The sequence below is a fragment of the Cupressus sempervirens genome, chromosome 6, assembly GCF_028749045.1.
Source record: "Cupressus sempervirens isolate cs-2001-9-10 chromosome 6, ASM2874904v1, whole genome shotgun sequence".
Lineage (NCBI taxonomy): Eukaryota > Viridiplantae > Streptophyta > Pinopsida > Cupressales > Cupressaceae > Cupressus > Cupressus sempervirens.
Window position 1 is genome coordinate 246,549,328 of NC_143123.1, and position 144,179 is coordinate 246,693,506.

Sequence of the window (144,179 nt, forward strand, 5' to 3'; positions counted from 1 at the left end):
TAAGGACATCACTAATAAAGTGTAATAACATCATAAGAACAAGAAATCTAACATGCTAAACCAAAAGTAATAGATACTCCAGCTAAGCAAATCAAATCATCAATCATATGCTAAATATCATAATAAGGAAATGTGTCAATATTAACATCATCTAAACATGATATACAATCATTCCAATGAAAGCACAAATCACAAGAAAGCATACTCTAGAACTTGAAGTACCAAGTGAAAACATCCAACAATAGTCATACTGGGATAATAGATCATCTCTATTTGTTGATCACCAATAGTGGTATAGGTAGCTATGCCTCTCAACCACATGAAACCCATAGGTTCACTCCTGTTGTGTTGATGATGATAATGATACAACCATAAACACACATAAAGCAAATGTCCATGGCTAACACTCACGCCAAATAGTGATGTTGACTGAAACCAAGAGCATGAGACAATGCAAGTACTATAGGTCTTGGTTAGACACTGTATGGGTAACTATGTAGGGGCTATAATGGAGAGTAATACACTTGGCACTCCCAAGCTAAGTAAAATGTAGAAACACTCTTAGGGGACTCCCTTAGAGGCCATCAGACTAATGCAAACACTCACTCAAGTGACTCCCTTGAAGGCCAACACACAGTATCATCAGAGTTAAACCATAGGACAATTTTTATTATTATCTTAGTTTTATTACCTAGTAATTTAATTAGTTATCACATGTTTACAAACTCCTTCATGCCAACCCTCTAGAAAATGGTCACCAAGGCTACGAGAAAAGCCCCTCTACTGCCTACCCTACATACCTAAGCTCATCATGCAATGAGTGCCCGTAGGCATGCATATTCCCAACCCAACCCAAATGAACATAACTCCAACAAAATACAACCAAGAGATCGAGCCTCGCAAGTCACTTGACAAATGCATGCATGCTCATGCTCATGTGTGGCACATCACCATCACAAAGATCATAAAACAAGTGTTGGATGAGAACACAAGCAAAATATCACTCAATTGAAAACAAGCTTGGGAGGATGGATGTGGCATGCATCCCAATGCCATAGCAAAAGTGAAGCCATGGTATGAATGACATCCAAATGAATGATACAGGTTCACAACCAACATTATACCAAGGAAACCCAAGAAAATAGGGTGACACACAAAATAAGGTAAAAACCCCAAACCTAAAAAGCTTTGAAATTAAAACCCATTTAGTCTTTGTAACCAAAGCCTCAAAAATCCAATAAAATTTGAGTTTAGATACCATATGCGAAAACAACCAACATAACAGTGTGAAACCCCCAAATCCTCATCCCAAAAATCGAGAAAATGTTCATACTCGACCAACCAAGAAGAACCAACAAACAGGAACGAAAGGGAACACTAGTTCTCAAGCTCCAAACAAACAACCACCAGAAATAGATATAGAAACTAAGCTAAAACAAGAAAACAAGAAAGCCCTACCTGACAGTTAAAAGGGCTAAAATGGAAAACAATCAGGTAAAATAAATAACCTGCAAATATAGCCAAAAATGAAGGCAAAGAAAGGTCTCCCTGAGCTGGATCCAACGAGTCCATCCTTGTGAAGATCACACACTCGTAGTTCCCACAAAAAATAGAAAACTAATCCTTTAGAAAAGGATTTTAGAAAAAGCTCTCAATTTTCCAAATTACAAAAGTGAGAAGTGAGGAATTAAATTCCTCTTTCAATACTTATTCACTTTTTGAGTGAATAATCAATTAGGGCAAATAGTAAGTTAGACTAGCTAGACTCTGAATCGACCCAAATGAAAATAGGCTATTCCTAGAAATAGGAATTCATCTATGGAAAAGTTGCCATAAATTAAATTCAATAAAATTTAAATCTCAAAAACCCAAAATCACAAAAATTTCCTTAACAACTTTGGCAACAATGAGAACCTCTAAATGCACAGACATGCTCATAGGTTTAATCACATAATGCAAAAGAGTTTCAGATTTAATAATCACTAAAAGGTTTAATTTAAACAATTAATTAAGGATACATCAACCATATAGGGATGAATTTGGCAATTATGAACAGTTGAATCACTAACTCCATGTGCCGCTGCTAGGGATGTAAATCATTCACACTAAAACACATGATCAAGTTCAATTGCATTTAATATCATAGCCAAAGAAATAAGTGTATTAAATAACTAATTTAATAATTTATTCAATTATACTAATATAATCCATTTACATCACTCACATTTGCATAAAGCATAATGAACCAAGAATGAAGTAAATATCCATAGCATAAAATCCATCACATAATAGAATTAGAGATATTTCCAAAATACAAAAAAACTAGATATCATCATAGACCTATTGTCATCTCAAAATAGTATGAACATGTAAATATGATAAACTAGACAACATAGTAGTGAAACATCTATGATACTAAAATTAAGGTATAACATTTGACACTCGGGTCATCTCAAAAGTAACATAACATGAGTATCAAGTATCTTACAAATCAAAATATAACAAGGTTTAGACTAAAAACACAAGAGGCACTACATCCTCCCCCACTAGCATAGGCTTACTCATGTAAGCTGGTAAAAAGATAGGAGTACAATCTTCTCACCCATGTAGCATCTTCCCGAGTAGCAAAGGTCTCATTGCTTGGGTCCCACTAGACCCATACCTACTCGATGTCCCTACCTCTCAAAGTCAACCTCCGATGTTGAGGATACAAATGGGCTCCAAAATAAGTTGCTCATCCTCCAATTGCAAAGAATCTAAGAACATAGGTCACATTGGGAATATATCATCTCAAAACAAAAAAATGAAAAACATCATGGATGTGCTATAGGCTAGGTGGCAATGCTAGTTGATAAACAACAGGACCAATCCTCTCAAGGATCTGAAATGGTCTGACAAAATGTGGTGCTAACTTAGAGCCTTTTCCATAATGGATTGGGCTTTTCCTTAGCCGCACTCTCAAAAATATTATGTCACCAACATAAAAGTGACGATCCAACCTATGCACATTTGTATACTTCTTCTGCTTGTCCTAAGTAGTAACCAAATGCTCTCTAATATGAATAACCTGCTACTCCATATCTTGAAGCATCTCTGGACCCAAAAGAAATCGGTCCTCTAAACAATCCCAACTCAAAAGGGTATGACACAATCTACTATACAAGGCCTAAAAAGGTGACGTGCCGAGAGAGCTATGATACCTATTGTTATATGCAAACTCAACAAGGTATAAATAGTCCTCTCACTTCACCTACCTATCCATCACATACATGCATAGCATATCTTCTAGAACTTGGTTCACTCTTTAAGTTTGACCAACAGTCTCTGTGTGATGAGTCAAATTGAAATTGAGTTGCATGCCCAAAGCATGCTAGAGAGACATCCACAGTGTAGAAGTGAACACTAGACCTCTATCCAAAATAATTCAACGAGGGATCCCATGCAAAAAAAAAATCCTCCAAGAAAACATGTGCTATAGAAGAAGTTGTGTAGGATGTTGTGATGGGTGAAAAATGTGCTACCTTAGACAACTTGTCCACTGTCACCATGATACAATTATTTCATCATGATGACATAATAACACCTATGATAAAATCAATAGATATCATATCCCACTTCCACTTTGGAATGGTATACAGCTACAAAAGATCTACTAGATGTTGATGCTCTAACTTCACTCTTTGGCACTCAAGACGTCAATAATAAAATCAGCAACAATGTGCCTCATCCTTGCCCAAAAGTAAAACTATTTAAGATTAGCATGTATCTTCTTGATGCTAGGATACATGAGATACAGTGCATGATGTGCTTTTGCTAAAACTAAGGTACAAAGATCACTAGACATGGGTACCTAGATATGCCCCAAGTGTCATAGTAGTCCATTAGACTCAAGAAAATAACTTGAAAATCTCCCCTCAAGGGTAAGTCTAGAATCGATCTTCGCCCTCAACTCTTGATACCAAGAGTCACTAGGTAAGGCCTCCAAGATACAACCTAGCAAATCCACTCCTAGTAACAATACTAATATCTCATGTCGCCTCCTACTCAAGGCATCCACAATGACATTCTCCATCCCTTTAATGTAGTGAACATCAAAGTCATATTCACACAAGAATTCCCCCTAGTCACTAGGTAACGCCTCCATTAGACTCAAGAAAATAACTTGAAAATCTCCCCTCAAGGGTAAGTCTAGAATCGATCTTCGCCCTCAACTCTTGATACCAAGAGTCACTAGGTAAGGCCTCCAAGATACAACCTAGCAAATCCACTCCTAGTAACAATACTAATATCTCATGTCGCCTCCTACTCAAGGCATCCACAATGACATTCTCCATCCATTTAATGTAGTGAACATCAAAGTCATATTCACACAAGAATTCCCCCTAGTGATGTTGTCATGCATTTATGTTTGGTTGAGTAAAGATATACTGCAAGCTCTTATGATCACTATGAAACTCAAACCTTTGTCCCAAAAGGAAATGCCTCCAATGAACAAGAGCATGCATTATGATCACAAGTTCCAAATCATGAGTGGGGTAGTTAAGCTCATGGTCCTTGAGTTTTCTAGACTCATAAGCAATCACACGACCATCCTGCATCAACATCACACCTATGCCTTCCAATGAAGCATTTGTGTAAACCATGAAATCACCTATAGGATTAGGCACTGCAAGGACTAGTGCATTGGTCAAACAATCCTAAAGAGCATTGAATGCTACCTCGCATTGGTCTGACCAAACATACTTCTTCCCTTTTCACTAAAGAGAAGTAATGGGATGAGATACTCATGAGAAATCCTTCACGAAGTGACAATAATAACCCGTCAATCCCATGAAACTAAAAATTTATGAGACATTAGTGGGTATCAACTAATCTATGATAGCTCATATTTTCTCTGGATCCACTACAATTCCATCATCCGTGATGATATGCCCCAAATAATTTACCTTTGACGAGAATAATTCACATTTACTCAAGTTTCCATACAACTAATGGTCTCTCAAGCACTACAACACCTAGCATAAATGAACTTCATGCTCATCAATAGTCTTTTAATAGATCAATATGTCATCCAAGAATATGATGAGACATTGATCAAGGTACATGCAAAATTCTCCATTCATCAAACTCATAAACACTGATGGCGCATTGGTTAACCCAAAGGGTACACCCATGAACTCATAATGCCCATATTGTGTATGAACAGTTGTTCACTGAATGTCAACCTCTTGGATACGAAGCTGAGGATATCCTAACTTAAGATTAATCTTTAAGAACACTCATGCTTCTTTCATAAGATTAAACAAGTCATCTATCCTCAATAAAGGATATTTATTATTCACTGTCACCTTATTCAACTTTCAATAGTCAATGCACAACTACAAAGATCCATCCTTCTTCACAAAGATGACTAGTGCACCCCACAGGGATACATTGGGATGAATATGGTCCATGGCCAACAATTCCTCCAACTACAATTTGAGCTCACTCAACTCCTAATTAGTCATGGGATAGGGAGGTCATGAAAGTGACTCTTCTCCTAGTATGAGATCAATCTAAAAATCAATCTCACACTATAGTGACATACTTGGTATCTCATTAGTAAACACATTTGCATACTCATGAAGGAGTGGGTGATCATCAAGTGCCATTGTATGGCTCTCAGCTTCCTCAAGATCACTAACAGAAACAAAAAAAATCTGACAACCTTTCTGCAAACTTCACTTCAATTGGTTAGCTGAGATAATTTTAAGTGACACTGGTCTCTAAATTCCCAAAAGTTTCACCTGCTCACCTATGTCATCAACAGATTGTACTGACTTATGATAGAATTCTATATTCACCTAATGGGTGGCTAACCAATCCATGCCCAACACAATAATGTATGATTCTAGAGGTAGGATACAAAGATCTAATTTGGTTGTGAAGGTTCCCAAATCCAAACTACAACCTCTAACCAAGGAGTTTGAAGTCACCTTGGAACTCATGGCTAACTCAACTTGCCACCTATTGACCTGATCTACTACCACTAGCCCACATCTATGAACAAGAGATGATGAAATAAAAAAATTTGAAGCACCAGACTCAAACAAAACTAAAGCTGAAATATCATGCAATGTACCTGTAGCCTCAATTGTCATACCTTGATTCTCAGCTTGACAATTATCAACTACTAAAAAGACTCAATGATTCCTTCCAGCATCTCCCACTGTAGGCTCGGATCTAGCTACACCCTTACTAGGTCCTATGGATGGTTTTTTTGGACATCCCGAGGGTCTATGGTCAGGCTAGCCACAAGAATAATAGTTTCTCACAAAGTTGGAACTTGTTCCATGACCACCCTGAGTAGCTCTAGGATAAGGTGCACTACCCCTGCTAGAGTTTTGCTAACCACTCTAAGGAGGGCAATCCTACTAAGATTTCTACCCATGACTCCGTTCATCTCCTTTCTTCCCTAAGATACCTGAAGGATGTCCACCCTTGGGGAAAAATCTATTATGAAACTTATGATGAGATCCACCTTGAGAGGGTGTTGACTAGGCTTGGCCCTTCCCTAAGGACTAAGTAAATTGTGCATCTTGCCCTAAGTTTCATGCACCTTGGTCCTAAGAACCTAATTTACTACTGAACCCCCTAGTCACATTACTCTAAAGAATCCTTACCTTCTCCATGACATGTGCAAGTGTCCTCAACTAGTGAACATGAATATAACCAATGATAGAGTTCTGAAGGCCCCTAACAAAATGTTGTGTGGGGAGTGCCTCATCATGCCGATAACTTGAGTACTATCTTGAACCCAGAAAATGTTTCTCATACTGATCTACTATCATGTTCCCCTACTTGAGTTCATGAAACTCATTAGTACGAGCCTCGTGGTACTGTGGAGAAAGGAATTTCTCCTTGAATCTCTCCTTGAAGATCTTCCAAGTAAGATCTACAACATAAATATGAACCTTCTCTCACTCCATATCCCACTAGATGGAACCATGCTCCCTCAACTATGTGATGGCACAATGGGCCTTCACATTGCTCCCATAAGGTAGTAGGGAGAATCAATGCCCCATATCCAATAACCAAGTCTTAGCCTTGAGTCCTATCCCCTAGCCATCAAACAATGGTAGTTTGGATCTCTAAAGTTCCCACATCATTTCAACCTGAGTGAAATCATCATCATCTTGACCATGACCCCTTCATTAGTGTCTTCTTCTGTTGGGTGGTGTATGAGAATGTTCACACTCATGGTCACTTTCCTCTTTCCTATGCTCAAACCTATGAGAATCTCCATGATGAGATTCTTCTTCCCAACCATCGTCATGTTGGTTTCCCTTAGCATGAGGTCCCAACTGAGTTAGCATCTCTTGTAGCATTGGTATCAATGCCCCAATGCCACCCTATTCATTATTACCTTGTTCTCCCTGTCCACCTTGGTGTTCCTCTTCCTGGTGTTCTTCTTCATAGCTATTCCTTTGGTTACCACCTCAACCACCAACTCTACATGTATAAGGCATCAATATGGAGTCACAAGGTAAGGGTTAGAACAAACATCACAAGCGTAGAGTCATAAGCATAAACCACAAGGAGATATAAAGATAAGAAAACATAAGATAGCAATAAATACATAGAAAACACAATCATAATGGAAGCATAACACAAAGATCCCAATGTTACAATATGAGCTATGATACCAAATGTAATGCCCTACCCGAAAAAGAAGATAATTTTTTTAAAACAAGTATGGAGGCACATAACACTCAACATATGAGGATCACAAAGATTGCAACAAAAGACTTAACCACAATCCTAAAAACCAACGAATTTCCAAATGCCACTACTAAGCTAACACACACACACACACACAAAGAAACAAAGACCAAGGATGACAACAAAGAAAAGAATTTCAGATCTGTCAAAGCATGGAAAATTAAGCAAACCCAAAGTGTACTCAAAACACCAAATTGCGTTCCCTAAAAACTAGTGGAGATGCCCCTTATTTTTCACTCGAGGATAACAACAGACATAATTCTTGTACGTGAAAGTACACCATGCCACACAAGGAAATGCACTAAATGGTACAAGGAAGTACTTGGCCCAACAACCAAAACACCCATAACTGCTCTGGGGTTTCGCATGAGCAAACTTAGCACACCACGCGAACTTTTGTACTTTCATGTGAGGATCCAAAATAGCAAGCCAAAAAATATAAGGTTAAAAAGCTAAGAAATTAATTTCCTCCAAACTAGGGAGTACTGGATCCACAAATCAAGGCATTGACACTCGAACACTAAACTAAAAGACGAAACTACAACAATCATTTGAAACAAAGCAATAAAAGAACATAATGAAAGTAACATCGCAATATACAAAAACAAAATCATAATGAACTCAAATAACCAAACTAAGTGCACGGTTCCTCCCAACCATAATAACATCATGAGACCTCGAAGGCCCTAGTCATCCCCCCCATGTAATATCCCAAACTGCGAACTAGATAATCATAGTTGTCTTATAAGGATGTCACTACTAAAGTGTAATACCATCATAAGAAAAGGAAATCTAACATGCTAAACCAAAAGCAATAGATACTCCAACTAAGTAGATAACATCATCAATCATATGCTAAACATCATAATAAGGAAATGTGTCAAGATTAACATCATCTAAACATGATATACAAGCATTCTAATGAAAGCACAAATCATAAGAAAATATACTCCAAAACCTAAAGTACCAAGTGAAAACATCTAACAATGGTCTCACTAGGATAATAGATAGTCTTTGTACATCGGTCCCCAGTAGTGGTATAGGTAGCTATGCCTCCCAACCACATGAAACTCGTAGGTCCACTCCCACCATGCTAATGGAGATAAGAATCCAACCACAAATACACATAAAGAAAACATCCATGGCTAACACTCATGCCAGACAGTAATGATGACTGAAACCAAGAGCATGAGACAATGCAAGTACTGCAAGTCCTGGTTAGATGCATTATGGGTAACTATGTAGGGGCTATAGTGGAGAGTAATGCACTTGGTACTCCCAAGCTAAATCAAATATGGAAACACTCTCAAGGGACTCCCTTGGAGGCCATCATACTAATGTGGACACTCACTCAAGAGACTCCCTTGAAGGCCAATGCACAATATCCTTGGAGTTAAATCGCAGGACAATACTTTTTTATTATCTTAGTTTTATTACCCAGTAATTTAATTAATTATCACTTGTTTAGAAACTCCTTCATGCCAACCCTCTATGAAATGGTCACCAAGGCTATGAGAGAAGCCCCTCCATTGCCTAACCTATATACCCATGCTCATCACACAATGAGTTCCTATAGGCATGCAAATTCCCAACCCAAAACATAACTCCAATGAGAATCACGAGGAGATCAAGCCTCGCAAGTCACCCTACAAATGCATGTGTGTGTGCTCATCCATGGTGCACCACCATTATGAAGATCATAAAACAAGGGTTGGATGAGAACATAAGCAAAATATCACTCAATTAAAAACAAGCTCGGGAGGATGAATGCGACACACATCCCAATGCAACAACAAAAGTGCAACCATGGTCTAACTGACATCCAAATGGATGATCTAGGTTCATGACCAACATCATGCCAAGAAAACTTGAGAAAATAAGATGGTACACAAAACGAGGTAAAAACCCCAAAACTTGAAAACTTCAAAGTAAAAACCGATTTAGTCTTTGGGAATAAAAGCCTCGAAAATCTAATAAAATTTGGGTTTAGACACCGTATGCAAAAATGACCAGCATAACGGTGTGAAACCCCAAATCCTCATCCCAAAAAAAGGGAAAACGTTCATACCTGACCAACAAGGTAGAACCAACAAACATAAATGGAGGGGTACACTAGTTCTCAGTTTCCAAACAACAAGTACTTGATATAGAAATTAAATTGAAATAAGAAAATAGAAGAGTCCTACCTAACAGCCAAAAGGGCTAAAATGGAAAACAACCAGGTAAAATTAAAAACTTGCAAATACAATTGAAAATGATGGAAAAGTAAGGTCTCCCCGAGATGGATCCAATGAGTTTGTTCTCGTGAAGATCCCACTCCCATAGCTCCCATAATGAATAGAAAACCAATTTTGTAGAAAAGGATTTTAGAAAAAGCTCTCAATTTTCCAAATTACAAAAGTGAGAAGTGAGCAATTAAATTTCTCTTTCAATACTTATTCACTTTTCAAAAGAATAATTGGTTAGAGAAAATAGCCATTTAGACTAGCTAGACCTTGAATAAACCCAACTAGAAATAGGCTATTCCTAGCAATAGGAATTCATCTATGGAAAAGCTGCCATAAATTAAATTCAATATAATTTAAAGCCTAAAAACCCAAAATAACAAAAATTTCCTTAACAACTTTCGCAACGATGCGAACCTCTAAATGCATAGACATGCTCACAAGTCTAGTCACATAATGTAAATAAGTTTGGATTTAATAATCACCAAAAGGTTTAATTTAAACAATTAATTAAGGATACATTGACCATGCAATGGTGACATTGGCAACTATGAATAGTTGAATCACTAACTCCATGTGCCACTGCCAAGGATATAAATCCTACACACTAAAACACATGATCAAGTGCAATTGCATATCATGTCATAGCCGAAGCAATAAATGCATTAAATAAATAATTTAACCATTTATTCAATTATACTGATATAATCCATTTACATCACTCACGTTTGCATAAAGTGCAATGAAACAAGAATGAAGTAAATATCCATAGGATAAAATCTATCGCATAATAGAATCAGAGATATGTCCAAAATATCAAATAAGTAGATATCATCATAGACCTACTGTCATCTCAAAATGGCATCAGCATGCAAATATGATAAACTGAACAACATAGTAGTGAAACATTTATAATATTGAAATCAAGGTATGACATCCAACCCTTGGGTCATCTCAAAAGTAACATAACATGAGTATCAAGTATCTCACATATCAAAATATAACAAAGTTTAGACTGCAAACATGAGAGGCACTACATACATACACAATAACACCATATATGTTAACTAGGGAAACCCTTGATCATAGGGAAAACCCTGGTGGGGATGCTACCCACAAAATGATGTACTAATATAAAACTTCCTTGTAAAGGATGGACTCTGTTAGGAGCCAATGAAATATATTTAATACATATTAGTCCTTGGTAGGAGACTTTGAATCCCTATTAGGAGTTGTGCAAATACCAAAAGGTTTAATTTAATAATCACTGAAAGGTTTAATTTAAATAATTAATTAAGGATACATTGACCATACATGGATGACATTGGCAATTATGAATAGTTGAATCATTAACTCCATGTGCCATTGCTAGGGATATAAAACCTACACACTAAAAACATGACCAAGTGCAATGGCATATTATATCATAGCCAAAGAAATAAATGCATTAAATAAATAATTTAACCATTTATTCAATTATACTGATATAATCCATTTACATCACTTACATTCACATAAAGCATAATGAAACAAGAATGAAGTTAATATCCATAGCATAAAATCCATCACATAACAGAACCAGAGATATGCCCAAAATATCAACATACAAATATGATAAACTGAATAACATAGTAGTGAAACATTTATGATATTGAAATCAATGTATGACATCTGACCCTCGTCATCTCATAAGTAACATAGCATGAGTATCAAGTATCTCACAGATCAAAATATAACAAGGTTCAGATTGCAAACACGAGAGGCACTACATACATACATAATAACACTAGATATGTTAACTAGGGAAACCCTTGATCATAGGTAAAACCCCGGTGGGGATGATACCCACAAAATGATGTACTAATATAAACTTCCTTGTAAGAGGATAGACTCTGTTAGGAGCCAATGAAATATATTTAGTACATATTAGTCCTTGTTAGGAGACTTTGAATCCCTGTTAGGAGATTCCGACCTTGTTAGGAGTTGTGCCAACACCAAAAGGTTTAATTTAATAATCACCGAAAGGTTTAATTTAAACAATTAATTAAGGATACATCGACCATACATGGATGGCATTGGCAATTATGAATAGTTGAATCACTAACTCCATGTGCCACTGCCAGGGATATAAATCCTGCACATTAAAACACATGATCAAGTGCAATTGCATATCATATCATAGTCGAAGAAATAAATGCATTACATGAATAATTTAACCATTTATTCAATTACACTGATATAATCCATTTACATCACTCACATTCACATAAAGCATGATGAAATGAGAATGAAGTAAATATCCATAGCATAAAATCCATCATATAATAGAATCAGAGATATGTCCAAAATACCAGATAACTAGATATCGTCATAGACCTATTGTCATCTCAAAATGGCATCAACATGTAAATATGATAAACTACACATCATAGTAGTGAAACATTTATGATACTGAAATCAAGGTATAACATCTAACCCTTGGGTCATCTCAAAAGTAACATAACATGAGTATAAAGTATCTCATAGATCAAAATATAACAAGGTTTAGACTGCAAACATGAGAGGCACTACAAACATACACAATAACACTAGATATGTTAACTAGGGAAACCCTTGATCATAGTGAAAATCCCATTGGGGATGATACCCACAAAATGATGTACTAATATAAAAATTCCTTATAAGAGGATGGACTTTGTTAGGAGCCAATGAAATATATTTAGTATATATTAGTCCTTGTTAGGAGACTTTGAATCCCTGTTAGGTGATTCTAATTATTGTTAGAAGTTGTGCCAACCTTGCTAGAAGTTGTAGAAGGTAGATGGACCCACTGTCCAAAGAGCTTTAGGGGCAAGACCACAAAAATTACTATCCAACCTAGCCTTTATAATATTCCTTTCAGAATATTAAAAATGGAATAACTTCAACTCCTTTGTCCTCTTAACCAAACTTATCCTCTTCTAATCTCAATACCAAATCACCAATCTTGCATCTAACTAATCCCTTTGATCGCTTACACACATTTGCCAACTTTGCATATTACTTGCATAATTCACACTTCATACATCAATTAGACATTTCTTCACAAGGAGAATAGCCTTCCTTTATATCATATCTTCAAAATAATTCCTTGAGTCAAGCTTGAGGATTTCCCAATTAATTATAATAGGACATGTTATTAAAATATTACAAAACTTTCCATCTTTTCATAATTACAAATTATTGTCAACTCATAATCTTTATAACTTTCCACATGTGTGACCTCAAACCTTACACACTCACTGACATCATCATCAATTTGTCTACTATCACCATCTAACTATGTTCATCATGATTCTATCTTAGTTAAGAGATACAAATCAATTACAAGAAATCACTTATCAGGTACTCTGTCTTCTTACTGTCTTCTATAAATCTTGAATAACTTTTGCATGTCTTCGACTCTTTGTAAGCACACTTATCCACTTCATCAAGATACAATGCAGAACATGTCCTTAACTACACTTGACCTCATCATCAATACACAATCCATACGACCTCATTCTTTATTTTCTACTTTGCCACTCTTCACAGAAATAATACTATATTGACATCAATGACAAACACAATCATGAATACAACATATCAATCATAAATAGTATCTCAAATGCTTAGGATACTCCCCCAAAGGAATATGATCAACAACTATGCTAACAATATCCGTGTCTATTTTGTGTAGGTGTGATATTGTATTTAAGTTTTCATTTTTTGTAATTAATTTATACTTGTGATAAGGGTTTAAAGGTGAAAATTTTGTTTAATCAGTTTATTATTGATTCACTGACACCCCTCTCCCTTGAATAACTGGGTCTCTTTAGAATAATAGATATGTTGACATCAATAAAAAAAATTAATAAGAATATTAACAACTCAATAAATGGTTTCAACAACAATAACAAAATTGCCAACATGCTCATCACCCTTCTACCCATGTTCCATAGAAGCATTAGTTGTGGAACACATGCTTAGGAATTATATCAAACTTCATGAAAATTCATTGTTTGGTATAGTTTCTATAGCAACATCAAATAACCAATCCACTCAATATGCTAACCACCCTATCATCCCTACTTTATCTTCCTAAATTAGAAATGGAATTAGTAGTACATGAAGAATCATGCTATACTTATAGAGCTACACATATGAATCGACATGAAACATGAACAAGAGGAAACTAACAAACGTATATTCATGAGCAACAAATATATGTCTAACAAGGGAATTACGAAGAGGAATATACTTGATGAGCTTAACCTTGTCTGAATGAGCTATAATATAGGTCTATCTTTCACTATCTTTCTCAAACCCAAGCATCTAAACCATAAGATACTCCTAGGTATAAGTTTTCTACCTTAGATAGAGAAAGTACCCAATAATATGAGAATATACACATGATCCATAGTTCCAGTCACATACCACATTCTTAAATACACCATCTAAAGAATAGGCACCCAAATGCAAGTTGTCTAGCTTTTTAAGGAGTAGATATTCCATGGTTGTCATCCCAAGCTCCATGGTTGTTATCCCAAGCTTCAAGACCCTTCAACCCCTTGTTGCAAAACTTTCACAAAAGGGGATAAATCCAAGGCTTCTTCCATCTCCTATGTTTAAAAATCATGATTTATAGAAACATATTATTATGGTAAAATGAAAGAGGACTCGGTCCTCTCATTTTGAGTATCATCCCTTCTTGATGGATTTTGATATGGTCGTTGTATTTATACTCACATCACATACAATTTTGGAGTAGCTAAAAAAGGATAAATTAGTTCTATGATAGAAGGATGAGATGGAAAAGGGGAAAGAAAATAAAGAGTTTCATATCCTTGAGGAACAAACTATGAGAAATAAGCTATCAACACAAGAAGGAATAGATTAGATTTTTTGCAAGTAAAAGAAGAGAAAAGTTGTCCACTACAACAAGAAGACACACATGAACAAAAGGAAGTATGAATTGGAAGATGATTCTACTAGCATGATTATGGATTTATACTCAAGGTTTTATACATTACAATTGTTTCCCAAGGAAGTGGCTCATAAGAAGCATGAAGAAAAGGTGAAGGCCATGTTTTTATGAAAAGGAAGAGGAACCACTTTTAAGATAGAAAGATACCAAAGTTGTAAATCATAATAGTGAGGTCAAGAAAAATCTCTTAAATCTAATACTAATAAAAAAACCATAAGGAATGTAGCTTTGTAACAAATATGCAAGTTTTTCATGATCATGTTTGTTTGAAAGAATGAGGATGTCTGATACAAGGAAGAAAAAGAAATTATTGTTCAAACTAAAAATTTTCTAATGTTGGAGAGATTATTTATCATCAATATTAGGAGGGTAGTCCAACAACATACAGAATGTCTATCATTCTTGTTGCCTTAGCTGGTTGCCCATGTGCATGAAAGGAAACAAAAATTGATTATAAAGAGAAACAACTTCAACACAATAGTTAATGTATTCGTTTGATATTTTCTCATTGTAATTCCTTGTATGTAGTAAAATAGGTGCTTTTTCATTTTCCAATAAGTGCACCATCAGATGATAATTTTCTCTTCAACTAAGATATTTTTGATTTTATCCCCAAGTTGTAGAGTTGCAAATCATGTTGTTATATGATTATAAAATTTGATGTATTTCTATGGTTTTGAAAATGTGTCATGTTTTTAACATTGGTGACTCCATGCCCAATTGATTATTTAACATGACTAATCACATACTTAGTAGACAAGCATCCCCTCTCAATTGTCGTACATGTTGGCTATTTTTCCACCATTAGCCCATTATAGATAATTGATCTAAGACACTTTAAATGGGAATAATGTTGTATATTTTCATCATAGGCTTAGAAAATCCAATGTTTTTTTGGAATTCTATTAATAATAGTATATGTTTTCTATAATAATTTACATGTAATACAACCCCAATGTTTTCATCAGTGAGATAATCCTTGGTTGGGAAGAGTTTTTTCTATGCCTCTTTGAGAAGATTAGAGGTAGTCACTAGGGAGAGATCCTCTAAATCTCATTGATGAACATATAAGCTCAACAAGACAAGATACCATCGGGTGGAATCCTTCTTGGGTCTCTCCAATGAAATTATGTACATTAAGGTTACTCATTGGTACCTCTTTTATGGAGGAGGTTGACAAAAAGAACATTATTTTTTTCCACATTAGTGCATCAAGATGACATATAATAGTTAGTGAGAGGTCTATGTGGGTCTCTATATTATTCTTACAAGAGAGACAAGTTCCTATCGATAAGACATGTGCCAAGATCCCTCTTTTATTCCTAGTTTATTGAAATGGCATTTTAACTTTAGGGAGAATCATTTTTTGTCTCTCTAATATATTTTAGACCAACATACACGTATTAGGATGTTATGTTTTTTGTTTCTCCAAAATGTGTTGACGAATGATAACTTAGTGTATTTTCCATATTATTGAAAATTTTTGCTAGTAAGATATTTAACTAGTGACAACCATGACATGGTCATAAGGGATACATTCATTACTAAATAACTTCACCACCCCTATAAATGTCAGCTAACAATTATCTCATTCTTTTTAATGATCTACAAGTGTCATCCTTTCTAGTGGAGACATAAAGTCACACCAACTTCTTATAGAGTTGCACTCTTTTGACCTCTTTTAATCACTTCATGATCAATATGTACATACAAAGATCAAATTTTATTGTGATTTATTCTACTTATCATCCTACAATATAACTCTAGTTAGCCTAGTTAGAACTTGATTATGTATCTAAGTAATACCAGATCTCTTTAAAAGACAACCTCACATCTATTTTCTAGGTGGTTCTCTTACAGTTCTCTTATAGTAGCATATTCTTTACAACTATAATTATATTTTTCTTGATATCATTGAAAATATATTTTTATTTTACCTTTTCTTACTATTAGATGTTTTGTGTGTCTTACTTCACCTTTGTATTTGAATGCCGCTTTATGTTCTAGGACTTGTATTGTGTTAAGTCTTCTTGTAGTTGTATTGTAAAAAACATCTCTCCTTGTGACATATGATAAGTTGTAGCCTCCATGTGAATTCTTCAAATATATTGAGATTATGAATTGTGTATGTTTTATGGGTTTTTTAAAAATATTTGTGCATCATTCTAGAGCGATGCATATTTCAATCTGGTGCATCACCCCATTTCACTTTTTTGTCTTAAAGTTATTAGTTTAGCTAGCATATGTACATCCTAATTAGAAGGAAGTCAACCTTCTCCAGAGATTCAACCTTACATACACAAGATTCCATTCTTGGAGGTCAATTTAATGTTTCACAAGTTTTGTTAAGGGTCATACCCCAAGCATGGGTGTAAAATTTTGTGATAGCAATAACTAATTCATATATTGGGCCAAATAAGAGGCATGCTAGTTTGAATCATTAAACTCCCACCACCCATTACAAACTACTTGCTACTATGTCGTGCATACTACCCCAAAATGGAATCATAATAAACTTATTTTTTTGTTTTATTAACAATGAATTTGAGAGAGAAGGGCTTGGATTATGAACCTATGGACTTTAAAAAAAAGAAAAAAAAGAATCCTATGATTGGTAATTTAATGGTATGTTAGTGTAGTACACAATTTACATATGAAGTTATATTATTTTTGTGTAATTGAGGGATTAAAGGTTTTTGAAACTAGATCCTTCTAAATGTAGAAACTAGGACTTCATTTACTATTAAAGATAACTAGAGAGATACTATTATATCTAAGTTATAGAACCATTTTGATGTACTTGAGCATGTAAACATTCTAAAGGATTTTAAAAACTCATTGGAGTGGCTCCAAATATGTAGCCTGATTTAGGTGAATGTTATAAACTCACAATATCTTCTCTTCTTTTCTTTCAATATTCTTATTCTTATTTCGAGGTTATTAAAGGTCTTTTAAAAGGATTGTATTTAAGCTTAAGTTTATTTTCATTTACCTTATTTAACATTCACTCAAGCAACTATTTTATAAATCTTTATGAATCAAAACAACAAGAGTCCTTCTAGAATGAAAAGGAAGATCACCAATCTCAACTATATAAGTTAGTCAATTCATGACATCATTAGTATAATATTTTTGGATATACTTAATGTCAGGATTTGGTGCAAGTTGAGCGAGAAACTATATGGCTCATTAGCACATAGCAAAATGTGAGATTGGATTGTGCATGCAATATCGTATTGTTGTAAGATTATATTAGGCATTAAAATAGATTACAATCTAGGTTATGAGGCAATTACATGCATGGAAGGTTATCATGTGGCCATTATTGATTTCCCATCCATGGTTGAGACCATGGGTTTTGAACACTTTATCATTGATAATAATTAGGTATTTGATAAGGTGATGATTGAGGCCACCCCCTTGCCAAGGTACTAAAGTAGAACATGTATTTCTTTTGTATAGTTGATTAACAAGTCCTCATGGCTAGGCATTCCATCTTATGACATTTTGAATTAAATCTAGATGATGCATTACCATAGGACAATGAGTTAGGGTCATTTTTTCCATGATTTTCTTTGAGAAATGTTAGCACTTTTTCTTCATTATCTTCCACCATGTAAAACTTTGGTCATGAGGAGTATTCAGATATAACAACCACCTTATTGCAATTGTAGGCTGATTTATTTTGCCAATAATGTAGTCAATACTTAGTGAGAACACCATCAACATCCTCTTTCTTCTCTTTGATATGCAGAGTATTTGGTTGTGTGTGCATGTGGTTTATTATAATGACCTTAATATTTGTGAGTAGTTACTATATTCCACACATTTGAAGATTTGAAAGTAGGCATTAATCATTTGCTTCTATTTTTCTTTAGCATCAATCTTAGATAATTCCTATCTATTTACAAATATCTTTAAATGTTTACCAGGTAATGTCTCCACCATCAGATTTAATGCATCAATACATTCACCAACAACTCCCCTTAAGACAATAATCTTTAAAGATTTAGGAGAAAGTCATTTTGTTATTTATAGATAACTAGAATAATTCTGTATAAGCCTCTAGGGATTCTTTTTACTTCTAAGTCATTCTAAAGATGTTGTCTTTCTTAGGGTCCCTACCTTTATAGTACTCATATAAAATTAAAATTAATTACCACATCACATGAATTACATATATAATATATACTATTATATTATGTACACCAAACTTTATCATTCTAGGCCCATCACAACATGTTTAAATACAAAAGCGTCTTAATAAAGTTTGATTAAATAACATAAAATTGACCCAAGGGACTTAAAAAAAGCCAAAAACTTGGGTTCATGACATTGATCCTTTAACTATAGGCACAATTCCACCATAATTGGGAAATCTAAGGATAAATATAATGAACAAAATCAAGATGGTAATCATAGTGAGAAGATAAACAAGGTCATTATTGATTTTTCATCAATAAAGAATAATGACTAAAGGAATTTTGTCAATAGAATGAATTTCATTTGTGAGGACAAATATAAAGAATATTATGAATAAAATATCACACAAGTTGGAAACTTTCTAAAGGGATAAAGTGTTGGGGAGAATATTCACCTAATAAGATGAAAGACAATTATTGGACACGAATTTGAAAATGTTTTAGATTTCAAGAATGACTAAGTCCTTCAATATTATATGCCTAAGAAATTCATTTTAGTAGTGAAATTGGTAGGTGAAAGATATCTAAGGAACAAAGTTTACATATTCTGTGATAAGGGGCAATGGAAATACAATGACACTTCATCTTCAAATGCACAACTTACGAGGATATCCATGTTCAATACAAAAACAACTTGAAGATTGACAAAATCCATTAGTATACAAGGAGGACAAGATCAACCATCATATCGACTTCCTAGTCAAAATTATTAGTAAATGATTTGACATTGAAAATAGTCTCATGATAAAATTAAGGATGTTTTCTTTGTCCAATAGATTGTTTAGTCTTGTGAATGTCGCTAAAATTACCAATTCATTCTTAAACCTTAGACTTTTGTACAAATTTAGAGCTTTTTTAGATTAACGAGATCAATTTAACACTACCTGATATTTTCTTGTTTATTTTACCATTCTAATATCTCTTATTCCACAATTATTCTCGCATTGTAGGGATAAATGAATAAAGAGAAATAAAAATTGTTATATCGAAGAGTTTAATCTTACCTATAATCATCATAAAGTGTACATTGTGGCCAATGTATTTTGGAGAGGCAAAATTCACATTGCTTAGTTAAGAACTCACTCTTGTCATCTTTGGTGTAAAACTAGACATTGGAAAAGACCAAAAGTAATGTGAGAATAAGAATATAATTTTGTATTTCTTAAACAAGTGAAAGCTAAAAATACTTCAATTTAGAATACAATGTCATTAATGATAGCAAGAAGAATTTTACAAATACCTTGAAAACTAATTCTAAAATTGATTTGTTTCAATAAAAACATTATTAAAAAGTTAAAATATAAAAATTCAATCATGTAAACTATCTTTAGCCTCCTCCATGATACTATGTTTTGCTTCATCCTTCCTTGCTAATTGTAAAGGCATTAGACCTTGAGAAGATCATGCATATGAACATTCCCTCGTTTTTAAAGTGCTGCCCCAAAAATGTTTATAGTCATACCATTGAAGTCCCCCATTATTGAAACTTTCCCCAGGGCAGTAAAAACAGAATGTCTTTTTTAAGCGATGCATAATGATCTCGACGATTGGAGCCTGAAACGCTTCGTCACCATGGCGCGAAGTGTTTTTTTTCGCTTACGGGTATATTTATCCACAGGACATAATGAATCGAATGAGAGAATTGGGAGGCAATAGCTCCGGTGAAGAAAGAGAGGATGGCGTGTATCAGTGTTGCTCCCATCAATCGCATCTACACTTTGCACACTTCAGTCGCTTCTCATCCACATATTTTCACTGCAATTCGTCGGAATCGAAAGTGGAGATGCCAAGTCACAAATGATGAGACAAAGCAAGATGTTAAAATTGAAGATAAAAGCAGTAAAGTAGTGGATACGGTTGTTCCAGATAAACGAATCAACCGGCGAATTGGATTGGCTTCCATTTCTGCAGCTGTAGGCCTGTTCGTGTCAACTAGGGGCTGGTTTGGAGGCGCTGTTTCGCTCAGTGATCTTGCTGTATCTGCTGTTCCATATGATGAGGTATACCCATCTTCTATGCCAGTTTATTACAGCGTGAAAATGGCTTTTGGAGTTGCATTCACACTTCGAGTTCTGGTAGAAATTAGCGAAATCATACGGAAAACGCTGTTTACAGGTACCTCAAATTTTATTTTGGATACCCTGATCAAGATATATCTATCTATCCAAGACCCTGTATAGAATACCGAAACATTGGAACTGGTTCGAACAATGATTTTAGCACGACAGTACTTGCCCAAATAATTTCTTGATAAATTTAGTAGACTTTTATTCCGTATTTCTAGTAATCTACTTCACTCGGAAGCATTCTTGGAACTGTTTTGTGTTAATGGCACACTCGCTACCATTATCCGTATGAAACACTAGCTATTATTATAACTTTACACTTGGCTTTATACCTTTTAATTTCTGGTTAAGTTTCCGAAATCTGTTTCATGTTTCTCTTTTATTTTTGGGTTCACAGCCGAGTCATATGCCAATTTGTTGTTTGGGTCTCAACTAATACAAGGCCAGAATGGGAGTTAATTTAATTTTAATAGTTATTGCTGAGTTGTCAAATCAGAACTGGATATGGGTACAGTTATATGGGAATATGATAAAACATGCTAAGATCTTAAATACGTACATATTCGCAGCTTAAAGCAGGAACTGATTTAAGAATACCACATACCATGCGTTTGCCAAATAAAACTATAAGCATTAAAATTTGTAATATAATATATCATTTTGATATCAATTTCTTATTCTCGAAGGTCACTATAAATATTCAAATTTAATATGACCAACAACATTATCATCATTACCATTAGATGTTGTGATTAGAAGAACAATGAGTAGTCTCGCTACCACTCACAGTATATCTAGCATCTAAACCCTCAGAAAGGTGAAACTGACTGCAGAATCAGAAGAAAATTGAGAGTGCTGCGTTCTGCTGTCAGAGTTTTTAGTTTGTCCTTTTCAGGATAACTTAAATTGTAACATTGTGTGTTGTAAAACTGTTTTGTCAAATTATAAGGGGAGGCTATTAACATAGTATACAAGTATTCTTATTGTAAAGATTTAAAAGGTTTTTTTTAACATACATATAAATATCAAATTGACTATTTTTGTCTTAGATGCAAGTACTAGATTGACAACATTCAAGTTTTGAATTGAAGGTAAATAAACCAATTCAAAGCTTAAATAAAGACTACTAATTATTTCATTGTAGACAAATATTTGAAAAAAAAAACATAGACGGACTAAACATCAACGATAAATAATCAGAGGAGTGAACACCGCATGATTCCATGAAGAGAAAAGCATTCAAAGCTACAATTTAAGTTTATAAGTTTTGCCAATACAGAGTTTGCCTCAAAAAATCTATTTTCTACTTGCATGAAGAAATTAGTGTTATGCAACCACAGTTGTACAATTACTTAGGTTGAAAAGTGATTCTGTGGCATAGGTGTGATTCTCACCAATATCCATTCATTTTGATGAAAAGATAATAACTTGATTGACAAGTTTTGCAGCATGAATCTGACATTATCATTACTGTTTATGTGCTCAAGGCACTTATTTCTAATCCATTATGAGGTAGATTTGTAATAGTAAATGAATGAATTTACGATGACCATTAAATATAAGAATATAACTCAAACAGATTTTAGGGATCAAAGACTAATAAAAAATCTTTTAAGTGATTCCTTTTCAACAATCTAGTTCTATGAATTGCAAAGGAGAATCCAATCATTAGATAACTTCAAACAGGTTCGCCTTTGCTTTAAATTTGCTATTTTTTTTACACGTGATGATGAATGGCTATTTTTTTGATTTTTGCTCTAAAATTCTTTACTTGAGCAGCATATTTTAGGTTGTTGATTTGGGCAATAAAATAATGACTTGGGCATTTTGTGATTGCTGGAACTATAATATGGCAACACCTTAAAAATTGTCAAATTCCTTAATTTTTGTTAAGTATGCTTTTAGCATTGCTCTGCCACTCAATATTTTTCTGTTCAGTTGGCATTGCAAGGCAAAAAACACAACTACTTCTCTTTGTTTTTAAAACTCTTCATGCTGGTTGTGATTTTAATCAACACTTACCTCTATGAATCACCATTCTCTAATTGCACAACCTTTGAAAGTTGCAAATTACTTATTTCCTTTCCCTTATATGACTGGTTGCATTTTTATTCTGGCTTCACCACCTTAATTGAAGTTTTAGATTTGGCATTGCCACCAAGTAAGTGCACCATTTACACTTTGTTGAATGTGTTTCATCCTTATTGCACTTTTGCAACATCTTTGCCATTCAACTGTTGCACTTTTGATGGATTAAGCCACTGTTAAAGTGCAATTTGTATGTCTTTTATCCACTTACATTTGTGCACAGATTTTTTTTCATTTGCAATAATTTGGTGGGGATTTCAAATGGCTCAACTACAAACTGCACTACTTAAGTGGCGATGGACTTAAAGTGTTTGGCACACTTTCACTTTTGGAGTGGATTTGTTATGGCTTAGCAAACTTAGATGTGTCCTCACAGACTTAGATTGCGTAACCAAATTATTTTGATTTTACTTGCCATCTCACACTCACTTAAATGTGTTTTCCCAATGGCTTGACCATGCTGAAAGTGCACTTGAACCTGAAAACATACAATATTCTTTCACTATTTATTTATTGACATTCCCCTCCAAATGATGAGCTGAAAGTTCTTCTTTCCTTATGCTAATCCAAAGTTTCCATTCTACATGTTCATACTTTTGAACTTTGTTCATTTCACTTAGTCGCGGTTTCTCAATGGCTTGAGCATGCTGAAAATGCACTTGAATTTGACAGTTTTTATTATATTTCTTTCACTCTTCATTTGTTGACATTCCAATCCAAGTGTTCTCATGTCTCCTCTTAGTCAAGTGGGACCAATTTATAATTTTCCCTTGAAGCTCATATGGCCCCTGTGAGTTTTTAAGAGTTGTAAGGGGCTCATTTTGGGTAGGGCACTTGCGGCGTTGCCTCCCCCTGGCACAGACCTATCTCAAATCCATATCGTGGTGCCATAATATCACTAGCCAACTTGCTTGCTTTGCAGTCTGCAATGAAATATCATATTTATATCGGCACAGTGAGAGCATCATAATCAGTGATTGACTTTGTATTCATTTGTCTTTGTAATTCCTCATCAGAATTCATTGGGAGATTGTAATTTCCGAGGTGAGATTATTAGTATTATAAGGTCCAAGATTATTGAGAGGGGGGGAGGGGAGTCAATAAGTAACTTACCAAATCCAAACTTTTAATCAACCAATCATCAACATTCATCAGCATAAACAATGAAACCATCCTGAAATGCACACGAGAGCAGCAATATTTTTTTATTGTGGAAACCCTTTGTTAGAGGTGTAAACCAAAGTGAGAATTAGTACTCACAATTATTTGTACACTTTTGAAGTATGTCCGGTTAAAGGCTTAGCCCTGTTAGGAGCTTTACAAATGTCTTTTTAGGAGAAAGACCCTGTTAGGAGTCACTCGGTAAAGGGATTTACCTCTAGCCTTGTAGGAGCTTTTTCCCTGTTAGGAGTTACCTGTTTAAGGGATTTAGAACCCTACTAAAAAGCCACCTGGTTAGAGGATTTCAACTTAAGACCTGTTAGGATCTACCATGTACAGTGATCTGAGAGTAGCACTACTCCTTTGCCAGCAGAGATTCGATTAAGCACAATATTCTGTTTCTTTTGCAGGCTATGCACTCCCTTCTTTCGATTGCACCCAAACATTCACGATCTATATAAGGACATTTCATCTCCTCTATTTAATACAACATCAATTTACCATAACACATATTTCTTATTAGATTATCATTGCACGTTGAAATTCAAAAAAAATTGAGAGTTTGATTTTGATGTGTAGAAAAAAAAATTAGGAATGTGTTGTCTACTCTTCAATTTTTTGATCATCCATATCAAGCTTCTCAACTATGGTGCTCTCCACGTAATCATCACTCTCAATCTCATGTACACCAAGTTCTTTGCTTTCTTTGACCCTAATTGGTTCCTCTTTAGTGAATGAATAAAACCATCAGTTCTCCAATTTATCTCATGAGATGAAGAGCTAGCTAGTTGTGAGAGCGATTTAATTGCAAATGATTGCAATTCAGAAGTATCACCTTCATGGTTCAGTACTAAATTATATAAAGTTTCCACTAAAGAAAAATTACCATGTCCACGTGAATACTTGTTCAATTGACTCCTCATACTTGAAACATCTTCATTTCAACCTAAATATTTTTTTTATCGCAGTCTAAAATCTCTTCGTTACCTCTCTATACTCACATGGAGCCCTCTTATTGGTCTCTTGTGTATTATGCCATTTAGGACTTAAGGTATAGATAACACAATGAAGGGTTGTATTAAGTTTGTTATATCTTCCAAGTAATACTTCTTCTATCAAAGGATGTAAAGAAAGATCTTTTGTATTTGTTATTTTCTTGACTTTTTCACACAAGATCTATTTCTTTATAAACTTAAACATATTTTGTCCAAGTTTGCAAACATAATCATCTCATGTATGGGCCTAATAAAGTCCACAACGAATCTAATATTTGCTTGACAACAGTCATCAAGGACCAAACCTCTCACTTCAACTATAGTATTGATTTAGATTGTCTTCAGTCTGCCCATGTATCATGAACTAATGTGGAAGACAAAGCTCCTTTGACTTCACAAAGGCGGTCAAGAAGAATGAAATAAGATGCGAACGGTGTATCAGTAGGTTTCAGAATTTGCACCTTAGCACTTTTTTGATAAATGGTTTGTGTGTGCTGATGATTACAATTGAACATTTGTATTTTTCTGCCCTTTTCTATGGGATCCAAAATCCATGGAAAGTTGCGACTATTGTTTAGTGCATCATTCAATTAATACACACATGGTGTCCACAATTCTGTAATTTTTTGGCACTGTCATAATGGGTTCTTTACAAACCGGGGCAACTCAATACTACATCAGTCTGTAGCCTTCCTTATTTTCATTGGCATAAATTGCTGAATTTTCTCTCTATTAATTATAGTAGTGTGAAGATTTTCAAACCTGCTTGGCTTATATCCAGCTGGTCCATTATTGTTAGCTTGGACAATCTCTCAAAAGAAAGGTGAGTGAGCGACATTAAACAGTATTCCGTTAAACATAAATTGCCTCTTGACCTTGCACATCAAAGATTCTTTCAGTGGGGTTTGAGCTGCCAATGTGCCTTCTCTTGTGAGAATGTTGTGCTGCTACATCTCTAGTAGACACAGCAGCCTCTGTTTCTGCAGTTACCTCTGTGTCTCTAGTAGACACAGAGCTCATAATTTAAATTCTCATCTGCTCTTTCTTGATCCCTCACAACATGAAGACATTCTACCTCATTTGGATAACGATCAACACCTTTTCCAGGTTGGTGAAGGAAATAAGTCCTCACCCCCATGTAAGTACCTTGGCATGCCATTTGCAAAGCTTACATTTGATCATGGCTGTTCCACCTGTACCTTTTTGCACTGGAACACGATCACAATAATACCACAAGGGGTATAGAATGCTTGTTTCCCCCACTTGACATTCTGTACAAAACAAATATCACAAGGGGTACAATGCCTGTTTTAGTTTGCAGAAAATAGATTTATTGAAGGAATCTGCAATCATGGCATTCGATAAGACAACATATAGTTCGCATGCGTTGTAAATTCTTCAACATTTTGCATACATGTCTGCCAATTGCATTCACAAGTAATGTGACCAATTTATAGTTAAGTGGTTAACCTGGAACCAGATGCCTGAAAAAGATGTGGTCTCATTGAATGGAATGATTGCAGGGTTTAAGATTTTGAAAAAAAATGTAAACCAAAGATTGCCACAATTTGCAAACCTATTTTCAGTCTTGTGGGTTCATTTAAATCTTATAGGGCACTTTCTCCGAAGTATTGAAACTTCCAATGGCAAATGAAATATGCAAAAAAACTGTTTTTTTTTTAGCCTTTTTACTTGCATTTGGTTGGAGAAGATACTTGGGTGATGACCAGAAACCTGGCCGGAGAAGCCAAAATCAGGTGTCCTATCCAAAACAAGGTCTTTGGGTGCGTGAAAATAATTGGAGATGCATCTCCCAGTTTCCTTGCCTCACACTCTTGCTAGTATTTGTGAATTATATAGCAACTTGCATTTTTCCTCTTCATTTATGTGCAACAACCACAGTTTAGCAGATTGCAAATTGGATTCTGAACTTAGCTAAGATCAAGGCAATAGTTCTATGTTCTGGCAGCTTTCATACATTTCAATTTTTAATATGAAAAACATGTTGAATTCTCAATCAACTAGAAGTCAAACTGTCTTAATTTCTAAGTTTCATTCAATTCACTTTTGTCTCAACTGGATGCCAGTGAACTTGGTAATATCTTTACGACAGCTTAATTTGAAGGTAGATCAAAGGGTGCTGTGACAAATTTAGCTATAATTTCCTGCCTATTTTGCATGCTAACCTCAGCAAAACCGGTTATTGGATGATGCAACTTTCAATGCTATGCCAGCAGGATGTGAACTCCGGGTACCATAACTGCAAGCCTATATTTGCCAATTATTGCCTAACATAAGAATTTCAATGCATAATTAATTTGACAGGCAATGATTGCTTGAATATTTCTATAACTTCAGTTTCAGCTACTTCAGCTACACGTCATTGTCCAGATGCACATAGTGATTAACTTTTACAGTACTTTCAGCAGGGGTAATCTGATGTATAGCAAAGCTTCAAAATAGGAAAAATGTTAGCATCAGCAGGCTTAGTCTCCCAGTAAGAACATTGTACAAGCTGTAATGTCTGGTGTTCTTTTTTCAGGCTCTCATGAATGGCATGCCTACAATGGTGGAGTTCTATGCAGATTGGTGTGAAGTTTGTCGCGGACTTGCTCCCGATGTGTACAAGGTGGAGCAAGAGTTTAAGTAAGTCACAGATTTATGTTTCTTATTTCAAGTTCTTATTTTTGTTAATGTATGGTGGCTTCAGTCGAATAAACCTTGAGACAATACTGTTCTAGATATATACATAAATCAAAGTAACGTGAATCGGAATCGTATCGGAATCGGCAGGGCCGAATCGAATCGTGAATCGGGGGTGAATCGGCGATGAATCGGCAAATTTGAAAAAACCTTTTAAATGTAAAGATTTTAACAATTTAAGACTTATTTCATGCACCCTTTATTGAATATAACTTAAAAACACTATAACATCATCAAATAGAATCTAACATACATAAACATGAAACATAAAATCCATCACATACGTAACTATGTTATCATTATGTACTAAAATGTAAATTGTATGCTAGCTGAAGTAAATAAAAATCAAATGATCATAATGATTCAAATCATAGAATTAGTAAGATGAAATCATGAAGATCTATAAGACATCAAATCATAAATGTATGTACTATGTATAAATCTAAGATGAAGATCCATGAAAATTTGAAACATATGTCTATCAGTGATTCAGTATCACTATCAATATCTATACAGTGTAAACAAAATATAAAAACAAGGCTCCAGCTCAAGCCTCATCATCCTCATCATCATCCTCATCATCACCCTCTAGTTCTGCTGCAGCCTCAACCTCAGCCTCTGAGTATCCAATTTGCCTATGAGAAAGGCGTGTAAGGTAGGTTCTAGAGGACCGCCGAGCCATGTCCCCTGCATGGGCAATGGGCTCACAAATAACATTGCTAGGGCTTGCGTCTGTGCATGCGCGTGTGCGTCTACCAATGCCTGAACGTGCTCTAGCTGCCTCCTCTTCCCTGGCCACAACCTCAGCCTCTACATCCACCTAGTCAACCCACGCGCGGTCTTCCTCAGTGAAGACTGGGTCCATGGTCTCTGTGATCCACTCTGATTCTAGATCAATCTCCTCCAGAATGATCGGAGAGGAGTCAGCGCCCAAAATCTGTCTGATCCTAAGACGAAGGTTGTAATGAACAAAGACAAGATCATTCAACCTTTGCATTGTCAACCTGTTTCTTCTCTTCGAGTGGATGTGCTTGAACATGGACTAACTGTGCTTACATCCAGAAGCGCTGCTCAGCTAACTCAGAATGCGGATGGCAATTTTTTGAAGGTTTGGGGTTGTGGCCCCAAACATTTGCCACCATCTATCTGAAATAAGGAAAAAACAAAAACAATTAGTCTCATTTACAAATTCCAACTCTAAAATTAATGCTTTATATAATCAAATTTAAGTTTAGAATCTAGATTCATGAACATTGAATATATTATTTAATTTTTACCTGGCTGTAGTGTTGTCTGAGCATTTATGGCCATCCTGACAGAGAAAAGTGGCCCCTCCTTATTGTTGAACTGGTCTAGCTCAACAATCGCAGCAACGCTATTTTCATCGCTACTCAATCTCTGAATCACTGTGTATAAGCCAGTGAGAACCTCCGCATCTGCCTTGAACTCAGGATGGAAACGAAATGCCGGATTCAGATAGTAAGCTGCTGCATGGATGGGTCGATGGAGCTGATTCTGCCATCTCCTATCGATGATGTCCCAAATAGGGCCATACCTCTCCTGCACTCCTGCATATTGGGCTTTGATGGCCTCCTTGGCCCTATCCATGCCCTCATAAATGTAGCCCATAGAGGGCTTCTCCCCATCAGCAGTTCGTAGCAAAGCTACAAGGGGCTCAGTGACCTACATATAAAGTAAAACAAAAAATTTGAGTCAAAACTTAAATATAAAATAATATAACTTAAAGTAAAAGCAAAATACTAAATGTTAAATTGCAATAAATTTACCTTAAGGATTTCTCTAGCGGGTTTCCAAAAACCATCCTCATCAAATATGCAATCTGCCACATCTAACCCTACAGAGGTCGTAGCATAGGAAGAGCAAATCCACTCCTACCCAACAAACATGCTCCTCAATCCATCCCTTGATGTCAACAAGGACTGCAAGGTGATGAAATTCGAGGCAAACCTCGTGATACCTGGGCGAGCTAACTCCTTGCCTTTTGTGTACTTCCTCATTGTGCTAAGGACAAATGCATTATTATAAATGAATTTGCATATGTTTTTTGCCCTTTCCACACATGACTTGACAAACTCAAGTTTGCCAATTTCCTCCAACATGAGGTCAATGCAGTGTGCCGGACAAGGGGACCAAAATATGGTGGGGTGCCTCTCCATCAAATGTTTACCTACATCAATTTTAAGTCAATTAGAAACTCAAATTTCAAAATTCAAATAAATTTATTTTCAAAACTTGAAAAGTTAAAAGTTTATCTGCTGCAACATAACTTGCTGCATTATCCGTCACCACCTGGATCACATTTTGTTCCCCCACCTCTGCTATAACTTCCTCAATAGCCTCACATAAATATGTGGCATTTTTCACATGTGCGGAAGCATCAATGGATTTTATGAACATGGTATATCCTACAAGTAACAAAATAATGAATTATAATATTAAATGGATCATTAATGAATTAGCATTCAACAAATCAAAATTTACAATTATGTATGTAGGAAAGTAGAATGATCAATCACCTCCATAGGATACAAGAAAATTGAGGAGTGTTCTATTCCTCCTATCAGTCCAACCATCAGTCATGATGGTGCAACCCTTTGCAATCCATTCCTTTCGGTTCTCCTCGAGGTCAACCCTCATGTCCTCTACCATCTCATCCAGGAGGTATCCGCTCAACTCAGCCTCAGTTGGGGCTTTAAACCCCGGACCACAAATAGCAACTACATCTATCATATTCTGCCAATAAGGAGCCCTGTCACAAATAAAAGTTTATATGTCAAAGACTCAAATTATAAAACAAGTAGATATAATTAAAGTTTTACTTTTACTTTTAATTTTAACTTTAAAGAAAACAAAGAAAAAAGAATCAATTACCTGGCTGTAATAAATGAAATGTTGCAAAATTACCAAAATTTGCATATCTCTTTTTTGGCAACATCGTGAATCTCCTTGTTCAAACCCATGCCCTCAAGCGTGGGTTGGGAACCAGGAGTAGTGCGGGGCACAAAGTAACTATCCATTCTGTTTTTCCGCACTCTAGGCTGCAATAGATTGGTGTGGGACTCTGTCTCAGTATGTGACCGACTAGCACTAGCACTAGCACTAGCACGAGCAGAAGAACTACGATAAAAAGGAGGCCTAGAAGAACCCTCTCCAACACAACCTACGGATGTAGAAGCTGATGCAGATGTGGATGCGGCTGCGGATGCGGGAACATGGGAGCCAATACCCCTTAACCCTTCAACTTGCATTTTCCTATTTGCTTTGTCTTTTTCAATTTTTTCTAATGCCATTAAGCAAGTGCGTTTTGCCTCAAGAGTTTGGTGAGTGCAAACTGTAACATCGTGTCCAGGTATAGCAGCAATGTGGAATTTCAATCTATAAATACCTCCGAAAGTTATTTTTTCTTTACAAAACATGCATTTTGTTTGATATTTGGTTCTTCCAGGAAACTCTTCATTATATTTCCAACATTCATCTTTTTTACCCATTGGAATTTGCGAAAAATGAGAGCAAAGGTTGCTGCAATGAATTTTTTAATGTAAAATATCAAAGTTTGAAGCTAATAAAAATTAGAAAACAAAAAACCCTAGCTTGCAACTTAGTAAAAATAAAGAACATTCAAGATTTACACTAAAATTCTTGAAAACTATAGAAATTTAACAAAAAACGCATAATACACTAAAAATTTAACAAAAAATGCATAATACACTAACATGCAAGAAAAAAAAAGCACTTACCTCTTGCAAATGAGTTGAAGAGTGTTGATATTGGCTCCTTAATGCTCCCAAAGCAATTGATGGGCTCCCCAAATGGCCTGCTGATCTCTTTGGTGCTCTTCCTTCTTGCCGGTTGAACACCTATGGCTTTTCTTTTCTCTTCTTCTCTCTCACTTTTCCTCTCTTCTACTCATGCTTAACAAATAGAAGGCCCTTTAGGGTTATAACAAAGAGAATAGGTCAAAAACAAAGTGAAAAAAAAAGTGATTTTTAAAAAAAATTCAACTTCCCTTTTTACATGCCGCGGGCGATTCATACCCGATTTTTAAAGGCGATTTTGGCGATTTTTACATGAATCGCTTGAATCGGCAATTCATGGCCCAGAAATCGGCGATATCGATACACAATACAAAAAAAATCGCATAGCATGAATCTGGTCGCGGAATCGCCGATTCAGGCGATTCTCATTACTATGACATAAATACATATATATAGTTATTATATGTGAGATATAATTTATTATATATTTATATTTATATGAGATATAAATTTATATATATCTAAGTATTGCTATGTGAGAGAATTTAATATAATAATAATTCATGGAAATTATATATGTATATATCATAGTAACGAGAATCATGGTGATTCATGCTATTCATGCAATTTGGTGATTTGATTCAAGCCAAACAATTTTTTGTGAATTGGTGAGTCAAATACGTGATAAAGGGTTTATGAAATAAGTTACTCACTAAATTTCAAGGGTTTTTTAAATTTTCCAATTCGTGGCCGATTCAATTCTTATTCATGGCCGATTTGTGATTTGATTCGGCCTTGCCGATTCCGATCCAATTCTGATTCTCGTTACTTATATACACACAAAACTATAATTAAAACTTATTATGATATATTTAACGAATAGACATGTCTCAGGAAGAGACATGTCTTTTCTTTGATTATTCTCAATATATAAATATGTGGAGTTGCTGCCATTGGAAAACACAGACCTCACAGGCAGTGCCAATACATTGCAGTGATCCTGTTTACAAAAATGCAGCAATATGGTTTACACAGAATTAATATGTTAAGAGAATCATACATATTGATAACAAATGCAGTTCTTGAGAGAAAGTTAAACTTTATGTACTTGTGCACAATCTATGGATTTTTTCATGTGTGCGCTCTCCTAGATTCTTACATGTCGACACTATGATTTATTGGGGTCCTCTTCATATTACAATGCTCATAGTTTAATAGAAGCAACAAGTTAAGCAAGGTGCTCTTCCTCTATCGTGGTGTAAGACGCGTTGACTTCAATTGGGCAAGTAGACAAATTTCGCCATCCAGTTGTAGCATCATTTGGGGTTGCGACAAAGATTGTGAGCGTTAGGCACATATATCAGAGCTTGTGGGCAAATATCATGTACATTCATCAGAGGTCGTGGCATATATTGTGCTCATTCATTGCGGCATGTATCATGCTCATTCATTAGATATAGTGGCTTATTCTTTGGCTATACGTATTATAAAGGAGGTGTCCAAGTCGGGCAACCGAAACTTGTAATGACAATTGATTGGTTGACCATGTGATGACAACTTATATAAATGATTATTGCAAGTGGCCATGGAAGGTGGCAAATAAAGTTTATTAACTAATAAAAGATAACCATTCAAAATTGAGGTGGGTGGTTGTATAAGAGTGACACTATATATTGGAAGGTGGCATTATATATATATATATATATATATATATATATATATATACACGATACCGGACATGTGGATTGGAATGTATCCAAATCCTTCTGATCACCGCCATCTCACGTGGATTTGAAAACATCACGGGGAAGAAATATGAGTTAGAAATAAAGGAAGATTGCGAACGGGTACAACAAAGGTAAAGTGGACCCGACTTGCAGGTATGATATATTTTATGTTTTATTTAAATATTATAAATTTAACTATTTCATACTATATATATGTGATGTCTTATATTATTTCAATGTCATGAATCAATTATTTTTCATACTATATATATGGTATGAAAAGTGTACATAGAAAGTTACAAGTGGATAATATGTAATTTTATATTAAGCCAATAAGAATGACATTATGTTCTTTAGACATATAGAGTTATAGTAAATAACTATAATTTTCTTTTAACAAAATAATGAATGTAATAAACAATTGTTTTTGATTACAATATTAAGTCTAATGGAATGAAAGATGAAATAAAAGGATATTGATGTGCAGATAAGTATTCATTATCTTTGAGTATATTATTTATCTAATCATTGTAGTCTCTTGCTTATTCATATTTCTATAACATATTATAAGAGCTATTTACCTTGATCTTTCCTTTCTCTCTGCGTATGTTCTTGCAAAAAAAGGGAGATTGATATCAGATTCAGAGGGAGCTTGACACTTATTCAGAGACAACCTTGGACAAAGAGAGGAAGCAAATAGAGGATATGTTTTAGTTAACTTGAGGGAGTTTGATATTTGACACTTCATCAGAGGTAACCTTGAACGAGGATAACAAAACTTAATATCACATTGAGAGGGAGTTTTGACACTTTATTAGAAGTAACCTTGACAAGGAGTTTCTTCGTGTGAAAGTTCCAAGTGCAATCCCTCGTAATACATTTTTCTCTATGAGAGCTAAGTTTGAGGTGAAAACCTTATTCTCTAATCTGGTTCAGGGTGGATGTCATGACAATATCTGTGGTGACTTCATATAAACTTTTTATTTCATATTCTTTGATATGGTTCATGGTGGATTGCATAACAACACCGCATGACATTATTCGTGATGACTTCATGTAAACTTTTAATTTCATGTGTGTATGGGCCTGCCCCCTGTGTATATCATGAGGAAATGATGACTTCCAAATGATTATCACTTGTATTTGCAGAAGTTATCGGAAGGTGATGATTTTACAATAACTTAAATCATGATATACATTTTATGTAAATGTTGAAACAAATCATGATGAATAATATCTTGTAAATCAACAACTAAGTTTTAGATGCCATTAACTTGACAGTCTATGAGTTGCTTGTATATATATTTTGAGTACTTGTTGAATATCATATGTTGATATTTTGAAAGGCCATTACTCAGAGTATTTGGTGAATATCATGTGTTGATATTTTGAAAGGCCAATACTCATGACATCAAATGTGATATCAAAACGGTGGACATCCTCTGATCAAAGATATCCTTAAAATTTGTCATTCCTAATATTTACCAATGGTGTAATATCTATCTTGTGTTTATCCTCCCTAGCTAAGAGGGAGTGTTAATGGTTGGTAGCTTCAGTCGAATAAACCTTGAGAGAGTATTGTTGTATATATATATATATATATATATATATATATATATATATATATATATATATATATATGTTGGTGTAAATAAGTATTTACTTATTACACTTAAGTTTACTTAGGTTAATGCATTATTTTATTATTATTTTAGGTGAGACACTTAGGAGTTTGTGAACTCTCATTGAGTTACACAACTCTAATTATGCACATGGTGTCTACAACACAGGAGTATGCATCATTCACTGAGTTGTCATGTTGACAACACAGTCATCCGCACTCCTCATTTAGCACATGTTGTCTACACCATTGATTTGCGTGCTACACCATTGTAGGCTTATCCTCACATCATTGCACTTAATCCCGTGCTTAATGGAGGATAACCCATATTTGGTGGACATGTGCCTGGTTGTATGACATATCATGATGTTGACTTCTATGCATTCTAGAAGCTCTCCTGAGGCCTTTATATTCAGGCACTCTTAGTGTACTCTCATCCAGTTACTGAATGAATATCATTATTCTGATCATACTCTGTCTATTTTGGTCTACTGTGTGCTTGTGTTGAGTTCTTTAGTTCTTGGGTGAATTCTGGCCTAAGCCAAATTCTTACAATATATATATATATATAAACTTACATACGTCTAAGTATTATTATGTGAGAGAATTTAATATAATAATAATTCATTGAAATTATGTACACACACACACACACACACACAAACATAGACACAAAACTATAATTAAAACTTAGTATTACATATTTAACAAATAGACATGTTTCATAAAGGGACATGTCTCTCACGAACGTGTCTCTTCTTGGATTATTCTCAATATTTAAATATATGGGGTTGCTGCCATTGGAAAACACATACCTTACAGGCAGTGCCAATACATTTGCAGTGATCTTGTCAACATTAACAATTTTTAAATATGTAGCTATATCAATTTTATTTTTAGCAGAATGTGAACGGAGACTATGACATCAAGAACAAGAACATGTTATATCCACTGATATAGAACTCAACTTGGGTATATTTCTATTCATTGTAACCAGAGAACATAACCTTTTAGGAAAAGTTAGGCATCTTTAACTTGCTACCAACAATATAATCTCCATTTGTTGAGAAGTTTGTATAATTGGAATTAAATGTGATATGGTTATTAGCCATTAAATTTGATTCTTATTCAGTGTGAATTTCACTTGTCTCAAAATACCCATGACACCTAAAATTCTCGGTAGTATGTCCATTAAGGATTGCCTTGAATGTGAAACTGTTTTTTGACCAACAATGTAGGTATAGCACCATCCAACTTGCATTATTTTAGCCCATTATTGCTTTTCCTTATTTACGAGCAAGCAATATTTTGGTATGTGTACTTTTATTGAATTGTTCTGCTCATTTTTCCCAAAGTATGATATATATACATTTTTATAGACTTAATTTGAAGCTAATATGTGCACTACACAACATAATTAGGCTGCCAATGTGAAATTGATAAATTACCTATATTTGGAAGAGTTTAATCTTCTTTTTCTTATTCTCAAGGAAGATTTGCAAGGTTGTAATTTTAAGTAATCCAATACTTCACATAAAAGCATTGGCCTAGGTGGTATTTTTATGCTGTTGAGCTTTTTCTCGTTGCATGTTCAATGTCCAATATTAAGTTAAAGTGAGGCTATCCTTCCAAACAAAGAAAAGGAAAAAAAATGAGTGTAAAGATAAACTTTCATGTTGTTCCCATGGCCAACTGCATTATGCAACACAATGTTTTGGTTATATCTTAAAACAATGTGTTGTGTAAATTGCACAATATTGACTCACAAAAACTTACAATATGCATGCCATAGTTGGAAAACTCTCACTCATCAACAACTTGCCAAGCCCCTAAAAGTATAATCGGGAAAAAATTGACCATTTTTTATAAAAAACTCAGTAAAACTCGGTAAATTAAAAAAATTGCGAAATTTAACTAAAAATACATTTTTTTGAAATTTCAATGAGAAGATACATTTAATGAGTTAATTAAAGAGAATACAAAAGAAACAAGCAGAGTTTAGATATACATAAATGCCTCCCAATGCAGAGAATTAACTAGCAAACAAAACAATATTGTTATTTCCCTTTATCCTGTTGTCTTCTAACGCGGCTGAGTTGTTTTCAAAAGCTCAGCGATTAAACGACGATTAAATGTAAAAAAATGGTGAGTTTTTACTCCGCGATTAAATTTGCCAAAAACTCGCCTGGGTAAAAAACTCTACAATTAGTGACAAATCACCAATTTTTCAGCAATTATACCAGCTATGATGCATGTATTGATTTTAAATATGATCAAGCATTGCATTATAGAATTTTGTATTGAATTCTTTGAAAGTGTAATATTAGTCCTTAGATGGCATTCTTCTAGAGTGTTAATTTCAGTATAATGGGATTTTAAATATGACCAAGCATTGCATTATAGAATTTTGCATTGGATTCTTTGATAGTGTAATATGGTTAAAATGACTAGTATTGAAGAACTATAATAGTTTTCCTTTAGGGTGGAAGAAAAGTTGAATAAAAAGTTTAAAAGCAAGCAATGCGGAAGAAGGTGTGGTGGACAATCTAGTGGATGATCTTATGGAGGCCGGAATAAAGATTAGAAAAAAAATGATGAGGCAAGTAGAAGTCAAAATTATAGGGGAAATAATTTTAATCCTGTGATAAGAATAACAAGGATTAGAGAGGAAGAGGAAGAGGGCAAGGACTAGGAAGAGGAGGTTTTCTAGGGGATATGTTTCCATCGCAAAGAAGCTTATAGAGCTTATGAGTGACCTCAACATCAAGCGAGAACCAACAAAAGACCAAAAGAAAATGCATGAGTTGCGCATGTAGATGAAGATGCCAAGTCATCACATTCAAAAGATGTTGAAAGAAGAGAAGTCCTAGTTACCAAAAGAGCCTTGTTAAGTGATGAGAATGAACTTGAGAAAAGGAAGAATTTGTTCCACACAGGGTGTAAGTGCAATGGTAAAGTATGAAATGTCATTATTGATAGTGTAGCACAAACAATTTTGTTTTTGAGGAAATGGTTAATGACTTGGAGTTAGAGAGAGAGAAGCATGCGAATTCATACTAGATTGCTTGGTTGTAAAAGGATCATAAGGCCTTAGTTAATGAGTAATGTTTGGTAAAGTTCAAGATTGGGAACTATCATGATGAGGTACAGTGTGATTTATGCCTACAAATGTTTGTCATTTGTTGTTAGGGAGGCCCTGACTGTTTGATCATCATGCAATACATGATGTGTAAGCGAATACTTGATCTTTGACAAAGGATGGAGTGCAACATAAGATGAAGCCATTGAAGGAAACAAAAGAAAAAGTATGTAGTAATGCCAAAATATGCTTAGTTGATGTAAAGAAGTTTCTAGAAAGAATGAGGCATGAGCATATTTTTCTTCAATTCCAAAAGCTGGTAAAAGGGAAGTAGAAGATGTACTTGCAAAAGTTGCAAATTTGTTGGATGAGTTTCAAGATATTATATCTAATAATGTGTTTGATGGATTGCCACCTGTGAGAAAGATTAATCATCAGATGGACTTGACTGTAGGAGTCATCTTTCCAAATAAGACAACATATAGAATGACATCAACTGAAAATGAAGAGATGAATAGACAAGTGTAGGAGCTATTGTAGAAGGGGTTGATTCAAGAGAATTTGAGTCCATATGCTGTACTAACAATATTAGCACCAAAGAAAAATGGGGAATGGAGGACCTGTACAGTTCTCGAGCCATCAACAAGATCACTATCAAGTACCAATTTCCCTTGCCAAGGATGGATGATATTATGGACTCTTTGAGTGGATTTGTGTATCTCACAAAGATGGATTTGAAGAGTGGATATCACGAAATTCGGATCCGAGAATGAGATGAATGGAAGACCACCTTCAAGACAAAGGAGGGCATGTATGAGTGGTTAGTCATGCCTTTTGGACTAACCAATTGACCAAGCACATTCATGCATCTTATGAACAAGGTATTGAATTAGTTTTTGGGTAAGTTTGTCATTGTTTATTTTGATGACATTTTTGATCTTTATTAAGTCTTTCGAAGAGCACATAATGCATATTCATAGGGTGTTTAAGAGGTGAAGGGAAGAGAAATTGTTGATTAAATTTGAAGAAGTATAGTTTTGTGAAGAATGAGTTAGTATATCTGTGATTTTATAGTTTCAACAAAAGGTTTGAAATGGACCCAAAGAAAGTGAAGGCTATCCTCAAATGGTCCACCCCAGAGAGTACTACATAGGTTTGCCTAATTTTTATAGAAAGTTTATTAGAAATTTCAGTAGTTTCTGTGGACCCTTACAATGAGGGGATAGGAGAGGGTTTAAGTGGGCTACATGGGCAGACATAAGTTCTGAATTGTTGAAATAGAAAGTTATAGAACAACCTGTTTTAACACTTAAATTTTTTAATAAAATGTTGAAAGTAGATTGTGGTGCTAGTGACAATGCTATTGGAGTTGTTTTGAGCCAAGAAGGTAGACTCGTTGCTTATTTCATGAGAAGTTAAATGATGCCAAAAGAAAATATTCTATTTATCATTAAGAGTTTTATGCTATAGTTCAAGCATTGAAGAAGTGGAGACATTATCTTTTTCCTAAGGAGTTTGTTTGATTTACTGATCATCAAGCTTTGTAATAGTTGAATAGTTAAAGAAAGTTAAATAAGAGGTATTTGAAATGGGTTGAGATTTTGCAAAGTTATACATTTTGAAAGACAAGAGTAAGAAGTCAAACATGGTTGTAGATGTTTAGTAGGAGATAGATTTTGCTGATTGAGGTTGTTGAGTTCAAGGAACTCAAGAGTTTGTATCTAAAGGACCCTGACTTTAGCAAAACTTGGAAGACTTGTACAAAACCTATTACTCTAGACAAAAATAGGTGGTTGGACTTCATAATGTTGGATGGTATGTTATTTAGGGGTAGTCAATTGTGCATTCCAAGGAGCTCTTTGAGGGACAACCTCATCAAAGAGAACAATAGTGGAGGACTAGCTGGACATTTTAGTTGTGATAAAAACATTGCTTTGCTTAGTGAGAATTATTTTTGGCCACAACTGCAACTAGAGGTTAAGAAATTTGGACAAAGTTGCAAAATATGTCAGATGGCAAAAGGATCCAAGTAGAATACAGGGCTATATTGGCCACTACTTGTACCAAAGAAACCATGGGAGGATATCAGTATACACTTTGTTCTTGGTTTCCCAAGGACTCATAGAGGGTATGATTTGATTTTTGTGGTGGTTGACAGGTTTTCAAATATGATGCATTTCATCCCTTGCAAGAGGACTAATGATGCTATTCATGTGGCAAAATTGTTTTTCAGAGAAGTGGTGAGACTACATGGTTTATTGAAGAGCATAGTTTTAGATCAAGACACCAAGTTTGTTGGGTACTTTTGAAGAATAGTGTGGAAAAAGTTAAAGACATAATTGAAATTCAGCTCAACACATCATCCACAAATTGATGGATAGACAAAAGTGGTGAATAGGAGTTTGGGGAACCTGTTGAGATGGTTGGTTAGAGATAAGCGAAAGGGATGGGATCTGATTTTACCATAGGCGGAATTCACATACAATAATTCTGTCAATAGGACCAATGGTAAATCACCATTCCACATATGGTAGTAGTCCCATAAATGCTTTTGAATCAAGAAAGTTGGGCAAAGGGGAGACAAGTAGTGTTGAAGCTGAAAACTTCGCAAAATACTTGAAGAATTTGCATAAGGAAGTGAGGAAACACTTTACTAAACTGAATACAAATCACAAAGCTAAGGTAGATGAGAAAATGTGGCATAAGAAATTTTATATTCAAGATGAAGTCATGGTTCATTTGAGAGAGTATAGATTTCTAGTGGGAACATATTATGAATTCAAGATGAAGTTTGGACCATGCAAGATATCGAAGAAGCATGATTTAGGAAATGCCTATGAAGTAAAATTGTCCAGTGAACTAAATATTTCACCAATGTTTAACATTTTAGAATCTGACAGAGTATCATGAAGGAGGTGTTAAAGATGTGGTCATAGAAGCACAATGGTGTATTCCAACAACTATTTCAACTATAGAGGAGATTAAAGACATTTTAGATAGTCGTGTTGGTAAAAGCACAAGAAACATGACATATGAAAAATATTTGGTCAAATGGAAAGGACGATTTGTTGAAGATTCATCATGGTTGACAAGGGAGGAGGTTAACTATCTTGACTTTCTCATATACGGTGGGTGTCTGGTGCAAAAGCATCTTAGGTGTAAGGGCAATCTTGCATCACCCAAAAATATTTCTAGTTAGTCTTTTCAATAGCAACTATCTCGTTGCAAAGTTTCTGTTTTACGAAGCTTACTATTATTAGTATGTTGGTTGTTTGAGCTTAGAATGTTTTGATTTCTTCCTTGGAGGTCTTTTAGGATATATCAGCCTGCTAGTAAAGTTTCATTGCAAGATCAACTCTATTTTTGTAAATATTGAAGATTTTATGTATTGTTGGCGAAGTTTTAAAACTTTGAACTTTGTTTTGAAGGCTTTAGAGGTTCCGAAAAGGGATCAAACTTTGTTTGGCTAGAGCTTGTATGAGTCAAGCGCTATAGAGCAATTAGTGACATTTTTGAAATGGGGTCATAATAACCAATTAGAGCAATTGGCGATGTGTTAGGGTCTCCAAAAGTTGCCATTACAAGATAAGATTGTTGCACCAAAAGATCGACTTGTTAATGCCCGATACAACCACTAGATTTATAGAAGACACAAGAGGCTGTTAAACCATGTTACGAATCTCAAAGGGGAATGTTTGCGATGAGTCCAACAATCCCCTTTAGCGTTATCCGAGGAGATTTGAACTATAGACCAAACTTGGATACCAATTATTACAAGCTAGGCTTGTTGTTTGTAGTAATCCCTATCTAGTTATAGCTTAGATAAACACTAATTTCCTTTACCAATAAGAGATTTGTCATATAATCAAACACTTGGCAAGCACTCAAATAATTAAAGTCTGACAATTTTCTAAATAGTCTTAATGATTGAATTGCAAACTATCCTTCATGCCACATAATAATGAAATACTGAACTTCTTATCGCACTTTAAATGTATCTTGCAAACATATAGGACAGATCTTTGGCTGAGATGGAATGGTAAATGAAAATTAAGCCACCAATGCCAATTTAGCAAATCAAATGGACTGACAAGATAATCTTCAGCTGTTTATTATTTTACCAAACAAACTCTAGGGAAGATACAATTCACAGAAAATTGGCCCTATTCAGATAATAAAGAACTCCTAGAAATTTCCAGAATTTTACTTGCCAAAACTGAATTAACAATGTTTGCAAAATTTAAATCCAGTTGAACCTGAATGTAATTTGGATGTCTTTGACATAGCTAATATGGAAACGCAGAACTCCAAATTGGAAAGTTGTAGGGCTAGGCCAATTCACAACCTCCTCCAATGCAAAAACAATGCCCAACCAACATGAATTTACCACCAGTCCTCAATATGTTTGCCAAACAATAATGTGGCACAACATGGAATGTGTATTGCAGACCTGGAGATCAAATCGTGAGCCTTAAATGAAATAGAAGAGCAAAGATGACTTGACGGTAGGCTCCCAGTCCAAATCGCAGCTTTGGTAATGATTTGTAGGGGCTTCTAATGTAGACACCAGATCTGGAAATTACCCATGCATATTTCTCTGGAAATGTATAACAGGCCTGCCCAAGATAAAATGCAGCTCTCCGATGAACAACCGCTGCCTAAGTAGAAGCGCCAGACTTTGGCAAACCAAATTATGACTCCCAATTTGAATCACAGCTCTCAGAAATTCACCACTTCCTTCAATAAATCTCAGGAATAATCCTCTCCTTAGACACAATATGAACAGTAGGAGGAAAATAGACATATTTTTTACCTCAGCACAATTTTCAATAGAAATTATCAGAATAACCCTTATACTTCAGCACGGGCACCCAATTCAGAAAACTCAGAAAAAAACCACAAGGCATCAAAAGCAAATAAAATATCCAAGCATGCTTTTCTCAACAAATGGGTTTGTATTTATAACCTCCATATTCCCTTTTGTTGCCAAAATGTAACTTCACTCAAGAAGCTTCATCACACAACATTAATTAGAAGCTTCCATTAGATTCTCTCATTTGACTTGGCTTAACTAATTAATAAATGACACTTTTCATTGATAACTCAACCTTCAACTTAAGTGAAATTATAACTTTACAATAAGCCATTTAATTATTTAATAATAATTTGGCCACTAAAAATATACGAACTCCCAAAATACTCATCATTTAAATATGCCGTCTGAAATAGGAGTCATACCTATTATTTCTCCATGTGACCAAATGCACTTTCCAAAAATAGAAAGGGTCCATCTTGATCAACACCAACTTACCATAAATAGTAAGTACACAAAATTGAGCCCAAATGAAGTCCAATCTGAGTTGAACAAAGACTAACTTGTGGCTTACTAAATTGTGGAGAAGATTTGACCCTCCCAAGTCAAGCCACTATCTCAGAAGACCCTCTATCCAGAATAATTAGCCTACAAGGATCACATTAATAGGCCAATCCATGAAACTTTGATACTGACAAAAATGGGGACATTATATCGTTGCACCAAAAGATTGACCTGTTAATGCCCAATACAATTGTTAGAAAGTAAAGTCCATCAAGATAATTGAGAGAGTGGGGTGAATCAGTTATGTAATGAAAACAACTTTTGATATCCTTATTAATTCGAAACATGTAATCGACAAGTGCAATACCCACAAGAAGATAACCATACACAATAACTCCAGATTTTTTAACTAGGGAAACTCTTGATCAGAGGGAAAACCTCGGTGGGGATGGTACCCACAAAATGATACTAATATATAAATTCCTTGTAAGAGGATGGACTTTGTTAGGAGCCAATGAAATACGTTAAGCACATAGAGACCTTGAATCCCTGTGAGGGGACTCCAACCTTGTTAGGAGTTGTAGAAGGAAAAAGGACCCACCGTCCAAACAGCTTCAGGGGCAAGACCCCCAAACTCACTAGCCTTTGTATTATTCCTTTTAGAACAATAGCTAATGATCAACTATCAACTAGCACTTTCTGCCAAATATAATCACTGTGCTCATTCAATGTGCCTCTGCTACACCAAATACTTTTCTGTCCAGATTTGCAAACTCATCACATTAATCCCTTAGATCGCTTACTTGCATATGACTCACACTTACAATTCACTTTCTTATTTCAAAAGCATCACATACATACATCATAATCACAAGGAAAATAACTCTTTTATACGAAGTCCTCAAATTAATTCATTGAGTCGACTTTGAGGCTTTCTCAAATTACAATTAAATATAGGACCTCATTAAGATGAAACAATGTACGTTAGCGTACATCTTTCATAATTACATAACACTGTCGGCTAAAAGTCTTCACAAATCTTCCACACGTGCAACCTCGGGCTTCGTGTGCTTACTGACGCCATTATCATGATGTCTTCTATCTTCATACAACTATGCACAACCAGATTTTATCCCTATTAGGAGATATAACCCAACTACTAGAGACCACTTCTCAGGAACTGTGTCTGTATACTGTCTTTTGTAAATCTCGAATAACTGTTACTAGTCTTCGACTTTCTGCATGCACTTTTGACCATAGCATCAGGATACTGTGTAGAACATGTCCTCAATTGCGCTTGACCTCATTTTCAATGCTTGAATCGTATAGTTACAATCTCTTTCTGCTACTTTGTCAGTCTTCAGTATGTTGACATCAATGACAAACACTGCCATGAATGCAACATATGAACATACAAACAATCTCCCAAATGCTTTCAACAATCCTAGGATACTCCCTGTAGGAATGTCATTAGGATTCATGCTAACAATCTCCCCCTTTGGCATTGATGACAACATAGATGAAAAACATCAAGTTCCAAGAATACCAAAGATATCACTCTGCTGCAATTGCTCCATTACTGTAGTTATCTTATTTTTAAATCCTATTCATCAATCAAATCTTAATCTGTCAGGAACAACTCTTCATCAATGCTGCTGCTCCCCCATTGATATACTTCCCTATCAATATTTTCTTCATTTCATGGACAACTCTCGCCATATCCAGAAGATGTTTCTCATGCACTCTCTACTCCATTCTCAGTAGATGTTTTTCATGCATTTTCTCCCCCATTGACATCAATGAAAAAGGTATCATTATGTCACTCTACTACTCAATATCTTTAATCAGCTCATGTGTCCAAAGACACTATTGAAATACCAACTACCAAGAGTCCTTCATGACTCAACTCAAACACAGATACTCCCCCATAGGGGAAGCATCAACATTTAGTCCAAATCTTGAATAACTGTTACTAGTCTTCTACTTTTTGCATGCACTCTTGACCATAGCATTAGGTTACTATGTAGAACATGTCCTCAACTGCACTTTACCTCATCTTCAATACTTGAATCGTATAGTCACAATCTCTATTTGTTACTCTGTCAGTCTTCAATATGTTGACATCAATGAAAAACACTACCATGAATGCGACATATGAACACACAAACAATCTCCCAAATGCTTTCAACAGTCCTAGGATACTCCCCATAGGAATATCATCAGCATTTATGCTAACAATCTCCCCCTTTGGCATTGATGACAACATAGATGAAAAACATCAAGTTCCAAGAATACCAAACATATCACTCTGCTGCAACTGCTCCATTGCTGTAGCTATCTTATTTTTAAATCCTCTTTATCAATCAAATCTAAATCTGTCAGGAACAACTCTTCATCAATGCTACTGCTCCCCCATTGATATACTTCCCTATCAATATTTTCTTCATTTCATGTACAACTCTCGCCATATCCAGAAGATGTTTCTCATGCACTCTCTACCCCATTCTCAGGAGATGTTTTTCATGCATTCTCTCCCCCATTGACATCAATGATAAAGGCATCACTATGTCACTGTGCTACCCAATATCTTTAATTAGCTCAAGTGTCCAAAGACACTATTGAAATGCCAACTACCAAGAGTCCTTCACGACTTAGCTCAAACACAGATACTCCCCCATAGAGGAAGCATTAACATTTAGTCCAAATAAACAATAGTGCTTTGTACCACTAGACTGATGCAATTTTTGCATCAGTTACTCTAAAGTAGGCAAGGGTATAACCCCAAGCAAACCTTTCAAATACCCAAATGTATCCTTCAGTAAAGGCTTTGTAAATATATTTGCTATTTGCTCCTTTGTATTGACATACTCTAGTCTGATCTCTTTCTCTACAACCTTCTCTCTCAAAACATGATACTGATAGATATGGTGCTTTGTCTTTGAATTTTACGTAGGATTTTTAGACATACATACTGTACTTGTGTTATTACAATGTAAGACAACATGCTTTGTAAACTCAACTCCAATATCCTTCAACATTTGCTTCATTCACATAATATGATTACAATTATTTGCTGCTGCTACATACTCTGCTTCTGTTGTACTCTGAGAAATGCAATCTTGTTTCTTGCGTAGTGAAGAAACCAGTCTTCCTCCTAAGAAGAATGCTCCATCACTTGTACTGTTTCTATTATCCATGCTGCCTGCCCAATCCGCATCAGTATATGCACATAGAGTAGAGTCATTTGATTTGTCATACCACAACCCAAAATCAGGTGTACTCTTCAAATATTTGAAAATTCTCTTTATTGCTGCATAATGTGCTTCTTTAGGATTAGCTTGAAATCTCGCAACAATGCCTACTGCATTAGCTATGTCTGGTCTTGTACGTGTTAGATATTGCAATCCTCCAATCATGAATCTGTACTTCTTCTGCTCAACAGTAGTTGTCTCATCTTTACTAGATAGCGTATGACCAATTACCACATGTCTCATCTTTGCTAAATAACTTATGACCAATTACCATAGGTGTGCCAACAGGTTTACAACTTTCCAAATCAAATATTTTCAACAAATCTTTTAAGTACTTAGTCTGTGATAAGAAAATACCTTCACTGTTTTGTACAATCTGCAAACCCAAGAAATAGTTCATCTCACCAATCATGCTCATTTCAAACATCTTCAGTTCATTAACAAATGCTTCACTTGTTTCATCATCTCCTCCAAAGATTATATCATCCACAAATACTTCAATAATCAACAAACCATTCTCAATTTCTTTCAAATACATGTTACTATCTATAGTACCTTTAGCAAATCTCAATCTTGCCAAATATTTATCCAACCTTGCATACCAAGCTCTAGGTGCTTGTTTCAAACTATATAATGCTTTCTTTAACTTGCTGGCCATATCTCCTTTTGTCAAAAGAAAACCTTTAGGCTGCTCAATGTAAACTTCTTCAAGTTCTCCATTCAGAAATGCTGACTTCACATCCTTTTGATACACTTTGAATTTCTTGTTAGCCGCATAAGCCAAAAACATTCTAATTGCTTCTATTTTGGCAACAGGTGCAAATGTTTTCTCATAATCCAGACCTTTTTGCTGTGAATGTCCTTTACATATCAGTCTTGCTTTATTTCTCACAAGCTCACCTTGTTCATTCATCTTATTTCTAAAAACCCATTTAGTTCCTATAATGTTCTTGTCTTTAGGTTTAGGGACCAATTCCCATGTATCATTCTTCTCAATCTGATCTTACTCCTCTCTCATAGCTTGAATCCAAAAGTCATCTTAATAGACAGGACAATTAGTGATTGCCATGAATTCCAATTGGAGCAAATCCTTGAGCTTGAGTTGTGGTGAGGGATGGTGGTGTGAACTTGAAGTTAGTTGGTTAAGCAATCTGCATCTTGATTCTTTTCCCCATAGAAAACAACAGATAGCAGGATAGGAGGGGGATGAGATGTTTTGTAATCATCAAAATAGAGTTTTAGCAACTAATTACAGCAGGAACATTTAATCATAGCCACTATAAACACTTGGAGTCACCATCCATCTTCTGGTTGCAAAGGCTTAGCAATCATTATTTAAATTCCATGACTCCCAACAAAATGAAAGCTTCTGCTCGATAGTCGCTTTCAGTTTTCAAGCTGACTGGAATGGCAAGGATGAAGGTTCCAACAAAATATTGAATGTCATTGTTGAGTCAAATATCCTTGACAAAGGTTCTATTAGATAGACCTGAAGATATGAAAAGTATTAAAAACAGTTGTATCCTAACACATAATTTGAAAAGGACAGTGTTACTTGTTTCTGGCCTGTCAAAGTTGATATTTTGAAAATTAATATCAGGTGCACTCGATAGATATTCAAGAAGTAGCTTTACCACTTGCTTCTTTGTTAGGAAGTAACTCAATTAGGCTCCAAGTACTTGATTAAATCACAACTTTCTTTGAGAGACGGGCCATGCTTTGATTTTTTTCTCAATCATCACTACCTCTGACAGAGCTCCCTCAGTAACAAACAAAACAAAAGGCCTTTGCAGAGGTTTTTTTTGACTCTTAGAAAATCCTGGCATTAATTTCTTTCCAGATATGCTAAATGATGAAGGCTGGGAAGGTCACTGCAAGATTTTGAGGTTAGAGGAACCTTGATGTCATGAAGAAAAGAGAGAAACTTGAAAGGTAAGGTGAGCTCAGACAAAACTCAACTGGGACAGAAAGAAGTCCCAAATGAGTGGAGAATAATTGCAATGTTTGAAGAAGATATTGAGCAGTCTACACCTCTCATTTACAAAGAACGCAAGAGGTTTACCAGTCCCGTGGGTTGTAGTTTGTCATGGTGAAAATACAGATAATATAAGAAAGCACACAAGCATTGGATTTGGGGATATAATGGCCAAACGAGAACCATGTAGGACTTTTATCAATCTGAATTGAACACAAAGTTATTGATAACAGAAATTAACTTTCAGCTTTCTGTATGATCAGTGGTGTATCTTAATTGATCCTTTTCTTTGTAACGAAGAGAGATGCATTTAGATCACATAGATTAGCAAAAAGCTTCTTGATCGCCATAGAAAAACTTAGGCTTTCTCACATGTCAATCCAATTTCAATCTCCTGATCATATCTAATTCAGAAATCTGCCTGTTAGCCCCACAGTGTGATTCCTATCTCACTGGCTTTTAGAAGCTAAGGCCAACTGAAAATCTAATTACTTCTATTGCATGATTCAAACCAAAAGTTTGATGCTATCTCCCAGCTATGTCTATTGAGTTTTAATGGCATTTCGGAGTTAAGGAAGTTTCACACCTGTGAACTCCAGTGGAGAGAATTTGCAGAGAAGATCCAGTTCCGATTGAGGTTCCACATAAATCATCAAACAGCCTTGGCACTCAGACTCTGATTCAAGAATTTTATATACTAGAGGATTGAACTTCTTGTCCATTTTGATCTATACACTGTTTGCCATTGCAATTGGATATATCTTGTCCTCACCCGTTCCTTGCCAAAGAGAATGCTATTCAGATAACTATTTTGAAAATGAGGCGTCTAAGGACGAAAAATAAATTGATATGAGGAGCTAAAAAATAGATTTCACAGCTGGATATGATCTACCAAATAAGAAATTTAATTACAGGTTTCAAGGTAAGTGTACCATGAACGTGGCGTAGGAGCTGTTACCAAATCAACTTGCTGCACCTACTGGAGAAAAGAAAAATGTGACTCTGGAGGCAGTTAATCCATTTTTTATTTCCAAAAGACCCGCTAGCCTGCATTTCTCTCGTTAACACACAAAATGGATGAATGATTTGCTTGTATTAATGATCTGCCTTCAGACAAGAATATAACATAACTTTACGCTAAGTTACCACTTAGGGTGTGGATGTGAGAAGCGGGTGCACGATTTTTTTTGGAAGATGCTGATGTGTTTATACATATTTTATGTAGATGCAAGTAAATGAAAGAAATACACAAAATTAAAACATTTGATAGTATGGTACTTGTAACTTCACCAATATATATTCAAATTGAAATTCAAATATTCAATAAGATTATAAACTATATCATATACGTCTATGTTCATAATCCCAATGCAAATCAGAAAATCACCACAATTACAAAATCAAAATGTAGTTCATGATTCAATGTTCATCAATCTGAATCCAAATCATATGAATTCGCAAAAAAATCCTTATCATCTCCAACTCCTCCAATTGCTGCAAGTTCAAGATCATTTGAACCAAAACTGGTTCCACTTGTGCTAGATGCTCCATGTGTCATGATGCTATCAGCATTATCATCCGTGATTGTGTCTTGAATCATTGCATCCAAGTTTGCACACTTGAGTTCTACATCTCAAAGCTTGGCTGCCCCTTCTTTGTAGTGATTCTCCTTACGTGAGAAAAGATGCAAGTTGGTATGAATGTAAATCAAGTCTTTAGCTTTTTTAAAACTCAACTAGTTATGCTTCACTGAGTGGATAATGGAGTATGTACTCCAATTCTGTTCAGCAAAAGATTTTGCAACCTGGACAATGTTGACAATTACAAATTTAATTATTAAAGTAGAACATAAAAATGAAAAGCAATCTAAAGAATTGTAGAATACAAGCGGTAAACAAAAAACAAATAAAACTTACTTGCGAGAGGATTTTGATTGCGAGAAGTTGTAGATGCTTAAATGATTGACCATTGACGTACCACCATGTGATAGCTTCCATGCCGGTTGGTCCTTTATTGCAAGTGGACTAAGTTTTGCTCGTGAAGCAAATAAGCCAAATTTTCCTAACATTTCTTGTGAATGTCATCATCTAGAAGACTCTTGCAAAATCTTTGTAGCACCCACTGGCAACTTCTTCAACATATGGTGCTACTCTATTTGGCATAACAAGTACTTGCTCACCATAGTATCTCAGAGATAAGGCATATGTAAGGAGGTGCAATGGGGCAGTCATCTTTTCCCAACGATGGTTAATGATTGTTTCTAGTTGATTGGATAAGGCCTTACATTTTTGTGGGGTCACTATCATGTGTCTATATAGAAAGTTTTACTTTCTCTACTATTCTATCCATGCCATCATAGACATCCCTCAAACAAGACTAATATGTATCAGAAAAGTGGAGTATAGTCATGATAGGGCCTGTGAAAATACAAATTGCACATGAACCAACTGTCATCCAAGATCAAGGCCTTGACCTTTTTGGCTTGTAATGAGCTCTGCAGGCTCACTCTCAATCTATGCTGAAGATTTTTTAGTTTTGGAAGTTTATACTTTTTTTTAATGTTTTTGCAATATATGATTTTTTGGCTTTTTCAGAATATATAAATGAGAATGCTTGGAAACGCAAAGTAAATGATCACACTTTAATGCCAACCTTATTTGCTAATAGAAATTTGCAAATATTTACAATTGCAAATGTAATATGCTATAATCTTATTAATTAAATGAACCTGGCAAAGAGAAGAATCAACATTGGGTCTTCGATTGCTAAAGAAGGATTAAGAAATTGTCTCCGAGCACAAGCTTGCATATCCTCTAAGTTAGATGCTGCCTTCCCAATACTGATCGCAGACCTTGTAATGTGAACGCTCCTCCAGAATTTGTGGTTGCAGCTTGTGACAAATCAATGCTGCCTCTATTATTTTGTCGCCACAGCACAAATAAGGATTCAATGGAGACTTCACTAGCAAAACTCTAACCCCTTTTCATAGCCTTATATACTCCTGTTGAAATGCAACAAATGATAATTAGTTTCCAACAAGAACAAATCTTTCAAATCCCATATCAAATGGCAAACTAGTAATTAGATTAGGTGGCACAATTCATTGGCAATTTTATATTACGATAATAGATAGCTTCTATTATTAGTTAATGGTTATCTATTTGTAATTTATTGTAAATATTATAATGTTTCTAACATTAGTTAGTTTGTAGTTATCTATTACCTTTCTTTAGCTTTCCTTTAGCTAGAATAAATTTTTTCTATTCTTTATGATCATTTCCTAAGGAAACATCGTTCAATTCTTTTTTATATGTAGACCTCTCAGTCTCTGTTAATATTAAGCACATATTTTCCAATTACTTTGTAATATGGTATCAATGCCACTTCTTTAAGTTTTTTCAAAAATCATAATTTCTTTTTTTTGAAATTATCAAACCCTATTTTTAAAATTATTTTTTTGAAATATTTGTTTCAAATTGGGGTTTGTCTAAGAAAATTGACCATCAATATTCACGTTTTTTTTCTTTTTTTCTTCACATTTTTAAAAAAATGACTTTTTTTGGGCATCTTTGTCCAATTTTTCTGCACATCTAGGATTGGGAGTGATGGCATGGGTTTCTTAAAACCTTGAGTAACATATTCGTGACCAGAAACTGTGTTTTTTGCCGCAGATTCACCATTGATTTCAAGTTTTTTTTAGCCTAGGGCGATCTGTTCGAAACCCTAATTTTTGGGCTCGATTTTTTTCGATTGTGGATTCTTGGTGAGTTTTTCGAGAGCTTAAATGGGTTGTCAGATTTTTCTGGGTTCCTCAATTTTCGTTCCTCAATTTTTGAGCTCACGAATCCGGAAATCAATAACATGTTCTTTCTAGGTTTTTCGAGCTCTGTTCTAGGTACCCCTTCAAATATTTTGGGTCTTCTGTTTTTTGCCTCGAAGTATGTGCCTTCATAGGTTTTCACGCTTTTTCATTGAAAAATGTGTATGGCAACTTTGACTAATATTTTTCTCAAGAGCAACTGAAAATTCAATGGTTAGAATTATGGCACTTGGAAGCAGTGGATAATAGTAATTTTTGAATATCGGAATACTGATTAGATTGTTCTGGATGTTAAACAATGTTTGATTGCCCCTAGTATTGATCAGGATACATGGGATGTGAATAATTGGGAGGTGGTGATGCTTCTCAAATTATTTGTAGCTAATGATTACCTCTCTCAGATTCCATCCAGCAAGACAACTACCGAGATATGGGCACATCTTAATAATCTTCATGAGACTTTTGACAAAACTAGAGCTTTCTTTTGAAGAATACTGTTTTCTATTATCATGGATGAACGAACATCATCCCAAGCTCACCTAAATAGGATTCAGGAAATCTGTAATCAGTTGTTAGCTATTGGTCACAAGATGGAGGAAGAGAACATTGTGGTTATCACTCTCCTAAGTTTACCCAAGTTCTACGAGCATTTTGTCGAGACTCAACATCATGTCTTTTGGTGTTGATTTGAAGTTCATAGATCTCTGCACACTTCTACTTCAACAAGATCGGTGGAAACAATAGTTCGATAGTAGTTTCAGCTCCACCTCCATAGAGCAAGCCTTTGTTGCTAAATCCTTTCAGACGGATAAAGGCAAGTCTCATCAGTCTTCTCAATAGAAGTCCTCTGCTCTAGCTTTAGAAGGCTCCTGAAAGAAGAACATTCAATGCAACTATTGTCACGAGTTTGATCACATGAAGGTTGAATGTCGAAAATGCTTAACTGCCCAATCTAAGCAATTAGGTTCGTAGCCCAAAGCGAACAGTGCAAAGCACATTGTGCAGACGAAATCTGCCTTTTACGCCTTCATGGCTAAAAGAACAACAGATCATGTGAAGTCGTCTACCTGGCACATTGATTTAGGTGCCTCTCATCATTTCACCCATCGTCGAGATTGCTTCACTAACTACTAGCCTTACTCAGGTTCTGTTATTTTTGGTGGCGGAGAAGAGTACACCGTTGTTGGCAAAGACAACATTTAGATTGAGTCCGCTAGGAGGAATCTCATTTTTCTTGATGTGTACTACATTCCAAGGATGGAACTAAATCTACTCTTAGTCAATTAGTTGCTGCAACATTCTCCATAGTTGGATGCCACCTTCAGTTCACATTAGTGTACCATCATTGATAGAGTGACTCAGTCTATTGTTGTAGTAGGTCTTCAGGATCATGGTCATTTTCGACTTACCGATTCTGGTGATTCACGGGACTTAGCTATGGCTTCTCGGTGCTCTTTTGTTAGCACACTTTGCATCAATGGTATGGACACTTAAATGTGCATTATCTCTCTTAGTTTGCTTGGGAAGAGCTTGTCCTTAGTTTGCCAGAGATTCAAACTTAGTAGCTTGGAGTTTGTGATGCGTGCTAGGCTAGGAAGAAACATCGCACATTATCTCTCTTAGTTTGCTTGGGAAGAGCTTGTCCTTAGTTTGCCAGAGATTCAGACTCAGCAGCTTGGAGTTTGTGATGCATGTCAGGCTAGGAAGAAACATTGCACACCTTTCACTAGTGGCGATTCATGGTGAGCTTCTCAAGTACTTCAACTAGTTCATGTAGATATCTATGACCCCATTGCCCATCCTTCTGTTCTCGGGTCTTGGTAGTTTCTGTTGTTTGTTGATGATTTAGTAGAAAGAAAATGGTATATTTTCTTAAAAAGAAATCAGATGCATGTCTTGTATTTCAAAAGTTTAAACTTTTAGTTGAAAAAGAGTTTGGGAAAACTATTATTACTCTTAGGTCAGACAATGGGGGGGATTTTTTTTCTAATGAATTCTCTAGCTTCTTGGATACTCATGGCATCAAACGCCAATTAACCACACCCCACACACCACAACCGAACAATGTAGTTGAATGCTGGAACTAAACAACCATCGAGATGGCTTGATCAATGCTTGAACATAGACATGTTCCAAAGAAGTTTTGTGTAGAAGCAGTTAACACTGCAGTTTATCTTGTGAACTGGTCACCCACAATGGTGGTCAAAGCTAAGACTCCGAAAGAGGCCTGGTCAGGTTGCAAGCTTTGAATCAGTCACATGAAGGTTTTTGGCTCTCTTGCTTTTGTTTGGAGCCTTGATGCGTCACGCACCAAGTTGGATGCCAAGAGTCAGAAACTCATGCTTGCCGAATATAGTAGTCTTCACAAAACCTATGCTTGATCGACAATGAGACATCTTGTCTCCTCTATAGTCGTGATGTAGTCTTCGATGAGCAACGATGACCATTAATTTCTTTTTCTCCTATTCTTGGTCTAGCAGACCAGTCTATGAGGGCTCATGATTTGGGAGTTAGACTTAGGTCAACCTGATGGAAGGAATCCAGTAGCTCTTGCAGCTCCAATTATACCAGTGATCCCTGTATAGACACCTATAGCTTCTCCTACAGGATCACCCAGATTTGTAGATGCTTCGCTTGAGTTTGATATAGATTCTTTTGATGAGTAACCTGATCATAGAGCATCTCTTGATACTAATGTTGGTCATTTTCTTCTCCGGCCTACGTGGTGGGCTAAGACACTTGCTACTCTTCGAGATGATGAGCTCATTGATGGGAGAAATGCTCGGGAAAAGAGAAAACCGACAAAGTTTGTTAACTTTTCTCTCATGGCCAACATTCACAGTGTGTGTTTGAACCTCAAAAATATTTCGAGGCTAAAGGAATTCTAGAATGGGAACATGCTATGACATTTGAACACCAGAACCTACTAGTAATATCACCTGGGTCCTTTCTGATCTTCCACAAGGGAAGAAACCCATTGGCTGCAAATGGGTTTACAAAATCAAATACAAATTTGCTAGTACTTTGGATAAGTACAAAGCTCGTTTAGTTGCAAAGGGCTTTTCTTAGCATCAGGGTATTGATTATGAGGAGACCTTTGCCCCTACTGCAAAGATGAGCACAATTAGTTTAGTCCTTGCCGTGGCAGCACAATTTGGTTGGAAGGTCCATCATATGGATGTCAAGAGTGTTTTCCTAAATGGTGATCTCCACGAAGAGGTCTACATGACACAATCTCCTGGTTTCAAGATTGTTGGTAAAGAACATCATGTTCTCAAATTAGTGAAAGCTCTCTATGGCTTAAAACAAGCCCCTCGGGCATGGTACATAAAAATTGATAAGTACTTCTGTGATCAAGGCTTCTAGAGGAGTTCTTTAGACTCAAATTTGTATGTCAAGACTACTAATAGTGACATCATCTTTTTGGTTATTTATGTGGATAATTTGATCATCACTGGTAGTTCAACATCTTTGATTTAGGGAATCAAACAAAATTTATGCCAGTCTTTTGATATCACTGACTTTGGACTCATGCATTATTGCCTAGGTGTTGAGGTTTGGGAACAGTCTTTTGGTATATTCATCTCTCAGTGCAAATATGCCAGGGCTTTGTTAGACAAATTTCGTATGCAGGATTGTAAGCCTACATTTACACCCATGGAGAAAGGTTTGAAATATCAGCCAAGTTTGATTCTTCTCTCATTGATGATACTATATACTGGTAACTAGTAGACAACCTCATCTCCCTCTCTGCTACTAAGCCTGATATCAGCTTCGTAGTTAACTACATCTCCTACTTTATGATAGCTCCCAAGGCTAATCATTGGATGGCAACAAAGTGTGTGCTTTGTTATGCGAAGGGCACTACAAATTATGGACTTTGTTACTCTTGGAGTTTTAATCCTAGACTCAATGGTTTCGCAGATTCAAATTGGGTAGGTTTTGTTGACGATAAAAAGTCAACTTTTGGATTTGTTTAGTTTGGGATCCCGTGTCGTCACATGGACCAGTAAGAAGCAACAAACAGTTTCTCTTTCCTCCATAGAGGCTGAATACAAAGGGACAATTAAGGCAGACTGTGAAGTTGTTTGGCTTCGTCAGATGCTTGGGGATATGTAGATGTCACTAGCAGGACCAACCACTTTGTTTGTTGATAATGAAGGCATTATCAAATTAGCACAAAATCTAGTCTTCTATGAATGAACCAAGTATGTGAATGTTCATTGTCACTATATACGATAACTGGTTGAAGGCGGGACAATGGCCTTGTAGTATGTTCCTACAACAGATCATATTGCAGAGAATCTCACCAAGCCTCTTGGTCCTGATAAGTTTGTCGAATTCAAAGGATAGCTTGGTGTTGTGGATAGATTAACCATTAAAGGAGGGTATTACAATAATAGATAGCTTCTATTATTAATTAACGGTTTTCTATTTTTAATCTATTGTGAATATTAGAATGTTTCTAATATTAGTTAGTCTATAGTTATTTGTTAGCTTTCTTTAGCTCTCTTTTAGCTATAATAGGATGTTTCTATTTTTTATGATCGTTTCCTAAGGAAGCATCGTTCAATTCTTTTGTATATATAGACCTCTCAGTCTCTGTTAATATTAAGCAAATATTTTCCAATTACTTCGTGATACTTTAATCCAATTCAAAGTGCTGAAGATTGAAGAGAATTCACAATTTCCTCAACCAAACCCTTGGTAGTTCTCAATTTTACAATTCGCAAAAATTAAAATGCAAAGCTCATAGAATGATTCGAACTTTGCAAGTGGTTGTATATATAACTTTAATTCAAAGCTTCTTTATGACACCAATTGACTAAGGCTTATTGCTCACATGTTTCACCTAAGAGACTTCCTCATTGAACTTTTCACTTAAGTTATAATTTTGCATTTGTAAGCATATTCTACATTTAAATATAATAACTCATTTACAACTCAATGGCTTGAGTCTTCTTGTGCACACTTTAACCAAAGAGATTTCTTGGTCACACCATTCAATTAGAACAATAAACTCAAAATTATATAATTATGTCAACTTAATAAATAAACTCCATTATGCATCTTATTGTCAAAGCTCTATGAACAAACTAAGATAGCCTAACCCAAGACATCACCACCGTGCACTACTAAAATTAGAAATGAGTGTTCCTAACTTTCTATAAATAGTAAGTCGACCAAACACCGACCCTCAAATCCAACTGTTAGCTCATTAGGGTTGCAATGATGAGCTAACATATCTGTACTCGGAAAATCTGCTAAATTGGGGATATAACTGTTGTCCTGCATTTTGTCACCACAAAATGCAAGTAACAACACAAAACTTTTCCAAGCTAGTTTTGCGTTTCTCTAAGCTTGAATTTGATATTCAATTGCTTAATGTTGATCATTTGATCCATTTCAATTTGAATATCAAAGTGTTTTATAATTTATTGAAGGCCTTCGTCAAGTCATTTTTGTTTTGCTTTTTGTTGAGCCTTTGCTTGATTTTTGAAGCCTTCATAGTCCGTTCTTTGCTTTTGAGTTTGCATTTGCTTGTTTTTGGTCCTTTGGATTTGCTCATGTCATGCCTTTCGTTTTTCCTTCGATTCGATCTAACGTAGGGGTCAATTGGAGTTGTCAGTCAAAAGATATGGTCATTTAAGTGCCTCAAAAGTGGACATTTTAGGTGCAACAGCACAAATTAAAAAAATGATGTTATATTTTCATTTTGACATTCACTTTTTCAAAAGTATAATATTTACTCACTCTTTGTTATGTTTTGAAGTTACTTTTCATTTAAATTTATTACTTAAAGTGACTATAGTGCACTTTATGTTATAGTTTTAAGTTGAGTTACTTTTTAATTTTTCACTTAAAGTGACTATAGAACTATATAGTTACTTTTTAAATTTTTGATTTTTAAATCAAATACTTATATAAATGTCATTTTAACTTAATATAAATGTCACTTTAACTTAATGTTTATGAATTATATTGATTAATATGATGCATGAATGTTACTTTTGACCCATATTAATGACATTTTTATAAAAATAAGTGAAATACATAATCTCAAATCCTCGAAGTGGACATTTTATGTGCATATGCATGTAAAAAACTATGAAAAGTGAAAACTTTTCATGCTATTGCACATAAAATCTCACTTTAAGGACATTTTTCATGCCATTACATCAAAAGCTTGTTGAAGTGGACTTTTTTGATACAATGACATGAAAAGTTGAGTTTTTATGCTTGTGCATCAAAAAGGTGAGACATGTTTATAAAATATGTAAGTGACCTCAAAAAGTGAGATTTTAGAGTCTTAACATTTTAAAATATGCAATGAGTCTCAAAAAGTGAGATTATGTCTCAAGACATTTTAAAACATGCAATGGACTTTAAAAAGTCCGATTTTGCCTTCCAACATGTTTTAAAATATGTAATGAACATAAAAATGTCCTATTGTGTGAAGAAAACATGTTCTTGCTCCAAAAACCTCCAATTTTGATCATAACTTTTGATTTTCTCTATGGATTTGGATGAAATCACTTGCATTCAAAACGTTTTGGAGTGGTGATCATTTTGCCCTCATCAAAAATCAGTTTATTGCACCCAAAAACGTGTTTAAAACTTCAAATCTAGGGCACGAGTTTGCATAAAAATCCATAAGTCTTCAAAGTTTGGTCACGTTTTTGTATGGAATCAAATCATTTTGGTCCTATTTGCTGATTGCATCACATAGTGATCATCATTTTTGTGTTTAAACATCAAATTGTTTTGTTTGGAAGATTACGTTTTATTTTTATTTTTTGCTTGGAAGAACACGTTTTTGGAAAAACGTCTCAAGGCATGAAATTTTCAAAACATTTTAAGTTGGAGAAGATTTAGGGCACATTTTGGCATCTTGCAAACTAATCTCCTTGTTTGCTGCCCTTCATCATTCGAATTTACATTATTTGAAGATTTCTCACCATTTTTGAAGAAGATTTCAAACAAAGAGCATATTTTCCTTCATTTTTGGCACTTATTCTTCATGTAAGTGGACCTCTTTTTCTTGCAAATTAATTTATGCTTATCTTTTCTGATTTTATGCATGAAATCGTTGAATGGTTGCTATTTGTAAAAATCTTTGCCTTAGAATGTGCATTTTTCTTTTAAATATGAATTTCTCCTTCATTTTGATGTTTTTGGTTCTTCCCCAAGTTCCAAATTCGAATTTCATCTTTAGAGTGCATTGCATCTTGGCATGTTTTGAGTTGTTTTCAAAGGTATGTTTTTTCTTTTGTTTTTGTTTTGTGTGCTTGTTTGCCGGTTTTTCTCCATTTGAAGAAGTTGCAAGTTTTTTCCCAAAAACTTGTTTTTCCTTCATTACATGCGAAAGCATTATCATTTTTCATATTCTATTTCCATTTCATTACATTACACATCTCATCTGACAAATGCGATTACATGTTTTTTATTTCATTTACCATTCGCATATGCATGTAATTTTATTTTTCGTTTCCATTTTCATCCATCTCATTACACGAAATGCCTTACATGTAATTGCATCCAAAAGGTTTGATTTTGATCAAAAGTTATATTTGGAAAAGACAAAAAGATGTCATTTTCGCTTTTCGTGTAATTTGACTTCTTCCTTCCTCCAACAGTGACTATATAATTCATTATCTTATCTCCATGTTCTTCACATATGCATTCACACTTACATGAATAAGTACATGTTTCCACCTCATAACATATTTTACATGTTACCCTTCATCTGCATATACACGTAAAGTGTACCTTTTGTTTGCACTTACATCTCATTTCACTTTCCACTTTTCGTTACATGTTGCAATTACATATATGCATGTTTCATTCAATAAAGCCTTGAAAAATTTAAGTCACTTTTTGAAATCAGCAACTTTCACTTTGCACGCATTTCCATGCGTTTCACCTTCACACATTTTCATTCCATTCCATTTCATTTTCCATATCCACACTTCATTTTATTTCATTCCACATTCCGTTTATTCCATTTCTCTTTTCATTCCATTGCATATGCATATGCTTTCTATTCGAAAGTCATTCCTTTTCGAATCTTCACTACTGCTCCGGAATTCACTTGCATGGAGATTCTTTCTGATCATGTATTTGTGTTTTGGGATTTTTGTGTTGCAATACAAGCACAAGAAATGTCGTGGCCTTCCAAGTCCAAGGGCAAGATGAAATACCAATATGATAAAGAATTGGCTCATGCAGTTCCTTCTTCAGTTATGTCTGTTCTTGATAATGTGCTAGACACCAAAATTGGTCTCGTAGATGTAGCTGATTTTCTACAAAGGATTGAAGCTCTAGCTACACATGAGATGAAACGTATTAAAAGAAGCAACATCCATTTGGTTTCTACATTTCCTATGGTGGCCATAGAACCTGATTTTGTTTACGGATGTTCACGGTGGTTTACTCCTAAGACAAGGACTATCAAAGATGTTGACAGCAAGCTTATCATTAGCCTTGATTCTGAAGTGATTGAACAAATCTTCAAATTCTTTGAAAATCAGAATGCGTTGATTTGACCAAAGAATCGTCATTAGCTTGCTGGAATGAACAAAAAAGCAACTATCAGACTTATGTCAACCTTTATTGGTTAGACAACAAAAGAAGCAATTTTTCCAAGTGGCCAAACACTCTTCATCGGTCCAATTTTAAATAGGAATACAAAGATCTCATCATCCTTCTCAGCAGGATCTATGGTCTTAAGGATTCTTCCGATTTTGAGCCATGGATGTATAAATTTATGTTTCAAATCATAGAGAACAAAGAACACATCTTTTGGGGAGAGCTTATTAGTACTGCGCTCTGTCAGCAGATATGCAATGTAGGAACATCAGTACTTTTTTACATGAATTCATATTTAGTTTACATTGCTGCTGCTATGGGATTTTTTCGGGTCTTTCCACCAAAGGTGATCGCCTTCAAGTACCTGTTTGGGAATACTATGACCAAATCACTTTGGCTAACAGTAAATACCATTACAAAAGAGTCCAAGATGCCTTCTTTGGACATTACAGGTGTCTGTTCGACAAACAGTTGTGTATCAAAAGAGTGTTTGATGCAGCATGGGAAAAGGTAAACCAGTACGGCTGCATTTTTCTTCAATTTCCCACTTTCACATATTTGACAGTTGGATATTTCAAAGGAGAGCCGTATACCTTACCTAGGTATGCTACAGATCGAATCATTCTAATGGAGTTAGTCAGACAACTTATGGACGTGTAGAGTGATTAGCGTGCATCACATAGGCCCGAATTTGGCATCACCTCAGGTAGGCCTTAATCTATTGGCAATTATTCAATTGTTTCTGTGCCTGATGCAAAGAGTATGGAAGCAGAGTTGCAATTGATTACATTGAAGAGATTCAAAGCTAGATTTGATTTTGATTATCGAGAGATGAACTCTCAAATAAAGAGGGTCTATACTCATGTTCATTGCATTGAAGATGTTTGGATTGACATGAGAATAGAGCTTGATATTATGAAGATGGATTATTGCAGGTTAACCTTGCAACAAATAATCGATCTTAATATGTTGGAAATCCCTCCAGATTTCCAAGTTGAAGATGATGGTAACATCCTTGATCTGGAATTTCATCAAGCCGGTTTTGATAAAATGTGCCCTTTTCCTATTCAATGGCAACAAAAAGAGGGTATATCTATTATGGACAGCTTTCAATCCATCTTAGCAAACACTGACAAATGGTTGAAAAGTAAAGGCTTAAAAAGAGTAAATCCTAAGATGGGTCTGGATTGTGGAAGTTTTGGTCCTCTTGGCAGGAAGTCACAACTAGAAATTACAAGGAAAGATGGTGCTTCATCTTCAAATATCAAGAGTACTCTCAAATTCAAATTAAAGGGCGGAAAAGGAACTAAATCATCCCAAGTTCTTGAACCAATTCAAGAATCAGTGACAGAATTAGAAGAAGAATTGGAAACAGAGTTTGAGAAAGAAGATTCAAATGAAGGAGAAATGAGAATCACATCTCCTCCCAAGCCTGCACGAGCTTGGACGTCTTCTCCACATGAAGAGTCCTTTTTGCATGAGGTTGATGATGATGTAGATTCGTTCTCTATTGTTTTCACTCATTTCATTCCAGTCTCGGAAGTTAACACCATGGCTCTTCTGATTTCATCTGCTGCTCCTCGTGTTCCTGCACATTATCAATATGAACACTTAGCAAATGTATTTGAAGATTTCCGACTCTTACCAGTGGTCAAGTTTCCCAACTTGATACATCTTTGACAGGATTTGAACTTTTCATGACAAAATCTTCACAACATGTTCCTATGCCTACAGCAGTGCAAATTGAATCCTGTTCAGTCACTACAGATATAGAATCTGGATCAATGCCAATGGTCTCCATTGTGCCTGCTTCTACAGATGAAAGTTTCAGCCTGCTTGCATGGTTGAGTAGAATAACAACAAAAAGAAGGAAAGTGGTTGTTCCTCTTGACAATCTTCCTATGAAGAAAAGTAAATCCAAATCTCTGAAAGAAAAGATTGTTTTTAGAATTTTGGTTGATTCTGACAAAACCAAGTATGTTGAGGTTGCTGAGCCCTTAGTAGATAAACTTGTTGGAGAACTTACTAGCTCTGATTATAAATTTACTAAGATAGAAGTTGGAAAGCAATCTCGTTTGAGTTCTTTACAAGATGCTCATGATGCATTGGCAAATGTAGCAAAAAGTAGTCATGAGCTTTTGGAAAAGACGAATCAGTTGAAACAAGAAATAGCTCGTTTGAATGAGGTCATCCAGAAACAATCTTCTCAAAATGTTGTTACATCACAAACATCTAAAGAGAGAAGGTTGATTGAATCTGCTGAGTCTTGGATATAGGAAATAATTGTTGAAGGAGTTCAAGCTATCACGGAAACACTTGCAGTTCTAAGGCGTGTTAAAGAGATGAACAGAATGAAACTAAGCTTAATTTCATCTTTGACTCAAGAGGCAGATAACCTGAAGGAAATCCTTGAGGATTGGGATGAAATGATTAAGTTTGATCTGGATGCTATGGTCTTGTGTGACATTCTTCTGTCATGTGGAATGTTTTTCAGATTTCAAGGACTCATTGGTTACAAGGAAGAGACCTTAAGAAAGTTGATCACAAAATTGCAAGTGGCTCTTGAAGATTGTCAAGCAGTTGAAACAAGCCTTACTTGTGATTTGGAGCCAATTGGGATGCCGTGTTACTGATAATCTTGGTAATCTTTTGGCAACAGAGAGAGTGAATTCAGAATATACAATTAGGATCAATGATGATGTACATTCCGAAGATTTTGGTTCGCACACAATGAACAAGTTTGTCTTGTACAAATCCTTGACAAAACACTTGTTAGATAATACAACAATAAATTCCAAAGTTATTCAATCAGCATGTAACCCTTTAGTTTCTGTAGTTAGACTTGGTCAAAGTTGGTTGAGTTGCTCCCACTTTTTCCTCCCTCTTTTTCTTAACTTCTTTGCCTATATAAAGGAGTGCCCCCCTCATTGTAAAATCATCATTATCTTTTGTGCAAGAAAACTCTAGAAAAATTGTGCCAGCATAACTTTGTTTGTGTAAGCACTATTTGGAGAGAAAGTGAATACAAAGGAGCATTTGAGACTTAACTTTGATTAAGTGAGATTGTTATTTGTTTGAATTGTAAGCTTTATCTATAATTCATCCAAGTTGTCTTTGATTCATATCATCTTGTGTTATTGGTAATTGTTTTAGTGAATTGAATTGAAAAGAGTTAAGAAACAATTGAAGCCCGAGCTTTGACCAGGAACAATTGTGAAAATCCATAGGTAGAAGCTTTGTCTGTAGTTTGTGTTTTCGTCTTAATTCGCAAAATAGTTAGATTGTTCTTACTTTTAGGAGTCTGTGTGCCCTAATTGTAAAGATTTTACCATATAGAAGTACAACCGGGCTTAGAGCCAAACCGGTACGTTTTTAGTTAGCCTTTGAGTTAGTGAAGATTTATCGGTATCATTGTTTCCAGCTCCTGATAGAAGTGTAGTTCGAGATTTACCTTGCCCATTAATCGTTCTACGAGCAAGTGGACCCTTTCTTGAAAGTTAAGAAGAAAGAATAATAGTAACATCCTATGTATAAATCTCTCAATTTTTTGCTTACCTTGAGTTGATCCAAGGAATGGTGAGAAGAGAGAGCCTTCCCTTTAAGGTAGGAGAGACTCTGTCTCACACGCTGTGGCTGTTCATCCTATTTTGCGACTGAATTTTTACCCAAAATTGTCGATTGGAAAATATCCACCCTATAGATTTTTGGCGACTCCGCCGGGGACACGAACGCATTCGGAAGCCTCAAGTTTTGGTTTGAAGTTTAGTTCCTTATTCTGATTGGCATTACTGGTTATCACACTGGCAAGTTTTGAGTACATGTATTCTCGGAGGAGAAGGGAGAAAAGTTCTTCAAACTCTACCGGATCATTTTGGGCTCAATGGGCTCGTTTTGATTTAGTTACTACTATTCCCTCTCTCCCGTACTACAATCCTCCTAAAAAGAAGTCATTTGTGCTCAGTGAAACTTCCTAGTTTTTCCTTAAACCCTTGTTATTTGCTGCACAATTACAACTAGCTACCACTAACGTTCCAGTTATCAATATGGCTATTGGTCCGTGGGGAGCAACTTTTGGTTCGTTAAATCTTGCAGCACCATTGCATGCATTACCGCAAGGTTCTCGTAAGAATTTTCCCAAATTCTATAGAGACGCTAAGCAACATCCTGATGAACACATTAAAGCCTTTTACATTGCTGTGGGGGTCTTTGGTGTGGAACATGAAGATATATCTGTAAGACTCTTTATTGAGACTTTACAAGGTATAACAGCTGATTGGTTCTATAATCTAGAACCTAATTCTATCACTGATTGGGCATTTCTGCATTCTAAGTTCCTGAAAAGATTCAAGCCTGCAGAAGATGAGCATGCTCTCTTAGCACAACTTACTCAAATGAAGGAGGCAAATGATGGAATAAGGGAGTTTATCGCTAAGTTCAACAAATTAGTGAATAGAATCCCTATTGCTTCTCAGCCCACTGTCGCGAATTTGAAGTGTTTCTTCATCAACACTCAACTTCCTGAAGTTATCTTTTTACTTCAAAGGGCTGCCCTTGCAACATTGGCTCTTGCACAATCTTTGGCAACTGAGATTGAAGATGATTTGATCCTTGCGGGAAAGATTCGCAAAGATGCTAGCCAATTCAAGAATAATTCGTCTTTGGAATCCTCTTCATCGGGTACATCTGATCCACTGGTTCAAAAGCTGGCAAATGAACTTCTTGCTCTCAAGAAACAGATATCTCAAGGTTCATATGTTGCACCATATAAGGATATTCCAAGGTGACCATGTCCTAATGCTGCAAATAAGAATCCAAATAAGCTTCCTCCTCCTCCAGAGAGGCTTGCGTTCGAAGCACCACCAAGTAATACAGCTACTGGTTACTTAAAAGCTGATCCACTGAATGACAATCAAGATGAATATCCTTCTGAGGATAATGCTGCTTTGTATCATGATGATTCTCAAGCAGTTGGCGACTCTACTATTGGTTATATGTAATACAATACTGACGAAGAGCATGAAATTGATTTTGGACAAGCTTATGCGGTGATGACATGTTCACAAACTAAGCTAGCTCAACAACAAGAAGAGGCTGAAAAGAAGTTGGATGTTCCTTGGATGCCTGTTACCATTGCAAAGAGGGGGACACCATTGCCCAATCTGCCTAATGATCCAGCTAAAAATTAAGTGTGTGCTGATCAAACTATTCGTGCATCTGCTGTTTTGAAGACCAGTATGCCTAAATCTCAGGCTGAAAATTTTAATTCTTCCTTAGCAAATTCCTTTCAAGCTTTTGATATTATAGATCATGCTAAGAAGACCAAGATTCAAATATCTGAGGTAGAATACCTACAAGCTTATCCAGATCAGCTGGATAGACTTAACAAATTTGTCAAAGAATCCCAGCCTAGTCAGACCCATTTGGTCATTCCTGAAGTCAAGAATATGCCAAATAACTTATTAACCATTCCATCCTCCATTCTAGGAAAGATTGAGCCTTTCTATCTTTCCCTTTTGATCAATGGTTTCAAGTTAAGTAACTGCGTCATAGATTCAGGTGCCTCTGATAATGTCATGCCTGCTGTTGGTGAACAGATTGTCCTTTTTAACAATTATCAGATTTACTCTATGCCCAACTTTATGACAGGAACAATGACCATTCACAACAGTTGAGAAAGTGTGATTTTATCTACCTTTCTCTCTGAATTTTTATAAGTTACAACTCCCTTGTCAGTTTTACAATGAATACAATATTATTTTTACACTTTTTCCAGAAAGTGCCTAAGGATCTCTCAATTGCTCTTGGGCAATGAGGTAGGAAACAATACAAACTTCGAATAAATGATTGAAAATAAACTATCACACATACGAAATCCACTTCAAAGAATGAATCTTCATCACAAAATATGACATGAATTAAGAAACTAAACTAATGCACTTACAAGAAGAGAACAGTGACCAAGATTTTCGAATTGCCAAACCTCATTCACAAAGTAATAATAATCCGACGCTTTGAACACCAAGTTTCAAATTTCAAACCCAAAATTCTTCATATATGTATATAACACTTTCATGGACAAAGTCTTAGAAAGCAAAACTTCCATATACTATCTCAGATCATTGTTTTTAAAATTATCTAAGTCTACTGTTATCTATATCTGCTACTTCCTATTACTTGCTTAAAAAAAAAAGAACAGTCAAATGCCCTAGCATTTATAGTTTTTCAAACCCGAAAGAGCCTCCATCAAAACCCAGCTCTTTTAGTTACAAAAGAAACCGTTATAAAACGAAAGAGCTGTTAAACAACAGAAAGAAAGAAACTCTGGAAGGTGAACCGTTCAGTTTCCAACAACTTTGTCAGTTTTGTCTTCCTCTCCTATTGTCTGGCGCATGAGCTTCCAACTCCGAAACGTGGCCATGAATCCTTGCGTTGCAAGCGAATGAGGATTCTTCAAGCTCATCAATCGGGCCCTGCACGTATCTTTTTGCCACCTGTATTCTTTCATTTTGAGGCTCTGACGTGGCATCAGATTTTTGTTCAGGCACAACATGGACTCGATACTTGCTAATGCAGAGAAGTCTTTGGCTTTAGGCAGCTCACTATCTTTGATCTGTTCAACCACTTCACTGAATTTCTTTGTTAACACGTCAGCATCCATATTCCATTCGTCGAACTGCAAGATGCCTGTTGGATTCACAATCTTCATATCTTTTATGAGCTCTTCATGCATTTCTGTGATCCGATTTTCAATGCCTTGTATTTCTTTGATTGTTTCTCTGTAGATGGCCTCTTTCCAGTGCATATTGTTTTTCAGGACAAATAGCATGCAAGGGTCTACATTCTTCATAGGATTTTCGTTCAGGAATTTGGGGACTCCAAAACGTTCTACTTCTGTTATTTGGAAAACTACTGCCTGGTAGCGCGCTAGCTCTGTCTCCCATCCTGGGACTAAGGTTTGAATTTCTCCTAGCAGTGTTTCACCCTCTGTGTAGACACTAGTAAATTTAGAGATAAATTTATTGCCTTCCTCAATTATACCATTTGCCTAGCTTCCCATGGCGTCAGTTAGCAACTTGCCTTTTTGCACTTGCCTCATTAGCTGTTGACTCTTAGCCGAACTGGGATCAAACGGCTGTGAGACCTGTATAATTGGTGAAGCTCCAAGATTGATCAAAGAGTCAATGTACGCAGCCATGGTAGTTATCATCCCCTTCAATTCTTTCTTCTCTTTACTATCCTTTTCGAACTGCGTGAGCATGTGGTTAGCAGAAAATTTAAAGAAATTATTACCAGTGCTCCTATTGAGGGTGCCCAATTCAATTGAAGTGACCTTGAATCCTGCTTCGTCGACATCTCCAAATTCTTTCTTTTTCTTATAAGTGGCCACTTCTGCGGTGATTTTCCCTATCACTGGATCCTTGGTCAGATAAGCATCTGTCTTTGTTTTCTTTGCCTTTGAGCCTCTGGCTGCATATTTTGTGACTATATCCTTCACCGGCGTAGACACCGGTTGCAGACTCCTTTTCTTAGTGATTGAACTTGACAGTCATGGAGGAATGGTAGGACTCACAGTTATCATCTGAGCGTCCTTGATCGGAGTCAGAAACTTAGGTTAATCTGTCTTAGGAGCTTCGATAAACTGAACATCACCATCTCCTCCATCAGGTGAATGCAGTCCATCACCCGGATCTTGTCCTTGGGATGCCATCTCTTGCTTTTGGGCTTTGAACCGTCTCAAGGCTTCTAACTTGGCTTGGGACCTTGTCCTAGGAGCCATAGTTTGTAAATGGGGAGAAGACTTTCCCTTTGTATCCAGGATAGATGCGCTACCTGCAATAGGAGAAAATGAAATGTCAGAATGAAGTGGTTCAAGGGAAGAAGTCACCTCAACAGGAGGTTCATTGACGATTCTTTGAGCCCTTTTCTGTAGCCAATTATCTGTGTAGGTAAGTATGAACCTAGCCCTTCGATTAATGTCATCCTCTTCCTCCTTGTACCAATCAACTGCTAAGGACTCTGTTTCATTTGATTCTTTCCAACCAGGTTCAACCATGTCTGAACCATCATCTTCTACTTCTCCTATATTGAATTTTAGTTTAAAAGAATTAATCTGCTGCAAGGTCAGCCTTGAATGATCCCTTTCTAGAACCTCTTCCTCATTTTTGCAGTCTCTCCAAAGATCTTCTAAATATGGTGTAGCTGGAAGATGAACTTCAAGGCCAAGAATTTGGGCTGCATACCCCTTACTGTCGAAATTTCTCCTGCTATGATAGAAGCCAAGGTTGAACCCGAGTAGATTGCTTCCAATGATGGAAGCGTTATCCATACTACTACAAACGAATGAACCTAATTTGATAGGGAAGGCTATTTCCCAATTCTTCTGTGGTAGGTTGTCTTTGAGAACATGAAAAAGCTGTCTGCATTACTCAGCTAACACAAAGCAATCAAGGGCATACCGGGGTAACTTCACAGGTTCATCATCGAATCCACCGACCCTCAAATACGTGAACCTAGGAAATTGGATAAAGAAGCTTCCATATTGTTGAACCAATCCTTGCGCCTCAGGGGAGAGTCTCGACATCTTCCCCTTTTCCAAAGACAAACAAACGTTGTCCAGGAGTACATCATGCACTTTGTGAAAATCCTCTAAGACCTTATCCTTTTGCAAAGGAGGACAATATTGAAAAACAGTCATCTCTTCACTCCATATCTCATGAGGCAAGGGAGTGAGATCACATGTACAGGCAATGCAATAGGTTAAATACGAGGCCATATAGAAATCCTCGCGGGATTCTTTAGCGTGCTTAAGTTGAGATCTCAAAGAAGTCGCAATAATATCTGCCCAATCCATCCATTGATCACCTTTTAAAATGATCTCAATGTATCTGAACATCCATTCCTCAAACAAGAACACATCTGCTGAACCTTTCACACGGTGTAATAATACAACTAGATCATGTATGTGGGGTTTTATGTGATCTTTGATAATGACCTTTGGGAGTCTGGACCTGCCTCCATAATTGATCTCAGTCCATTTTATGGCCATGGTATTTCGGAACTTACTAGGGGCTGCCCTGTATTCGGCCAAAGCTTGAGTGGGTGAGAATGAGGCAAAGGTATTTGCTGTTAACAACAAAACAGAGGAAATGGTTTCTCTTGAAATGGAAAGGATAGTTGAGTCGTCTTTGCTCACAATACTCTTACTTTTGATGTCATAGTGATCTATACATAGTTGCAAGAGCTCGAGACTTACAAAGGCAGGAGGAAATGCAGCAGCTTCTATCAATCCACTAGTTAACACCTCCATGCATCCATTAGTCTCATTGGCACGTTCTAGGAATATGGCCTGTAAATTTTCTACTTTCACCCCTTGCAAATTTGTATCACAGATAATTGGTCTTTCACATTCAGGACTAGAAACATTACCAAGGAAGTGTAAAATTGACCGCATTGTTAATCAAACATGCAAAGTCTTGAGCAGATGAACTCTCGACAACAATACAGATTGCAGAACAAAACAAAGATTGTTAAGTTCTCACCTTTTTCCGTTGAAAATCCAGTACTTTCCCTATTCTCCTTAACAGCTCCTTTACAAATCCAGTTCTTCGCATGATGATTTTAAAGGGAACCGGTTGGCTTTTATAAAAAGGAAGCCTTTGCGCGCGAAAGTATAGGATAATAATTAGGCCTTAATGACATATCGCTTTGATCACCTTCGCACGTTCGAAAGCCATTTTGCAGTAGCTTTTCATTTAATGATTTCCCTTTTAGCGGCCGCCTTGTTTATAATTCACCCAATCATCTTCTCAAACTGAAGATTTATCCCACTCGCAATAATGATGATTTTCACTCCTCGAAAAAAGAAATGGCCTCCAAATCGTGATTTTCTGACAATATCATGAATAGATGACGAAACGCTGTACTTCCAGGCTGGAAATGCTGATTATGTTGTCTTGAACCGCTTTGAACTACTTCGAATCGAGGTTCGAAGTGGTTCGAAGTACTTCGGGAGAAAGCACCGCCGCATGAGAAACATCACCTGCCAAAGAAAGATATTAGAGCAAAACCTTATGTTGAACTACTTTGAACTGCTTCGAACCAAGGTTCGAAGTGGTTCAAAGTGGTTCAATTGAAGGAGAGAACTACTGTGGATGTTCAGGACTTCGACTGATCACCTTGGGGACGATGAACTCTTAGACAACAAGGGAAAAGACTTCAATCGATGAAAAGTAGAAGAGGAAGGGAAGTTTAAAACAAATGGTGACACTCTCTATGACTAACACCTGCCAAGGTTGGAGATGCCTTAGGTTTGACCCTAACCAAATCTTTTGGTAGCTGTTATTCTATGGAGAACAAACAAGTGCCTTTGAAAGGGCAAATCAAAGATGCTTAGTTTGCCTTTGCGTCCTTCCCAGACAAAAATATCAAAATGACACTCTTAGTTGCTGATGTACGAGCGTCTTATGGTATGTTACTTGGTCGCAATTTTTGTAAGGATGTAGGAGGAGAACTTAACATGGATATGACTGAAGCTAGAATACTTGTTAAAGGTGTTATATAGAAATTATATCCTTAAAGAGAAACAAAGTATGTGGTAGTCAAATCCAATGATCCACATGCTCAAATTCTCTTTGAATCAGCAGGGATGGGAAATTATTATCTACATGCTAATGAAATATCTGAATTTGCCAAAGACTGGACGGATTTTGAAAGCTCTTCACTATTATCAGATACTGAGAGATTTGTTGATGCCATAGAGGAAGATGTTATTCCTGATGAAAAAGCTATTCTTAAAGATGATCCTATGGATTTTTTTAAGGATGAAGAGATACATTCTGAAAGTGATTCTACTGATTCTCTTGAAAGAAGAATTATTTCAAATGATTCTGGTGCTAGCACAAGTAGTTGCACTATTGTTTGGGTTATGGAATTTGATGGAAGTTGTGCTTCCATGGGATCCGGTGCTGGAATTGTTTTTATTTCTCCTGATGGTGAATTTTTCCCTTTTTCGTACAAGTTGTAGTTTCCTAACACCAATAACGCTGCTGAATGTGAAGCCTTGATATTGGGATTGAACATGACGCAGGCTAGAGGAATTCAGAATTTGCATGTTAAAGGTGATGCTGAATTGGTAGTGTATCAAATTAAGGGTCAATCTCAAGCCAGAAATGACTGACTTAGACACTATCGTGATTTAGCTTTGGATTACATCAAGCTTTTTGATGCCTCCAACATTTCAGTCATCCCTAGAGAATTAAATGATAGAGCTGATATGCTTGCTGTTTCAGCCACTCTTCTACTTCTACATCAGGATTTTGAAGACAACATCTATTGGATACAGTTGGTCTACTGACCAAGTATTCCGGATAATTGTGAACATTGGCAAGTGTTCAATGATGATAATCAAATTATCAATTTTCTTGAAACAGAAGAAGGATTTGATGAAACTTATTTTGAAGGAGGTGAATGTGGTCCCAGTGAAGTGCTCTCTGAAGTAGGCCCAGAAACCGGTCATGAAGTTATTCAACTCAAAGGGAACAAGATTCCTAAAGGTTTGGTTTCTTTGGAAAAATTGTTTAACACACATGATAGATATATCAAAGAACAACAAAAGGAAAGAACCAAGTCTATGGAACATTATGAGAAACACAACATTGGAACAGATGAAGACCCAAAGCTGGTGAACATTGGAAATTGGTGCACAGAGAAAGAAAAAGGAAAGTTCATTGCTCTTCTTCGTGAATATAAAGATGTCCTAGCTTATTCTTATGAAGATCTGAAATCTTTTCGTCCTAAAGAAGTACAGCATGATATTCCTCTGAAATCTGGTGTAACTCCTTTCCGTCAAAAGCAGAGGCAATACAACCCTAAGATTCAAGATACTATCTTGGCTGAAATTCAAAAGATGCTTGAAGTAGGTATCATTTTTCCTATTCATCATTCAACTTGGGTTGCCAATATTGTTCCTGTCAGAAAGAAGAATGGTGAAATTCGCATGTGTGGATTTCCGTAATCTTAATCAAGCATCACTTAAGGACAATTATCCATTGCCAATCATGGATCAAGTATTGCAAGCTGTCATTGGTTCTGAGATGTTGTCTATGCTTGATGGTTTTTCAGGGTATAATAGAATTGAGGTCCGTGAGGATGATCAATACAAGACAACATTTGTTACCCCATGGGCTACTTTTGCATATAAGTAGATGCCTTTTGGTTTGATTAACGTTGGAGCGACTTTTCAAAGAGCAATGGATCTTGCTTTTGATGGTTTAATCAATGATAGTATTGTTGTGTACTTAGATGACTTGACTGTTTATTCCAAGAAACGTCAAGATCATTTCTTTCATTTATGACAAGTTTTAGAAAGGTGTAGGCAACATGGTGTATCTTTAAATACTAAGAAGTTAGTTTTTGGTTTGATGGAAGGAAAGCTCTTAGGACATATTGTGTCAAAAGAAAGTATTAAAATTCATCCTAAGAGGGTGATAGCAATTCAAAATCTATCTTTACCATCAAGTAAGATAACAGTTCATTCTTTCTTCGGAAAGGTGAATTTTCTCAGAAGATTTGTGCCGAATTTTGCTGAACTTACTCGTCATATTGTTGAGATGATGAAAGGTAAGACTGCTTTCCATTGGAATCAGGAAGGAAATCATTTGCAAAAATCAAAGAGGCTATAGCACATGCTCCTGTGCTGGTATGTCCTGATTACATTGAAAGCTTTATTATGTATAGCTATGCTTCAGAGCATACCCTTTCTGCAATTCTGATGCAAAAAAAAATGAAGGTGTTGAATCACCTATTTCATTTATGGGTTGTCCTCTGAAAGCTCATGAAATACAACCAAATGGAGAAACATGCTTATGTTGTTGTCAAGGCAGTAAAGCATTTTAGATTCTATATTTTAAATTCTTATATCATTGCTCTAGTTTTGGATACTGCATTCAAGACTATCCTGACTCAGCAGGATTTTGGTACAAAAAGAGGGAACTGGATTGCCAAGATTCAAGAATATGATATGGAGATACGCCCTACCAAGTTAGTTCGTGGTAAGAGACTTTGTCAGCTTATGGCTGAAAATGAACCATTACAAGTAGAAGATGAGAACTCCTCTTCACTTTCAACTGTATTGTTTGTTAGTACAACAGATGATTGGTTCTCTGACATGACTTATCATCTAAGTTATGGCGATGTCCTCCTCACTTGATGCACGAAGAAAGAAGGACTCTCAAGTTGAATGCTTCTAGCTTTATTCTTTGGGAGAATGGTCTTTTCAAGCGAGCATTGGATGGAACATTTTCAAGATGTGTTGATAGAAGTCAGCAAATCTGACTTTTGGATTCTTTTCACAATCAAGCCTGTGGTGGACATTTCTCGGCACCTGTCACTGCTCACAAGATTTTGAGAGCACAATATTATTGGCCCACACTTTTTCAAGATGCATATTAGTGGGTAAGGAAAAGTGAGTTATGTCAGCAATTTGTTGGTAGGCAAAAACTTGTTGCTCTTCCATTAAAACCAGTAGTAATTGATGAGCCATTTCAACAATGGGGAATTAATTTCATTGGTATAATTAATCCACCTTCCATCAAAGGTCATCCTTACATACTAGCAGCAACGGATCACTTCACCAAATGGGTTGAAGCAATTCTAGTGAAAGGCTCTACATCAGAAATTATTTGTGACTTCCTGAAGCAGAACATCATCTCACGCTTTGGTGTTCCGAATAATATTATCGCAGATAATGCGGCTGCTTTTTCTTCTAAGGAGGTTATTGAATTTTGTTTCAATCATGGAGTTACCTTAGCACATACATCTGATTATTACCCTCAAGGTAATTGTCAAGCGAAATCAAGCAACAAATATTTGGTGAATATCATGAAGAAGTTGATTGATTCAAATCAGCGAACCTGGCACAAGGCTTTGTTTGATGCTTTGTGGGCAGATCGGATCACTCCAAAGCGAACAATTGGAATGTCCCCTTTTCAATTTTTATATGGGGTCAATGCTGAGATTCCAATAACTTTAGAGCTTCCCACTCTCAAGTTGGTGCGTGCTATTGAAGATGAAACTTATTCAGATGCACTGGATAAGAGAATTATGTTTTTTCAGCAGTTGGAGGAACAAAGAAAAGAAGTGGTTGATACGCTTACTGCTCGTCAGCAACAACAGAAAGTTCTCTTTGATAAGAAGGCCAAATATTGAGAATTTCAAATTGGCAATCTTGTCCTACTCTGGGACACAAGGCGAGAACAAAAAGGAATGCATGGAAAATTTGATTCTCTTTGGCGAGGTCCTTTCACAATTCATCAGATTGCGGGTTAAAACAGTTTCTGGCTCGCATACTATGATGGAACACTAATGCCACTGCCCTACAGTGGACAGCATCTAAAACATCACTTCCAGTAATTATTAGATGAGTATCCTTTGTACATAGTTTTGGTTTTTGAGTCCTTAGCTTAGTTTTTGTTTTCTTTTGTCGCCTGAGTCTATTGCCCAATGGAGTGGATAAAGGCACTTAAAGAATTGGATTCTATGTCACTCTTTGTTTCCAAGAACAAACGAGTAACATTCCCCAAACAGAGCCAGTTGTTGTGAAGGTAACAACATGAAACGTTTCCAAGCTAGTTTCGTGTTTCTCTAAGCTTGAATTTGATATTCAATTGCTTAATATTGATCTTTTGATCCATTTCAATTCGAATATCAAAGTGTTTTATTGAAGGCCTTCATCAAGTCGTTTTTGTTTTTCTCTCTGTCGAGCCTTTGCTTGATTTTTTAAGCCTTCACGGTCCGTTCTTTGCTTTTGAGTTTGCATTTGCTTGTTTTTGGTCCTTTTGGATTTGCTCATGTCATGCCTTTTGTTTTCCCCTTCGATTCGGTCTAATCTAAGGGTCAATTAGAGTTTTAGTCAAAAGATGTGGTCATTTTAGTGCCTCAAAAGTGGACATTTTAGGTGCAAAAACATATTAAAAAAATGATGTTATATTTTCATTTTGACATTCACTTTTTCAAAATATAACATTTACTCACTTTTTGTTATGTTTTGAAGTTACTTTTTATTTTAATTTATTACTTAAAGTGACTATAGTGCACTTTATGTTATAATTTTAAGTTGAGTTACCTTTTAATTTTTCACTTAAAGTGACTATAGAACTATATAGTTACTTTTTAAATTTTTGATTTTTATATCAAATACTTATATAAATGTCACTTTAACTTAATGTTTATGAATTATATTGATTAATATGATGCATGAATGTTACTTTTGACTCATATTGATGACATTTTTATAAAAATAAATACATAACTTAAAATCCTCAAAGTGGACATTTTATGTGCATATGCATGTAAAAAACTATGAAAAGTGAAAACTTTTCATGTTATTGCACATAAAAATTCACTTTGAGGACATTTTTCATGCCATTACATCAAAAGCTTGTTGAAGTGGACTTTTTCGATGCAATGACATGAAAATTTGAGTTTTTATGCTTGTGCATCAAAAAGGTGAGACATGTTTATAAAATATGTAAGTGACCCCAAAAGTGAGATTTTAGATTCTTAAACATTTTAAAATATGCAATGAGTCTCAAAAAGTGAGATTATGTCTGAAGACATATTTTAAAATATGCAATGGACTCTAAAAGGTCCGATTTTGGCTTCCAACATGTTTTAAAATATGTAATGAACATAAAAATGTCGTATTGTGTGAAGAAAACACGTTCTTGCTCCAAAAACCTCCGATTTTGATCATAACTTTTGATTTTCTCCATGGATTTGGATGAAATCACTTGCATTCAAAACGTTTTTGAGTGGTGATCATTTTGCCCTCATCAAAAATCAGTTTATTGCACCCAAAAACGTGTTTAAAACTTTCAATCTAGGGCACGAGTTTGCATAAAAATCCATAAATCTTCAAAGTTTGATCACGTTTTTGTATGGAATCAAATTGTTTTGGCCCTATTTGCTGATTGCATCACCTAGTGATCATCATTTTTGTGTTTAAACATCAAATCGTTTTGTTTGGAAGATCACTTTTTTTTTGTTTTTTGTTTGGAAGAACATGTTTTTGGAAAAACGTCTCGAGGCATGAAATCTTCAAAACATTGGAAGTAGGAGAAGATTTAGGGCACGTTTTGGCATCTTGCAAACTAATCTCCTTGTTTGCTGCCCTTCATCATTCGAATTTACAAGATTTGAAAAGTTCTCACCATTTTTGAAGAAGATTTCAAACAAAGAGCATCTTTTCCTTCATTTTTGACACTTATTTTCATGTAAGTGGACCTCTTCTTTCTTGCAAATTAATTCATGCTTATCTTTGCTGATTTTATGCATGAAATCGTTGAATGGTTGCCATTTGTAAAAATCTTTGGCTTAGAATGTGCATTTTTCTTTTAAATATGAATTTCTCCCTCATTTTGATGTTTTTGGTTCTTCCCCAAGTTTCAAATTTGAATTTCATCTTTGGAGTGCATTGCATCTTGGCATGTTTGAGTTGTTTTCAAAGGTATGTTTTTTCTTTTGTTTTGGTTTTGTGTGCTTATTTGCCCGTTTTTTTCCATTTGGAGAAGTTGCAAGTTTTTTCCCAAAAACTTGTTTTTCCTTCATTACATGCAAAAGCATTATCATTTTTCACATTCCATTTCCATATCATTACATCTCACATCTCATCTGACAAATGCGATTACATGTGTTTTCACTTCATTCGCCATCAACATATGCATGTAATCCCATTTTCCATTTCATTTTCATCCATCTCATTTTTCTCTTGCATTCACATGATACAATTACACGAAATGCCTTACATGTAATTGCATCCAAAAGGTCCGATTTTGATCAAAAGTTATATTTTGAAAAGACTAAAAGATGTCATTTTCGCTTTCCGTGTACTTTGACTTCTTCCTTCCTCCAAAAGTGACTATATAATTCATTATCTCACCTCCATGTTTCATTTCCATCTTCACATACACATTCACACTTACATGAATAAGTACATGTTTCCACCTCATAACATATTTTACATGTTACCCTTCATCTGCATATACACATAAAGTGTACCTTTCATTTGCACTTACATCTCATTTCACTTTCCACTTTCTGTTACATGTTGCATTTACATATATGCATGTTTCATTCAATAAAGCTTTTAAAACTTTAATTCACTTTTTGAAATCAGCAACTTTCATTTTACACGCATTTTCATGTGTTTCACCTTCGCACATTTTCATTCCATTCCATTTCATTTTCCATATCCACACTTCCATTTCATTTCATTCCACATTCCGTTCATTCCATTTCACTTTTCATTCCATTGCATATGCATATGCTTTCTATTCAAAAGTCATTCCTGTTCGAATCTTCACCGTTGCTTCGGAATTCACTTGCATGGAGATTCCTTCTGATGATATATTTGTGTTTTAGGATTTTTGTGTTGTAGTAGGAGCGCAAGAAATGTCCTGGCCTTCCAAATCCAAGGGTAAGATGAAATACCAATATGACAAAGAATTGGCTCATGCAGTTCCTTCTTTACTTACGTTTGTTCTTGATAACGTGCTAGACACCAAGATTGCTCACGTAGATGTAGCTGATTTTCTTCAAAGGATTGAAGCTCCAGCTACACGAGATGAAACGTATTAAAAGAAGCAACATCCATTTGGTTTCTACATTTCCCATGTGGCCACATAGAACCTGATTTTGTCTACGGATGTGCACGGTGGTTTACTTCTAAGACAAGGACTATCAAAGATGCTGACAGCAAGGTTATCATTAGCCTTGATCATGAAGTGATTGAACAAATATTCGAAGGTCCTTGAAAATCAGAATGCGTTGATTTGATCAAAGAATCATCATTAGCTTGCTGGAATGAACAAAAAAGCAACTATCCGACTTATGTCAACCTTTATTGGTTAGACAACAAAAGAAGCAATTTTTCCAATTGGCCAAACACTCTTCATCGGTCCAATTTTAAATAGGAATACAAGGATTTTATCATCCTTCTTAGCAGGATCTATGGTCTTAAGGATTCTTTCGATTTTGCGCCATGGATGTATAAATTTATGTTTCAAATCATAGAGAACAAAGAACACATCTTTTAAGGGAGAGTTTATTAGTACTACGCTCTGTCAACAGATATGCAATGTAGGAACATCAGTACTTTTTTACATGAATTCATATTTAGTTTACATTGCTGTTGCTATGGGATCTTTTTCGGGTCTTTCCACCAAAGGTGATTGCCTTCAAGTACCTGTTTGGGAATACTATGACCAAATCACTTTGGCTAACAGTAAATACCATTACAAAAGAGTCCAAGATGCCTTCTTTGGACATTACAGGTGTCTGTTTGACAAATAGTTGTGTATCAAAAGAGTGTTTGATGGAGCATGGGAAAAGGTAAACCAGTACGGCTGCATTTTTCTTCAATTTCCCACTTTCACATATTTGATAGTTGGATATTTCAAAGGAGAGCCGTATACCTTACCTAGGTATGCTACAAATCGAATCATTCTAATGAAGTTAGCCAGACAACTTATGGATGTGCAGAGTGATCAGTGTGCATCACATAGGCCCGGATTTGGCATCACCTCAGGTAGGCCTTAATCTATTGGCAATTATTCAATTGTTTCTGTGCCTGTTGCAAAGAGTATGGAAGTAGAGTTGCAATTGATTACATTGAAGATATTCAAAGCTAGATTTGATTTTGATTATCGAGAGATGAACTCTTAGATAAAGAGTGCCTATACTCATGTTCATCGCATTGAAGACGTTTGGATTGACATGAGAACAAAGCTTGATATTATGAAGATGGATTATTGCAGGTTAACCTTGCAACAAATAATCGATCTTAATATGTTGGAAATCCCTCTAGATTTCCAAGTTGAAGATGATGGTAACATCTTTGATCCGAAATTTCATCAAGCCGGTTTTGATAAAATGTGCCATTTTCCTATTCAATGGCAACAAAAAGAGGGTACATCTATTATGGACAGGTTTCAATCCATTTTAGCAAACACTAACAAGTGATTGAAAAGTAAAGGCCTAAACATAGTAAATCCTAAGATGGGTTTGGATTGTGGAAGTTTTGGTCCTCTTGGTAGGAAGTCACAACTGGAAAATACAGGGAAAGATGGTGCTTCATCTTCAAATATGAAGAGTACTCTCAAATTCAAATTAAAGGGTGGAAAAGGAACTAAACATCCCAAGTTCCTGAACCGATTCAAGAATCAGTGATAGAATCAGAAGAAAAATTGGAAACTGAATTCGAGAAAGAAGATTCAGATGAAGAAGGAGAAATTAGAATCACATCTCCTCCCAAGCCTGCACGAGCTTGCACGTCTTCTCCACATGAAGAATCCTTTTTGCATGAGGTTGATGATGATGTAGATTCGTGCTCTACTATTTTTACTCACTCCATTCCAGTCTCGGAAGTTAACACCATGGGTCTTCCGATTTCATCTGCTGCTCCTCGTATTCCTGCACATGATCAATATGAACACTTAGCAAATGTGTTTGAAGATTTTTTGACTCTTACTAGTGGTCAAGTTTCCCAACTTGATACATCTTTGACAAGATTTGAACTTTTCATGATAGAATGTTCACAACATGTTCCTATGCCTATAGTAGTGCAAACTGAATCCTGTTCAGTCACTACAGATATACAATTTGGATCAATGCCAATGGTCTCCACTGTGCCTGCATCTAGAGATGAAAGTTTCAGCCTATCTGCATGGTTGAGTAGAATAACAACAAAAAGAAGGAAAGTGGTTGTTCCTCTTGACAATCTTCCTGTGAAGAAGACTAAATCCAAATCTTTGAAAGACAAGATTTTTTCTAGAATTTTGGTTGATTTTGACAAAACCAAGTATGTTGAGATTGCTGAGCCCTTAGTAGATAAACCTGTTGAAGAACTTACTAGCTCTGATTATAAATTTACTAAGATAGAAGTTGGAAAGCAATCTCGTTTGAGTTCTTTACAAGATGCTCATGATGCATTGACAAATGTATCAAAAAGCAGTCATGAGCTTTGGGAAAAGAAGAATCAGTTGAAATAGGAAATAGCTCGTTTGAATGAGATCATCTAGAAGCAATCTTCTCAAAATGTTGTTACATCACAAAAATCTAAAGAGAGAAGGTTGATTGAAGCTACTAAGTGTTGGATACAGGAAATCATTGCTGAAAGAGTTCAAGCTATCACAGAAACACTTGTAGTTCTAAGGCGTGTTAGAGATATGAATAGAATGAAACTAAGCTTAATTTCTTCCTTGACTCAAGAGGTAGATAACCTGAAAGAAATCCTTGAAGATTGGGATGAAATGATTAAGTTTGATCTGGATGCTATGGTCTCATGTGATGTTCTTCCGTCGTGTTAAATGTTTTTCAGATTTCAAGGACTCATTGGTTACAAGGAAGAGACCTTAAGAAAGTTGATCACAAAATTGCAAGTGGCTCTTGAAGATTGTCAAGCAGTTGAAACAAGCCTTACTTGTGATTTGGAGTAATTGGGATGCTGTGTTACTGATAATCTTGGTAATCTTTTGGCAACAGAGAGAGTGAATTCAGAATATACAATCAGGATCAATGCTGATGTAGATTCTGAAAATTTTGGTTCGCACACAATGAACAGGTTTGTTTTGTACAAATCCTTGACAAAACACTTGTTAGATAATACAACAATAAATTCCAAAGTTATTCAATCAGCATATCAGAATGCATTGAGAATCAAAGCCATATCAAAGACCATGGGGATTGCTGATCTTCCCACAGTGCGTGACGTTATATTAAAATTCAAGGCATGAAGAAGCAATCTCTAAGATTGTTGTATAATTTCTATTTCATAGTTGTTTAGAATGCATTACATAAAAAAGTGTAATTGCATGTAATGCTAATTGCATGTATGCAAAAGATGTAATGCGAGTTGCATGTAACCCTTTAGTTTCTGCAGTTAGACTTGATCAAAGTTGGTTGAGTTGCTTCCACTTTTTCCTCCCCCATTTTCTCAACTACTTTGCCTATATAAATGAGTGCCCCTCTCATTGTAAAATCATCATTATCTTTTGTGCAAGAAATCTCTGGAGAAATTGTGCCAGCATAACTTTGTTTGTGTAAGCACTATTTTGAGAGAAAGTGAATACAAAGGAGCATTTGAGACTTAACTTTGATTAAGTGAGATTGTTATTTGTGTGAATTGTAAGCTTTGTCTATAATTCATCCAAGTTGTCTTTGATTCATATCATCTTGTGTGATTGGTAATTGTTCAAGTGAATTGAATTGAAAAGAGTTAAGAAACAATTGAAGCCCGAGCTTTGACCAGGAACAATTGTGAAAATCCATAGCTAGAAGCTTTATCTATAGTTTGTATTTTCGTCTTAATTTGCAAAATAGGTAGATTGTTCTTACTTTTAGGAGTCTTTTTGCCCTAATTTTAAAGCTTTTACCATATAGAAGTACAACCGAACTTAGAGCCAAACCGGTACGTTTTTAGCTAGCCTTTGAGTTAGTGAAGATTTATCGGCATCACTGTTACCAGCTCCTGATAGAAGTGTAGTTCAAGATTTACCTTGCACATTATTCATTCTACGAGTAAGTGGATCCTTTCTTGAAAGTTAATAAGAAAGAATAATAGTAACACCCTGTTTATAAATCTCTCAATTTTTTGCTTACCTTGAGTTGATCCTAGGAACGGTGAGAAGGGGGAGCCTTCCCTTTAAGGTAGGAGAGACTCGGTCTCACACGTTGTGGTTGGTCATCCTATTTTGCTACGAAATTTCTACCCAAAATCGTTGGTTGCAAAATATCCACCCAACAATCACAATACCGTCTCTAAATTCAGAGCCTTCAATATACTCCACTTGCTAGAAATAGCCATTTGGTTTTATGCCCCTTGCACCTTGACAAATTTTCTCATAACAATAGTATGAGATGCAAATTGGGATTCAACCACCTAAGTTAATCATAACAATATATCAATAAATATTAAGTAGAGTTATATACAATTTGATAATTGAACATGACATAAAATATATTCAAATTAAATAAATAAATTAACCGCTTTGGGTGACATTACAATCACATTAATCAATGGCCAGATTCTTGTATCTTTCCATCCATCCAAGAAAATAGAAACTCCCGAAGTTTCCATGAATTTCTAATTGGTTGAATAGCTTTCTCTACACAAGCCATCTCTTTTGCAATAGAGTGCTATGCAAGGTTTTTTAAGTGGCTAAAATTCGTAAATTGGCTAATTTTAGAAATTTTTGGCTGGTAATTTGGCTAATAATTTAAGATTTAATGCAACTTAAATCGCCATATTTTTATAAATTTTAGCTTTGAAATATTTAAAATCACTCAATAATTTATTTTATTAAAAAATTTATGTTCAAAGATTCGCCATCATATTCGATATATGATTAGATTTGATTCACCTAAATATTATATATTTTTGGAGAAATTAAAATTAATTCACCAATAATTATCATAATTATTAGTTACTTAAGGGATATATCACCAATATTTAGTTTTCACTGTTGATTTAAAATATAATGTAATGATCCTCATAATAATCTACGAGTTAAAAAAATATTCAATTTTCATTTGTAGTATTCTATGGTGATTAATGAAGTTTCTTTTATCATTGAGATTCATCAATATTTTCTATACAAAAATTATGATTCCAAAATAATCTCCAATATAAATAATATTTAAAATAAAAAATTTGAAAGGTTCTTGAATAAAAATAAATTTTTTTTTCAAAATAATGAAAGCTTCGCCAATATTTTATATCTTTTTTTGGAGGGAGGTTTCTTAAAGATTACCCTGGAATGCTATGCACCTATTCATACTTGGCACTAGTGTAATCAGCTGGTGCTTTATTTATGGCTAACATCATTTCCTTCCAATATGGTGATCTCACCAAGTTGAAAGGAAGGCCATTGGCATAGAGGCAACATGCAATGGCTTGATCAATAAGTTGTTTTGCCTCCATTTTAAATGCGATGTCCAGTGGACCTCTTTTGTGAGCAATATTTTCTACTTCTTCCTCTTCCCCTCCTGGTCAGGTACTTGCAAGAATGGATGTTTTGAGGATACAATTGGTTCAATGGGTAATTGCATTGTTTTCTTTCCTTATGGATGTTGATAAAAAACTTTGTTTTGATCTTTTATCCAATTTATCAACAGCTTCTTGTTCTTTTACAAATGAAGCTATTTGTGCATTAGACATCCCCTTCCCATTTGCGCCCTTTCACATTGCAAATCCTACTAGCAGAGCCAATAGGATCCATAAAATAAAGTTTGACCTAGGAATATGAGCTATTGAATGCTTTTCCTTTGTTACTTTGAGTATAATTCTACTTCCAAAGATATGAGCCTCCTCTAGAAACCTATGAGATTCTTGTGGTATGTCTACATAAAGGAGACCCTAAATCAATTTAAAAATTATTGGCTCCTTGTCCTCCCGGTGAACTTTGGCTACTGGTGGAAGCCATTCTTGAACAATACAATCTAATTTTTTGCTATGCCTATAGTAAGAGATTAAATAAATTTAAATTAGAAAAAAACTATGAGCATCAAGCATACAAGTGCAAAAAAATGATACAAAACTACTAAAATAGATAGCTAAATTTGTTTCTTTATTTTTGTTAAAAAATGAAAAATACTTGAAAAATTTCTTCACAACTTCATTAATGAACTCAAGAATGGGATCAAATGCTCACCTTAGATGCTTAAAATTCCTTTGTGGAAGCTAACTTGCCTCAAGAACGACCCTCTTTGAAAATAATCACCTTGCCTTCAAAATATCAAAATGGAGACCAAATGAGAAGAGAGTCTAGTTGCAAACAAATTAGATGAAGAATGGTTGAATGGCCTTGTTTACCTCCATTTTAGGGTTTAGGAGTAAAAAATAGGATTAAAAACTCTTATTTGCATGTGCTAAATTAAGAGTTTAGTGGCAAAAAGCAATAAAAGAAACTTTCTTTGGGCCTAGGCCCGCAGAGGCCTTTAGAGGCAAGTGACAGGCTTCCACTCACCTTAGATGCCTAGGAGGTGCTTCTGGGTGGTCTATAGGCATCCACTGCCGCCTCCCACCCTAGGATGCCCACGTTGGTTTCTGAATCCGCCCATTCCATAGATTTAGGCAGCTCAAGTCTATCAAAGAGAAAGGTAGGATTGCCAAATTGATTGTGATTAATGAAAAGAAAACTTCGAGTTTTGCAATGGATCCCTCTAATTTATGGGCAAAATAGGTCTCCCAAGGCTCTCATTCTTAATCACAAAAAGACAGTGAGATAGGCCCAAGCAGTTTTCAAAAATTGTCCAAAATGTTCATTTTTAAAGACTGAGAAATGGGAAGAGGAAATTGAGTGCCAGTTGGAACTAAAGCCAAACTTGGAGAGGATCTCAAGAAAACTATTACATTCCCATTGGTCATACTCTTTGGATGTCCAATCTGATGATCATGGTCAGCTTCTGCTTGTACCAATTTGAAGCTTTCATGTTGTGTTAAAATTTTACACTAAAATTCTCATTTACTTACCCTTAACATGATTTAAAATCTTGTCATTATGCATTTTCTTCTTGTTTGTTGCAGGATCATAAAAATTGAGTGTACCATACTAGAGGAGGAAACTTTCAAGGATATTAGCTGCACACATACAAATAAGGCACATGTTTGGCATGAAAAGCATGCCTTCACAAAGAATCTGATATTGCTAGGTTGATGATGTGCATGTAGCAAAACAAAAATGACATGCCAATTAAAGGATCATTTATTCCATCTAAGAAAAACCATGTTGTAGGGTAGTGGCATGCATAAGATAGGGAAGGCGTGCCTGTCCAAAAAATAGTTAAAAAAAAATGTTTTATAGTGTATTGGCACATGCTAGTTGTCGGTGTATACCACAATAAATAGAAAAAAATCATAATGTATTGGCATACACCAATACAAAGAATAGGACATGACAAGTACAGACTAAATCACATGTGGACTGAATGAGGCATTCTTGTACAATACAAAAATGAGAAGAATAATGATGTGTGTTAGGTAGCAAGTGCATGCCTCATAAAGAAGAAGCTGCCAGTTTAAAAGCCAAATATTTTACCTTAGAGAAGGAATATTTAGGTTTAGTAGAGGTGGAGCTTGTGAGTAAGAAGCAACAAAAGAACTATACCAAACCTAGCTATGCTAATGAATGAGCAACCTTGTAGACCGGGAAATCCGATACAACTCATTCAAAGGAATGTCGATAAAAAATTGGACACACCATAAATAGGAGGATTCCATGGTGAAATGTGAATCCACATTAGGAGAGGGCAATATGAGTGTATCATGATAATACACTGTTTGACATCCTTTTTCTTAATAAATCTAAAATGATTGAAAGATCCAAAACACAATCAACAAGGTGGTTGTGGAAAGACATAAGCTCAATGAATTAGCTATTGTGGGAGAGGCCATAGGCCCAAACCCTGAAAAACAAGTCCTCAAGGCTGTCTATGAGCAAATGAGAATTAATCCAAAGTGGGCCAAGTATTTGAGTGAACTCATTAGAGAAAAAAGAAAGGACTACTCTACCTATATATTAGTCAAGAGGTTTGTTACTTGTTTGTATCTGTAGAAGCAATGACTGGAAAAGATATCCAAGCTTTTACAGAAGCATAAAATCCAATCCTAAAGATTTTTTTTTGCTAAGACCTTGGATAACAAATGACAAATCACATTTAACAATGAGATGCTTACAATCCAAGGCAAAGGTTAGAGAAAGGTCCACAAGGATCATCTCCTATCTTCTTCATTATTAGATATACCAACCCCTGAGTCACCTCTCACAAAAGGCCCAAAGAATCCTTGATCAGTAGGTGCCCTCAAATTTATATTGATCATATAAAAATAAGCAGAGAATTTCAATGTCTTGTAATAAGAAAAAGTAGTTCAATGGAACTCAAAAAAAGTGCATGTAGTTATAAATTATAATAAATATAAGAGAAAAAAGCTCTAGGCTATTAGAGTTAAAGACACTGAGCACTAAAGGGATTTGGTGTTATGAGAACAATGGCTCTCTGGGTTTGGAGGTGACGCCCTCCCTTTCTCATCTCCAATCATTACTTTCTTTGTAGTTATTCTGTCTTGACCTTCAACATCTTTCTTTTAATGATGGCTCAGCTCCCCTACAAGGCAGATGCTGTTGTGTGAAAAATCTTTCTAAAAGATTTCATCTTTGAAAATTTTCAGCACATTGGTGCAAGATTCGTGCAATCCTTGTGAAGATGCCAAGTAAAATATCAACTTCAGTGCTCAAACAGCGCAATTGTGTATGGATATGAAGTGTGACCATTTACAGCATGTATCCATTTTTCAGCTCTCTTAGGGATATCAGAAAAGAGAGAAGAGGATGTGTAAGGTATTGCATAGTCTCCATTAAAAGGTTTCTAGCCATTGTTGCCTTGAGATTTGGAGTGATAGGGGTGTTCATGTATGCAGTTTTCCTTAATTCAGAAATATACATTTAAAAAATGGAAATTGTTTGATTCAAGCAAATATACATTGGTTGAAAGAGAAACCAGCTAAAAGCTATGGTTTCATTTAGGCAGTTTTCCTTAGTTCAGAAATATATTTTAGAAAATGAAAATTGTTTGATTCAAGCAATTTAATTGGTTGACAGAGGAACCAAATACAAGCCATGGTTTCATTTACCGAGAAAACTTACATTTTGTGAAATGATCGATTGGGTCAAACAATAGATGTGTTGAGAGAGAAACTGGATATAAGGTATGGTTTCATTTTTTAAGAAACTATTTTTTAAGAAACTATGTTGAGGATGAAACATGCCAATATAAGATGAATTTCTCAAGAATGGACACATGATAATTTATTGAAAGTATTTATCCAGATAGAAAATTTATGTTCATAATTTAGATCTGATGAATAGTAATGAAGATTATTGTTGCATTAATCTTTTTTTTAAGAAATTTGTCACATGGACACAGAAAACATCATGGTGCTCCCACAGAACTATAATATCTAAATATTATTTGATTGCATAAACAGTGAACACCAATTTCTAACAAAACAGGATCCTTGTTTCATAAAAAATTACCACTGTAACATGCTGATAAAAATAGGTCTCTGGTTTTATTCTTCGTAGACGAAGCTATATTTATGTTTGTATATGCATAGAAATAATTTTAAATGAAGCACAGTTATTGATTTTCTAAGCGGCACTCTCTGCATCATTTATAATGCATGTAACATTTTGTAATCCTTTTGTGCAGGGATAAGGTGAATTTTGTTATGTTAAACGTGGACAACACCAAATGGGAAGAAGAGATTGATGAATTTGGGGTGGAGGGTATTCCACATTTTTCTTTCTTGGACAAAGACGGGAATGAAGAAGGCAATGTAGTTGGAAGGATCCCAAAGCAATATCTAGCTGAAAATTTAGCTGCACTTGTAAGAGGAGATAAACAAATTCCCCATTCCAGGTTTGTAGGGAAATTTTCTAGAGCAGAATCCAGAGAGGTGCACCCAGTTGCTAATCCGAGGGGACACAGCAATACATAGGTTATAACACCATTCATGTAAGGAATTTGATTCATTTTTCAATATCCATATTTTTTGCTATGTGTGTTCCATTAAAGAAAAGTATGTCATTCAGAGTGCAAAATAAGCCCTTCCCAGGAAAACTTATTGGTTATCTTTTAATTATCTTGAAAATTTGGAATAAAGTTCTTTGATTCTAACAGATCCTTGCTCACATTTTTGTAGACTTGTTAGATTGTTTATCATTGGCAGTTCTAAAGATTTTCGGGAGGGATCTCAGATTATTCTTACAAGACATATATTTCAATATATGATTGCGACATTAGTGAGCAATTGATTTGTTTTAAAAAGGACAATATATTAATGAAGATGCAGGCTAATAGATTTAGTGAAAAATGTCTCCCTGCTGTTCCTAAGTTGAACAATACTGAAGCTGAATGGTATATCGTTGCTCATATCCTCAGATGTGGTGACATTTAATTTTAATATGTTTGATGTGCTCATGAAATACTAGATTATGAACAATTTTAACACCCCTTGATTATTGCAAAGCATAACTATAGGTTGTTTTTTACGCATCCCCATCCCATCAAAGTGGAAAATAACCATATCACTTCCCAAAAAGTTCTGTGTTCTTCATTTAAAGATCTTGCATAGTTCACATCCTTGTATTCAGTCAAACAAATCTAGCATTCAAGGCCATGTTGCATTGTACCACAAACATACCACACACACCGTTGTTTGTTAGTGACATACCTTTGATGCTAACTAGCGACATAGCTGATATTTGCCTGGTGTATGTGGAGTTGATAACACTCCCAATCAACTAGTAATAGAGAGTTGTATTCACGTGATGATAGATAATTCTTGATATCTGCAAAGCTTGTTCTGCGGTTAACTTTGGTTTGCAATCCAACATTCTGAATTTGTCAATGAGGGTCTTGGAATTTTTTATTTGAGTTACAAATATATGAATTCTCTTTCACTACGCTTCTTGGCCAAGCCAATAATATAAAGGTGTGAGATTTATCACGTTTCGATCATTCTTTGTGATTTCAAATAACTTTAGAAAATCCTTATTGATATGATTAGGTTACCTCTTTGAATGTTGCCGTTGCTCCGTTAAATGGTGATACTGAAGGTGTGACTGCTGTCCTTGCTAAAAGGAACTTAGCTGATTCTACTGTTTTCCCTCTCTCTACTTCTCCTACTCCCAAGGAGCCTGCTGCCCCTGCTACAATGGGAAATGTTGCGCCCTCTGTTAGTGATTGTTCTGCTCCCCTTGGTGAGCTTGCTATCCCTGTCACCACTAGTGTTGGCTTCGCTTCCCTGGGTAAGTTTGTTATCCTTGTCACTATTGGTTTTAATAGTTCTGTGGATTCGTTGGCTTGGCATACTGTGGCAGCCAAAGTTGAAGAAGGATGGATTACAGCCAAAGGAAAACATTCAAAGAACCCCTCATCTTCTTTGGAAATGACCTTTAGACTTCATAAGCAGGGATCTAAGGGGAACATTAATCTTGTTGTTCTTCCTTTTTTGTGGGGTAGTCTGTTGATTGATTGTATTTTCTTTTCTTGACCACTAGCTTGTGTTTGTGGGAGTTGTGAGTTGTTTGGTACCCCCTTCTTCAGCTTTGCCCTGTTCAGTCCTTGTTCCATTTTTTTTTTCTCTGTGGAGCTCATTGCATATCTTGCAGTGTGAGTTTCAGGTCCCTTTATTTAAACCCACATTGTATTGGGTTTCAGGTTTGCTTCAAAACCCGTTTTTACTTAATAAAAAACAAATACTATAAAAGGCATAATATACCCCTTCATTCTATGATCTAGGGATTGAGATCATGTGAAGTCTTGGTGACTCTATGATTGAACAAATGCTTGCCAATCTTATTACACTAGAGTATTTAGGCCATAGAGAGATTTCATAAGTTTGCGTACTTGACTAGGTGTCGTGTATCCCTTTGGTCAAGTCATATGAAATTCTTTTGTGAGATCTATAATCAAGAAATTATTCTTAACATTTATTTGATGATTTTCCATTAGCCAAACCATCTTAATTTTCTTTATCTTTGGAGTGGGGAAACTTTTTTCTCATAATCATGCCTTCTTTTTGTTATAGTTGGACCTTCTACTTGTCAATATTGCTACTTGTTTTGTATTTTATATTGAACATGAAATGTCCCCAAAGGGGACATTAGAAAAGTTAAAGACATATTATATATAATATTAAAATTGATTTGGAGAGAGTGGACTCAAATATAAAAGGTCAATTTAATATTATAAAGTGGGCTAAAAAGGACAAGGAGATATAAGATGAAAAGCCAAGAGGGGAGTCAAAGAGTCACAATTGTAAGGATAAAAGGGGAAAAGATTCTTTCATTTGGCATGCTTGATTTATGATTCAAATTTCAGTTCTCTCCTGCGAGAGTTATTTAGGAAAGCTTAAGCTTTCAACTAGTGTGAGGACGTAGCGTCTCGTGCCGACAAACAGTGGACACAAACCCATTGCCTGTGGAGATGTCACTTCAGGTGTCTTGTATTTAGTGTTCCAATCTGACTATAAAAGTATGTTTAAGATTGAATTCTGATTGTTGGTTATTGTATTGCTGTTGTATAATGCAATAACATGTTTTAAGGAGTTGTGTGAGAGTTTACTGGTTTTATATTGTTGGATTGTAACACATTTTTATATGCTTGAATCTTGAATATTATTATGAGAAAGAACATGTTAATAACTATTTGAGAATCTACTGGGTTCTATATTGATGTTTTGTAAATACATCTGCCTATGTTTAAGTTGTGAATATATTTTTGAGGAAAAAATTTTGTCAATATCTATTTGGGATATTTCAGTGGTATCAGAGCTAGTTTTCCTGCCAGTTTGTGAGATTGTATCAAAGACAAATGTATAAAGTTCATTATTAGAATTAGCAATATGATTGCATTGAGAATATTGGTAAGAAATAGATATTATTTTATTTAGTATTGGGGCAGAAGAAGGTAGAGCAGATAATCTTTGCTTACAGTGTTTGTATAATAAATGAAGAGGCCTATTTGGACGGAGCTCAGATTTGTGAGCACATTTTGGAGGTTCTCTTAAGGAACAAGTCGTATTTTCTATGGGAAAGGTTCCATTGGTTTTATTTGAAAGTGAAGGGTGACATAAATTTAGCCATGTCCATATCAATCTCGATAATTCAAGTCATCCACAACCGCTTATAACTGTTTATCGTCATCTGCAACCAATAGATGCAATACCATATACAATTTTCTTAAGCTATTTTTTGGTCGCGGGTACTCGGTTGGTCTTCTGGATGAAGAAAATATTCTCGTGCCTGGAAGACAGATCACTGCAATTGGCCATCTACACTTAACTGAGAATGGGCAACTTGGTATCAAGTCGCTACCATATTTCTTAACCTACCTCACAAAGGATCACTTGGTGACATTTACATCGTAATCTAGCTATATAAATGAGTTACTTTGCATATTTGATCGACCCGATATTATAAGGCCTCAAAAGTTTGGTGCTAGGAATTGATAGTGACAAGTTGAGGAATATTGGAGGAAGTTGTTGCTCATTAGCAAGGAGAAGCTGCAGACCAAGACCACGAAAGGTGCAGGAAATAGGAGTATAAGATATCAGACATGGCCATATATAATACCTATTTTCACATACATTCTGCAGTATATGAAAAGTTGGAGGCTCAGTTTTAGGAGGACGACCATAATATTGCGACTGAAGGCACCATTACATAAAAGGTTATCGTGTAAGCTATGCAGTTTTGAGTAAACTAACTTTTTTTGTTAGCATGGGTAAAGTGGATTGAGAGGTTTATTTGTAGTTTTCGGGCGTAAGTTTCTGAGTAGTAATATGTTTGCCATCCCTGTGAATCACTAGAGTTCTTAGACCATCAATAATATGATGTAAAAGGTACGTTCGAGTGGAGAAAGAAAACAAAACCGTTGTTGAATTGGTCCTTGGCGAAGACGAAAAGCAGTGGTGTTGGCTGTGATTAGTTATGGGTGATGAATTGGAATAGTCGAGCTTGTGCGAGATAGATTATAAGAAATTAGAACTATTACATGTAGACAAGTGATTCTAGAAATAACTAATTATTGGCAATTTGTGGCTCTTTACCAACAAGATAATGGAAACATAATAGCTCTGACGGTAAGAATATTTGGTAACGGGTTGTTTGGTAACTGTTATGGTATGCAAAAGAAACGTCATGAAAAGAATACACTTGTTGTTACATATTCAAAAAACTAAGTAGCTTTCGAAATTGTGAGCTGCCAAGTGTATTTTTAGAACTCGGAATAAATGTCAGACACATACATTCAAAGAAAGGTGCCAAAGTTGAAACACGTCTTGCAATGATAACAAATGATCATCGTGTGTGAATGAGGAGAGGTTGTAGAATATGACAGTGTCAACTCGAATTGGAAAGATGTAATAGTCACTTCTCCCAGTCATGTTGCAGTAGTGGGATGGTTCTTGTGGTTTCTGTTGATGATGGGGTTATGACTCAGACTTGTGAAGCTATGGCTCATGCACACACATCAAATGTGCCTGTTGCGGTGGCAATCAACAAATGTGACGAGGCAAATGTAGACCCTTAAAAAAAATACGATGCAACTTTGTTCAGAGGGATTAACATTAGAGAAAAGGAAGGGTAATGTCCAAGTGGTTGAAATATCTGCAACACAAAATATTGATTCGGATAAGTTGGAGGAAGCTTTACCGCTTCAGGTTGAATAAATGGATTTGGAAACACACATTGATTGCGATGCTTATGCATATGTTGTTGAAGCACGACTTGATCGTTGTCCTGGCCCTTTAGCTACAATGATAGTTCGCTCTGGAACATTAGTTCCTTGTCTTTACATTGTTGTTGGTGTTGTGTGGGGAAAGGTCAGGGCTTTGCATGATATGTTTGGTCGTCCTATTCAATCAATGGGTTCTTCAATGCGTAAAGAGATTAAAGGTCTTCAAGGTCTACCTTTGGCAGGAGATGAGCTTTTTCTTGTTGCCACAGAGGAGAGAGCAAGAAAAGTGAGCAGTGGAAGAAAAATAAGATCCAGAGAAGACTGTACTAAAAAGAAAAAAGAAGAGGCAACTAAGATGCCAAATCTTGTTGATGAAGGGGTTGAAATGAAGCTTATTGTAAAAACTGATGTGCAAGATATTGTCCAGGCTGTAACAGATGCATTAAAGATGCTAAATAGTTCCCAAGTGCTTATCAATATTGTTCACAAAGGAGTTGGAGCGATTTCTCAAGCTGACGTGGATTTAGCCCAAGCACGTGGGGCATGCATTGTTGGGTTTAATATACACAAGACACCAAATTCTGTAGATTCAATTGCTCGTCAAGCAAATACAAATATACGACAACATTGTGTAATCTATCATTTGAGGATATAGGAAATTTGATAGTAAGCATGGCACTAGGCATATGTGAAACTCAAATTATTGGCGAAGCATCGATATTAGCAATTTTGAGCTTACAGGAAGGAATAAAGTTGCTAATATAAATATTGCTGGTTGTTGAGTATATGATGGTCACATGACAAAAACTTCAAGGCTCAGAATGCTGTGAAGTGGTGAGGCATTGTTTGAAGGCAATTGCTGGCCCTTGCGGAGAGAGGTAAGATGTTGAAGTAGTGGGAAAAGGTACAATGAAGTTACAAGAGTAGTTAGCCCAGAATTTTGAATTTGATATGAGAGCAGAAATACTCGACATCTATAAAGAGTATAAAAAACTTCCTACCCGAGTTCAGAATGACTTACCGTTCATTGACTACATGGATTTTCACCCAGGGCAACAAAACAAGATTGATATGGCAAAAAAGAAGTATTTTGAATTGGTTTAGGATCTCCTTGTAAAAGACTAGTGTGAAAAGGTGTATGAAGAATTTCCAACAGACCAAAGTCATCTAATAGAGGATCTTGAAAAAGAAGGGCAATCAACTACCATTGATTTTCCACCACCTCACAATCACGTAGATGTTACAGAGGGTACAAGTTTCTATGTTGGTGATTTGGAGGTTAGCTTGGTCAAACAAGTTGATGAAACTGGTTGCGCACCAGGTAATAGCAGATTGGGGCCATTTTATGATGAGCCTTTATATACGAATGATAAAATGGTAACACTTGGATCTATATATACGAATCAAGAGAATGGGGGAAAGAAGGCCTATGCTTTTGAGAGGTGTGATGAACCATATATTACTTGTGCCCATGACATTAATTCCGAGGAGCAATCCAAGATGACACTACAAGACAATGAACTGGTTCAATATGACGACAATGAAATGCATACCTTAAAAAACTCGCTGAAGGTTAGTGAAGACATGGTTGTGGCATCTTTGGTACATTATGCCAACACTCACAGGATGGTTGAGGATCTCTACAGGAAGGTTCAAAAGCGAGTGGAAGGAAATTGGCTTGTTGCTAATTTGCAAGTGATCAAAACAACACTTGAAACTATGAAATCAGATAATTTAAGTTTCCTTTCTGATAGGGATTGCATTCTTAAGGTTACTGAAATACATGTTGATTAGTTGAATAAAGAAAGGAATGTGATTATGAGGCTCAACAAGGAGTTCAAGTATGCTCATGAGGCATTAGATGATACTCAAGTTTCTCTTAAGGAAGCAAAAGATCAGGTTAGGATCACAAATCATTTTCGGGAGCATTAGGGTAAAGAGAGTCAAGAGCTTTCCGAGAAGTGATTAAGGAACTTGACAACATTCAACAGACTTATAACTTGGACAACTGTCCTAAAAGACCAAGTGTCAAATCTTCATATCACATTCAACGTATTGACAACCCCATGTTCAAAGTCGATGCCGATTGGATTTCCGATAATCCTCTTTTTGAGATAAACAAGGGCACTCCTTTTGATTGCCATGAAGAGGATGATTTTGATTTTAGAATATTGGATCCTTGTATAGCTCCTAGCAATGAATCTTGGTCATAGGATGGGAGTGGTGAATTGATTATTGTTGCTTGTCATTGGATTAGTCCAAATATTGTTCCCAATTTCAATCCATATAGGAATTGGATGAATTTCCTACATCAACCTTTGAATAGAGCTTGTGGAGTATCAATGAGAGTTATGTTTCAATCATAGCAAACGACCTTTCAACTTTATACTTATTCATAGCACCAATATACTTGGGGTTCTCCAGATGTATGACAAAAATATGCTTTTTGATGTGCGTGTGATGTTAGTTTCAGCTTTTGAGCATCTCATTTCTTACATATCTGCTTATGTTGGGTCGTCACCATCTGTTGGGTTATACATAGCCCCTTGATACATTTCTACGTCATCATATTGGTCATGTCAACAGGGTTTGGGATCTAGGTGTTGACAGTATGTATCTATGGGCTTATTGAGGATTTGGTTATAGTTCTACTCAGTTTGAGATTGGGTGCGAGGATAATCAGAGTTGTACAGTCTACAGGTGCAGTGATATTTCATAGATTTATATGGGATTCAGGGATTCGGTTGATGGATGGGTTGTCGAGTGACACCTTGTTTCACAGTGTGGCCGAATTTGTTTTCAGATTGGGCTATAGGACTACCTGTAGTTTTGTATGGGTTCTTGGTACTAATTTCTTGAGGACAAGAAATTTCAAGGAGGGGAGATTTGTAATGTACCCTTTTTGGGACATTAGAAAAGTTAAATACAATACATATAATATAAAAATTGACTTAGAGAGAGTGGACTCAAAATATAAAAGGTCAATTTAATATAATAAAGTGGGCTAAAAAGGACAAGGAGAGGTAAGACGAAAAGCTAGGAGGGGAGTTGAAGAGTCACAGCTGTGAGGATAAAAGTAGAAGAGACTCTTTCATTTGGTATGCTTGATTTATGATTCAGATTTCAGTTCTCTCTTAGAAGGGTTATTTAAGAAAACTTCATCTTTCAACCAATGTGGGGACGTAGCCCCTCGTGTCAACAGATAGTGGACACAAACTCATTGTCCGTGGAGATGTCACTTCAGGTGTTTTGTATGCGTTTACATGTTCTTCTCTTAGTGTTCCAATCTTACTGTAAACTTATGTTTAAGATCAGATTCTAATTGCTGGTTATTGAATTGCCGTTGTATAATGCAATAACATGTTTTAAGGAGTTGTGTGAGAGTTTACTAGTTTTATATTGTTGGTTTGTAACGCATTTTCATATGCTTGAATCTTGAATATTATTGTGAGAAAGAATGGGTTAATAACTATTTGAGAATCTACTGGTTTCAATATTGATGTTTCGTAATTAAGTTCCAAATATATTTTTGAGGAAAAAAATGGGTCACTATCTGTTTGGGATATTTCAGAACACCCATTCATATTTGTAGCTTTCGTGTTTGGTGGAAAATCAACAAGTTCTTAGGAACTATTTTTAATCAATATGTAATGTCCCCCAATATGTTTAGACTTAGTTATTACATATTTAATTCAAACTCTACATTGCATGTCCTAAGATACCATGATTCAAGATGAGACATTCATCATAAACAAATTATTTATTCATTTAACCATAATGAATTATATGTATGTAACATGAATACCTCATATCCAATCTTATTACTATTTGAACTCAATGATGGAAGGAGAAGACATTATCCAAGGTGTCTAGAGACCAAATGCAATGAGCTCACTCAAAGTTTATAGACCTAAACCCTTCGCCTATCTTGGGACTATGTCGACATGGCACTTAGAGTTGCTAATTTGCAAACTTTTCTAGCATGTCTCCTATTCCCGTGCCTGTGAGCCCTTGCCTATTGCAGGCCACTTAGGAGCTGCCGTTGCCTACTCTGCTCCGCTTGTGAGCTGCTGCCTCGCACTAGTCATGTCATGTGCTATGAGTAGAGCCCATACTTATGTGTGCTGTGGAGCCAGTGTTGTATGTTGTGTGCATGGCCATTTTCCATTCCATTTCGTTGCTGTGAATTGGGTGCAAGAGCCTTTTGCCCTCTTCTGTCATGGATTGTTGAGTGTAGGTGTTGTGGGTTGTTTTTTCCATGGGTTGTCGTGTGCAGGTGCCTATAGCGGGAAGGTGCAGTGGTGTATGCAACTAGAGGGTGCAGTGTGCTATAAGCAACAAGAGGGAGTAGCTAGCAGAGTTGTCACTACAACGTCCTGACCAGATCTCAGATTGCATATGAAGTGTTTGATAGAATGTTAGGTATCGTATCTGCTTCTGCTTCTACAAGTACTGCATAGTATTGTTATTCCGCAACATTGGTTTTGAATCATGGACCCCCCACTTAATCCAACAACATTTCAACAGATAGTTGACTGCTTGACAATACTAGAGAAGGATAATGCAGCTCTAAAAATCACAACTCTTTCTCTTTCTGCAGTTTCCCAAGGTCTCTTAGTATAGTTACAGAAGTTCGAATCCGTGAACCAAACATTGCAAGACACTTTTCACTCCCTATGTAAGACATTAAATGACTTGAACCAACAGGTTGTGGCTAATTCTTCACGCATCCAAGACCTGCCTAAAACTTTTACCACCCAAACAATAGGGATTAGAAAAGCTATCAGCTCCATTATTGAAGACTTTAGAGATATCAAAAACCTGAAGGACAAGCAGATCGAGCTCGTTAATAAACAAACATCTCTATTAACTGAAACAAAGTAGCATATTAAATCTTGGGCTTCCACTTGCAAGAAATCCAACTCTACACCTCTGCCTGAGGTCGGGAAAAAATTTGTCCAAGAGAAGTTGGCAGAAGATTGGGTTAGGCACTACCGGGAACTCGACCTTCAGGTTAGAGGTCTTCCTCCGTCCTCCATTGACCCTCTTCCTCCAAGCTACTCATTTGTCAATGAGCAATTGGGTATTTCAGATAGTACATTAGATGGCGCATGCTTTGGACACGATGACACCCTTTTTCTTAGGTTTCTCTCAGTGGCTGATCGATTACAAGCTCTCAGGGAAAAGAAGAAGCTCTTCGTTGTTGCCACTAAGATATTTCTTGACGAGGACCTCACAAAATCACAGGTAGCTGAATTAAAGCACTCTAGGAGTCTCATGGTGGAGGCAAGGAGTAACGAGAAATGGGCAGTAATAAAGAATCTAAAAGCATTATGTGTGATTCACCTCCCAATGGTTGGGAAGAGAGACATACCTAAGCCAAATTACTGTCTAAGCACCAACAATTGGGCAGGTCTAAGCCCCCCATTAGCTCTTTGCTTGTCAATTGTTGGAATGACAATGGCTTCCTGTGTCTTTGTTGGGCTTACTTCTTGATGAAGTCGGGTTTGCTGATTTGTTGGTTGTTATCGAGACTCATGAGAGTCTAGCACGGCCCCTTCCAGGTTACACATGGTATTAGTGGCTTCTACTTTGTAAAGAGGAGGTCCGCTCTTTTGCTAGTGTGCATGGTTCTGGTGGGGTCGCATGTTTGATTAGAGATGATTTATTCAGTACTACCACATTGGTTCTTTCTGACACTTATGCTAGATTTATGTGGATCTGTGTTAGAGGCACTAGTGGCCATCAGAGAGATATCTTCATTGCCATTTGCTACTTTCCACTGGCTTCGTCACCTTACGCCATGCATAGTGTGGAGGATGGGAACCCTTTTACAAACCTATATGAGAGCATCTCCAAGTTTGGGGTATGGGTGACATCATCATCTTAGGAGAATTTAATGTGCGGACTAGAGATCTCCAGAACCCTTAGTATGATTGTGGGTCCAACTTCATTTGTACTATAGAGAGGGATCCTACTAGTATGGGGCTTTAGCGATTGTTCGAGGATCACAGTGGGCCTCTCTCTTGTTATGGTTACCACCTTCTCCAACTCTATGAGTCCTCCGACTTGGTGATTTTGAATGCCCTCTCTTTTACTTCTTGGGTTCTGAGCTTTTTACGTGTTTGCCTCATTGTGGGGGTGCAAGTGTGGTTGATTATATCCTTGTTGCTTCTTTCCTCCCGTCCATCCACAACTTTACTATCTCTCGTCTTCCCTTGGATGATCATGCCCTCCTTAGCCTTTCAATTCATGTTTTTTTCCCACCCTCTACCACCCATCTCTAGTTACCCTACTTAGATCCGCCTCCGTGCCTGCTTTTGTTTTGATGAAAGTGATCAAGACCTCTTCATCTTTCATTTGAGAAGATTCTTCTGTCCTGCTAACTTTACAGATCACAGTCACGTGTCCACCATGTTTCACTCATTATTTGGGAGTCGACGATCCTCTCTATCCCCTACTGCTCCATTCCCAGTACCCATAGATTTGCTTGATGGAATACTTGCCCCATGAACTAGTGGTTTGATGATACCTATAAAAATTTCCATTGCTCCTTGTGCTTGGCTTCCGATACTCATTCCCCTACTTTCACTAACATACGACTATCTCTCTTGCAAACACTTTCTTCACCATAAGAAGCGGTTATTTATTGCTTCACAGGGCAGATCCCTCCGTGACATGCTTATTTAGTGTCCCAAGATGTTTTGGTGATCATGTTCCCCCAATGTCGCAAATCCTCGTCCACCCTCAACCTTTGCCTCCTCGCTTCCCATGTCTCCATGTTGTATGACATCCTAAGTTAGCTCGCTCCCCTTCCCATCCCACCCCTCCATTATCACTTTTTCTCCACCTCCAACATTTACGAGGCCATCAAACTTATGAGATGCAGTGGGGTAGTTGATGAGGAGGGTTTTCAGGCTGAGCTCTTCAAGCTTGGTACCACGATCCTAGGTCCTTATCTTTCTACACTCTTTAATAGAGTGGTTTGTTTTGGTTTTCTCGACTCATGGTTGAAACACATTATTCACCCCATCCATAAGTTTGGGATGGCTTTTGATCCCATAAACTATAGGACCATCATGATTGTGCATATATTTGCCAAACCTTGTGCCACAACATTGAATACTATTTTATCCAATGAGCTTGACAGGAGAAATTGCAGGGCTAAGGGCCAAGTAGGATTAAGGCAGACTAGTAGACCATGGATCATATCTTGACACTATAGGCTATTATCGAGGAGGCTCAACACCACTCGAAGAAAGTCTACTATTGTTTTATGGATTTTTGTAATGCCTTTGATTCCATCCCTAGAGCGACCCTTTTTCAGAGGCTTAGAGTTATTGGTATTTCTGAGATCTTATTGACAACTATCATGAGGTTATATGACACAATGGTTGGTAGACTCAGGACCATTGAGGGCCTCTTAGACCCTATCCAGAGCACCATTGGGGTGAAACAGGGCTTCCCTCTCTCGCCCACCTTGTTCGGGATCTACATTGATGAGCTCGAGGTCTTTCTTAGTGACTCCTCACTTATGGGTGATGGTTGTCATCTACACTAGGTATTGATCTCCATCCTTCTCTTGGTTGATGATGTGGTTTTTCTTGCTTCTTCTCTTGAGGGTCTTCAAGGGCTTTTGGATAGACTTGCATCTTTTTGTGACATGAGACAGATGGTCGTGAACCTTGGGAAGACTCGTGTTATGGTCTTCAACGGTCTAAAGACCTCACATCTCCATTTTCATTTCTAGGGTTACAAAGTTAAGATTACATTATCTTACACATACCTTGGGGTTAAGTTATCCGGATCTCATTTTAGCTTGAGATTTTCCATTCATCCTCAGAATAGTAAAGGCTTGGGTTCCCTTGTCATGCTCAGGAGTCAATGCTTTAGAGATCACTTTTAGGATACATTGTCTGAGCTATCCCTCCTGGATTCCTTAGTAAGACCCATAGTGCTCTATGGTTCAGTGGTATGGGGTCCTTCCCTTTTGGACTTGGATTGGGCCATGATCGAGTGCACCTAGACTCTGCTCCTCCATTAGATTATTAGATGCCATAGATCTACCCCACACAGTGTTATTTTGGCTAAGTTTGGAGCTCACCCATTCAAGCTTGCAGCCATTGTTGACTTGATCTGGTTTCTCCACCGTCTTCGTGACTTTGTAGACTCGGTTGAAGGCCAACACAGATACCCTTACTTAGCCTATTGCTCTTTAGTTGCTATTGTAGACTCCGATCCTACCACTAGAGCCCGTTGTTGGAATGCTTAGGCTACTATCCTGCTGACATTATTTGTGATCGACATTGACCATCTCTCTCCCTACCAGTTCTTATTGGACACTCTCGCTCATTCCTCCCCGCTTGGCAGGAGTTGAACGAGCATGTCAGACTTGACATCTACATGTAGTATATTATATGGACCTAGGTTGATCCTCCAATAAGACTACGTCAGAGGATGACATTTTACGTCGAACACTTCTTAGATATTCAGGATGAGATTTTGTATGCCTTGATTACTTACACAGATATTGGGCACACACCTTGTGTGTCTCCCTTGGTTCCTTTAGGGTGGGTTGGTATTGACTCTTGATCTAGGTCGATCACCATATTACAAATTACAACTAACCCTACATAAAGTAACACTTCCTAAATAAATATTCCCAAAGCAACTTGGTATGTTTCTACGAGATAAAATTTTAAAATGTACATACCTCATTGAGCTTATCGAGAGTTGAAAGACCCGTCAGCTAGAGAGGATTGGGTTTGTAGACTGTACCTTAGCAGAGGCAGAATTTGAGATTCATTTGCTTTTTAGATGCCCCATATACTACGAGATTAGAGGGAGATTTTATTGTTCGTTTAGAGATTACAGATCCCTCTTAGATTTCTTTAGGTACACATATCAACATTGCATTGCGCTCTATCTCCGTGAGTCCTTACAGCTTCATGACCATACTTTACAGCTATCATTTCCCATGAGTCAGACCCAGACACAACTTATTATGACCTTCTTGCCCTTAGCTCTGGCTCAGGGTGTGAAGAAACCATGCAGTTTCCCTAACACAGGTCATTCCAGATCGATGATGCCCCACAGTGGACCTCTTCGCCAATGACACTCCTCGTGTAGCACTCAGCCACACGACAGGGATTTTGGTAGCCATCGACCATATCAGGCGCTGTTGGACTTTTTCCCTTTGAAGACAGATACCTAATCTTTTTTGTGATGTCTCATGCGTTCTTCTTCATTTATTGTGCTTGTTCTTTTGTGGACATCGTTTGGTGCTCTGTTTGTTTGCTAACTTCTTGGTTGTAAGCTTCTAGTCCCATAGACCCAAGTTGTGGTCTTTTGTTGGACATTAATAAATTTATCTTATCTATCTTATCTAACCATTACTTGGATTTAGACAAGCCCCTCCTTGGAAACATTCTTGTCCCTTTCTTCTCTAGGCCAAAATAGCAATAAGTTCTGAACATATGTATATTCATATATAAAATATAACATTCATATATAATCTTGATTATTATTAAATATTATAAATAATTTTGATTTTTTAGATATATTGAAGGCCATATCTAAGTTCTATATGCATAATAGGATGTAGAGATAATATTTTGTCATCAATATCAAACTAGTAAGTGCTTGCCAGCCACATATAATTCTTTTATCGAAATCCAACTACTCGATACACCAAAATATATATTCTTCGACAAAGTATCAATTATATTTTATATTTTCATATCTTCCACATTGAATGGAGTATGCTTGACTTCCCATCTATGTCAAGCAAAGCTAAATGATCACACCTTTTCATATGTGATGGGTAAACACTTTTACCAATAAGCTTTCCAAATAACAAATTGTAGCCTTTGATTAGTTGCTATTCAAGTCTTTTTCTTCTTTCAAATTATCATTCCTATTCACCTTTACAAAAACCTCAAGAAATGTTTGAAGATCTTGAGCGATATTTATTTGTACATATTGGATTGGCTCAAGGATGTCACCTAGATCTATGCAATTGTAATTTCCTTCTATCACATGTGTGAACAATCAATATGCTCCTTGATTAAATGTCTTGCGACGTTCCTAGTATCACATCGACTATGTACTTTTCATCTGTACTAGCAACTCTTGATCATAGAATCTATTTTTTATACCTTTGCGAGTCAGACACAAAGTAAACCAATTTCAACGTTATTGATCACATACTTGTCTAATATCCTTATTAGCAGGGGTGACCCATGACGGTGATAATGAGTCGGCTTAATTGTTGATATATATATATATATATATATATATATATATATATATATATATATATTGATGGGTTAATATCCATGTGTTGGATTCCGCATAGGAGCATGAGATATCATGGTTGAGATCTTTGATAGCCTTTACATATGTCTATGAAGATTAGCCTCTTGTCATCATTAGAAATGATGAATAAAAGCATAATAAGTTTCTTTTGTGGTAACATGATTATCCATGTTGGCATATTCTTTAGCCTCTAGTGATATTATAGTCTTATAATATTGCAATAAGTATAAAGAGTGAGATATATGATATAATAGTCAAATTCATTCCAAATTACCTTAAGCCTGAAAGATATCTCTTGATGAGGTCCTTTGCTTCCATATAATAGTGATAACGTCAAATACATATTTGCATGTTTAATATGGGCTTCACAACAAAATCTACATTGGTATTAGTAGCCTTTTCACCTTTCTTGGTTTCTCTAGGTTCATTCTCCTCAACAATCTTTACACCTATTTATTCTTGTCATTCTTCTTCTTCTTCACTGACCTTTTGCATAACTACCTTTTTGAATTTCCTTGTTCCTGGGGGTCCATGAGTCTTTTTCTTACCTTTCCTCTGATAGGTTCTTTCAGTTGAGGGCGTATTTTCCTCTTCTTCTTTTCCACCTATCCATTCAATAGGAGTTTTTTTTAACTTAGGTTCTTCAATTGTGACTACTATTGTATTGGGTTCACCACTTTCAAACTTTTGTGACAACATGCTAATCACTTTGTGATTTTATTTGAATTAACGATTTCTTCAGTTCCATTTGATAAAGAGAACGCTTCCTCACATGTTCCAAATCTTTGAACTATTACATCTATAGGTCTTGATAATAGCTCTTCAACATGGGTTCTAATGATTTCTTCATCAGTGTCATAGCCAATTGATGTTAACTAGAATGTCCTATGTTGAATTGCTTGAGTTATACTTGTATTAGTATCACCTAAAAAACATATATCTTCCTTGTATTCCTCAACTATGTGTACTGGAATTCTTTCCCTTGTGCATTTTTTACTGAAATTCTTTGAAATAACACCACACGACATTGTTGAAATTTTTGCCTAAGTCTTTAATGAATTCATTGATTTGAAATATCACATGTTTGTATTTTGACCATTGAACTATACCTTTTCTTGGAAAGAAAGTTGCCTGTTATTTCTTTTGATCTTATCTCTATTGGCAAAGAGGTGTCTTCTCAACATCCCACTCAGATCATAAACAACATCTTCTTTGACCATTTTGGACGTTGCATGAATTGCTCCATCGAGCATGTTGTTTAGTTTGCTTAATTGATAAATTTTGTTACCAATTACCATTGATGCAAACTTCACTTCCACATCTTCAATGGTACTGACCTTCATAGATTTTGAATCAAAATTTTCCTTTGTTAGCTGCATCACTAAGCTTCATGTTTTCGTTCTAGTAGATGGTAGTTTACAGATTGTACATAACCCAATAACGTCATGGATGATTTATTTTGTTATCATGTGGCTTATCTAACCACAAAATTTCCTCATGAAGTCTACTCAATATGTATATGATCCATTCATGTTCAATTTTGGTTGAAATACCCACTGCATGTGTGAAGCCTTTTGTTTCCAAATGTTTATGCACATTCTTCAGTCTATCATTTCCACACAATTCCTCATACACTTTGTTAATGTCTTCAACTCCTAGCTCTTCAATTTTGCAATGAATATATGACCAAACATCTTCTATCAACAATCCACCTAGTGCTATCAAAGATAGGGCACTTGTTGTGTTGATTGCACTTGCCTTCATTGGATGCATTTCAAATTATGGTTGTGGCTTCTTGATCATGACAATCATAATAGGGGTATCAACTTTGTGTTTCATTATTTGCCTCGATTTTGACCTTTCGACCATTTCACTTTTCACAATAATACTTCGGATTTTGTCAATTCACATTTTGTGCAACTAAATCCTTCACACTTTTTCGAATTCTCGCTAAATAAAGTAACAATCACAATATTCCGTCTTATGGCCAAACTGTGCCATATGGATTTTGATCCACTAACTAAATCCTTTAACAAAGTTCCTATCTAGGTCTGAATACCAAATCTCCTGATGCATCTTTGGCTAGATTCAGTTTATGAAGTTATTGGGGCTGCCATTGGTGATTTTTTATATGTGGACTCAGACACTTCAGATATCCTTGATTCGACATATGCTTGATTTCTTGTTGAGATGGATATTTCTAAGGGCCTTCCTGAGAAGGTTTGTTTGGATTCTTCGAGGGGCTCTTGGACCCTAATATTGAATTATGACGGTATCCCTTTTCGTTGTAGAAAATGTCATAAGACTTGTCACATTGCTACTCGCTATGCTGCTATGAAGACTAAATCTAGGCAATCACCTTCCTGGTGGTTAGGGGCCTCTTCTGAACACTACACAGTGGTTAAGTCCAGTGATGCGCCTCTAGATTTAGTGGTTGTATCTACGTTGTTTCCTCTGCTAATGATCTTTCGGTGCCAGTGTTAGAGGATGTTCCTGTACCTTCTCCTGCCCTAGTACTGGAATAGGACTAGGACCTTGTTCCCTCTCCTAGCCCTACCCCTGTCCTTCCTCTTGGTTCTGTGGGGGGCCAGTTGGCAACGGGCTCTTCAAGGAAGATTGTTGGTGTATCGGATTCCGCTGGGCTTCATTGTTCAGTTTCATATGGGGATTGGATTGCTGAGGTAGATAAGGTGGAGGATGGTTGGATTGCGGTAAAAAGAAAGAACACAAGACCATCTGCTCCTCCTTTAGAAATGAACCTCCGATCGTGCAAGGATGGCTCTAAATCAAAGGGCAAATCGTGATATATCTGGCTCTACCCCCTTGCTGGATATTTACTTTTGGTTGGTGATAGGCTTTTTGTCACCTTGGTTACCCTATGTTCGGGGGATGACCAGTTCTGCTTTTGTTTGTTGTATCTTTGTATATGAACTTATTGAAAATCTTTAGTCTTGTACAGAGTTTCAGGTACCCTTCAAAATCTGTTTATCTTAATAAAAAACAATCACAATATTCCCAGTAGACTATTTCTCAAGAGTGTTCCTAGATAGAAGTGTGAGAAATGATCACTATTTGCCCTTATTTATGCATGAAAATAGTTGTTGCACCTCTTCTAATGGTTAATAGTACTTTTCATCAGTTAAAGCTAGTAGTCATTACAACTTTGTTTTACCTCGGTTGAGGTGTCTACCTTTTAATGCTACCACTTCACAATTGCTTATCAAGCTTTCTTTGTAACTTTCCAAGGCCTAATCATCACATTACATCTTTCTATGCAAATTTTTAAATGTCTTTTCATACACTATTACATTTGGCCCTAATATTTGGCATCAGTTTCCTATGGAGGGGCACATTTTGTGAAATTGGTGTTTTTTAAAAATTGCCCCCCATACGTTGTTAGAATTCCAACTACCTATTTTTAGTTAGTGTGAATTTTGACTGTTGTAGGCAAAACATTAAAAAAAAGACAAACACCAAATCATTTTTACACTCGATTGCGCTCAAAAGGCACAATTCTAGCATGAGGTTTGAGCGCGAAATTTGCATGTGAGTCACTCTAATGCTGCAAGCCCATGTATCATCGACATTACTTGGGCAAGGACATGTACTGCTTCAAGTTTATGTGATTTGAAAATGAAATTGCTTGAAACTTGATTTATGTGATTTGAAAATGAAATTGTTTGAAACCCAATTTATGTGATTTGAAAATGAAATTGCCTAGCTTGAAACTTGATTTTATTTGAAAATGAAATTGCTTGAAACTGCATACAATTTGTGCAAAAACACCATCAATTATGCCCTAAGAACACTGTAACCCTTGTCGCATTTGAGCAACACAATTTGTGGTACCAATCTTTTCATGATGACTTCCTATCATCACTTAGTTGTAGCACAAATGCAACCCCCTAGCCCAATTGTACAATACACTCATTCCCATGGCATTCATATATTCATTTAGTATATCCACTGACCCTAATTGTAATGTCCCCATCTTTTTAGCAACTAAGTGGAGTTATTAGCCTTTACGTCTCCAAAGGCTAAGAGGAGAAATAAAGAGAAACTGATTAAATTAATTTATTATAAAGTCATTAAATATATTAAAATTAAAAGGTGACTTTATATTTAATTAATTTAATTAATTATTGTATTGCAAGGAGAAGCTTCTAGACAGTGCATTAATTATTGGAAAGGGGGAAGCCTCTAGTAATTTAATTTTCTAGAAGCACAATTAATTATTGTATTGTAAGGGAAAAGTTTTTAGAGAGTGCATTAATTATTGGAAGGGGGAAGCTTCTAGTAAATGCCATTAATTAATATTTTATTTCCTTCTAGAAGGGTGAAGGAAAAGTATAAATAGAGGTGAGAGTGTAACGCCCCGCCTAGGGATCCAAAGAATTAACCTAAAATTTCACTAAGTTTGGTAACTTTTTTTTAAAAAATACATGAAAGTAAAACCATTTACATCATACATATGACAACGGAAGCAATAGTAAAAGTACAAGCGAAAGTAAACATAGCATACATAACAGGTTACATTCTTCATGGATCCCTTAACGTTGAATTACATCTAAATTAACTAATCATTTAACATCACATCCTCATGAAATAATAATGATAAATCCAATGTTTATACATTACATTTCTAAATGCTCAATCATCCAGTGTACATGTCACAGGGTATGAAAAGCTTTAAAGAATATACATATGTGAAATAAGGTACATCATCCTATTCTAATCCATGATGCAACAAAGTAAAGATAATCACATGTCATACATGATACATCATCATAGAAGATATAGACATCCATCATAAAAGATCAAACATAATAAACTAAGTGCACGGTTCCTTCCAACTGTAAATAGCATCATTAGACCATCGTGGGTCCTAGCCATCCCTCCGTGCATAACATCCCAAACTACCGAAGAGATCATCGATATTAACATAATAGGAATGTCACACTTAAACATACTACATCATATGCAGTAAGTAATCTAACATGCAAATAAAAGCATAAGATAACATCATCTAACATATGCTAATCATCAATGAAAGGATACATATCCACCATCATAAAGGATGCATCAGCCACGATGTCTCAAACAGATCTCAAATGATAAGAGTGGAAAAACACTACCACCTGACTGCGTGGAACCTAAGTGGTCCACTCCCACTGTGCTGAGGAGACGATCTCAAGTTCCAAATAGGTTATCAAAATCACATAGCATAAATCTCTATAGTCCAGGAATCCTAAAAGTATACTAACTCAAGGTTCCAATCACAAAACCGATAACTAATTCCTAGAGGCACACAAAGACATGTAGGAAACCTACTATGCAAGCGGGAAAGTGTCATCGCATATATCATGTAGAAGTTACCTTGGCAGTTAGCTATACTCCACGGGTCCCTACTGATCCTCATGCGGCCACTAGTATCCTCTCATACTGACAAGGCATACTATGGAATGCAAGGTCGCAACCAAGCATTCTCTCTACTCCCATCCTAGTCTGGACAAGCACTCGAGGCATGGGCGAGAACAAAACAATTATCTTTTTAGGTTCATTTAGTTAGTATTAGGTGTGAATGTTTTCACTTATTAAAACAACTTACAATGAGTTACCTTGGCAGCCTCTTAGGGCCCCGACCCCCATTGCAAGCCACTTCCCGACACTAGAAGCAGATTACCTACCCTAAGCTCATGGAATCATAAATCACCCCAGTCCTATACAAGCGACTGGAAAGAAATATCAAAAGATAAGAACATCCAATATCCATAATAAAAGCATCAAATCTCCATGAGCAACTGAAAAGCATCCATAAAAAATCATGACCTTAACAGTTCTCTATTGGCAACTGAAGCATCACTGATAATCAAAAGTATACATTGGTTCTCAATAACCAAAATATATCTCAAATCATATTGATCGAAGACTCCAAACTGGTTGAGTCAAAACATGTCACAACATGACATCATAAATTAATATTTCAGTCCCATCATGGCGACTGGAAAATATCCAAAGGATAACTGATCGATGACTCAAAAATGGTTAAGTCAAGTGTACCATACATAAGAATCGCAACTATAACAATCAGTAATTACAAACATTACATAGAGCATTCCATCACATAACCATGGTTGAGTTTATAAAGATTAGAATTAAGACGTCATCATGACATCACAATCATAACCCCCGAGCCTCTAGTAGACGTCTTATAACTGGTCAACACTAGTAAAACCAAAACCCAAAACAAATAGCATGAAGAAAATACAATGCAAACACATGTTTTGGTTTGTTTTAAAATTTCATAGCTAAATAGAGTGTGGAGGTCTCAGTTTTCGTTTTCAAGTTTAGATATGGAATGGAGGAACATTTGTACGTTTTTCTAACTCATGTATTGTTTTATGGATTAAAGTTTTTCTCTCTAACTCTTAGAATTGATTATCCAATTATTCTATTGACATATTGTTTAATACTGTATGAAAACGATCCCCATCAAAACCAATAAGACACCTTGTAGTTTTTAACATGAATAAATGCTAATTCCCTTTAATATCTTTCCTTCATAATTCAAAACAATATTTAAATTTCATCTACAAAATAATTAATTATTAAAGAAAATAACTATTAGTACCATTCTTTTACAAATATAATAATTATTAATTATTAATATAATATACATACATTTACATATATACATATATGCATACATACATACATACATACATACATACATACATACATACATATATATAATTAATACTGAATGATAATAATATTTTAAAATGTTATAAAAAGTCGAACTATGAAAAAAACTCGATTTCACACCCATGCGAATGCAATTTCAAATCGCATAACACACATATATGTGTGAGTACCGCCATCAGCGCGTAGTACCTTGCGGTTGCAGGGCCTGCGGTGACAGCGGGTACTTCGTACCCTCTGTCGCAGGTACCCGCGAGGACAACGAGTATGGGGGCGCAAGTTCCGTCCCCCCCCCCAAAAGTTTTAATATAATTTTTTTTTAATAATGTTTTTATTAAACATTTGGCCCAGAGTATAATTTCGACATTCGTTTTTAAATAAGGAATTTCATTAAACATTATTCCACTATAATATGACAACAATATATATATATATATATATATATATATATTCAGATTTGTACAAATATGTACATTTTAAGATGAGACATATGCATAATTTGAAGGGCTTTCAATCTTAAGAATTTTTCCCTATCACACATTTGTTCTCTAAATTTACCCATTAATGCTCTAATAGATTTGACTATAAATTTTAACCCTAGTTCCATAATTTCATTGGATCTACGCATGAGGGGTTTTCTCATATACAAGAAGAAAACAATTGGAATATTCACACATAGAATCCTGAGAAAGTATTCAGAAGACACGAAGAAGATAGGAAGTGCGAGATGCGGAAATAACATAAGCAAAATCACAAGAGTCTACCCGGATTCTGATGCTAATTCGCTTCACCTCAGAAACTGTAGAGCAAGCTCCTTCCTTCTCCCACGTTCCCGAGTCCTCCAATGCTCCAAAAACGCTCTTCCTAAGCCTCTAGGAGTGCCCGAATATAAAGGACTCTCAGGAAGCACCTAGAATATCTCTAGAAACAACTAGAAGGTGTAGACAACTAAGCACGAGCTTTTTCCAACTTTCTAGATGAGTCATAAGGTTGTAGACACCATGTGCTTAATTGGTGCACTAACCCCCGTGTTGTTGACATATGAGAAATAAAAAGGTGCATTTACTCTTAGGCAAGCTTATAACTCTTATTTAATTTTTTATAACTTTCATTTTAATTTTTATAACTTTTATTATTATTTATTTATTACTTTATTATTATTTTATAATTATTATTAATTTTAATTTTTAATTTTTAATTTTAATTTTTTTTTCAATTAATTCTCATTTAATTAATTATAGTCAAAATATCAAAGATCATGATATTATATTAATTTTTTTCAAACAATTAATTTATTAATTAAATCTATTTATTAAGACTTAATTAATAGAAAATTCACCATAGGCCTCCAAGATAAAATATAAAAATCCATCATAGAACAATTCATACAAAATCAGTCTAAAGGGTTAAAAATCACGAATTATGTCATCCGACACATTCGGTGGGTAAAATATCCAGATACTTGTCCTATCTTTCTAGGACAATGGTTTAAGGGTTTGGGATTTGGACTTGAGAATTTATCTCCCTTCTCTTATCATTGAGATAGTGTAATAGGGTACGCTCATCCTGGCAATTCAGGGAAGTCGATACCTGATACCTGCAACCTGCATAAAACCCACACATGTACATACAATATATATAATACTAAGCTAAACATGCAATGGTAGGAAGTGGTGCATCGTGTAGATCTTGACTAGCAGGTGACTACGACTTCTTTCCTTAACCATATCAAAAACGCCATACAATAAGAACAATCATGCACACCATACACATGCAAGTATGGGGTAAGTATCCATAATAAAACACACATGATAATAAACCATCTAACTAATCATCATCAATAACTGAAAAAAATGTAATGATCATCATGCATATATGAAATGTAAAGTCTAAATGATCTCATCATATATCAATTGAATCCATAACATAATGTCTAATAGTCTCAAAACAATAACACTAATCTATCAACATAAAACTAGTCTAACATAGTCTGATATTAATAGCAACAATGTGTCCAGAAAAATGTGAATGAGGGCAGGCAATACAGGGAGCGTCATTGTTTAGCATTGGATCAGATGATGGTGAATTGCATTTGATAGGAACTTGGATGTACAGTTCTGTTCTTGGCATTAGAGGACGTTCATCCTCTCTTGTGACATTCTAGATGTCATTCCCTTGGGGTTTGGTCTGTGGAATTCATTGCTATCAACTCATCAACAGATAGCTTGGATGCATTTCTAGCCATAGGCAGATTGGGTGTAATTAGTGAGTTGAACAATTTGTTATGTATTTCATGATGTTGGAGTAATTAGTGAGTTGCTATGTATTTAATTTTATTAGTTTGAAAACTAATATTCTTTTAGCAGTAGTTCAATTTTCAGTTTGCATGAATTCCTTTGTTTTTGTTCATGTTATGTGGTTTAAATCTATGCAAATAAATTACAATCTCTTTCAACAATTGGTTTAGTTCTTGGGCATTTCTAGGGTGCCCATTGCTGTGGTATCAGAGCTATAAGTCCTGCCATCTTATGGAGGTCTTATAGGAAATTTGGAACAACCAGATAGAGGGAAAAGTGTTTGACAAAATGCTCAAATGGTTACTGGGTACATTAGAGACAGGGCAATGTTTGCAACAGGAGCAGAATAGGTGAATGGATATGATGTTCCAACTCATGGCTAGACAGGTGGGCATCAATATTGATGATTTGTATGTTGCTCCAGTGCAGGAGGTAGTTGATTCCTCAGGTGGGATTAAGACACGTATAGAGCCACCCAACTATGAAGTTGGTGATGGGTATTTAAATAGAGTTAGTAGATATGGGTTTGCACTTTACTATTATTGATTTGCAATTTGGTGTTGAGTCATGTGTGCAGAGTTAGGAGTCCACATATGAGGCTTTGTCAGGGGATGGCGATGCAACAATAGTGGGATTAGGAGAATGCGAGGATACTATCATACTAGCAGCCACTTTTTTGTCAGTTGAACCACCCAACGAGGAGTTTAGCAATATGCATGCAGTTGTTGATGTGTTCTAATGATGGCGCACATATTGATGATTATGAGTTCTCATCAACTACAGATTCGGTCCAGTTTTCTTTTGCGGCTGTTAGTGTTGTTCCTATGTCCATATATTTTGATGTGGCTACACCTGTTGTTGATACAATTGGCATGAGTGCATATGGTTCGCTTGTAGCTACATCTTTTCCAGTGCATCTTGGTGATGATCAGGTTTCTAGTCAAATAAATATTATGTGGGTGGATATAGGGAAGAAGAGTTTTCATAGACCTTCTATGAAGTTTCCTTCTGGTGACATTCTGACTTCTACATCATTAGCACAAGTTTTGGGTTCTAGGATGCAAGACATGTGGTTGGTCCTGATGATGCTGGTTTGCAATTGGTTTAATGTCCACAAGGATGTCACATACTACTCCATTTGGGATCCAGGTGGAGATTGGAGTTCATTGTGTTGCTGGATTGCTTGAGGACAACCAATTTTAAGGAGGGCGGACTGTAATCTCCCCATCTTTTTAGCAATTCAGTGGAGTTCTTAGCCTTTACATTCTCCAAAGGCTAAGTGGAGAAATAAGAAATTGATTAATTAATTTCTTATAAAGTCATTAAATATATTAAAATTAAAAGGTGACTTTATATTTAATTAATTTAATTAGTTATTGTATTGCAAGGAGAAGCTTCTAGAGAGTGCATTAATTATTGGAAAGGGGGAAGCTTCTAGTAATTTAATTTTCTAGAAGCACAATCAATTATTGTATTGCAAGTGAAGTTTCTAGAGAGTGCGTTAATTATTGGAAGGGGGAAGCTTCTAGTAAATGCCATTAATTAATATTTTATTTCCTTCTAGAAGGGTGAAGGAAAAGTGTAAATAGAGGTGGGAGCATCATTGTTTGGCATCGGATGATGGTGAATTGCATTTGGTAGGAACTTGGATGTACATTTCTCTTCTTGGCATTAGAGGACGTTCATCCTCTCTTGTGACATTGTAGATGTCTTTCCCTTGTGGTTTGGCCTTTGGAATTCATTGCTATCGACTTATTAACAAGTAGCTTGGACGAATTTCCAGCCACAGGCAGATTGGGTGTAATTAGCGAGTTGAACAATCTGTTATGTATTTGATGATGCTGGAGTAATTAGTGAGTTGCTATGTATTTAATTCTATTAGTTTGAAAACTAATATTATTTCAGCAGCAGTTCAATTTTCAATTTGCATGAATTCCTTTGTTTTTGTTCATGTTACGTGGTTTAAATCTATGCAAAGACATTACAATCTCTTTCAACAATTGGTTTAGTTCTTGGGCATTTCTAGGGTGCACATTACACTGATTATGGTTTGTTTTTTAAAATTATGGTTTGTGGGGTTTCAATTTCTAAAGCTAGGTGGGATTTGAACAGAAATAGATAGGATTTTTCCAATGTGGGTAATAATATAAATAGTCATGAATGACTAGGCACTAAACAATGCATTTCCTTGTTATAAATACACATACTCTTTCGACACCAAGCAAACAAATATGTGGCGATGCTTTTCTTACACATGTACACACTAGGCTGAGGGAATCCATTTCATATTGGCAATATGATGCATCTTATTCATCTTTGATCTCTGCCTCCACACATCCCATCCTGTCTTATTTGCCCACCTCTCCTAACACCCATATAGAAGTCAACACAACATCTCCACACAACCCACATATCAGATTTTGCAAAAGGCTAAGTTGGCATCTGACAAATTGGGCAAGGTTGCCTTAGGCTATATAGGGGAGGTCAGTTGAAGCAATCAATTTGTTTTCTTGTGTTTTTTTGAGCAGATTGGGAATATAATTCAATAATGGAGGCTCTCAACTTTGGTTACAATTATGATAAGGGTGATGCACAATTGCCTCTTGGATTCAGGTTCGATCCCACTAATGAAGAGCTCATAACACATTATTAAAGGTTTTAGACAATAGTTTCATGGCAAGGGCTATTGCTGAAGTGGGCCTCAACAAGTGTGAGCATTGGGACCTCCTTGTTATGTTCAATTCCCTCATTTATTGTTCACTGTGTGTATAATCCCACACACCCACTTGATCTTGAATGATGATATGTGCATACTGAATGCTGTATTGAGTACTCCAAAGTCATCCATTTCATACCTTCATCTATACATAATGTGTTTCTATTTTCTTTCTACTCACACACCCTTTTCATTTCATATGCTGATAAAAAATTTGTATAAATCTATGCTCTCAACTGTTTCCTCTTGTTTGATCATCTCATAACTGCCAAATGATTATTATTATAGAGTAGTTCCAAATATTAAGAATAACAATCATTTGGATCTATTAAGTTGAAATGCTAAATGATAATTAATGTAGAGTAGTTCCAAACGTTGACGAAAGTTATTAAAGAGTGGCCTTGGGGTCTTCCCCTAGGGCCTTTGATCATCGTTGACTCATGGACTTGACTCTTGGTCCAAAACACATCAAACAACATGATGACCCTAAACATGTCAAACAACTTGTTTGGTGCTACTTATGTTTCTAGAAATATAATAACGTCATTCACATATATGTTTGTTAGAGTATAGATTTTTGTCTATAAGATAGTTTATCTTTGATTAAATATCAGATTTCTTAATTCAAAATATAAATAAATTTGATGTTATTTTTAGATTAGATTGTGTCTTAATATAAGTTTCAAATCATACTAACTACAATCTATTATTAGAATGACAGATGAAACATTGATTAAAAATCGAGACAACTTTCTCCATTTTGATGGTAGATTACAAGAAGTGATTGGAAATGTTAATAAAGCAACTAAGACATGTTTAGATCTAGAAGCAGGATTAAAAGATAAATGTTTACTTTGTGAAACATTTTACTTCTTGCTAGCTTGGTTGATGAAATGGGTTACTTTATGAAACATTTTACTTTGTATGTGGTGGTGAGGTATATTATTAAAATTTATTGGCAAGAAGGATCTTTAATTGGAGTTGAATGATCTTACAATCTATAATATTCTACATAGGGAATAGAACAACACTAGCACTTTTCCTCTCACCAATGTGAGTACTATGGATAACTTGATTTTTCCTAAGCAATATGATCAACAATTAAACTTTACTCACTATAGCAATCATTGAGTATATTTCAACGACTAGTATTGTAGGCCAACTATTTGGACTATACATTGACAAAAATTGCAGGCCATATCAACATTATAATCATTAATTTTTATAAAGCAACAATTTTATGGTTATTCTGACTACAATCGATTTATGTCTCCAATTATTACTCTTTTCAAACTTTGACATTGTTATTTTTAGAATAGTTTGAAAAGACCATGGAAGTATAAACAAGGCATATGAATAATTTGAGGCACACACTCACATGTACACAAATGTACATATCAAATTGAGTCCAAATTGGAGACCAAAAAGTATTCAATTTTTACACTCACATTCTTTTGGATATATGCACACATATTTTTACACACTGATTAGAAATCAAACAATTTCCCAAGCCCTATCAACACTTTTTGTGTGAATACAACACCAATGACTTTAGGATATTAAAAATGATTCAATAAGGATTAGTAGATGTTCCTATATCATATTTGAAACAAAAGGAATGGGAGACAATCAAATAGTCATAAGAAATTGCAAAAAGAATGAACTTTTATTGCTTTTCCTCAAATAGTCTGTACCAAATGCTATCCAATTTGCACTCCCTGTGGCCCCTATGCCTTGACCATGCTATATATGGTGGCAAACAACTTCCCTAACAATTGAAGTCAGTTGGAAGGCATTAACAATATGTTCAAGGGTCTAAATCAACTTTCCCTCCAAAAACCTAATAATCGTTAGAATTCAAAAATTTGAATTTCTAACTACATTTCTTTTCTTTAATGGATTTGAAACTTATTCAAAACTCTTCCCAATGTCCTCTAAGGCTAATCTACCCATGTGGGCACTATTGGCCCCACTTACATTCATTTGATCCTAAGGTCCTTATCAAGAAGTTTAGGATTCATATACATTTCTTTAGTTTGACCATTACAATAGGCCATGTTGGGCCGTAAGACATTCTAGTTAATCTTAATTGATGCCCTTGGACCTCCTTGCATGCTTGGTGTCCTTGTGACCAATTTATCGTTTGGGTGTTGCTGCACCACTAATAAATCATGGTCATGTTCTCAATGGATCAACTATGATTGAGGCTGATGTAATGATCTTATAATGCTTTACAAAATATATTGTTCAAATGGTCTTCAATGATTTGTAGGCAACAATATTCCTCTCTTATCTTATACTATAAATATTATATACTATAATATATATTATTATTACATGAATACGTATATATAGAAATCGATGATTTACCAATAACAACAATGAATCTTAGATTGAATTTATCCGACTAAAGCTACAACTTTAATAGATCCAATATACTAGGATGAATTTTGATTGAAATCTTTAAATACAACATAGCACACAAATCTAATCAGATTTGCATTAGGTTGGCTTACAAATTTACAATGGCTAGTTAAAAGGTCAATGAGATATAAAATTGAACAATCAAGTGAAAACAAGTTTAGTAGAAGGTGACAAGTTTGACACGTACAATGTCTAAAATCATTTAGTCATTTCTAGAAGGAAAAGGCTACTCTTTAAATGGTCAGATGCTTTGACCTAGGTGCAATTCTTAGCTGACATGTTCCATGAAAAACTTATATAAGCCAAATTTGATATCTTTATGAATAGGTATTTCAAAACATTTGCAATGTAAGTCTGAATTATTTTGCATTCTAAGTTGTAGACAAATTCCATTTTTGTATGCTTCTAATTTTTATCTAGCATCTGCAGGAACTTGATCCCCTTTCTCGAGCATCCCTCACAATCTCATGGATTGATAGGCGTAAGTCAATACACCATATAGAGATTCTTTGTTTAATACTATTATGAATAGTAAGATTTTTTGATACAACATTTTTTTCTTAATGTTTTTATATTTGATCTTTGTTGCAGGGCCACATGGATCAACAACCACATCAAGGATATTGATACTCTTGGCTCTTCTTCTTGACAAATAAAATCTCATTATAATTGTTCAAATTAGATAGAACTAAAATGTTATTTTATTAAGTGTATTAGAGTAAGTGTGATAGTGTTAATAATATTGTGATTACAAAAAGATGCTTGGGGAAAAGGAAAGGAACTTGTATTAGTCCTTGAGGAGAGTTCTAATGAGGAGGACTATGACGCCATTATTGCAAAATCCACTGGCTCAATTGACACGAGTACAAAATTAATCAAGGATATTATAATTGAAGTTCTATTGGATCTACCATAGAGGTAAAAAAGCTAAATGAAAAGTATTTTGAATTGAATACTTTACCAATAAGTCTGTTTGATGTTATTTTCCAATAAAGTGACTACATTTGTTTTAAATAAGCAATGAAGGATAACAATGCATATGACATTGGGGTCCTGATCTGGTTTCTAGGAGTGCACGTTATCATGTAATCATTAAAAAAAAGTAATTATTAATACAATTAAACATCTTTAATTGAAACTATTATAGTAATTAATGTAACCTTTTTTGTTAATATTTTAGAGCATGTTGCCACTGGTGAACAAGTGGACCATGACCCGCCTGCAAGTGACAATAACCCACCAATGCATACAATGAGGACAATTGAAGATGAACATAATGAAGAAAGGGACGATCCATTCATTGCTTTCATTTAAAACATATGGAATAATTTTATTTTTATCTTTAATATGTGCTTTATTTGACAATGAATAAAGATCTTTTATGTGCTAATGTCTAAGTTGTCAAATATTAAGACTTTTCTAAGCATTTCTAGGTACAAAACATATTAGAATCTAAATTTGAAATGAATATCCTATGGGTGCATGTTGGGTGGATATTTTGCAGCTGACAGGTTATTCAAATTCAGTTATAAAATAGGTAGACCAACCATAGTGTACGAGACAAAGTCTCTCTAACCTTAAAGGGAAAGCTCCCCCTTCTCACTATTCATTGGATCAACTCAAGGTAAGCAAAACATTGAGAAATTTTGCAAGGGGGATGTTATCAATATTCTTTCCTCTTTATTTTTTAGGAAATAATCCACTTACTTGCGGTAATGGGAAGATGAAATCTCTAATTACATTTATATCTAAGAGTTTGGAAATTGTGGGGTAAGTCCAAAAAGTTGGGTTTCACTTTTGGGCAAAAAGTGAAAGTGTTTTTCCTATTTTGAAATTTTTTGTCAATTGATGTAAAAATTTGTGCATTTGGAGATTGAATATCAAAAAACTTCAGTAATAAAAATTGTAGTGCTTGGAGTTTATCAATATGCAATTTATTTGTCTACACATATGATAATTTTTTTGGGTATGGATCTTTAAAAATCACTTTTTCAAAATGCTCGTTTCAAGATCATACCTCACTAGTGTATGGAAATCATAATTTGACACTATCTAAATAAATTTTTGTAAATCCTTTTAAAGGAAGTCACCTAACACAACAAAGATTGATGAGAATATTTTTCTTTATTTTTTTATTGAATAATTTTTAATTTTTTTTTTTGATAGATAAAAATCTCAAGACCCAAAGTTTAAAGAATAATAGAAATCCAACTTATATGATTGCAAGAATTCCAAGTGAATATTCCCTAGAATTGCCTTTATGATACTTTTAATTTTATCTTCTATTTTGATTTCCATATTTAGAGCTTTTCCTTTTCGAAATCCTACAACTTAAACTCAACTAAGATCAAATTGTTAGGAAGAATGAATCTAGAAACAAAAAATATAGAGTTAAGATTTTATTATATACAAATTTTGAGCAAAAAGAAGTTTAACTTGAGTTCTATTCATGAAATTGAAATTTAGTTTGAAATTTAAAACCTTTCGTATACGAACACCATAATTTGATCAAGATTTCACCTTTTTCAATTTAAAAAAAAAACTTTAAAAGATTTCTATGTAGATTGATGATGACATATTAATTAATTTAAGGAAAACCATAAAAGAAAAAAGTTATTAAAGTTTTGGTAAACCTTGCAATTTTACTTTTAGGTACCACATTTGATTGAAAAATAATGCCAAAATAGTAAGAACTCCAATGAGTTTTCATTTCATCGAAAAAATTGATCTTGAAGACTCTAAAAATTATGGCAAGACCCGAATTGGCCAATTCAATGTCTTAGCCAAATCTTGAGAGGTCGGACCAAGCCTATCTCGAACAAAAATTTGAGGCAGAAGAAAATAATTTTGCCCCATGTTGTAAGAAATGGGTGTCAGTTATTTGAAATTCAAAAAATGGATGCCCATTTAAAAAAAGTAAAATTGATGTTTAAAAATGCATTCTAAATAAAAAAAGTAAAAAATTTAATTTTAAAAAAACAAACACCTAATTTTTGAAAAATAGGTGTTTGTTTTCAAAAAATTCATTTAAAACAAAAAAAAACATGCACCCATTTTTTGAAAATAAAAAACAAGCGCTCCATTTAAAAAAATGGGGTCCCATTTCTAAAAGAGCTTCCATAGTTTTGAGACCCAACTTCTTGGTTCTACTCGATAATATTGATAAACCAACACCAACTTGAAGGCTGATTGAAAGCATATCAGTTTCACTCTAAGTCTTATTTTAATTTATTCTATAAGAATGACCTCTACCATTAGGGTGCAAAGACTTCTAAAATTAGGGAATTCTAACTATTTTTGCTGAATTTGAGATTGCAATACAAGCTACAACTAAAGCTTCTAGTCTATGTATCACCACAATCACTCCCAATCAAAGCTCAAACTCTGGTTGCTTCTTATCTCATTATGCTCTATTATTAAACATACAATAACAACATAAATCAAAGATAACTGATGCAAATTACAATCCAAGCTTCTAGTTTACACTATCATAATTGCTCTCAATCAACTACATAATCAAAGTTATGCTTGCAAAATTTTCTTAGATCTTTCTTGCATACAATAAAAAATGATTTTTACAATTAGGGGGGCGCTTTCTTATATAGGAAAAAGGAGTGAGAAAAAGGAGAAAAGGTGGGAGCAACTCAAGCACCTTGGCCTAGTCAAACCAGGCAAGAAGAATTATTGGACATGTAATCAAATTACATGTCATGAGGACGTGCAGTCAAATTACATGCAATTAATCTTCTACAACTAAAAAGATATGAAGAAAAAGTTGGAATTGATGAATCAATGCTATAGATTGTCAGCGAAATCCTTGTACTTAGTGATGCAATCATGTTGGATTAGAAGTCCCTGTATTGTACACTCTTACACTCTCTTTGATGAATTGAATCAAGCTTTTCCTCATTCTCCAATTGCGAATTCTTCTTTGTCATATTTTTACATTGTGGAGCTTCTGACACTTTGGAAAACCTTCTCAATGATGTTTGGATGTAAACTCAAAACAACTTTCCCATCAACATCTTCAAATGATTCTTTTATTTTATTTTATTTTACAAATCAAAGTGTTTTGGCACATTCCCACACAAACTTAGGTTGTAGGTTAGCCATTGGAAAAGTGGAGACCAAATGATTTATTGCTTCCTTAGTTTTGAAGCACATCTTCTTGATGGGATGTCTCCGTTCTTTGAAGTTTTGACATATCCTGAAGAGTGTGCTACAACATGAAGATGAAAACATCTTCTAATGAGATTGGATCCATGGAAACTTTGGGATTTGAGTTACAATGATAAATCCATGAAGGATGGGTGTTCAGAGCATGGATTAGATACTTAATGAACACTTTTGAAGATTGTGAATGATGGGGACACAACCCAACTACTAGAATAGACACAATAGAAAGGGGAAATTATATTAACTGAGAAAATAAGCTGGTACAAACAGTGCAGAGAAAATAAACTCAAAACATGCCCTGCGGGCTTACAATAGCATAAATCTGGAGAATATTTCTCCTTTTAGCACCTCCTCTCAAGCTCCAATCCAAACTGCCTTTTACAATGCCAGAAATCTCCTTAAATAGACCCCGGAGGGTTAAGGACTAGGAGTACATTCTAGAAAGTGCTAGTAGGCATCCACCGACAAAATAGAAGGTTCCGGAAGCTGCGTTAGAAGTCGGTGCAATTCTAGAAGAATCCAGAAACGGTAGCCGAACTTCCGGGAGGCATAACTTTTGAACCGTAACTCCGATTGACGAACCGTTTACATTTTCGAAAAGCTCTCAAAGCGCTCTATAGCCCTATGGACAAGCTTTGCTCATCCCCCATTTTTTGACCCTTTTCAAGGTCATTTAATGCCCCAAACTTGACTTTGAAGCATTCTTAGGGGGTCTCCAAAACCCGAAAAACTGCAATAACTTTCAAACCGTGGGGCCTTTTGACCTGATTCTTTTTCTGGAATGCTCTAAATCTCAATTACATTCATCTGGCCAAGTCACACCTTCTAGGTCACCAAAATGATGGTCAAATTGCATGCTCCTATTTTTTCGGGATTTTTAAATGCACTGATAGTTGAACTATGAGAGTTGGAACCTTTATTTGAGCCAAATGGGTATCCAAAAATGCAAAGAAATAAAATAGAAACTAAGTCTAAGTACAAATTTTTTGGGTGACACAGGATTGCCCTTATACCTCTGGATGCTCCTGCATCAGTGAATGAACATAATGGCTTGTACTTTGACAAGAATGAACAAAATTGGGCTTAGGATGATGGATTGCATGTAAGAAAAGTGGGTCTTTTGTTGGGAAAGGTCAAGAATGCAAGTTGGAAGCATTTGAGTATGTGCAAGATGAGTGTTTGGGTGCTTTAAAATGTGAGTTTTCACCTAAATTAGATTTCTTTAGATGTCATTGCATGTGGTAAACATTCTTCATTTCACTTGATGTAAAACATGCAATCAAGTTCGAAGAATGCAATTACATGTATAAGAAAGTGGAAAACAAATGAGTTTGGAAAATGGATGAAGTATGAGAGGTGGAAACATGGAAATGCACTTGCATTCTTGTGCAGAAATCCTCAACTTTCTTCCAAAAAGAAATCAAAACAAACAACAAAAAAGAAAGCAAAGCTAGGAATAAAACAAAAAAATACCTCTTGCTATTGACTCAGACATGACAAACTTCAAGATGTTCTACTACATGTAATTTTGTTTTTGGAGCTTGGAGGGTTTTCAAGCATTTGCAATGAAAATATTTTAACTTATTTAAAGACAAAAAATGCAAACAATATGGGCTGCCTTTGAACAAATGGACAAATAGGAGCCAAATAATGCAATAATGTAGCAAAAAGAGTAAGAAAAGCAAGAAAAGTTGAAATCTTCTACTTACTTGGAGATCAATGAGCCAAAAGTGGAGGAAAGAGAATTTTGGATGAACAAGTCTTCTCCAAAATTAGGTTCTACAAGTACAAACACATGCAACAATTAAGAGACTTTGACAAATTCAAAGTTGCAAATTGTGATATCCAAGGTCAAATGCATGGATTTTTTGCTTCTAGATGCCAAAATGTGATCTGCAAACTCCTTTACATGCGAAACATTTTGGCAAAACACACGTTCTTGGGCATTTTTGATAAAACATGTTGAAATGCAAGTACTTGAAACATTTTTGTTCGAAATGATGAAAATATGGTCTCTTAATCCATATACATGCATTCAAATGCCAAACCGTAATCTCCAAATGCAAACACATGGATTGGAAATTTTTTATTGGGCATTTTTGATTAAAAAAATGCACTCTTTGGCTACCTTTGCATGCAACATTTTGACATATATTGAGTGAAAAAATGCATTTGAATGATTTTTATATGCATCCAAGATGCAAGTCACACTCTTGGGATGTATTTACACGTTTTAGTTTCTCCTCAAAGTCCAACTTTTTAACTTGGAGAGAAATAAACACATTCCTCAACATGCAAAGACATGTAAGGTTTTGGCTAGGAAGAGGCAAATCACACTCTCCAAGTGCATTTGCATATTTTAAAAAGTCATCAATCAAACATGTAGTGCAAAATCACACTCTAGAAAGGCATTTGCATTGATGCTTTACATGCAAAAGACATTGTTTATGCAAATCACACTCTAGAAAGGGCATTGTATATTTAAAATGACTTGGTAATAACATGCTTCGAGTCTTTTAGTACAAATCACACTCTAGACATTCAAACACATGTTTTATTTTTGGCCTTAAGTGTAAATCACACTCTCCAAATGCATTTGCATGTCTTGAAGATATGCTTTGACTTTACATGCATTTGGGTTGGATAAGGTAATCTCACTCTCTAGATGCATTTGCATGTCTTAGTCATTTACATTTGCATGCAAGAGGTAAATCTCATTCTTTAAATGCAATTCCATGTAACATATTTAAAAAAGTACACACATTATTGAGTTGCACAACTTCAACTTCCTATTTAGCACATGTATAATTAATTTTGAGTAAATATTACTTTAAATGGGTCAAATAGAATATTTACATAATATAGTTTACATATTGTGTAAATATTTATTTAAAAGATACATTTTACTTAGATTTTTTAAATTAAATATTAAAGTAAATCTCAAGATTAAATTAGACTATATAGTGCACTATAGTCACTTAAGTGAAAAATAAAAAGAAACAACTCAACTTGAAATTATAACATAAAGTGCACTATAGTCACTTAAATCACTGAAGTGATAAATCAAAAGTGATAAAGTAACTTAAAAATATAACTTAAAGTCATTTTATGTTATATGTTCAAAAAGTAAAACTCAACATTAAAATTTAACATCCATATTTTAAAAATGTGATTGCCCCTGAAGACTCTACTTTTTGAGCACTTAAATGGTCATAACTTTTGATTAAGCCCTAAGCTATACCATATCAAAGGGAAAATCAAAAGCAAGAGATTGAAAGAAACAAAAAGTTTAAAGCAAACTAAAAACCACTTGAAAATATAAATAAGGAGCTTGAAGACTTCAAAAACAAGCATAGGCTAACAAATTCAAAAAATGAAAAAAGACTTGACGAAAGCCTTCAGTAAAACACTTGATTTTATGAATTGATGATAAAATTTTGATCAATTCTTACCAATAAAATAACAAATTTCTTAGAAAAGTGTGAAACCTAAATTTGAAAAGTTTCATACTATTACCTCCAGTTTGTGGGGACAAAACGTAGGACAACATGTACACATTTAAGATTTGTGTTTATAAATACTAAAATGTTTATTGTTCCACTTTAATCATTTTGATATTTTAAATACATAAACTGCCAATTAATGAGCTCTAAACTTATCTACCATGAGATTCTAGCTTGATCTTCTTGATAGAGAAACCTAAATTTAAATTAGAATGATAGGTTTCAAAATTTGAGATTTGGAATGGTTTTGTTTGGGATATATAGATATATGACATTCTAAAATTAATTCTAATTTTGAGTTGCACACACGCACATGCGCGCGCGCGCGCGCGCACACACACACACACACACACACACACACACACACACACACACACACACACACACAAAACACAACACATACACACATGCATTTGAATTAACATACCAAAAATGTTCCCAACCACCTACAAATCTTTCTGCCATACCAATGCTTTGTACCTATGTACCTATTCTGGATTCAAAAACTTAGGCTAATGTTAATGAATGTTATTGAATTTTATGTGTTAATGAATGTTATTGATTTTTTTATGTGCTACTATTATTTAATGTTAATGAATGTTATTGAGTGTTATGGGGGGCAGTTTACCTTCCATCTTCATGTGGTTGGCCCTATTAAAGAGAGAATAGTAAACTACTCTCGACAAAGTGACACTCAATAATATACTAGATTCAACCATTCTCATTCTTAGACCTACTAATGATTAATGTCATGCCCAAAACTACGAGGGCAAACACACATTTTTTTTTTAAAATTTATAATGATCGATTTGCTCTAAGTTTTGAAATGATTGTGACTACAATGTAAGTATAGGATCTCTACGATATGTCTTAAGTTTTAAAATTTTCACACATGAATTAATCATTGATTTATCCTACCTCATTAAATCGGTTAATTATTTTAACAATCAAATTTCTAAAAAGTTTTATCACAGTGGAGATTTTATATACTTGTATAGAATATCTTTAAAATTTATTCAAATAACTTTAGTTATTAGGACACTAATTAAAAAAATTAATAATTAAGCTACTAAAATAAAATAAAATACATGAGACTAACCATCTTTAAATAAATCTAATTGATATCTGCATCTAATGCGAATGACCTTCAAACTAAGCTAATTTAATAAAATAAATTACCAAAACAAATTAACAAAGATACTATTTAATACTAACGTTTCTTAAACCTCCAACTTAGCTTAATTCTCAACAAAAATTAAATCGAATTTAAATTAAATCTACACTAAATTTAATATCATTTTCCATACTAAACTAATTTAACTTAAACTAACTAAGTCTAAAATTGATCTAACCATTTATAAAATGAGTGTCTAATATATAAATAGAACTTAACTTCACGATTTAATAAAATTTAAAAACTATCATTTAAAACATGAAAATTAAACTAGTATTACTAAGGAAATATATATAAAATTTAAACAACATAACTCTAACAATTTACAATTTAATCTAATTAAAACTAAATACTAAATCCACTTACTAATTAAAACTTATTAATAATAAAACTATTAAACAAACTAACTACCATCACCATCTAACCTAACTACCCCTACAACTCCTACCCCCTACAATACCTACCCCAAGGTCAAATTGACCTATCCCATTGGCATGAGTGCTTCCCAAGCGCTGCACTTGGGACAACACTCTGCTCGAGGTCGCACTAAGGCAGACCTCCCACCAAAAAATGTGCGGCCTGCATTTTAAATAAGGAAGACACTAAACAAAACAACCAAAGCTACTCCAAAGGTGAGCGCTCAGCAAAATTTGGAGGGGATTTTAAAGTTAAGGAAAAATCGCTTGATTGCCAAGACTTTAATACTTCAAACTCCATGCAAGACAACTGACGTGAACGGTGGCCAAGGAAGGAGATGGGATGATGGGATGGGGACAGGTGATGTCACCCTCCCATCATCAATCCAATATAAAATACAAACAAACCTTTAAAAAATGCAAGTTGAAAAGATGCGTCCTTGCAAAGATGAAATGCATTGAAGGAAATAAAGTTAATTAGTTAGTTTAGGATCTTTAAATTTTTTTACAAAGTATTGTTTTTAAATTATAGAGGGTCCATTATAATATTAGACTGTAATAGTATGAACTCTTTTTTTTTTTTTTTGCCATACAATTTCCAGAATGATTTATGTGCTACTACAGGCCTTATTTTTTTTTCTCATGCATTTGAAACTTTCTTGTAGGTTTAAGTCTTGCTATGGAATTTTATAGGATTGGTGTTTTTAATTCATAATGATATTAACTTATCACCTATTATGTATCATGCTCAACAAAATCAACTATTGCAAGATCATCAAAACCTACGTAAATCTTTTATGAATTCCTGGTTGATAATTTCTATGATCCCTAAATACTATGCATTTCAATGATACCCACATTACATGGAATAATCATCTACAAATTCATTTAACTATCTATTATAACTGATGGAGCAAAATTGGAATAACATAGTGACTAAACTAGTCTTAAGGAGATTGAGAAAGTAAGGAGATCAGGATGATGATGATTTATTCATTTGAAGGGGGTATCTACACACAAATTTCTTGCAAATTTACTTCCAACACAAACAATCATGAACTAAATCATATCAAACCTAACAGAGACACCATAGATTTACAAATTGAATCTTGCATAATTGAACATCCTCATTTCATCTTGTCTTTGATATACATTCATATGACAGAATAAAATACGAAAAATTCCAAGAGAAGCAAAAATTACTCAATCACTTATTTTATTAAAAAACCTGATTAAAGGCTCAGCCGGGAAAGAATCAAGAAGAAAACCCGGCTTTGTTGCCAATCCAACAAAGTTTGAAATACAACTTACATAGGATTTCAATCCTAAATTACAATAGTTTTAATTGGATTTTCTTCATGACCCTCATCAAGGGATTCATATCAATTCTTGCATCATATTTCTAGTACCTTGGAGGGAACATAATCTGATCAAGTGACCAAAAGCATGACCAAGAACAAATCAAAATATGCATATTTATACAAGGTTTTCACAACAGAATCTACAATGAATCAACACTAGGGAAAGGTGGATTCTACCAACTAGGAGAAGTCAAGCACAACACCAAATCAGATGCCCAATCGGGGCTATTAACCAAGAACTTCTGTTTTGTCATTTAAACATGCCATACTCATACCAAGTTTGTGCTGACGGGTAGGGGCCCATAACACCCTACCCTTTCTCCCTTTTCTCATCCTGAGAAGAGAATCTACATTGGTTAGAGTCCAACTAAACAAACCTTTCCCAAAATTGGTCACTTCTGCCCTCTCCAAGGGTGAGTAATACCAAAACACCCACGCAAGGAAAATCTCAAAATTGCAAACATAAACATGAAAGGAAAACAACCAAAATAACATGGTTTTCAAATCTTCCCAACATACCCACAAACATACAAAAATTGAAACAACAACAAGGTATCATGAGCATGAAACAACCATGAAAACTGAATAAGGGAGATGAGAATTTTCTACCTTCACAAAGAGGTAATGGCAAAGAACAAGTTTGAGTAGAGTTTCCACTTCCTTCCTTAAATCCTCAAAAACTCCTCTCTAAATGTAGAGATTGGGTAACAACTTCCACAAGACCAAGAAGGGCCTCTAAATAGGCCTCCAACTCAACCACCCAAGGGCTCAATAACTACCTCACCCACTTGCAATTCTAGAAACTCCTAACTCAACCTACACTATGATTAAACCCTAAGTGGAAATGAGGTGAAGTAACTCAAGATAACCATGGTCAATTTTCGCACAAAGGCAAAAAGAGACTTTTTGAGTGACCTCAAAAGTCAATAAAAGGGGCTTAGGGGTTGGAAAAGACCCCTAACCCATACCCATACCCTTAGGGTATAATAATATCAAGTTTTAAGCCTTAGGAAAGAGGTTTAGAGCCAAATAAAATCTAGGAATAAAATAGGACCTTCTAACTACTCTAACACTGCAAATTAGACACTAATCCAGATTAAGGGATGACTAACCTCGATTAAGAACCCAATTAGCAAGCTAACACCAACTTAAACCAACTTGGTCCAAAGGTTAAACAATTAACCCTAAACAGCACACCGAAGCACATAAACATTTTACGAGTGTCAAGCGACACTGAAAGAACATAATTACGAACATTAACATTCAATAAACAAAGAAGATACATACATATATCTCACAATACAATACGTGAATTACAAACAATAAGGCTTTTAAAATTAGCACAAAGAGATCAGTTCTGTTCCTCTGTAGGGTTTCTCGGCTAAATATCTGCACACTCATTGTACACATCAGTAGTCCTGTAAAATCACATGTACATAAATGTATACGTGTCAGAAATTCACATAAATTAAAACATACATCAATAAGAGTTTCTTCATCTTGCTTAATTCTTAATCATTTAAAATCTCTTAATTGAAAGTCTCAATCCTACATTTACTGATTTCATCAACATCCATATACATGAAACATTAAATGAAAATCTTCAAACATATCTGAAAGTAACATCACACAACATGAAATAATAAAGTATGTTCTAAGCATTAGATAATGTCTCGACATCTCGAGTCGTGAATATCAAAATAATAGTAATGTATCACTATGCTACGATGAGTCGGGGCGAGGCCTCACAATTAATTACTCATAGAATCCACTATTTTGTACAAGTCAGTGAACTTCTCAAACTCCAATCACATATAGATCAAACTCTCTTATCACTACTCACTAATTTTAAGACATGTTTGAAACAAACCTCCAATAGACTCTCCAATAGTCACAAGATTCTTAAAAGGTATCATTCCACATTAGATATCCACCTTACTCCACCTTTACATCTACCTTTACATTGTACCTACCCTCTACGAACATCATGTCAACATCATCTTGCTTCCAAGATCATTTTCCAACTTCCCTTTCAACATTTCTTCTCATCATGGAGAATACCAACTCTGATTTCATCAACCTATTGAACAAGTTCAATTCCTTTTAAACTTCTACAAATGATTCACCTAACATTAATTATGGCTTCGAATTTCACTCTTATCCTCGACACAACTCTTACTCCCTTGATTGACCCAATATATAGTTCCAACTACAAATGTTAACTCTTATCTTTCTAATTGTTCCAATATACTTCAAGTAACCTAAATTCAAGTTCTTTGGCCATACTTGGTTGTGTTTTAACCTCGAGACCAAACTACTCTATCTAGGTCTTCTCCTAATAGCCATATCAATCTGGTAATCAAAAAATTTCTTCAAAGTTTCCCGAATGATTTTACAAAAAAAAGGGGTTTCACACACCCTTTTCCAAGTTACACAACATATCCCAAATTCAATATGAGTTCCTTTGGACAAAAACACATTCACTACGCTACAACTCCTAAACTAGGCCTAATTAGCCTCCATTTGTGGAACAACTCCTATGACCACTCATATCCAGACTTCCAAAACATGAAATAATCTTGAGTTATGATACAAATCAATAGATTTTCAAGTTTATAGGAGGTACCACTTTCATTTATCCTCCTAGTCACCAAGCCTTTACCTTTAGGGGTTCAGATCTAGGGCTTTTTTAAACTCACACTTTCAAACAATTATAAAACCAACCAATGGATTCCCCACATTCAAATGGACTTATATGAAAATATTTGAACATAAAAGTGATCCTCATTTAGTAAAAAATCATAGACCAATAACTAGTGTTGCTCATCCAAAACCTCCATCATTTACAATGAAGTTATTCCCACCATTTCTTTCACCTTGGCTTCTTCTGCAATCACATCAACACCATAGTCATAATACAATACTAGACTCCTCCCACAAGCCACAATGAACACATAAAGTGAGGAAGTCTAGTTACTCATGGTGAATTTCAAAACAAATAAAACTATCTTCATTCTCTGTATAGGAATAGTTAACACAAACTTGAAAATTTTCCTATTCAAAATGTAATAAAATGCCTTACCATCTTCAATAATAGTCATGGGTAACCTGTAGTGAACCCAAGATGTTACCTATTTGGATAACATGTTTGATGTATGGCATTGTGTTTGCAAAGTCATCAACATTTTTCTAAAGTAAGGGAAGCATAATGGATAGAAAAAATGATCAACACTTTGTGAACCCTTATGCAAGTATACAACTTTTTACTAGCATATCTATTATGCTATTAGTCCTTATCTGTGATTGTATCTTTGTTCCCATTGCAAGGAGATTATGAGGGAATGAGAGAGGTAGAACATTGCTCCAAAGGATAGGCACCAACATGTTTTCTTCTACACTTTCAATGATTGTTAATGTAGCTATAGGAATGAAAAGGACCAAGCTTGCAAAGGATGATGGACTGGTAGATGATCCGTATGCAACAGTTCTAATCAGTATTTTTTGGCTACTTACACAATATGTACTTTTTGGCATGGTTGTTGTGTTTAGAGTGTTCAGAATGCAATAATAGTTTTATGATTAAATGCCAAGCACAATGAAAAGCTTGGGTATTTCTGTTTCTATGAGTGTTATAAGAGTTGGTAGTTCCCTCAATAGTTTACTAATTTTGGTCTTTGAGAAGGTTACTTACAGAAAATAGGCATGTTGCTATTTCGAAAACAATTTGAATAAGATAAGATAGATAAGATAATTTTATTAATGTCCAACAAAAGACCATAGCTCGGGTCTATGGGACTAGAAACTTATACCAAGAAGATAACAGACAAACGGAGCACCAAATAGTGTCCACAAAAGAACAAGTATAACAAATGAAGAAGAAAGTAGGGGACATCACAGAAAAGATTAGGTATCTATCCTTATAGGGGAAAAGTCCAACAATGACTGATTTGGGTGGCTATTAGAGGCCTTGTGATGAGGCTGAGTGCTACGAGAGGAGTATCATTGGTGAAGAGGTCCCCTGCAGGGTCTCATAGATTTGGAATGGCCCATGTTAGAGAAACTGTATGATCGCTTCACACTCTGATCCGGAGCTAAGGACAAGAAGAAGGTCATAATAGGTTGTTCCTGGGTTTGACTCCTAGGAGATGATAGCTATAAAGTATGGTCATGAAGCTATAAGGAATCATAGAGATAGAGTGCAATGCAACACTAATCCGTGTACCTAAAAAAATCCAAGAGGGATTTGTAATCTCTAAATAGACAATAAAATATCCCTCTAATCTTATAGTATATGAGGCATCTGAAAAGAAAAAGGATCTCATATTCTGCCTCTACTAAGGTACAAAGTCTATACACCCGATCTTCTCTAGCAATATGGTGATTGACCTAGATCCAAAGTTTGTGCAAGCTCACCCTAAAGGAGCCAAGGGAGATATGTAGGGTGTGTGTTTAGTATTTGTGTAAATACTTAGGGCACAGAATAATCCCATCCCAAATATCTAAGAAGTGCTCAGCATAGAAAACCATCCTCAGACGTAGTCCCCCTAGAGGATCAACCCAGGTCTATATAATATACTGTTTTTAGATGTCAAGTCTGACATGCTCATTCAACTCCTGTCAAGAGGGGAGTAGATGAACAAGAGTGTCCAATGAGAACTAGTAGGGAAGGAGATGGTCAATGTCAATCCCAACTAAACTCAGAAGGATAGTAGCTTGAGCATACCAACAACAAGCTCTAGTGGTTGGATCAGAGTCTACAATAGCAATGAGGAGTGGTAGGATAAGTAAAGGTATCTATGTTGGCCTTCAGCCAAGTCTGCAAAGCCACAAATACACTAGAGAAACCAAATCAGGTCAAAAATGGCTGCAAGCCTAAATGGGAGAGCTCCAAAATCAGCCAAAATAATACTGTGGGGGGTAGATCTATGACATCTGATAACTTGAAGGAGGAGTAGAATCTAGGTGCACTCAATCATGGCCCAATCCAAGTCTAAAAGGGAACGACCCCAAACCATAGAACCATGGAGCACTGTGGGTCTTACTAAGGAATCTAGGAGGGATAACTTAGATGATGTGTCCAGAAAGTGCTGTTTGAAGCATTGTCTCTTGAGCATGGAAAGCAAACCCAACCCTAAATTGATTTGAGGTTGAATGGCTAATCTCAAGCTAAAATGAGATCCAGAAAAATTAACCCCAAGGTATGTGTAAGATGATGTAATCCCAACTTCCCAACCCTAGAATTGAAAATTGAGATGTGAGGTTTGTTGAAGACCATGACATGAATCTTCTAAAGGTTCACGACCAACTATCTCATGTGACAAAAAGAGGCAAGTCTATCTAGAAGCCTCCAAAGACCCTCATGAGAAGAAGAAAGAACCACATTGTCAGCAAAGAGAAGGATGGAGATCAATACTAGTGTAGATGAAAACCATCACTTGGAAGCAGGGAGTCACTTAGAAAAGCCTTGAGCTCATCAATATAGATCCTAAAAAAGGTGTGCAGGAGAGGGAAACCTACTTCACCCTAATGGTGCTCTAGATAGGGTCAGAGAGGCCCTCAATGGTCTTGAGTCTACCAATCACTGTCTCATATAACCTCATGATAGCTATCAGTAAGATCTTAGAGATACCAATATCTCTACATCTCATAGAGTAAATATATGATCCATGGTCTGGTACTCTGTCCTAAATCTTGATTGACCCTTAGCCTTGCAATTCTTTCTATCAAGATCACTAGATAAAATAGTATTCAATGTAGTAGCATAAAGTTTGGCAAATGTATGCCCAATCATGATGGTCCTATAGTTTTCGAGATTGGAGGCCAGCCTAGACTTATGGATCTGGTGAATAACGTGTCTTGACCATGAGTTTGGAAAATCAAAACAAACCACTCTATTAAAGAGTGTACAAAGATAAGGGCCTAGGATCATGGTACCAAGCTTGAAGAACTCAACCTGAGAACCCTCCTCATTAGCCACCATGCTATATTTCATAAGTCTGATGGTCTCATAAATGTTGGAGGTGGAGAACAAGTGACAATGGGGGGGGGGGGGGGGGGTGGGTGGGTTGGGAAAGGGACTGAGTTGACCTGGGATGTCATACAATGTAGAGACATGGGAGGCAAGGGGAACATGATGTGCCAAAACAACTTGGGATACTGAATAAGCGTGTTGTAGAGGGATTTTCCTTGTGAAGTGATAAATAATTTCTTCTTATGGCAAAGAAATCATTTTAAAGAGAGTTGTAGATTGGTGAAAGCGGGGGAATGAGTATCAAAAGCCAAGCACAAGGAGTATTAGAAAGTTTTATAGGTATCATGAAACCCATGGTTCATGGGGAAAGTATTTTTTTGAATAGATTTCGGAGTGCTAGGGATGGAGCAGTGGGGGATAGAGGGGATAGAGAATAAAGCTCATTTAGATTACTATTTTTGACTTCTAGTTTTTTTGACTCTACTCAACTTGGGCATGTTCATGACCTTACCCAACTACTACAAGTACATAAAGGATGGACCTATTGTCACAACAAGTTCTACCTAAATACTAACTTTTGTTATATCAATAGTACTTATTTATCTATTTTACTTATTTATCTCTTACTTCACCTTTAAGCACATGCATCTACAACTAGGTGGATTGAGAATAGTTTTATAGATTGTATGAAATTATACAAAAGATACACATAAATAATGCCTTGTATGCAACTTGGATTTCCACTTTTTGACAAGAATGTTTATGTTTGTTCCTCTATAATTGAGTAAGATATTGTTGTCTCAAATAATCCTACTATGAACAATTTTCTTCCTACTATAGTTGTCCTTATTAGAAAATATTCATTTTCCTCTTTATTGTCTTTTTTCTTGTAATGTAGTAGACTCTACACTTGCCTCGTTTTGATAGCTCCTTTACCATGGAACCTTATTAGTTTAAGGCATGTATCTATCCTCATTATTAATATTTTACATCTCTTTATTATTTATTTCAAACTTTTTTGTTTTATCATTTAATGAAATGGATCTTTTGTATGGATGACTATCACAGAGTAGCAATTTGTTTGGCTTCAACATTTGCATTATTATAGTCAATCAACTTTTTGCATCCATTGTTTGTGCACCCAAAATCAAAGATATGCAACTTTATCACTTGTAACTATAATTTACAATCACTACAAACGAGTAATTTCCACAATAGTTTCTGTTAGATTAGGTGAAAAACTAATCTCTGTTAGATTAGGTGAAAAACTAATCTCCCAAGAACACTTGCATGCATAATCCTGTCACATGGATGAAGCAAAGAACAGAGGCAAGGAAAAATCAAGGAGGCCAAAAAGCCAGATCCATCTTATGGACATGCAAAGAGCAATATCTCATATAATCCAATAAGTGAATGTTTAAAATACAAAGAGGTGAATCCTTATAAAGGAATCACGAAACCCGAAAAGGGAAACTAAAGTCTAAAAAAGCTAGGGTTGCACAATATAATTAATAAAATATTAATTATATGCACCTACAAGATAGCTTAAGAAAACTAGAGTAATAGGCAACTTAATTAATTAAATCAAAGTGATTTAATTAATAAGTTAGAACAAATCATTACTCTAACACCCCCCCTTAAGCGAAGCTTGGGAGGAAGCTAACCTAGCACAGCTATGAAAGAGAATTGGGTCCCGACAACAAGGCCAGATCAGGTACCCAATCACAAAAAAATCTCTATAAAGAGGAGAAATAGAGAAAACCACATGGGAAAAACCCTACTTCAAAAAGAGATAGCAAAGAATGTTCTAGAAGAAGGAACAAAGAGATCAGAAGAGAATCATTGAAGCATGAAGAACCGCAAAACTCTGTCAAAATGCTGATCTGTAGAACCTCCATGGAAATAGAAGGCACGAACCATCAACCAAAGGAACCTCCATGGAAATAGAAGGCACGAACCATCAACCAAAGAAGCATAGAACAACAATATAACCTCCCCTTAAGGAAGGTGAGGTGACAGGCAGCTGAAAAGATGGGCCAAAAATCTCCTACAACACAGGAGCCAAACACATCGAGAGTGAGGTACAAACACAAATAAAGGCACATGTCATCGACACTGCATGAGGAATTAGAGAAAGAGGGCCTATAAGCGGCAAACAACTATCCCCCCCATGGCACTTTATAAAATAGTGCGAGTACAACGAATCACAATGATGAAAAGGATCTCGAAACGCAAGAGTGGCACTTTATCTCAGTGCGTTGCATAAAGATGCTTACAATGAATATCAACAATGATCAGAAAAAACATAAGGCTGAAACAACAGAAGGTAGAGCCCAAAACGAAGCAACTGAAGCAAAAAAATCGATCCCCGGACCTGAAACAAACAGGATATCCACCAATATGCTAAAATGAAAAAGACTAAATAGGATGTGCCTGGAACAGAATCTGGAACAACAACCAGCATCACTAGAAAGAGCATAGAAATATCTTTCCAACGATATAAAGAAGTCCAAAATCAGAGATCGGAAGCTCAAGATACGCCTCCCGGAGTGCAAAATAGAACATCCGGCTTTGACTACCAAAATAGGCAACCAAAATGCATCAAAACCCAAAAAAACCTGTACCAACATCTCCGTCTCGGAATCAGCTTTCCGGCGCATTTTTCGGATTAAAAAAATACGTCCGTATGCTCGAGTTACGGAGAAAAAACCTCCAGGGCCTCTGAAAATGCAAAAATTATTATTTTTTAATAAAAAAATAATAAAAACAGCCGAAAAATAAATTTTTTTTTGCAATTTTTTTTTATTTTCGCCTTGTATTGCGTGCAGGGGGCCGTACGGCCCTGTCGGACAAAAAATTTTTCCTCCCAGACCAACGGTGTCCAAAATGGACAAATTTTATATGGATTTTGACTGCAAACGGCCTTCCGAATCCAATGGAAGCGTCCGTTTGAGCCCAAAGTGATCCAAATTTTTTTTTTTTGCAATAAGTGCAAAAAAGTTGTCCGTACAACCTCCCACTGCTCCGAAAAATGCAGCTTCTGAAACGCTTCAACAAACCACGAACAGCAAGCAGCAAGTTGGCTCTGATACCATGTTAGAATAGGTGAAAAACTAATCTCCCAAGAACACTTGCATGCATAATCCTGTCACATGGATGAAGCAAAGAACAGAGGCAAGGAAAAATCAAGGAGGCCAAAAAGCCAGATCCATCTTATGGACATGCAAAGAGCAATATCTCATATAATCCAATAAGTGAATGTTTAAAATACAAAGAGGTGAATCCTTATAAAGGACTCACGAAACCCGAAAAGGGAAACTAAAGCCTAAAAAAGCTAGGGTTGCACAATATAATTAATAAAATATTAATTATATGCACCTACAAGATAGCTTAAGAAAACTAGAGTAATAGGCAACTTAATTAATTAAATCAAAGTGATTTAATTAATAAGTTAGAACAAATCATTACTCTAACAGTTTCTTCTAATTTTTTGAAGTGAGACAACAAGATAAGCATAATTGTACTTCTAATGGGTGTGGTTTGCAGGGATTTTCCATCAATCATTTGAAATGGAATTTGAAGCCTTTTTTGTTAGCTATTTGCATAGGGCTCTATCATGAATAGATCATAAAGGAAATCCAAAATATGTTATTTGTCTATAAGTCTTATCATTTTGTCTTCAAATATTCAGCCAACGATATTATAGTTTTAAAATCAACTTACATATTCGTCTGAAAGTCTTATAAAATGTTTTTGTTCTTATCAAATCAACTTACACATGTTGCTTTACTTGACATAGTTCTGAAAATGAAATAGATGTATAACATGAGATAATAACTTAGAAAGTTAAATGGAAAGAAAGTATTACAAGAACATCACCTTAACATTATGTTTATGTTAGAAACCCATTATTCAAGAAGACTTCTAGAAGAAAATTTAGGAAGTATAGTTCAAACTCTACAATGGCTTGTTATAGGGCAAGTATGCTTAAAAGTCTACTAGTGAAAAGATACAATGAAGTAAAATATAAATTATTCCCTAAGGACCCAAGCTCAGTCTTCTGCTATGAACCTATTTGGATTCCACTTTCCAAAAATATCATAGCTCTTATTAGAGGAAGTTTTTTTTTAATGTTTTTCATGGCACAATTATAGTAACTTTGATGAGTAGTACTTTTTAAGCCCAAGAAAATGACTTTTTTTAATTGTTCTTTGTAACTTTTGGCAACTAATTGGTTCTTACATCAGATTTCTCTTAGACAACCATTTACATACCTTATTGCAGTTGATAATACAATGCACATACTATTATGTCTCATGGAAGAATCCACCTACCCTTGTCATAAATAATAACACATTTTTGGTATAATTGGAGCATCATTAACACGAACCTCCTTTTTTATGCTGAAAATGTTAATAAATCCATAATTTGCTTTCATATTCCTTATTATTTTATATTATTTGAACTTGGAGATTATGCTAGTGCTCATTATTGGTTGTCCGAAGAACTATCCATAATATAATTGTGGCAAATGATTTGTCAGTTAACAATTTCCATGTTAGTAGTGGTATAGTATTCTCTTGCTATAAACCATTTTTGTAAATTTTGACTTAAAAACTACCCAAATATTCTAAAATAACACACACATGATTAGATGAGGAGTGTTTACTATACACATGACAAATATCCAGCTTAAGGTCACATTATTGGAATGAGAATCAGCTTAAAGACATTTATGTAAGACATTTAAGTTCATTCTCATTCCAATACTATAACTTTAAGATAGATGTTTGCAAATTGTACTATTAATACTTCTCATCTAATCATTTGCACATTATTTTATAATATTTCTTCATTTTGTAATTCAAACTTTAAAAAATGGTTTATGATAGGAGAATACTATACCACTAATGGAAATCGCTAATTGCCAAAATATTTTCCTAACATAATTATACTATGCACAAGTTGTTAGAGTTTTGATGACATGTCAATAATATTTTACACTTTTTCAAAGGACAATGCCATACATACAATGGCATCCTCATTGATATATTCAACTACTTATCATAAGAATACTAATGACCACCAATGGGTTTTTCAACAAGGATGTCATACCCCTGATGACATCCTTGTCGGTCAATTTGTTATGTCTTTCACTTCCCCATATTTTGCTGATGGAATTTGGTGTTAGTATTTTGACAATATCTTATTTTTGACAACGAGTCTTAGCAATGGAATTCTGGTGAATTTTAGATTCGTAAAAAATTCTAAAGCATTTTCAACAATGACTATTTTCATTGGTATTTTGACAAACTTTTGTCAACCTGTGTAACAAAAAAATGTTGGAAAATGGTCCCAGATGTAGTAGTGATACCTTTTGGGGATTAGTTAGTGAATTTCCTTTAAGTAACTCCGCCTATGTCTATACTTGACTTATTTTGATGAAGATACCACCACACTTTTGTTTGATGGATCTTGATCTTGTGTCTTGACTTTGTTCTATTTGTCTTTTTTTTTTCTCCACATCTTATTCATCTAAGTTTTTACAGTTTCCACATCAAAAAATTTCTTCCCTTTGTTGTCCTTTGACCAATTGTTCATCCTACAATCTTGTGCCAAATGACCAATCTTGTGAGACACAAAGCATTCCATACTAGTTGATCTCCAGGGTCATGTGTGACCTCTCATTATTCTCATTTTGTAGTTGATTTTCATATGCCCATATTTTCCACATACTATACGTAAGACATCGATTTGTATTTTCTTAACCATTGTAATCACCTATTTGATTCAGGACCAATGAACCTTTGTTTTTGTTTTGAAATCTTCAACTTTATGATCATATTTGTTGCAATCATAACATTAACCATCAATTTTACTTCCACTTGACTTGTTTCTTATGGTAGATCTTTATGCATAAGACATATGACCATATTTTCCACAATTATAGCAATGACCATTAAATATCTATGGTTTAGTAATCACCAATTTTCTTCTATAGAAATTAGCAATATGACCAACTTTTCCACAATTAAAACAAGTAGGTTTAATGGGGATTTCACTAGTTATTCTAGTGTGTACCTTTAAATCTTGTGGAATCTCGTTTGGCTTTGATGGTTTTTTTCCAACTTATATGTTTCTTGAGAAGTATAGCCTAAATATGATGTGTCCTTATGTATTTACTTTGAATACTTAGTTATTCATCAAGCTTCCTTGAACTTTCATTATAGCTCTTCAATCTTTTATTGTTATCATTTTCAAATTTTGGTTTAGTTTCTCAACCTCATTCTCCAGTTTTTCATTTTTACTCACAACTTGTTGATTATTATCATCGGTATCCTACTTTTGTCTAGTATGAGTGCTAGTTCTTTCTTGAGCTAGTTGATTTCTATTTCTTTTGCCTTTAATGCATCTTCTACTATCTTCTTTGCATCTTCAACATGTTTTTTTGCATCTTTTGCAAATCTCTTTGCTCCAAAGTTTCACATGTATTGATAGCTTGTCCTTCAAGTTCCATTTTTATATTCTTTACTTTGCCCTTGAGTTTTCCATTTTTCTTCATCAATTCTACTATGGCTCTCTCACATTATTCAAACATGACACCTTTAGATAGTTGCTCCATTTTTTCATTGTAGTCTTGAATTTCACTCACCTTTTTTATTAGTTTCTTTCTTATAGCCAGGGATTTTCTCATTTTTTCCTTTACCTCATAAATCAAAATAGTTAATTCCTCAAGCTCTTTCTCATACATGTACCTTTTGATCTTCAATTTTTCTTCCTCTAGCTATTAGACTATTCTTCTTTGAGGACCTATTTTCTAATACCAATTGTTCGAATTAAATGGTACGAGTAGGGGGGGGGGGGGGGGGGGGTGAATTGTTATACTAGGTTATCTTATAACTCAAACCACTAGTTAAACTATTCAACCAAATATAATCCAAATAATTGTTGTAATAAAACAAACATAATTTTCCAGTCTTTCACAACACTTGACACTAGTATTTTGGTTACAAGGAAAACCCTTGTTAGAAGGTAAAAATAGTAGTAGGGATGGTACCCACAAGCCTTTTACTATAGTTAAAAGGTTTCCTTGTTAGGAGATTACAAATACTCTTTCCATGGGTTCAATTTATTAAGAGTGATTTGCACACTATTTGGAGTATAAGAATACATGTTAGGATCTATCTTAGTTAGAGGATTAAGAACTCCTGAGAGTCTAACCTATTTAAGGATTTACAATAAAAATATTTGCAACCTAATTGAGGGATTTCTCTCATTGAAATTGTTAGGTAATGATAATTTGATTGACTTGTCTTTATAAATCATTGCCTTTCAAATTTTTTTGCTCCATTATCATGAAAAACCCCCTCTACTCAATCTTTGTTTCTGCAAATTTTTTCACCTTTTTGAATTTTTCTTTGCTTGTTTCTTTGTATGCAACTATGTGTATGTTACTTTCACTATTTTTCCTTTCCTTACTTGTGCTTATTCCTTTTTTTGTTTATTCTCAACCATTCATTCAAATTACATACTTGTCATTCTTGTAGCTTGTCCTCTTTGTTGGAAACAACAATGGGAAAGTAAACTCTGAGAGGTGGGGTGGGGGGGGGGGGGGGTTGGTGAATCAACACTCCATAAAACATTCATCACATATTCATTTCAAAATTTAGCATGTAAACTAAAATAGATAATGACACATGTTCATCCATAGCATGAAACAAATAACACATAACACAATAAATTTGTTACCCAAAAACCCTCCAATGAGAAGGTAAAACTAGGGTAGGAATGAAACCCACAAATCTTCACTACTACAGCTGTAAAGTGTAGCCAATTATCATTACAATAAGTTTGATCATAAAATATGATCTACCCTATGATGGGTATGCCCTGTTAAAGGCTTACATAGACTATTAGGTCTAACCCTATTAAAGGATTTCAACACACTGCTAAAAGTGTTCCTTATTAGAGGACTTAAACTTACAATAAAGCAAGCACTTGATTAAGAGATTTACACAAGTATGTTAAGACTACTTTGTTAGAAGATTTACTTTGCATCACCTATTAGAATGATTCAACATCATGATCCTTCAGTTAGCACTCTGTTTCTAGATGTCAGATCTTCTCTTTCTTGATGAACCCTTGGTCCTTCTGATCAGATATGTCTCCTCTGTCTCTCTTTGCTCTCCTCTATTCTTTCTAACTAATTCTATAATTCAAATCATTATCACAACATCTATAGCCACCATCAATGATCTGATGAACGGATCTACACTAATTGCAGTATTGAATGTTTAAATAAAATCAAATTAGCGGAAGTCTTAATACATTTACACATAAATGAAATTATGCATCAAAACTTAAAAAAAACTTGAGGTGAAATAAATAGAATTGAAAAAGAGAAGAAGATAGGAAGTGCAAAAAAATTTTGATTTCAGAGTTCGCCACAAACGTGACTACATCTCCGGGTCAGCTCCAATAGAGTATGACCGATCCAATTAATCTCCAAAAATCAATTACAATTATGCACCAAGACCATTTCTTCTAGCACTTCAACATCATAGAAATTCTCTGAAGTACAAAAATGGCTCCATAAATCTCCTAGAAAAATCTCCCTATTCCTTTGAAAAAAACTTCACCAAGACCGCCCTTTTCCAAGTCTCCTACCCCCTCTTTTATACAAAAAAATTAGCCAAAATAAGGCTATAACAAAAAAGTATAAAAATGGGGCCTTTAACTAATTACATTTCAAAAATACCCTTTAGCCATTTTTACCCATGACAACTTTAGGGTAACAAATTAACAGATTTACCTTAATTTGATATGGTTAGGCAGGTTCAGTTAAGGTTTAAATATCATATCTTGCGTTTACACTTTTAGGCGCTAAAATAGTGCAACGAAAAGCTCTATTTTAGGTTGGCCACTGGTCAGGGGTTCCAAACCCACCAACAACCTACTTTAATTGGAGTTGCAGCAATATTAAAGTTAAATAAAATTTTGTGCACATTGATTTTAAATATCATTTTTGGTGCAATGGCCATCACCTCGAGTTTAGGAGTTAAAGGTCACAGGCTCAATCCTCATTAGAACTCTTTTTATATATATCCTTTTTTTGGTTTTAAACTACCCCATGATGTCATGATGACATCATCAAGATTCAAATGACATTTTAACCTCCAAAATTCAAACTGCCATAACTTTCACATATGAAGTCCATTTTTGATGAAACCAATGCCATTGGGAAGATCTTGACAAGATCTTTGATTTACAATCCAATATTGACCACTTTTGAGATGGTCTTATTTCACCTCTTATCTAGCCCTCTAGTCTACCTACTAACCAAAACTTTGACGGAGCATAACTTGCATGAATGGACTCCTTTCCACTTCGTTCAAGTTGCATTTGAATCAGGATGTCAAGATCTTTCTAATGGTGCAAAAATTTGTATATTTGAAGACACTTCAAT

The 144,179-nt window shown here is 35.4% G+C and overlaps 2 protein-coding genes across 4 annotated transcripts; one reads left to right on the plus strand and one right to left on the minus strand.

Moving 5' to 3' along the window:
- Positions 1–20,828: 20,828 nt before the first annotated feature.
- On the plus strand, positions 20,829–118,773 carry HCF164 (Thioredoxin superfamily protein). 3 transcript variants are annotated; one of them, XR_016352870.1, is made up of 5 exons: positions 20,829–21,193; positions 28,046–28,149; positions 88,623–88,928; positions 118,542–118,593; positions 118,704–118,773. XR_016352870.1 is itself a non-coding variant. In XM_089787653.1 (4 exons), the coding sequence occupies exons 1-3, from the start codon at positions 20,870–20,872 to the stop codon at positions 88,909–88,911; spliced, it is 717 nt and encodes a 238-aa protein (XP_089643779.1). In that variant the 5' UTR covers positions 20,829–20,869; the 3' UTR covers positions 88,912–88,928; positions 89,116–89,423. The 3 variants fall into 3 exon arrangements, 2 of the variants coding, with proteins under 2 accessions (XP_089643779.1, XP_089643778.1); XM_089787653.1 differs by lacking the exons at positions 118,542–118,593; positions 118,704–118,773 and adding an exon at positions 89,116–89,423; XM_089787652.1 differs by lacking the exons at positions 118,542–118,593; positions 118,704–118,773 and having other exon boundaries at positions 88,623–89,092.
- Positions 28,795–30,105, minus strand: LOC149552169 (uncharacterized). The gene is made up of 3 exons (XM_089789534.1): positions 29,994–30,105; positions 29,484–29,889; positions 28,795–28,997 (listed from the first exon to the last, which is right to left on the minus strand). Exons 2-3 carry the CDS (start codon positions 29,833–29,835, stop codon positions 28,795–28,797), a joined length of 555 nt encoding a protein of 184 aa, XP_089645660.1. The 5' UTR covers positions 29,836–29,889; positions 29,994–30,105.
- Positions 118,774–144,179: the final 25,406 nt, after the last annotated feature.

Excerpts from the sequence above, each read along its gene's own strand:
- LOC149552169 (XM_089789534.1), bottom strand. The coding sequence starts at position 29,835 with ATGGGCTACATTTATGAGGGCATGGATAGGGCCAAGGAGGCCATCAAA. Across the intron at positions 28,998-29,483 it reads TCAGACAACACTACAGCCAG|GGAAGAGGAGGCAGCTAGAG; the intron begins GTAAAAATTAAA and ends GGTTGTGGCCAG.
- HCF164 (XM_089787653.1), top strand. The coding sequence starts at position 20,870 with ATGGCGTGTATCAGTGTTGCTCCCATCAATCGCATCTACACTTTGCAC. Across the intron at positions 21,194-28,045 it reads CTGCTGTTCCATATGATGAG|GCTCTCATGAATGGCATGCC; the intron begins GTATACCCATCT and ends TTCTTTTTTCAG. Across the intron at positions 28,150-88,622 it reads AAGGTGGAGCAAGAGTTTAA|GGATAAGGTGAATTTTGTTA; the intron begins GTAAGTCACAGA and ends CCTTTTGTGCAG.